A 144,179-nucleotide genomic window follows, 5' to 3' on the forward strand; every position below is an offset into this window, starting at 1 on the left:
GCAGCGCACAGATTTAGCAGTGGCCTGTTACCCAGTTAGCTGTAAGATACAGATGAGAGCCAGTCAGAGTGGAGAGTTTTGTTTACAGCTGTCTGACCAACATAGTGGAAAAGGAACATGTTCAGATGCGAGTAAAATGTGAGTAAATGTTGCTTGTAATCTGAACTGAGCCTCTATAGAGAAACAACTTAAAAACACCACTATGACCGACAAGTTTCTTTAGCTGTATTTTGGGACTAGGCTAATGTTGTCAAGCTCACTGTCGCCTCCTAGAGTAAGCTCCACTTTCAGGAGGCTTTGGATTGGATTTGAAATTTCACTCTCAGTTGGTTTCCACCTTAAATACCACATTTAAGCCCACATTTAGCCCAAAATTACTCGTGGTTGTCCCCAGAAGTTCTTGTTATGAGACCACGTCTCGCTCCACGAGATTGAATATGGTCAAGCTGCATATAGAATAGTATACAGTGGTTGTGCATGTGCAGTCTGTATGGCCTGTTTACACTGAGGACAGAGGTAGCGGTCAGTTGGGTCCGTGTCCAGCAGAAATGACCATTAAATCCTATTAAAGTGCTGTGAATGCCTGCAGACATCCTGCTTGCTTGAATGAGTTTCGTCTGAAACGCTAACAGAACTTCAGAGAGTTTCAGCCCTGATTAAAGGGACAGTTTGATCTCTGCTGAATCTGCATCGTATGAAAAATAACGTCAACACGTTTCCGTCAGCTTAGAAAACCTGTTTACTTCGTACATGCGTGTACCAGCAGTCAGTGGGCAGATGCTGACTGATAAACGCTGGAGTTTTCCTTTGAGTGTAATTTAGTTTGACGCTGAGGACGAAAAAGTACGGAAACACATTCTGCCACTGGAAAAAAGAAAAAGCAGTATGTTGTAAAAATGAGAGTTTTCCATAATTATAACTTGGTGTCTCATAATTATGAGGTTTTATCTTGTAATTAAGACTTAGTATATCTTATTTAGGACTTGGTGTCTCAGATATCCTGTCTCCTAATTATGACTTAAAACATGACTTATTATGACTTAAAATCTCATTATTATGACTTAATATCTCATTTATGACTAGAGATCCTAGTATCTCTTAATCTTGAGAATTCTGAGATAATGAGATAGTAGGCCATAATTGAGATACTAAGCCACAGCTATAATATAGTAAGTCAGTTATGACATAATATCTCATTGTTATGGGTTAGTAAGTCATAAGTATGGGAAACATTCTCATTATTATTAGATCTACGTATGTCTTTTTATTTTTAAGTGGTGGAAAAGGGCCTCCATAATAAAGTGTTTGTGTGGAAGCTGATTTCGGCTGATCTCCGTAATTTTTCTTTTATGTTGCTGTTTAGATCAGTTTAGTTGAGAATGGAGAAACAACAGTAGCTTGTTAAAGTTTTTTTCTTGTTGAAAGATGAAAAAGTTGTTTTGCTTTAAGCTGAAGGTTTTTTTTTCCTGTATCTTTATTTTATGTCTGTCATTTTTTATATTTTGTTAGAATTTGGTATTAAATGGAGAAAATAAACACGGCTGGGTCGTTTCTTTTATGTGTGTTTTGTGCTAAAGTATTACAAGGTCAGAGGTCAGCACAGTGGGTGACTCATTTCCTCCTCTTTCTCTTTTTTATTTGTTCTCTACTTTCCCTGTTTCCTTTCTCTCTTTTCTGTCTCTGTTCTCATTCACTCATTTCCTTCTCTCTCTTTCTCCCAGAGAAGGCTGTATAACATCATGAATGTTCTATAATGAAATGAATTTTAAAAAAGGTTAAGATAAATATCTAAAATGTATCATTTTTTAAAAGTGGTGGTCAAATCTCCAGGTCTAACTTCATAAAAAATGACTAAATAGATAACCACAGCATATTATTTTTAATAACTTCATTTGGTTGCCAAAATACAACCCCAACGTTGGGACGCTGTGCAAAATGTAAATGTAAACAAAATGCATGATCTGCAAATTATTTAAACTCTATATTTAATTGAAACTGAGAAATTTTATTGTTTTTTGGAAAATATATTCCCATTTTGAATTTAGTGGCAGCAACACATTCCAAAAAAGTTGGGACGGGGGCATGTTCACCACTGTGTTTCATCACCTCTTCTTTTAACAACACTGTAAGCATTTGGGAACTGAGGAGTCCAGCTACTGTAGTTTTGAAAGTGAAATGTTCTTACTTCATGTAGGATTTCAGCTACTCATCAGTTCGGCATCTCGTCATATTTCTTGTTTCATAAAGTGACATATGTTCTCAGTGGGTGATGGGTCTGGACTGCAGGCAGGCCAGTTTAGCACCCTAACTTTTTTACTATAGAGCCATACTGTTGTGCAGAATGTGGTTAGGCATCCTCTTGCTGAAATAATCAAGGCCTTTCCTGAAAAAACATCATCTAAATGGCAACATATGTGGCCAAAACCTCTATATATCATTCAGCATTAACAGCCTTCACAGATGTGCATGTCACCCATGTCATGTGCACTAATGCACCCCTATACCATCATGAATACTGGCTTTTGAACTGTACACTGATAACAAGCTGAATGGTCTTTAGCCCGGAGGACACAGTGTCTGTGATTTCCAAAAAGAATTTCAAATGCTGATTTGTCGGACCACAGGACACTTTTCCACTTCGCCTCAGTCCATCTTAAATGAGCTCGGGCCCAGAGAAGGTGGCAGCATTTCTGTTCATATATGGTTTCTTCTTTGCATTTTAGAGTTTTAACTTGCATTTGTGGATGCAGCGATGAACTGTTTTCACAGACAGTGGTTTACAGAAGTGTTTCTGAGCCCATGCAGTGATTTCCACTACAGAATCATGTCTGTTTTAATGCAGTGCTGCCCGAGGGCCCAAAGATCTTGTCTAGCCAATACTGTTTTTTTGCTTTGTTCTTTGCATACAGAGAATCTTTTAATGTTATTATGTATCATAGATGATGAAAAGCAAAAATTCTTTGCTATTTTATGTTAAAAAACGTTATTATTGAATTGTTGCACTATTTTTCACAGAGTGGTGAACCCCTCCTCATCGTTACTTCTGAAAGACTCAGCCTCTCTGGGAAGGTCTTTAGCTACCCAGTGATGTTACTGACCTGTTGCTAATTAACTTCAGGTGTTGACGCTGGCCTGTACAGCAGTGCAGCTAATTCTTTGTAGCTAAGAGATGATGTTACCTTGTGGACAAAGTTTAGCTGACATGGAGCCAAAAAAGACTTGATTAACTTCATTATTTGCTCTTTACATTCTGAATATCGACTACTATGAATCAATTTTTAGTTTCAGAATTACTTTTTGTCTAAATCACAGCGCAGCAGAACTGCACACATACTCCACTAAGCAAGTCAGTTGGCGAGCTGACACTAGAGCTAACAGTTTAACGCTAGCTGAGGGTCAGTAGTCATCTTTTTAATTATCTTCTGCTCAGTGGATGATGTGGAAACACTGGGATGCTTTAGCACTCAGCACTTGTGTTTCGTAGTAACGTTAACAAATATACATTAGTAAGACGAGGTTCGGTCTGCAGTTGTCGCTTTATTAGGTACACTTTTTTGTCTTGAATACTCTTCTTCTACATTCGATCCTACTTCTCTAGAATCTCACTTCTGCTGTCCATGCTGGAAAAACCAGCGTTTGTTTTGTAGGCTGGTGTGCTGGTCAGCAGCAGTGGAAGCTGATATGATGATCACCACCAAAACCAGTATGCGTTGTGTTTTGTATGCTCATATAGTGGTCAACCAGCATGAGCATATGTCTGCAGTACAGATAAAAGAGTAAATGTACAGATAAAAAAGTAACCTTATTGGGAGATGGACGAGGGATGGTAGCTAGCTGACTAGCATGTGGTTGCTATCCATTACATATAAAGAGTTTTTGCAAGCACTTGTCAACCCCGCCAGATTAAATGTCACAGCGGAATGTTTTCCATCTTAACTGTCTTGTATTCTGGAGCCATTTTGTTTTTCCTCAGTTGTTAGCTGCCTCTGTAACCTGAACTAAAACACCAATGTTTATTGCACAGTTCTTAACTAAGACTACTGTAACAGGAAGACAGCGTTGACACATTAAAGATGTGACTGCAGTGATAGCAACATTGTTTATAATATCTTAAAATTAAAAACCAAACAGACCAAAGACACATTCAATCTCAGTGTTGTGCACCGTTTTGCTACAGTTTCCAGGTTGAATAACGGTTCATTGAAACCGTGAAACCATGTGAAAAGGGGTGCAGCTTTGAGGTACATCTCTCATTTGATGGGTGTCAGAGGTGTCAGCCAATCAATCAGCTGCAGCGTGTATATAAATCCCGCTGTATTGAAAAAGCAGCTATTTAAAACACTTGTTAGAGTTTGCCATTGTGACATATTGCTGAGGAAGTACAGAGCCTGTATTTTAACAAATTTTGATGAAATTATATTTATTAGTGTTCTAAATATTTTTATTATCTAACTCAGTCTGACTGACCTGCGGACGATTATCAATAAAGCTGATTCATTCAGAATAACATGAGTACCGAGTACTGAGCAGAAATGCTGAGAAGCTACAGCAGCTCAGCTGACTACAACACGGTCTCTCTATAGCCTGTTTAACAAGGACAGTTAAAAAAAAATAATGAATGTTTATACCTCACAGTTCCACTCCAGTTTTTTATTCCAGTCAAATAGAATAAATTCGGCATATACAAACTTGGGTAGGAAAAGTCAACATTCCGGCCCCTTTGCTAGCCTGTGTGTCTCCACCTGTGTTGGGGAAGCAGATTTAATGGACGGGCTAAAATCACACAGTGAATTCTTAGCGGGAATTTGTGACCTCCAACGAGTCAGTAACACTTCTCTGTGTGAACAGACCGTCTGTCACGGCCAGATTGGGATGTTTGTTCAGGAACGCAGCAGTGCATACTCTGCTTACATCACGGTATCGGCTGGTATCGGACGTCAGTATCAGTTAATTTTTATGTATGAATAAATGAGTCCTATATCAGCCCAATACCAGTATCAGTATCAGTGCATCTTTCCTGAATGTTACTTTTTATGCATTGCAATGGAATACAGTACTGAACACATTTACAGTGTACTCAGTATTCAGTCTTCACTACTTTAGTTTCTGCCAAAATCTGGTGATGTATGCAGGGCTAGAGTACGTCAGTGTCCAGAGTCTCCCTCAACTCTTCATCTTCTCCTGTTGGAAAGGCTTTAGCCCTTCATCTTTCTAACCCACATTAGACACGCTATGCTTTCCCTCACAAGCAGGTCAGACTGGACTGATTAAGCTGAATGTGGTGAGCTTTATTTACATGGTTGAATAAACCGAGCTGAAATCAGGTTAAGCGGTGGTGCCCGGTGGATCCAGCAGCTAACAGGTACGAGAGAGCTACTTATACACCAGCCCACACCTACCTGTCCCCCTACAGCCAGTTAGATAGAGCAAGTGGTGACAGGAACCAGGGATCGCCGTGACTACAACACAAATATAAACATTTTATTTACTATCCAAACCCACCAGTGAACCTACATGTGTCTTCTGAGTTTTATATGGAATGTTGATGGGAAAATAGTGGAATAAATCTGAAATAATGTGTTTTCTTTGGGGACTATTTTGCCTCACAACACCCTGCATATTATCCCTCCACCAGGAATGAAGTTTAAGTGTTCAAACTATCATAAAACAGTGTCTCAGACATCAGGCAGCAGATGCATAACCACTTCATGCAATAACTTTCTGTGAGGGAGCTTTTAGAGGTGGACGTCTGGTTCCTATCACAACCACTGTGAACAATTCTAACTCGAAAAGTTTCCCTAGAACAGAGCATTTCACACTGAACCACTCTGTTTAACATCTTAACCAGTTAATTATGTGAAAAAGTTTAAAAATCACCTTTTACAGTGGAATTTTAACTGAATAGTTTGCTGCAAAGAAATTTCCCCAACTTAACTTACCTCAGATGTAGTCAAAAAGCCGAGACGTGTTTTGATGTTGCTTTTTCAGTTTTAGCACTGGAGCTAAAAGGCTAATGTAGCTAACAAGTAATGGAAGCTTATATCCCACCAATTAGCATGGTGCGAACAGCATGCTTAAAGTATCATACACTTGATTCAACCTTCAAAATGTCTAAAGTATGGACAAAAATTGCTGCTGTTTTTAGCTATGCTAACATACTTTAAAAATAATAGTCTTTATTTTTCATACTGGATGAAGTGCTTTACAGAAGTGCAATAAAAGATTTCAAAATCATATAAGACAATAACACATCAGATTACAGAGATAAAGACCAAAGAGCCATAGTCTTAATGAAGCGCTGAGTTAAAGAGCTGTGTTTTCAGATATTTATTAAAAGTGAGCTCTGAGCTTGACTGTCTAATAAAAGGAGAACTGAGCTCCACAGTTTAGAAGCAGAACAACAGAAAGAGTCTCTCCACGTTTTCTGTATTTTACGGAAGGTGTTTGCAGAAGGTCAGTATCTGCAGATCTAAGATCATAAACAGGTTTATGGTGTTGTGAGGATCCATGCTGCTGCGTTTGTTCTGCACGAGTTCTAGAGGATGGATTGTTTTCTCCAGTAAGAAGATCATTACAGTGATCAACTCTGCTGAACAATCTCTGTCACTCTGAGAGAGAAAAGGCTGAACTTTAGTGATTTTCTCACATGATAAAAAGCTGCTTTAGTGACTGCGTTTACATGCAGATAAAACAGCTCAGAGTCTAAGATCACGCCCAGGTTTCTACTGCAGGTTTGGTGTGTGAAGATAAAGAGCCGAGCTTATAAACCAGCTTTAGTCCATATTTATAGATCACAGTGAGTCATACAGTGTCAGACACTACATAATCAAGTCTATGAGAGATACCGAACACACTTTGATGATTGCACAAACTTCCATTACTGGTTAGCTACATTAGCCTCACAGCTCCAGTGCTAAAACTACAGATGCAAACTTCAGACACCAAACATGTCTTGGCTGATTGAAAACTTGTGTGAATTTGATTTTATTTTTAAAAGCTGGCTAACAGAGATGCTATACTCAAAAACTCCAATAATGAGTCGTTAGCTCATGTTATAAACAGATGTTTTTTAATTATTTATATGGAATACACAGTTCTGCTGTCCAATTAGCAGCCCTAGGACAGATCGCTATAGCAACATGCAGAATGAGTTAGTCAAACATGCACAGAAAGGTTTACACTAAAATGGCGCGACAGTGGACACTGCGAGTGTGGAGTGATACACACCGACATACAGATAAAGATGCAGTTTCATGACTTTAGCAAAAATACAAAAAATAAATCCTCCCTTGTTTGATCGCACAGACTCATTCACCGTGAGAGTGTCTTTCAGAGTATTTATAAATTTATACTTAAAATTGTTTTACACTGACATACATGTGTGTGTGTGTATATATGTATGTATATATACATACATACATACATACATACACACATGTTCAATTCTGTTCAAAAGTCAGGAATCACTATTTTCATTGATATTAACCCAGTTTTGTGGCAGGTATGTATATAAAATGATGTTAATATGATGCTAATATTCTATAGGTTTCAAACTATTTGTGTGAAGCTGTAAAAATTAAGAAATTATCAATGAATAACAGAGTTGCAGATGATTTTTTAATAACTGAGACATCTGAACTTTAGATGAAAATGAATATCCAGAATGCCTCATATTTGAAAGCTGCTAACTTTTACCGACGTTAGTTATTTTTACCATATAATAACCTCTTATTGTTCCCAAAATAATTTAAATTCAGAATATCGGTTTACAATTTGGTGTCTAGTTTATCACAGTTCGATCTACACTGTATAAGCCATTACTGGACTATTGAATAAAAATTATTAATCTGACAAGTGATTCCATATTTTTGAACAGTAGTGTGTGTGTGTGTGTGTGTGTGTGTGTATATATATATATATATATATATATATATATATATATATATATATATATATATAAAAAACATCTCTATGTATTTGCATTGTATATACAGCTCTGTACAAAAGTCAGAGACCCTTCGTTTATTTTATTTTCCATTAAGTACAAGTTATTGATGTGTTAGGAGAAACTTGCGAGCAGTCAAAGTGAAAAAAGCAGGAGTTTCCTAAAGTTCAAAAGCTACAGAGAATATGTGACTCCTAACAACCACCTGGAAGACCTGGTAGACACCAAAACTGCCCCCATCAGTTAAACAGCACTTAAAGTTTCATCTTTGAGAGAGAGGAGAAAATCAAGCTGCTTCAGATCTGAAAACATCCACAGGTGTTTCTGTCCATCCTTCCACTGTGAGAAGACGACTCAGCGCTGTGGGTCTGAAAGGATGTGTAGCTGTCAAGAAGCCTCACTGAAAAAAGGAGACAGACACATCAAACAGAGAAGCTGAACAATGGACTGACCACCCCAGAGTCCAGACCTCAACATCACTGAATGTGTTTGATTACTTCAGAAAATGATCAACCAACTTCTAAGACTGAACTTTGGAGGTGTGTCTGCAGATTTCTTTGAGAAAGTGAGTCTCCTGTAAAGAATAGAAGCTGGAATAAAGGTAAAGAGTGACTCACTCAACACTTAAAGGCTGAGATTAGATTTAGCTGTTGTGTCATTTTCCGGTAAATATGTTTTCTGCTTTTGTCCTGAAGCTGAAAAATGAATAACTTGTACTTAATGATTTGTTTTTAGTAAATGAAAGGTGGTGTCTGCCTTCTGCATAGTGCTGTGTGTGTGTGTGTGTGTGTGTGTGTGTGTGTGTGTGTGTGTGTGTGTGTGTGTGTGTGTGTGTGTGTGCGGCTCTCAGCCGGTCTTTGGCAGCATTCTTGTGTTCAGCATCAACAGTAATAGATGAGAAGATGTTTAAAGGTGAGAAACAGCAGTTCTGAACCTGAAGCACGCCTAAATGAGGTCAGGCAGGTCATTTAAAACGCTAAACCACCAATTTTTACACCTTTTTACCCAAAAACTAGCTGGTGGATTAGCGCTGTTTTGCTAATGCATGACTGGCATACATAAACAACATCGCCATGTGAAGCCATTCGTCGTGTTCAAAATGAAAGAGTAAAGAAATTAATTATCATAAAGTAACTCTCCAGGAGCTTACGACAGAGATACATACTATAGAAAAAGAAAAAAAGGAAGGAAAAAAAAATATTTTAAAAGGGAATAAAACAAGATCTTAACAAGGCCCACTTTACAAAATTACAAGATATTTTTTAAATAAAATTTATCCAATACAAGCAATGAAAATAAGACATCTTACTTTTTTCCTTTCTTAAAAAAAAAAGAAAATACACTGGCAGAAAAGGAAGGACAGCGTGGAAGAGAATTTTTTTTCAGTATTTACCCTTTAACGTCCTGCCCTGCTGACCACAGCTCTTTTTGTTCGCTGTAAACTGAAAAAACAAAATAAAACAGAACCCACCATGGAATGATTTTGGCACGATTATAAAAGGCTGAGGCACCAAAAGCAGATACGAGAAGTAAAAAAACAAAAAAAAAAGATAAATGTTACGTTACGCGCTCTTACGTCTTTTCATTCATTTCATTTTGGCCGATACAAAGAAAAATCCCCACATGTACATATATACATACATACATTTATCTCAGAGGGCCGTACATTCACTCAATCTTGAAAAAGAACAACAGTACAATGTGACGGGATTAAATCTGTCAGCGTAAACGGGGCTGGATTGTGTACTGAGTGCTAAAGAAAACAGTTCAGTCAAAAATGCCAACATCACTAGCAACAAATGAACGTAAACAGACACCAGTTAGCATAATGCTAATGACATGCTAACGCTAACTGGTGGCTAGCCATGTTAGCATATTTGTTTGAGCTATTCCTTTGCTGATTCTGGCCTCTGGTCATTAGCGCCCCCTATATTTATCCTTTTAAAGGCCTATTTGAGGAGATTTAGCAGAGGTGCCAACATTTTTAGCCTTCCACTCACCCCACGCTGTCCAAACTGGCCTGATCTTAAACAGTTCTTTATAAAATTCCAATAAACACACTTGTTCCAGCTGTGGAGGCTGTTTTTGATGTTTCTCAGGAAGTTCTGCCTCCTGAAACAAATTTCAGATTGGAGATGATTATCTGAGCAAAACATAAAGACAACAGAATCCATATTGCAGCTAGATCCTTGGTTGAGGTCCAAAGGTCACACTGTGGACCTCAAAAAGCATGCAGCCATCCCACGGAGCCAGAGCGCTGTGCAGTTCAGTGATCGCCGTGGACGGCTAGTCTGGAGATGCACCATATGTTGCGAAACACAAAGTAGATGGTGGTAACTTCTCAGTGAGGGGGTTTCAATCTGGGGTCAGGGGTCAGTTTAACAGTTTACTATGGTCAGAGTTGAAAGGAGAGCCCAACCAAACATGCTAACGTGGCTAAACATAAGCTACTAGCCATCAATTAGCATATTTCCACAAAGGCCCTTTTCTTTCATTCACTGTTAGCTTTATATTAGCATTTCTGTCTAAACTCTCCCTTTAGGGTTGACTGTGTTGTAAATAAGTGTGGCTGTAACTAAACAACAACAAAAAAAAACTACATTTTAGGACTGTTTAAGTTTGTTTTTCCAGTAACTGTTATGTGATCTTGTTTTCCTCTACATAAACCTGCCTATACTGATGCAGGTTAAATGATCATTTAGATTAAAAACGGCTAAATCTCTGACAGACACGAGATTAGCACCCACAGCATTAGCATACAGTTTCACATTTTCACTCCAGCTGTTCAACAAAAAGCTCTTTTCTGAAGTCAGTCGCAAGAACGCTAAAGCTGAGGGTGCTGAGTCAGCCTGTAATGATAGAAGAGTTCTAGAGATTAAGGCTTTAAAAGGGAATTTGGGTGGTATAGTGCAGGATTAGCTCTATAATGCTAATGCACACTTCTAGTGGCTATTTTCTGCGGCTTGCTTTACAGAACCTCCCTTTCTTTTGACCAAAAGTGGGCAGCAGATGAAACATTCCTGTAGAGACTTAGCCAGCGCACTTCAGCCTACTTGGCTGCAGCTGTTAGCGTTAGCATACAACATCCTGACAAGCTCACACATGCAGCGTGGAGACTCGCTCATATTTATCTCCCTCTCTCGCTCTCTCTCTCTCTCTCTCTCTCTCTTTCTGAAAAGAGCCCGCTCCCCCCTAAAACGGGGTTTTAAGTATTTATAACCTCTCAAGTCAAAAACAAGTACGCAGCTGGCTTCAGCGCTGACCTCTGACCTTTCAGCAACCTAGAGACTGTAAATCAAATACAGTGCGGCTAATAAAATGGCTCTGGTGCATTGTGGGATATGGGGGCCTTTGCAGACCAGGACGCAGAGTTTAGCAAACATGTTAACATGGCTGAAAGGTAGTAATTTAGCATGATTAGCATGATGCATTATGCTAACTGCTGGCCATTCACGTTCATTTCTTGCTAGCAACATTAGCTTTCATCAGTAGAGGACTTACTTTAGGAAAGGTTTAAGTGCGATTAAAGATCAGAAGAATGTGACTGATATTAAGGTTACACAGCAGAAGCTGGAAGACAGTAAACAGTGACAGAGTGGAAGACGCTGACCACAGGGAAGCGCAAATGACCAGAAATGACCACAAAAACTGCCCGCTGCATTGGGCACTATAAAAAAAAATCCAGTAATATTCAGAGAGACCGGTGCTCACAGCATCTGAGCATCAACATAACCGTAGATCAGACATCGCTGTCGTAATGAAAACTTCCTTAAAGTTTAAGCGTGATAAATATGTTATTAGCTGTAATGTAACCAGTTTTTATTTTAAGCAAATTTGGACCATTTCTATCAGCCCATTCGTCATGAAGTCGTCATGTTCTGCATGTTCATTTTATTGTAAAAGTTTTCTTATGACAGTGATGTACACCAACTTCCAGTGAATTCTGGACAGAGATTTCCAGGATTGGACAGTTCCCCTCTACAGGCTCCGCCCACAAATGTGTTCTATCGTGGCTACTGTTGTGAGGTTGGGCAAGCTTTACAGAATGCTGGCAAAATACCATTCAGCATAAGGAGAAATTGTAGAACCTAATGAGAAGAATGAATAACTGACTCTAAATGTAGGTATTGTGATATAAACTGAGTCTGTTCTACAGTTTCTCATTAGGCTGAATGAATAACTGACTCTAAATGTAGGTATTGTGATATAAACTGAGTCTGTTCTACAGTTTCTCATTAGGCTGAATGAATAACTGACTCTAAATGTAGGTATTGTGATATAAACTGAGTCTGTTCTACAGTTTCTCATTAGGCTGAATGAATAACTGACTCTAAATGTAGGTATTGTGATATAAACTGAGTCTGTTCTACAGTTTCTCATTAGGTTGAATGAATAACTGACTCTAAATGTAGGTATTGTGATATAAACTGAGTCTGTTCTACAGTTTCTCATTAGGCTGAATGAATAATTGACTAAATGTAGGTAACCGAGTTTCTCATTAGCTTCAATGGGATTTTTCTGTAAGGCTTGTCACAACAGTAGCCATGACAGGATGCCCTTGTGGGCGGAGCTTAGATAGGTCAGTTATACTGTATGCTTCCCCCACTGCAACCATTGCATATGTACATAACAGCATTTATTGTATGGAAATATTCTCTATTTAAAAAGAAAGAAGCCCTAAGCTGCTGGAGGTTCGGTGCTCATTCCCATTCGATCGAGCAACATGCTAATGTAGCGTGTCTGATCACAGCCATCGCTGCAATACTAAAGCACTTTTATCCAATCACAGTGTCCGGAGGCGGAGCCTTCACTGTCAGTCTGTCAGCAGGAAGTGTACGAACGCAGGCTGGTCACTAATGCTAGCATTTCTAAAGCACATCATTGCAGGTAATGCGTTTCCTGCAGCGGAGCGTGCAGGTCAGTCTCGGAGTCGATTCGCGCTGCAAATCCAGTCAATTTCGCTGGGAATAAAACCTTTTCTACGCTCTCTCACTGGCCAGTTCTGTCGGTTTGTCCGTCTGTGCAAAGCTTGCAAAAGTTGAGTTACAAGTCGCACTCAGAGTGTCCAAACCTTGCAAATGCTTTTATTGTCCAGTTTGTTACGGATGATCTGACCGTGATCATAACAGAGTCTCTCTAACGGCACTGCTAAAGCTTTTCCCTCTCCCATAATGAAGAGCTCATTGCATGCGATTACTGTGCTGGTGGCCGTTTGCTGGTGTGCATACCCAGTTTCAACAAGACTCGAGGAGCAAAATGACTGAAATCAAAGAAAGAAACGGAGAGAAACGTATGACTTGGCACTCGGAAGGCTAATACAGACAGAATTAATACGGAAAGATGGTCATATGGTCATAAAAATGGACATGGACAGAGAAAACGTCCTTTCCCAGCATGCAAAGGGAGTGTTTTGTTCTTTTTCTGTCAGATACTGAGCGTGTGCAAAGCGGCTGTGTGCTGATATGATGAACAGACCTGGGCTGTTTTAACTCCTAAACTGAGTATTAAAAAGCAAAAAGAATAAAAAAAAAATGTTTGATTTTTCATCTCAAAAACAAAATCATAATTCGCTCCTTGCTGTCCGTTGCCGTGACACGTGAACCCGAAGCTTAGATATCCAGGACGTGCTAGAAAATAAAATCCATCTAGCGCCCTTCGCTTTGGAGGCCCTCACCATCCCTACATCCCTCTGTTCAGAGCCATTCCAGTCACACCCACCTGAACACAGGTGAGGAAGTAAACAGCCAGTGGCAACAGGGGAACTGTCAACAAAAAAGAAGTGGCATTTTTTGGGAGGAGCCAGAGCTAGGTGAGGGTGGAGCCAGAGCCAGGTGGGAGTCCAGTGAGGGCAGGAGTGAGAGGAGCCAAGGCTGAGAATAGAAGGAGCCAAGACCTCCTGAGGCCAGGTGTGGGAGGAGCCAAATCCAGGTAATGACAGGTGTGGGACGAGCCAGGGCAGGTCAGGTCAGGTCAGGTCAGGTGTGAGCCAGGTGAGCTGAGGTGTAGTCCAGGTGAGAGTTCATGGGTCCTCTGAAGCTGCAGAGCTGTAGATGTGCGTGACAGTTGAGATGAAGCTCAGCCTGAGCGGCATCTGCACAGAACAGCAGACACACAAGAGTAATTAAAACTTTCATTAACTGAAGCTGCGCTGCATCTTCAACGGCATCAACTTCAACATTCCTCTAACCCTTAAAGGCCAACATAGAAATGTGGCTATTTCTGCTGTTTAATCTGCTCTTCTCTGGTAATTACACAATGTTTCAGCGCTGCTGCTGCGTGTATTTTATGTAAAGAGTGTGATCCGACACGGGCAGAAATTCATAGACTTTTATCTAGTTTGTGTCTCAAATGTTTTGAAAAAGAACACATGAATAGGAATAACATCAGTCACACTTTATCGCTACTCTGATTAAACAAAAACATCCAGTAACAAAGGAGCCTTGAGCATCTTTTTTGCTGTGATACGAAACACAGCAGCTCACTGTGAGCTCTGATCCTACAGCTGAAACTGATTTTACTGTTCTGTTAACTGTTAATGTGCATGCAGCGCTACTCCTCTAGCGGCGGATCACTTTTTTGTTTTTAAAGCTCAGTCCTGGACTCGTCTGGTTTACGCAGTTAACCGTTAGGACTTAAAGGGACACTCTGGTCAAAACAAAACATTTGCCCATTGCTACATCTGTTGTAAACATGCCTAACTTCCTCCTACAGTGGCGCTCAGTCTCTCTTGAGTGAGATCTTCCAGTTTAAAGACTGAAACCACCTTCTGATGATGCATCCTGAAAGTGGGTTGGGGGATGGTACTACAATGTTTTTTTCCCCCCACTAGTTGGCTAATGCTGAAGGAAGCCAGACAGCTAACATTACTGATAGGAAGCCAAATCACATCTATATTTTTTAGCCTCTACATCAAAGGCTATGCAGTCAGGATTCCCAATAATCATATCTATAAATGTTTTTGTGCACTGCATGCTGGTTATTGTAGCGAGGGAACATTGATGGACAAGAGCCCAAAAAGGTTAGAAGATTGTACATTCTGTCTAACTGATGAGGCTATTAATAGCGATTAAAGGGCCGTTCAGATTCTGCCCTTTTTTAAACGTGAAGAGCGCCACACACAGGCGAAGCAGGACACATTTCATAACCTGCTGGAGTCGCTGATCAAATCACGTGGCTGGATCAAGATGTCACAGCACAAAAACAAAGTGTTTCTGTCAACTTCTGTTGAAAGTGCTGGATTGAAATGTTAGTTTTGGTTTGATGTTGACAGACCAAGTAAAAACGGAAAAAGGATAATATGAAATTGGTATAAGAATCATATTTATGCATCATATTTAACCGAATGTGATGGGGCTGCCGTTGCATTCATCTTAATATCTTCGTCATTTTTTGTCCTATAAAGAAACCGAAAAAAAGTCTGAATCTGCCGACTCTGATCTACAGGCTGAACATTCTGGGGAGGACTGAGGCGATGTCGAACTGAGCTGAGGAGTGGAAAAGAGAAAAGGAGGAGAGAGACGGACAGAGAGAGACCGCGCTTGAGTTTTGTGAAGTTTGGAGTTGCAGTTGCTATTTATGTAGGAGAAAACGAAGCGAAGTCTGAACATACAAGTTGTCAACTCGTTCTTTCACCTAGAAGAAGAAGATCTGCAGAATGTCTGTCGGAGTCAGAGAGCGACGGTGGTGTTGGTGAAAGTGAAGATGTGGCTTTTGTTACTAATGATGACAGGTGAGAAACTTCTTATGAACACCAAGTTGCCAGCTTTCAAGGCTGACTTGGCCTTAAATGTCCACTCTAGGGAACCAAAAGTGCACTCAGAAAATGATTCTTTAGCTGAAATTAATTGAATTATGAAAATTACAGGGTGATTCAAAAAGATTCATCCGATTTTAAAATGATTTATTTCACTTGTAAATCATTACAGAACAATGCAGTAAATTGTAAATGGTTTAAGTGAGCATAAAGCTTAGTATGTAATTTTACAAGTGCTCAATATGAACCTCCTCCAGCTGTACAGACAACATCAACACCATAGTCAAATTCATCCCATACTGGATTGAGCATGTCGTTTCACTGTACTCATGACTCTTTCAATGCGATTTCGGAGATCATCCAGTGTTGTTGGCAGTGGTGGCACATAAACAGAATCCTTAACGTACCCCCACAAAAAAAGTCACACGGCGTGAGATCTGGTGATGCTGGTGACCTTTTTCTTGGAACTATTGGTACCAGCGACGAATGCTCTGAGCTGTTGGAGGTTCACTGCCATACTGACAGTCAGAGGCTCTATGACCCCCTCTTTCAACTGGTATGTGATTGGTTCCTAGGTGCCTCACAGTTGTAAAAATATGGCGCTTTGAAAACGGATGAATCTTTTTGAATCACCCTGTATTTTAACACATTAAAATGCCTTTCTTTAGAAAAAGAAGGTAATTTTGTAAGAATCTGTGGAATTTACCAAAACTGACCAAAACTGGTGTATTTTTGGCGAGATGCATTGAAGGTAAATGGATTTTGTTTCATGCTAGTCGGAGAGAGGACATAAAAGTGTGAAAGTTTCTTAACCTGTGAGCTGATGTATTTAAATAAGCAGCAAATAATGCTAATTTCTAGCCGTAGGCCGGAAATCCCAAGAGCGGCTACTGAAACACATACGATGCACTTGGTTATAGCACCAGGCTAATACTCACCTGTTTTTCGGAGGTGTGTAGCAGAGGGTCAGTTATCATGGTTCCGGCTGTTCCAGTGGCGTCCCCTGCTGGCCCACGGTGATCGACCTCCAGATGAGTCCAGCTCACTTTGCTTCCTCCAGGAGCTCATAGAGGCTTCACCATCACACGCAGCCTGCGCACACACACACACACACACACACACACACACACACACACACACACATACATATCAGACTCCATCACACACAGCACCACTGTTCCCTAGAACACATTCCTACAAAATAAGAGCCCATAATAAACATTATTTTCACCTAAATCCCATGTGTCAAACACAAGGCCCGTGTGCCAGATCAGGCCAACCACACAATCCTATCCAACCACAGAAGTATTTAAATTTTCTATTAATATTAGCCCAATTCACAGTGTGCTGCACTACAGTCCCCAGTATGCACTGCAACACAATGTTTGCTCTGACTCTCCTACCCCAACGACAATCTATGGGACAGCGGTTACACCTCAATTCTACACAATTCTGCGCAATTCCACACCAGTCATATCACCAAACACACTAGCTGCGTTACAGCTACACTTCAACCCAAGCACTTAACGTCAGCTCAGCAGCTCAGAAATTGAGCCCAAGAATTAATGACTTCACAGCAAAGAAAAGATGCCAGGCATTTAGTTTAAGTAAGCAGGTAGGTTTAAATACCTACATCCTGGGGACACTTAAATTTAGAATATTTCATGAATTCATGTAATATTTCAGGGTTTCCTACAAATGCCTATATTTTGTTGTTGACAATTTGGTGTATTTTGAATAAACAATGGTCAGTTTAAGTTAACGCAAAATGTTAAGTAAAAATAACATCAACACAGCACAAAAACACAGCTGGCCCACTGATTTGTTGAGATTTTTTTAACATGGCCCTTTTAGTGGTTGAGTTTGACACCCCGACTTAAATGGTTCTGGAAAAGTTCAGGGACCCCATTCTATGGAACCAAAAGTGCACTCAAAATCATCCTTCACCTGAAATTAATTGAATTATGGAAAGTCTTCCTACACAATTAAATGCCTTCCTTTAGAAAAAGGAGGTAATTTCGTTGACCCAACATAATTGACTAAATCAGCTACCACACTGGAAACTCAACTCAGAGTCCACTTAACTTGATTTACTGGTGTTGACTGAACTTGGTCCAACTTGTCCTATTGGAGCTGGTTTAAAAGTGGTCAGTCAGTTTAGAACCACACTCCAGGCAAATGTCTCGCTCCTGAAGAGTTCACATCCAGCACACCTGGCTCTGATATTCAGTTGCCCCTGAAGGCCTTCATTACCTGGATCAGGTGTGTATGATTACAGTTGGAGCTGAACTCTGCAGGCTGGGAGATTTACAGAAACATCTCTGAGATCAGTTTAGTGTCCATGACGACTTCAGTACGGACTGAATTTCGGACAGTAGCTATTACAGAATAACAGTTTCTAACTTCATCATCTTATCATTAACTCCAGATAAGAAAACAGTATTACACAAACATCCTAACTAGACTAAATCTCCTAAATACTGTCCTGACTTTAGGATAAACACCAGCAGTGTCCTAACTTCTGTTTAAGTGTCCGTTTCCATCGTTTTTAGGCAGCTGTGTCAGGCAGCATAGTTCACTACTAGCATAATGACGCTACATTTATTTATACTGTAAAACGCTGCTTTCACTGTGAGATGATTTTCTTTTCTAACTCTGCGTTTTAAAAATCTCAGACATTGAGTAGGTTAAGATTTCCTAACTGGAGATAAGATGCTGTAATCAGAAACATCCCCTTAACTCAAATGTGGGGTATATATCCTATTTTAAACCCCATGAGGTTGAAAAACAATATTTATTCCCTTTTATTTGACTCAACTGCCTTTGGCTGATTTAACATTTGGGATAATTATGTTCTTTCAACACCATCACTTTAAGTACATTTTAAAAATGGATCGATTCAATAATTAACTAATACCAACTTGATTTGTTTTCTGAACATGTACAACAGCAAGTTCTATGCTGGTTCTTCTATTGCACTCCGAAGGATCTGCTTCAGCACCTTTATTTTTAAGAGTGTAGAGTCTTTAAAGTATAAACTGAGAGCTAAACAATCTAACTTTCTTTTATTAACGGATGACGATCTGCTGGTGTACTCCACAAAGCCAAGACTAAACTGTTTACAAGACAGACAGTAAGAGGAGGTTTTAAAGTGTGGGCTTAGTCAAGAAAAGCAACAGTGGATGACTGTATTATTAAAAAAGCAAAAGACATATATGCTCCTAGAATCAGTAGAGAAAAATACTCCTTAATTAATTACAAAGTGGTGCAAACTGTTCTCACAATACTGCCATCAATACTTTCTTAAAAAAGTCGACATCTTAAACAAAGAACCGCAACCAGCGCAGTGATTTATATTCACACCCGGCTCCAGTGCGCACACACACACACACACACACACTAATCAGCCGTAATGGGCCCTGAGGCCGCGGAGAGGGGCGGGGGTGCAGAGGGGCACAGGAAACCCGCTAACATCAGCAGCCAAATGGGCAGGAACGAGCGGGCAACTTCCCGTCTGACACAGGAGCGGCCGGGAACAGGAAATGACTGAAGCTGGAAGGGTCTGGAATTCTTGGCAAGGTTCTGAATGGCTCTGACAGGGTATAAAAAAGTCTAGAATGGTTCTTTAAGGGTCTGACAGTGTCTGAAAATGTCTGCTGGGTTTCCTACACATCTAGAGTCGCAGGCGATTCAGCATTTATGCCTAACTAAAATAATGGTAAATCTGAAAAAATCCAGATGCCTTACAACACTGAGTGTGTGAGCATGAATGCTTTAAAGAATATCATAAAATGATCTGAGGCATCATAACCATTTCTTGCAATAACACTGATGTAGCCTTCACAGGCATTAAATGTTTCTGGTTCCCATCTGCACCACTGAGAACAATTCTGAGTCACTAAGCTTTTAAGGATTAATGTTGGAAAGAAATGAGGTGACTGGTTGTTAACGACACGTTTAAGCATCAAGTGAGGATTTATTTTCAGCTTTTACAGTGTAGTCTTATTCTTAGCACTCTCTCAGGTTATTTAGAGCACGTATGAGCACACGACATACTTCTATAAATATTTCACACCGTTTAGAGTCCAGACCCGAGTCCAAACAGACGACGCTCATCACTCGGGACCGGAGGAAGCCTGAACTAAAAACTGTTCGCTAAATTTATGAGTGGTGTTTATAATAAGCCAGTCGTTAATAGATGTAACACGCACTGCGGTCGACATTTAAATCATCGGCCAACTGAGAATTCTGCTTTAGCAACCAGCCATTGCCAAGGTCCACAGTCCAAACATTCGTCCACTCTCATACTCCTCTCCTCAACCAATCCTCAAAATATAAACAAATATCAAAGAGGCAGCTCAAACAGCGGCAGGAATGAAATACCCCCAAATTATTTTAACAGGGAAATCTGAAAAACATCCTTTAAACATCATTAATTACTTTTACTTCCCAAAAACGATTAGGTTTTCTGTACAAACAAGCAAACCAATATCAGGTCAAATTCCTAAACAGCCTCAGCCAGTCCTCCTGTCATCTACTGGTAAAATATTTCCTATATTTATCTAACTCCAGCTGACCTGCTTTGTCACTCTGGTTTTCTAAAAGCAGACGTCTGGCAACTCAGCATTCTGCGAGTGTATTCTCAGCTCCAAAGGAACATCAATGACTTTAGCAGACGCACCGATATTTCACATAATCTCTGACATACAGGAAGAGAGAGTAAGTAACAATGAACCGATGATCCTGCACTGACCTCAGGCTTTATCTGCCTTATCATCACTCTGGTAGTACATTAAATATGACTGTGGCTCATATAAAGACATCCTCGGCCCGATACAGACAAACAGATCCAGCATCTGGACAGATTAGGCTAGAATTAAACATTCACCAGATTAATTAACCTATTAGCTCTCTTTGACTTGTTTACAGTTGCTATTTCAGACAAAGAATACAACTGCATAACAGTATTATACTACACTTCCACTAACTGGCCACTTTATTAGAAACACCCACCTTATGCTTCCACTCACTGGCCACTTAATCAGAAACACCTACCTTGCACTTCCACTAACTGGCCACTTTATTAGAAACACCTACCTTGTGCCTCCACTAACTGGCCACTTTATTAGAAACACTCACCTTATGCTTCCACTCACTGGCCACTTAATCAGAAACACCTACCTTGTACTTCCACTCACTGGCCACTTTATTAGAAACACCCACCTTGTGCCTCCACTAACTGGCCACTTTATTAGAAACACCCACTTTATGCTTCCACTAACTGGCCACTATATTAGAAACACCCACCTTGTACTTCCACTGACTGGCCACTTTATTAGAAACACCTACCCTGTGCTTCCACTAAATAAATATACATTGTGCACTAAAATTGGCAGAAAAATGTTCTGTGTTCTCTGTGTGTTCGGTTTTTATATTTAGAAAACCACTACTGTACTGACTCCTCTCTTTATATACATGCATTAATTCACTTAATATATATACAGCATTGCTGAATATGTTCTGTCACCTGTTGATCAGTGATCACCCCAGGTGATGACCTTCAGCACCAAAACACTGACCTGCTCCACATCGGAGAGGAGATAAGAGTCAGAGAAGGTTCAGCCTGACTTTTATGGATCTTTGAAAGTCTGAAACTCTCATCACTCCTGCCCAGTGTGTTAACCTCAGTGATAAGATATTTGAATGTAAGGTGAGTCCAAAATGGGAAAAACATCATGTGGGTCTGAGATAAGCTGTGAGGACAAGACAAACAGACAAGGCTTATTTACAAATCAGTCACATAACACCTTTACAGCAAGACTGTAACTGTGACTGTTAGAGCTGGGCCTTCAATTCAGGCCATAAAAGACAAAACTTGGTCAAAACATGAAAAAAAAAAAAACCTCTGTGATGCTAATTTCTGCTAGCACCACTATGGGATTTCTAATGGTATGTTAGCACTAAGCTAACGCTGGTGCTCATGAATATTTAGTATATTTTGGACGTTCTAGATTAAACACAGACATTTACAGCTTGTAAAGTCCCAGCAAACAGAGTAAAATAATAAAAATGTGTCGCTGATACTAAATTGAGTGTTCTGTTAAACATCCAGCAAAGCTTGAATGAAAAATATATTAAATGAATATGATGAATCTCAGCGAAAAAACAATGATCAGACCTATCTGAGAACTGTGTGGGCGAGGCTAATGAGCAGCTTGACTGACAGCTCTCTGTCCAGCACTTCTAGCCTGCTACACCCCTCATACAGAACTAACATCATTATCTAGCCTTTATGTGATGCTAACTGGACGGAACATATGGACATACAGATGTGCAGACAGATGAACAAACAGACAGACAAACAGATGGACGAAGCAGTCCTCGAATAAATGAACGGACAAGTGAACAGCGTTGGTGTTCATAAACGACTGAACGGGCAACGGGCAGCTACAGACAGGCGGTCTAAGCTTGCTAGCTTTTGCTTTTGCTGGGTTAGCTTTAGCTCGGTAAACTTCTCTGACTCAAACCGTTCTGTGTGGGCGGGGCCAAAGACGCAGCCTTGTGATTGGTCAGGGGAATGTTTACAGAGGCGTTACCCAAGATTAGGACTGCCCAGTTTACATAGAGATGAGAGAAATATGGTGAAATATATCGGCCATTTATTGGTCAGTGGAACATCATTCAAAGGGTGAACTTAGTACATGTTTACTGTTTACCTGAAGAACCAGATTAACCTGTTTAGGAAGAAAACAGATTTAGGTTTTCTGGGTCTTTTACATATATATGCTGTGGTTTTGCATTCCTAACAACTAACTGAAATGTAAGGCCTTCAGTCCAACTCCTGAAGTCCTAACCAATGGGAGAGCTTGTTCAGCTGTATCTACCTGAGCAGGAAAATGTAAAAGTTTGGGCACCCTTGTTTTATTTTTCCACAAAGTATTAAAATCAGTAATCACATAAACTAAGAAACAGTTCAGATGTTTGTTCCCAGTGGAGGGTGTGTTTACTTATATGAAATTAGAAAATCAACAAAATGTGTCTTTTGGCCACGGGTGTCCAAACTTTTACATACATCTGTAAATCAACACTCTGAGCTTTTCTCAGCTGTGCAGCAAACTTAAAACCGCCAGCCTTCTTGGTTTCTATCCAACACTGAGTATATTTATAAACAGGCCTAATAAGGAAGAATGGAAAAACACTGCTTTGTTGGGAAAGAATAAATAAAAGATGGTGCTGAACAATCTGTCCTCTTTTTCTAGACTGCACTATGAAGTAAAGGAGTGGAAAAAAAAAAAACAGGAAAAACCAGGAAAGGGCGCAAAAAAAACAGGAAGTCATGCAATATTAGCCCTCTAGTGCTGAGAAAAACTGATGTGCCAACAGTCAGACCTGCAGAACCTTCATCCACCAAGTATTCGTCTCATTTAGACACTAAGTGCAAACCTAACAATCACGTGGAAGAATGACACTGATAACAGGAGGAGTTAAAGCTGTAACACTGCACAGACTCCCAGCTCTGATATGATTTGTGATGCTGAGGTGAAGATCTGATTCCATTTTCAATTATATTTCATATGTAAATTCTACAGAGTTCTAACTCGATTCTACACAGATTAAATAAATGTTCTCCAACAGAATGTTCACACATCAGGACAGCCGGCAGAGAGAAGACGCTCGACTAGATGAATGAAGGAGTGTTTTGGCCAGAGGGGTGTTTGGGTGATTTAATGAAGGGCATTGTGGGTAATTTAGCGAGAGAGCTGATGAGCACCACTTAACGAGATATGAAGGCTGACGGTATTTATTTTTCTTTGTCGGCTCGTTAAACTAAAGGCTAAAGGGATAAATCAGTGGTATCCTTGAGGCCACTGTTACGAAAACTGACTGCTGACCCGATCGACAGTTCCTCTGAAAAGCAGGCCGTGACTTTTGACCCATGAGATAGAAGTCATTAACCCTCCTTAACCCTCCATCGTATGTTACAGACTGACGCTGCAGCCGTTACTGGGCTTTACTGGCAGACAAGGCGAGTTGGCTTGTTTACCTCATTTGTTCAGCTAACAGCTTCTCTCAAATGTCTACTTTTATTGGATCATTCATGAGTGACGTCACATGCTAATACTCAGTGTGAACCCCCGCCTAGTATTCGGGGGTCCCATGTTATCTGGCTGCTAACTCACTCACCACAGCGGCGCTGATGATTCAATGTCAGTAAATGTTTGTTTTATCAGTTCCTCTTCTGTAAAGTCTCTGTTCTAGTGTTGTTCTGCGTTCTTCCTCTCATTAACTGAGATCTTACTCATCTCCTCTTCTGTCTTCAGTGTGAGAAATGAGGAACAGTCACTCTTTACACCAAACTCTTGGGAAACTTGGCGAGTTTTCAGATTTACAGATCTGCTGCAGCACATTGTAAAGTGTTTCAGAGGAATCCGGGCAGAGTTACAGTTTCTACACACTTGAAAAGAGAAGGTTGTTTCATAAAGAAAATGGTTCTAGATAAAGCCATGAACACTTTGCATGATTAAAGCGTTCACTGCATGGTGAAATGCTTCTTTAGACTGATGGAGAACGTGTTGTAGATGGTTCTATATAGAACCCTTTTGAAAAAGGTTTCATGTAGCACCAAACAGCAGCAGAACGCTTTTTGGCGCTATATAGAACCATTTAAGCATGCAGATGGTTCCAAATAGATCCATTCCCTTTACAATAGAACCCTTGAACAGCCGTCTTCAAGTGTATAAAGTTATACAGCACTAATGAGCAGAGTTGACGCTCCGTGTAAAACGCAAGACACCAGCATCAAAGTGGAGACTTAAAAACTGAAAAACAGAAGAGTCACTGAGCCACGGACTTTCTAACAAATCACAACAATCCAGGTTCTAAACATACAAGTGGAACGGTCTGAGCTCGAGGAACAGAGCAGGAGGGTCTGGTTTCATCCAGATTAAAGTCCTGAGCACTGCTGGTCTACAATTACAGCGGGTCAGAACCGGCGCAGCGTCCTGCAGGCCGAGCTCCAGGCTGGAGCTGCAGTTCCTCTGGAGGTTTTTCTAACCTCTTCATCCTCATTCAGATGTTTGGAACAGTGCGGATGTGGTGGCTTGCAGCGCCGCAGTCAGAAAAACTCCAGACACAGCAGGAATATTTACAGACCTGCATGAAAAAAGCAGAATTCTACCGAAAGAGGAAAAAAAAAAAACAACAAAAACATGATCCTCTTTAGAGAGTATGAGTAAGTCCTGTAATTATGAGATTATAAACGCTTATAAAAAAATAGAAAGATAAACGCTGAAATCTCTCACAAGAAGTGTTCAATTCATATAAATATTTGCCTTTGTTTATCTGAGCTACATGCTTTGCTTTGTATTGTTTTATTCAAAGTATCTGAGTTGAATAAAAGTAGTTAGACTGCTTATTACTACGTGAATTAATTATTCATTTTAAACTGAAACCATTTTTACTGTATGATGTATGTATATATTTTTAGGGCCCACTCACTTTTGTCACTGGTCCACTCATAGTGACTGAGTTTGCTTTTAATATTAAATCTTATTAATAAAAAGCAAAAACAAACACCATTTTTGGTATGGCGTTGCTAGGCAGTTGCTGTGGTATCCCAGGTGGTTGCTAGGGTGTTGCTAGGCAGTTGCTGTGGTATCCCAGATGGTTGCTAGGGTGTTGCTAGCTGGTTGCTGTGGTATCCCAGATGGTTGCTAGGGTGTTGCTAGGTCATTGCTGTGGTCTCCCAGGTGGTTCCTAGGGCATTGCTAGGCAGTTGCTGTGGTATCCCAGATGGCTGCTAGGGTGCTGCAAGGTAGTTGCTATGTTATCTATTAATTTTGCTTTCCATTTATTCGAAGTATTTGTGATAGTTGCTAGGCTCTTGCTAGGTGGTTGCTATGGTATCCCAGGTGGTTGCTAGAGTATTGCTATGGTATGCCATGTGGTTAATAGGGTGCTGCTAGTATGCATGTATTATTGTAATGTAAGTGAAGTGCAGAAGAAAAGCGATGCACAATTACTAGTAACAAAAACAGTCACTACAAACAGTTATCAGACTTCAGCTGTTACGCTTATTAAATCCAAGGAATAATCCAGAGTAAATTGATGCATATTTTATACCAGATGTTTTTGCTTTTTCATGCAAGGCAAAAGATGAGATTACATTGTATTTGTTATGCATTTCAAAAGTGTTCTATTTTCAGTTTTTAGCAAACACCTCCCAATCCTGGTCACTATCTTGCTGTAGACACCCATCTGCAAGAGGCAAATTCACTCCAAAACATCACTACTGGTGATGCTACTGACAACAAAAAAGGCCACAAATATGTGCATCATATTAAATACTAATGAAAAAAAAAATATACTAAATATTTTCTAACAGTTTAAGTACAAAACCTGAAGATGTCATGGTTATAGACACACTGTCACTGCACAAGTGCACACTTATTATGTGGTTGTAGTCCTCCACTCTCACTACAGTGGTAATGTGAACTCCAGTCCTTCACATCTGTCTCTGTAAACATGCATATTTTATTTATATTACACAATATTCATACTGTAAGTGCACACAGTCATATTGATTAACCAGAAGTTTAGTAATATTTTAGTATAATTCCTCATACATAGTGCTCTGTATATTGTCTTTCTCCTCTGAAGCTGTTGTACAGCTGTAGAGAGTAATAACCTGAGCCTCATCATAAACATTTCAGTGTACAAATGACCTTAACATGCTGCATGTGTAATAAGTAAAAACCCCAACTGAAATTCCAAAGAAATGTATTATTCAGTCTTCCGTGCCCTAAAGGTTAGGTATTCTCCTGTGTTCATGTTCTTACAACTGCCTAAAATTTATTTAAATCAGATAGTCGTGTGCAGAAGTTTGTCAAATTCCATGTTTTTGTTGATTTTCTGAATGTAAATAATAATTATACATCCTCTACAGAGACACACTTCTGCACACTTTAATACACAATTACTGTTTATTTACTGAATTTAACACATTGGTGGGGGGGGGGCGGATAAACATGAAATGTGGCCTGTGCAAAAGTCACAGCACATTTTATCGTTTATTGTTTTTAATATTTTAAACTCAGGAGTGTTCAAACGTTTGCGTATGATAGCAGCACTTCCTTTTAGGCCTAAACTGACCCTTCGTAACCCTTTACAGCCATATTGCATTCACAGATTTACAAAGGACACCCTATTAAGTTTATATACTACAGCTTAACAATAACTAGAAAAAATTACGAAAAAATAAAGTGACCCTGCTAAACTTTGCTTTGTTGACAGTGAAGAAATGCACGTCTTGTTCTTCCGTTATCCGCTTTTCCCTTCAATTGTTAATCTTCACTTCATCACAGGAACACAACTGAACCTCTGGCCTAAGCTCTTCTTCAAGATCTGTCTTCAACGTGAACCTCATAAATCTCCCCCGAAAACTCACTCAGACGACTGAATTCACAGCGAACGGCATGAAACAGCACGCTCAGGTATAACAAAAACAGATAACTGGGATTCCCTCTAGGAACTACGGCATTTTTCCTCTTTCAGCATACGGAAAAGAAACTAAAAGACCTTTCGCCAAACGAACTATCACTCTTGGAGAGAGCAGAACTTCCAACACAAACACAGCTTCACAAAAAATGTGTCAAACATCATCTCTACGGGATTATTTATATCATCAATAGTGCCAAATGTGCTTGTGCTAATGTTCCAGAACTGCAAATGTAAGTATTATATGCAGGTGGTAAAGCAATACAGCTGTAAGTGCCTGTTCAGCAGACTCAGTCAAACACATGGAATATAAAATGATCTGTATTGATCAGTGTTTGATCAGCGTTTTAATTGACAGTAAGGTCAACTAAAGCCCATCAAGCAAATGAAACATATGTGATAGAAAACAGGACATTCCTTGCCTTGTTATAAACAGAATACTGTTTAACACAGTATGATATCGCGTAATTAGCATATATATACACACACATACATACACATATATATATACACACACACACACACATATATATATATATATATGCACTTAGTAGTTCTACAATTACAGACTGTAGTCCATCTGTTTCTCTGCATACTTTGTTAGCCCCCTTTTACCCTGTTCTTCAGTGGTCAGAGCTTTTGCTAGCATTTTCATATGTACACTTTGTGAGCTCCTGCAATTTTGTTCATGCTAATGATTTTTTTAGCCAGCTAGCACCGTGTACCAATTTACTGGCTAACATTTGTGCATTATGATATGCTAATATTAGGTGACGAGCTTGTTCTTTCATTCCTCACAGTTAACGGAAAACTCTTATAGTTTATTGAATATCAAAATTGGTGAAGAATGCACATCCGTTATTTAGATATACTCTATATATAACAAACCATCAAAACCTACACTCCACAAATAAATCAGTATAACCCTAAAGAAGCTAAGCAATTGTAAAAACTACTTTATTTGCTCATGATTATCACATCAGAATCACAAAGAAACAGCCTTAGCATTGTTGCTCTATACTGAGGAGAGCCTTTGTAAGCTTTTCAAACATGCATAAGGCCTCACACTCAAAATGCAGAGCATTCCTGACAATTACTGCCTGATGGTAAGTAATTATATATTCATAAAAAACATCAGAAAAGGCAGTCAGGCAGCTGAATTTATATTCATATCTGCTTTGAAAGCTAGCTGCCGCAAGGGGCTGAGCTGAACGCAGTCAAATTACTTCTGCACTTAATGCCAATGGTTATTAAAACTCTAAATCCCAATACACTTTTTACAAAAGAGTAATTGCTTACGTAAAAGCAGTCTTAACCCACAGATGTCCAAAGCTAGGCCATAGTATATGTAAACAACAGAGGCAATACTCACGTTAGGTTGTCTTCGGCTCCTTGGCTGCAGCTGCTGTGCTGTGACGGGCTCATGAGGAATACATCTCTGAAGGCCACTATCTAGTTGTGACACAACACTCTTGCTCTTATGCACAGGCTCTATAACATCTTTAGATGTATTTCCACTGCTAATCTTGCGCATGTAAACCTCTGCTGGACTTGGCTTTCCACCTCGTGTGGTGACATTAGGGGATACTGAGGATTCGTCTGCATCCAGGACCGTGGTAGCTCTGTATGCTCTCCATGTTGTGGCAGACTCCAATTCATCGTCAGAACCATCCCGTCTTGGTCCCCGTCCAAGATCGTCCACAGAAGCTGCACCTCGATTCCTCCAAGCACTCCTTACAGTCACATTCCTCATTTCTGGTACACTGTCGTCCTGGGACGAGTAGTGGTTGTTGCTGAGGCTTCTCCAGCTGGTGACTGTTGTGGTGGTGCTGCTACTGTTGCTTTCAAACCCAGACTCTGTGCTGTTGACATCAGACACCATTTCTGGCGACTGAAGACTGAAGCTGCTTCGGGACAGGATGGTCGTCTCCACGCGAGCCATCTCTGAGACACCAGGGAGGATCTGAGTTGTCGCAGTCTTCCTCACCAGGCTGCAGAGTGATCTCACTCTTGGGAATGGATATTTCATAAGGGATGGAGATGCTACCTCGGAGGTCCGGGCTTGGCCCAATAACAATATTGCTGGTAGAGGTGTGTCGCTCCTTGGATGAGGGGTCACTTGAGATACTGCTGCTTCGACTGCTGGTCCGAGAAGAGCTCGGGTCATTAGGGTAGAAAGTGATACTGCTGGTCATCTTGGTGGAGATCTTGGGTTTCCCATTGGTGGACAGCGGTTCTGCGCTCCCTCCCGATATCATCACCTCCTTGCGGTCATACTCTACGATTGCTGGCTTGATAACTGCCTTAGATCGCAGGGCCTCCCGTGGGCTGCAGGTCCGCTGGATCTCAATTCCGGAGGAAGCCTGAACAGTCTCCTGAGATCCACCTTCCGTCATTAGAGCCCTATGCTGTTCTTCGTCATAAGAGCTCCTTGTTGAAGATCCACCGGAATGCGATTCCTGCAGTCGTGAGTACCTGGGATACTTAGAGCTGGTTGTTCTGCTGCTTAAAGCAGACGTTACAGAAGCTGCGTCGCTCACTGAACGCTTTGAAACAGTAGATTCTGATTCTGAGGCTGAGGAGTGGCCCTCAGATCCATGATCACTAGGAGCTGATGGGGTTACATGGGATCTGTATGCAGTGTAAGATCCATTTGCCTGGGACAAACTCAACACAGCAGTTGCCTCCTGTGAAGGATCTAAAGGCTCGAGGGATCTGTCCTTTTCAGGTGGAGGAGCACTAACATTCTTATTTGAGCTACTCACAACAATATCAGAATTGTTTGACTCACTGTCACTCCCAGCATACAACCTGGTGAATTTCTCAACTCTACTCTTCTTGCTTTCGCTTTCGGCAGGCTTGGCAGACACTTTCCCTGGCTTTTGGTCATTGGCAGCAGGAGGATAACGGCTGAGGACGGAAACTTTCTTGTTATCACTCACAGAGCTGGCCTGAATGGTACTTCCAAACTTCTCTTCAATGCCCTTACTATCTTTTAATCCATTGTCAGCAGTATTTGAAGACCCAGTTTTCAACCCAGCTTTCTTTAACTTGTGGGCAGGACTTAAGGCCCGCCGTGGAGTCTTAGGGGAATTCTCCACGGAATGGCTGAGGTCTTTACTCTTCAATTTTCGCTGCTGCGGAGAAGTATCTCTGGCTTTGCTCTTTGAGGTGCTTGGCTCAGTGACAGCACTCCTGTACTTCGGCTTCTCCTGCCTGAAACCACCTCGTACATTGATCTCCTCGTTCTCAGCCTTGCCATTCTCAAGGACTTTCGCTGTGTTGGAAACTGCAAGGTTTCCATTACTACTGCTGCTGAAAAGTTGCATCTTCAGCTGCTCAAGCTGGTCATTCAGCGCTTGGCTACGGCTTCTCTCCTGCTGAAACTTTTCAGCCAGGTCAGCATTCTTGGATTCTGAGATTTTCAGGTCCTCCTCCACTATCTCCAGTTGTTTGAGGCGGCTTTTCAGCTTCTCTATTTCCTGTGTAAGGTCTTTGATCTTATTGTCCTCCTGCCCCTCTAGGCTGTTTTTCTCATTCTCTGATTTGTTCCTCAACCCAACATCATCCGACAGCTTAAGGTAGTCCAGACTCTTCTTCCTTGCCAGCTTGCTAGTCAGTCCCGCTGAGAGGTCATCTTCAATCCGGATATCTCGGGACTCATTGAAACTGTGGTCTGATGAACCCAATTTGCTCTTCTGCCGTTCAAGTTTCTCAGTCAGTTTGAGAATGATTTTCTCATCCTCTCTTTGCTTTTCCAGGAGTCTTTTGCGCTCGTTCACAAACGTCTGAGTGAGGGCTTTCAGTTTCTCCATCTCAGCAGTTAGAGCCTGCTCTGCCCTGCTCAAACGGGCCTCGGAGGAGTCCACCTCCTTCACTCGGGCCTTCAGTGCTTCCAGTTCAGATGAAAGCTTCTTGGTGAGGTTCTTTTCCTCATTAAGGCTGAGACAGAGCTGGGTGCAGTCGGACTTGCTCTTCCCAAACGCCTCTTCCAGCTTCTCAAGTTCAGTCATTCTGCGCTGAAGACGCTCTATCTCTGCTTTAAGCTCCTTAGTCAAGTTCTCCTCTGCTTCCAGCTTCTCCTTTACCAAACGACAAAGGTCTTCTGCTTTTCTCACCTCCTCATCCTTACCCTCAATTTTGAGCACTCTCTTCCGAAGTGCCTCAACATCCCCAAGCAAGGAGGAATTACTGCCCTCAGCTTGAATGATCTTGTCTTGGAGGTCCAAAAGCTCGTCCTCAGCCTTGTGAAGTTTACTTGTGGCCTCTTCAAGCTCATCCAGACGCCGCCCCAGACTCTGGAGCTTGTGCCTCAAGTGGCGGCTGGTTGTGTCCTTGATTTCCGTCATAATGATATTTGGAGCTAATCCAAGGTAAGATTTATTAGCTGCCTGTCTGGAAAAGTGCACATTTGTGTAGTGGAGTTGTACTGATGGCTTCTGAGAGCCTACAAAGGAGCCTCCAACTTCAGTGTTGTCTGCTGTCCTCTACTGCAAGTTAGCTGGGGGGTTCTCGATCACCTACAAGACAGAAAATAGAATTGAAAGAGGTTAGCACAGAACATTTTTAAGATAAAACGTGCTGAATTAAAATTAGCACACACAAAGGAAATACTGAAGGGTACCTATAAAAAAAGATCTCTTTAGTGAAGAACAAGAAAGCGAGAGCAGAAGCAAGAGAGAGACTGACTGAAGACTGAAGCCTGTGGTAGTTCTGGACAGTCAAATAAAATTAGCGTAATATAAACCAGGATCTCAGGTGGACCGCACACACTCACAACAAATGCACAGCACACCCTCCCTGAAACACTTCCAAAAGAAACTCATGTTTAGAGTTTTCATGGCAAAAACACAGACTCAATTCCACTGCAAACCACTATTATTTTAACATGCACACACTGAGCAAGTTATTAGGAACACCTCCTTGTTTCTACACTCACTGTCCATTTTATCAGCTCCACTGCCCATATAGGAGCACTTTGTAGTTCTACAGTTACAGACTGTAGTCCATCTGTTTCTCTGCATACTTTGTTACCCTGTTCTTCAATGGTCAGGTACCCCTACAGGGCCCCCCACAGAGCAGGTATTTTTTGGGTGGTTGGTCATTCTCAGCACTGCATTGACACTGACATGGTGGTGGTGTGTTAGTGTGTGTTGCGCTGGTCTGAGTGGATCAGACACAGCAGTGCTGCTGGAGTTTTTAAACATCTCAGTGTCACTGCTGGACTGAGAACCAAAACATCCAGCCAACAGCGTCTTGTGGGCAGCGTCCTGTGACCACCAATGAAGGACTAGAGGATGACCACCGCAAACTGTGCAGCAACAGATGAGCTATCGTCTCTGACTTTACATCTACAAGGTGAACTGACAAGGTAGGAGTGTCTAATAGAGTGGACAGTGAGTGGACACAGTGTTTAAAAACTCCAGCAGCTCCTCTGTGTCTGATCCATTCGCACCAGCGCAACACACACTAACACATGACCACCACGTCAGTATCACTGAAGTGCTGAGAATGACCCACCACCCAAATAATCCCTTCTCTGTGGGGGTCCTCTGGTGGTCCTGACCACAAAAGAACAGGGTAACAAAGTATGCAGAGGAACAGATGGACTACAGCCTGTAACTGTAGAACTACAAAGTGAAACTATATGGTCAGTGGAGCTGTTAAAATGGACAATGAGTGTAGAAACAAAGTTAAGTGCTCAGTGAGTGTATCTGCAAGTACTAAACGTAGGCTCGTGCTCAGACATTTTTTTGGGGGGAGCTCAAACAAAAAAAGGGAAACATAAACATGAATTAAATAAATCCATAGCATACTGTAGACACTGTTATCAAGAGAGATTGTGTAATCCTGTTTCAGAGAAAACCAAACATAGTATTAAGAGTTTTTCCCAAGGCAGACAAACATAACGTTATTAACAGACCACAGATTTAACCCTTAGTCTGCAGCGTACAAGGCTCCGGCATCACTCACTATACTAGGCCTGTCACAATTATAACGCTAGCCTGATCACGCAATTATCTGATTTGAGCTGACAGTTGTTAGTTTTCACAATCATATGTTTACATCTCGAAAAACAACAAATGAATTGGGTGTGTTTTCATCCATTACACTAAAGAAATAAAGGTTCTAACTTCTGACCAGTGCTATAACACCTTTAGAGGGCGTTGGCGAGTAACGTTTGTTTATTTGATGTTTGTAAATAATGCCTGTAGAGGGCGGCAATGAGTAACATTTATTTGAGCTTGAGCTGTTTTTGTTGTCGGTTTGTAAGTATCAACTCTATAAGTATCAACATTTTGGAAGCAAGATAGCTAATCGGGTCATTTGGCCAGTGTAACAGTTGCATACAGTGAACAAAAAACGTTAACCACAGTTATTTATAAGGCAACAAATATATATTTGTTTATAAGGCAATTTATAAGGCAAGTTTTGTACAAGAACAAAACACTAGTTTAGCACCTCACCAGTCCCCACTACAGTCAACATTATGTTAGGGTGTTGTTCAAAATAACCACAATGTGAAATTTTCTTGAAAAGAAAGCTGTGGTGATGCGTACATCTGCAACAGGTCAGAGTTACTGAGGTCAAATCCCAACAAGAGGTCGGTACTGTGCGAGAGGGAGCACCCAAGAGTGACATAGCTCATAGAACCAGAGCCAACCCACAGGCTTTATTCTGTGAAATGGATCTTGAAGACTGGCAGAGGGAATTTAAAGGTATTAATATTATTATTATTACTACTACAATTATAAAACACCCCCTCAGGGGTCCAGTTGTGCATGTACCTGCTCAAAGGCAGAAAATCAGGTTTGGAGATGGCTGTAATTTGAATAATCAGAGTATTTCAAACGATTCTATCTTCTATGAATGTTTAACGACCACCCACCCCAACACTGACCCACCACACACACATGGACTAGGCCTCATTTCAGGTCTGAGTCGCTGAAAGCTGCTTTTGGAAGCAGAAGGGAAGTTAAAGGAAAAGGGAGAAAGGAGCGCAGGGGTGTCCCAGAGTCACTAAACCACCCCCCACCCCCACCCCCCAACGCCTTCAATAAAACACCATCGATTTCCTGCCAGCATTTTTACCTGCATCAGCACATCTCAATGACACAGGCCTCCCGCTGCACGGCTGCCTCTATAGCAACGGCCACAACAAGGGCTTCCGTTTAGCACCATTAGAACTCAGAACCTGATTTAGAACGCTATTAGAACCATTCTGGGCCTCAGCAACGCTTCGCTATACATAGAGAGCTGGAAATAAAAGCACTGTGCGCTTCATGGATATGCTTTTGGTGCTAAATTTGCAACTCTGTAATGTCGTTTTTAACCACCGCAAATGTTATTTTGGTTTTTGAGGCAAAGGTTAATTACGACACATTTATTACACAAAGGCCTCTGCTGAAAATCTGATAAAATAAAAGGAGGAAAGTTGTTGGGGATATTTAGAGTGTGCAGGCCAAAACAGAGGGCTGTACAGTCGTAAACGGAGAGCTGAACGAACATGGCGGAGCAGACAGTTTGTGTCTTATGGATTACTGCCGTTTCACGCTCATGAAAGATTTAGAGCCTGATTTCCTCTCTCCCTCCCCCTCTCTTGCCCTGTATCCCTCTCTCTCTCTTTCCCCGACTGCCTCAGTGTCATGAATGATAATGGCAACACGGGCAGAGCGCTGCACAATAATCTCTTATTGATCCAGACTGTCCATTCTCTCTTTTTCGACTCTGTCCATTTCAGCAACCACAAAAATATTAATCATAAATCATTTTCATGTCATCAGTCAACATCCACATCCTTTTATACTACCTTGGCTCCAATTAATCAAAGTTGCATACGGACAAATCTGATCATAAATCTAGCAAAACATCACCCATAATTTTGTTTATTCATCACTTTCATCCTCAGCACATCTGCATGATCAAACTCATGTCTGGTAGGAGTGCAAAAAATTTTAGTGAAATAGTTTAACAACTTGAAATTGATGCTTGATTTGAGGTTAACTAACCAAAACTACAATATCAGCTGACACCAATAATGAGAATAAACATAAAAAAATAATAATACTAACAATATTACACAACACAGCAAGTGTCACACACAATAGTGTTTCGGTATTTAGAAAAATAATAATAACAAAAATGTGATAATCACAATCACATTATTCTACTGTCTTAAAAACACAAGTACATTTTGTTTATTTCACATTTTATTCTTTCCAGCGGCTGTAATTTCAACATTATAACGTTTGGTCAGTAGGGGGAGCAGCGCACTCGCCGCTCCACCGCAAACTCCGCCTACCAGCACAGCCATTCACACTGAAATATACATATCATACAATACAAACTGGCAACTCATCACTGCTAAATTATCAAGAAAGTAAAGTTAACATTAGTTCAACAACACAAAACAACGAAATATGCAGTTTGAACAGAGCCCGTATATGTGCCCACACTTTACCTCCACACTCTCAACTACCCAACTTACATTTTTAAGGTCACTTATTGAATAAATAATGACTAATAAATCTTTATTATTCATTCTGTATTCATACTGAATCTTACATTATCATATTTTACGATAAAAATAATAAACGTAGGGTTCAAGGGGTTAAAAATTAGTCCCATGTGACAGAAAGACTGAATGTAACAATAAACAAACTCATAAATACTAACTTTTAGTTGTACAGTTTAATAAATTTGATAAATATCTTTAGAGGACACACAGAACACATATGCGACATGGACATTAAGGGGTTAATGGTTAATGCTGACAGGACTAAACTCCATCTGTTCATCCCTGAAAGGAATCTGGGAAGTAAGTAGTCACAATTACAGCCAGCATGTGCTCCGAACTGGCAGCCCAGAAAACAACATTAGCAGAAGGAGCGCTAGCGGCTGCCTGCGGCTCTGAATGTGGAATGAAGGAATTTAGCGCTAATGCTTTCATAATGCTAACAGTTTAGCAGTCAGAGGAGGGCCTGCAGGCCACAGAGACATCCAGGAAAAACACTGCAAACTTATAATCACAGCAGAGGAGGTCCTTCAAAAATAGCCCAGAACTCAGACCACACCGCCTGGCAAAAGTTTGGGGACACTGTGCTTCTTCCTTTAAAAGGAGTGTTTGACTTTTCACTGTATGTTACCATAAAACAGCTCTGTGCCATCCACCATTGTTCACCACTGTTCATCACTATTCATCACTGTTCATCACTTCACCAATTACCACAATTCATCACTGATCACCACTGTTCACCATTGTTCACCACTGTTCATCACTTCACCAATTACCACAATTCATCACTGATCACCACTGTTCACCGCTATTCACTATTGTTCACCACTGTTAATCACTATGCATCACTATATGTGATGAATCACCACTGTTCACCACTATGTCACTAATTACCACTATTCGTCACTATTAATCACTATTCACCAGTGTTCATTGCTATTCACTATTGTTCACCACTGTTCATCGCTATTCACCAATTACCACAATCCATCACTGATCACCACTGTTCACTAGGTGTTCATTGCTATTCACTATTGTTCACCACTGTTCATCACTATATCACTAATCACCAGTATACATCACAATTCACCAATTACCACTATTCCTCAATATTAATAACTATTCACCAGTGTGTATCACTATTCACGACTGTTCAGAACTGTTTTTCACTTTTCATCACTATTCACCAATTGCCACTATTCATCATTGTTCACTAATTTCCACTATTCATCACTGTTCATCAATTACCACTATTAGCGTTTCATCACTCACCATTCATCACTAATCATTACTCAGCTTCATCGTCATCAGAGTATCTTCTTGGCATGAACAGCAGGTTTTAATTTACGATTTGACCGTTTTTTTTCCCAAACTCCTGCAAAAAGCTCTTACTGAAACTCTTTTGGTCAAAAGGTGCATTTAATACCTGAAAGATTAGAGTGCTGATGAGTGACATCACAACAAGGAGTTCTTTTTTGGCAAAGAAAATCAGCTTTTATTACTCTTCACTTTCCAGTTCATATATTTAAACTAAAATAAAAACAGCCCACTTTGAATTTATCATGGTTGTGATGTCACAACTACAAACACATTTGTCCGCCCATTTAGCCTACAGCAGTTTAGCCCCGCCCATTCAGCCTACAGCTGTTCAGCCCCGCCCATTTGTCCTACAGCTGTTTAGTCCCACCCATTTAGCCTACACCAGTTCATCCCCACTCATTTAGCCAACAGCAGTTTAGCCACGCCCATTGAGCCTACGGCAGTTTAGCCACGCCCTCTTGCAGAACAGTCCTCTGCTGTGCTCTCTCTCTGTCTCTCTCTCTCTGTCTCTCTCTCTCTGTCTCTCTCTCTCTGGTAATCCAGGCTGAATGTGATGTAGCGGTGTGTGATGTGTGCAGTGCAGCAGTGATGGATGGAGGTTTAGTGTTATTATGTCATCAGGCTGAAGGCTGGAGAGCAGATTAGTGAACTGCAGCTTTACACAAACTCCACACAGCAGCAGGCAGAGCCTCTCACAGCTAGCCAAGCATGCTAAAGCTGAGCTGGCAGGGAAACAGAGCCCGATAAACTGATTCACAACTGCATCAAACTTTCCTGTAGCATCTATGATTCCTTTATATACATGTCATAGGCGTAAAACCTTTAATAAAATTCACTAATAATCTTTCAAAGACTAATCACACGCGCTGGCAAAACTCAATTTTTTTAAAACTCAATTTTTTAAATAAATCAGCTGACTCACAATTGAAACCGAATCAAACTGAACCATTAATATTTTGCAATATTTTTCCTGGGTTTCAAACTAAAGATCTTTAAATAATTTCAATTCATGCTGAGGTACGAGTCTGAGTTGAGTCTGAGCTGAGTTACAAGTTTAAGTCGGATCTCGAGTCTCTGAGGTTCGAGTCCTAACCGAGTCTCTGGGTGTGCGAGTCCTAATCGAGTCTCTGGGTGTGCGAGTCCTAACCGAGTCTCTGGGTGTGCGAGTCCTAACCGAGTCTCTGGGTGTTGCGAGTCCTAATCGAGTCTCTGGGTGTGCAAGTCCTAATCGAGTCTCAGAGGTGTGAGTCCTAACCGAGTCTCTGGGTGTGCGAGTCCTAACCGAGTCTCTGGGTGTGTGAGTCCTAACTGAGTCTCTGGGAGTGCGAGTCCTAATCGAGTCTCTGGGAGTGCGAGTCCTAATCGAGTCTCTGGGAGTGCGAGTCTGAGTTGATTCTTGAGTCTCTGCAGTATGAGTTGATTTGTGAGTCATTTATGGATGAATCTGAGTCGTGATTCATTCTGCTAACACGCAATTCAAGTCCCAATCTCTGACATACACACAGACGCACACACACACACACACACACACACACACACACACACACACACACACTGGAGGTAATGAGTGCACTGCTGGATCTTCATTAGTGAGGAATGGAGACGCACGCACCACAGACACACACTCACACACACACACATGACTGATCACTCACAATGAGGAAGGGCACACCCCACTGTACACACACGCACACACACACACACCCTTTCTCACACTCATTTTCACAGGCTCTCTGAAAGTCTGCTCACGCACAGACTGCGACACTGCGTACACTTTTTTTTTCGGAGTCAGCGTGATTTGTGCTGTACGGATGTGTTAAAAGTCAGGCTGTGTCGTCATGGCTGCAGTCCAAACAAATGTGCTGAGGTGGTGAAGAACAACTCAGACTGCTTGTGGCCCAAAAGCTCATAAAACAAGCAACACTATCTATACAAAGACAGAGATTACAGAAACATATAGTGTGAGTAACTGACACTATGTGCATTTTTTGTGTCCAAGTCCCTTATTTTCCAAAATAGGAACTGAATACACACATGGGATATATATCAAATTATTCAACAATACCTCTTTTATATGAAACAATTCTCAGTTCATCCATATGAAATTCATTTTAGTTTCTTTTTGCCTCCAAAAGTCTATAAATGTCAGGTGGTGCAACCATCCTACCATATAAAAAAATGTACTTTTTTTGGTAAAATTCTAAATAAAATAGTTTGGCCCGATTTTATTGTTTGAAAACTTTAAAATAAAAAAGTTCTGGGCGAGTGATTAGAAACTATTTTAACTTTTCGTTTTTAGCCATTTAGCTCCATTCAACCCCATTCACTGAGGACTCGCTCGTCGGCGCCCTCTGCTGTTTTGCAGTCCTGTTTTTGATATAACGGAGGAAACAGGAAGTGGCCAGGCTCCTCATAAACTTGCTCTGGTGCAATGTCAAGGTCACGTATTACGAAAGAGGGGCCAGGGTACTGCATCAAAAAGAAGACGCCAAGTGACCTTCATGGTGCAACCAGAGAACTTGTAGAGGGGAGAATTAACACTCTAATGTCTTCAGGTTTTCTAAAACATTAGAGGGCGCTCCTGAGCGAGTGCAAAATGAACAGGTTAATATGGAGCATTTGAGTAACATCATAGTTCATAAATGCTCAAACATTTAATGTAAAAGAATACATTAATTTCCTGAACACAGAACAGCACAAAACCTTTTAACACCGCTGTAATATTTTTAAGAGCTTTTGAACTCGAAACTCGACTTTAAAAAGGCGCCTCATGTACGTTCATGACGTTCATTGAGCACGAACAGCCAATGAGCTGCTCCGCTCACCAATCAATCAGCACTCAGTAGCAGTAATGCTAACCAATCAGCACTCAGTAACAGTAATGCTAACCAATCAGCACTCAGTAGCAGTAATGTTAGCGTCCTGCTGCCCAAAACCTGTTTGCTGTAGAAAAAGGAAAACTCATCTGTATGTTTCTTTTCTTTTGAAAAGTGAAATACATTCTTCTGCTTTCCAAAATTAAAGCAAACTTCTGTGTAAGTGATTAGAAACTATTTTAACTTTTTGTTTTTAGTCATTTAGCTCCAGTCACCCCCATTCACTGAGGACTTGCTCATCGGCGCCCTCTGTTATTTTGCAGTCCTGTTTTTTGATATAACGGGGGAAACAGGAAGTGGCCAGGCTCCTCATAAACTTGCTCTGGTGCAATGTCAAGGTCACAAATTGAGAAAATGTGTGATGTTTGAGTTTACCATGTCAGGTGGTCTGACCTCAGGAGAAACATGAAAATATGGAATAATTATAATAATGTTTATTTATTGAAAGAAATTAAGTATTCAAAGCCAAAGGTTTCTACGGGTGTCTAAGTAGATGCCTGTTTAAGCTGAAATTAGTCTGAAAAGTCAGTCAGATGGAGCAACCCGACCAGCACAGTTTAAAAACTGAAACAGGCAAATAAAAGCTTTGATAACTCTCACTATGTTTAAGATACGAAATGCTCTAAATGATTTAAACGCAAACATGTATGCAGATACTAAAATGCATATCAGTAACTCATTTTAATGACTTTTTAAAAACCTGTCACAGTCCTGAGTACAGTGTGATGATTGAGACATGCAGTTAGCATCGTGCTAATTGGTGGGTATAAGCTTTTACTACTTGTTAGCTACATTACAAGCTAAAGAAGACAACTTTAGAAACCAAACATGCCTGATCGACTGGGCTGTGAGTAAAAGGGGGGAGGGGTGAACTATCGCTTTAAAACGATATTCCTGAATTTTCTCTCTTTCCATCCTCCTCTCTCTCCAATCATACACCATATCATTACTGCCTCACCACACACACACACACACACTGATGTCAAGTGCAGTGTGTGTGTGTGTTCTGAAGGTCTTTATTCTGTACAAACGTTACTGTAATAAAACCCTCAACAGCCAACCACAATCTACTACACCTCCGAGAGAGAGAGAGGGGGGGGGTGAAGAAAAAGAGAAGAAAGAGAAAGGGAAAAGAGAAAGGGAGAGAGAGAAAGAAAGACATGAAGAGAAAGACAGAAAAGAAAAAGAGATACTAAAAAAGAAAGACTGAAGAAGAGAGAGGTGAAGAAAGAGAAAGGGAGAGAGAGGGAGGGGAGGAAAGAGAAAGAAATGCAAAATAGAGAAACAGAGAAAAAGAGACAAAAGAGAGAGAGAGAAGCAGAGAGGTAAAGAGAAAGAGGAAAGAGAAAGGAGACAGAGACACAAGTGAAGAGAGAGAGAGAAAGAGAAAGAGAGAGAGAGAGAGAGAGAGAAAGAGAGAAAGAAAGAGAGAGAGAACGAGAGTAAATTGATTCTGTAGTTGCAGATTTTTTTCCCTTTTTTCCAAGAAACACAAACCCAGACCGTAATGTTCAGCTTGTCGTTTCCTGTGTAGAGTCCTTCCTCTCTTTCTTCTCCTCTCTCCATGGTTTTGTGTGTGTGTGTGTGTGTTAGATACACTCTGTTCTCACTACAGCATTAAACATACCTACAGTTTCTCATTAGGTTGAATGAATAACTGGTTCTAAATGTAGGTATTGTGATATAAACTGAGTCTGTTCTACGGTTTCTCATTAGGTTGAATGAATAACTGACTCTAAATGTAGGTATTGTGATATAAACCGAGTCTGTTCTACGGTTTCTCATTAGGTTGAATGAATAACTGACTCTAAATGTAGGTATTGTGATATAAACCGAGTCTGTTCTACGGTTTCTCATTAGGTTGAATGAATAACTGACTCTAAATGTAGGTATTGTGATATAAACCGAGTCTGTTCTACGGTTTCTCATTAGGTTGAATGAATAACTGACTCTAAATGTAGGTATTGTGATATAAACCGAGTCTGTTCTACGGTTTCTCATTAGGTTGAATGAATAACTGACTCTAAATGTAGGTATTGTGATATAAACCGAGTCTGTTCTACGGTTTCTCATTAGGTTGAATGAATAACTGACTCTAAATGTAGGTATTGTGATATAAACCGAGTCTGTTCTACGGTTTCTCATTAGGTTGAATGAATAACTGACTCTAAATGTAGGTATTGTGATATAAACCGAGTCTGTTCTACGGTTTCTCATTAGGTTGAATGAATAACTGACTCTAAATGTAGGTATTGTGATATAAACCGAGTCTGTTCTACAGTTTCTCATTAGGCTGAATGAATAACTGACTCTAAATGTAGGTATTGCGATATAAACTGAGTCTGTTCTACAGTTTCTCATTAGGTTGAGTGAATAACTGACTCTAAATGTAGGTATTGTGATATAAACTGAGTCTGTTCTACAGTTTCTCATTAGGTTGAATGAATAACTGACTCTAAATGTAGGTATTGTGATATAAACTGAGTCTGTTCTACAGTTTCTCATTAGGTTGAATGAATAACTGACTCTAAATGTAGGTATTGTGATATAAACTGAGTCTGTTCTGCAGTTTCTCATTAAGCTGAATGGTATTGTTAGCAGTGTTCTGTAAAGCTTGGCCAACTTCACAACAGCAGCTATAAAGGAACACACTTGTGGGCGGAGTCTGTAGCAGTAGTTACTGTATAGTAGTTACAGAATAATAAGCACTGAGGTGAATGTGTGAATAAGGGCTTTGGGTTTTACCTGCAGTTCAGCAAAGTCTGCTCACCTGTGTGTGTGTGTGTGTGTGTGTGTGTGTGTGTGTGTCTCCTGTGGTTACAGACTGCGGTGTGTAAACAGGTGTGCAGTAATAATGACGTAACGCTGAGAGGTCAGTGATAAGATTCATCATCACTCAGACAAAGAGTGACAGATTACTGTTGGTAGTAAAGTAAAACTTCACTGCTGATCATCACCACGGCAACACTCGACCCACATAGACAGGAATTTAACCCGAGAGAGAGAGACAGAGACAGAGACAGAGACCGAGAGAGAGAGAGAGAGAGAGAGAGAGAGAGAGAGAGAGAGAGAGAGAGAGAGAGAGAGAGAGAGAGAGACAGACAGGGAGAGAGAGATTGAGCAGAAAGAATGAAGAAGAGAGAGAGAGAGAGATAGACAGAAAGAAGAGGAAGAGGGAGAGTGAGAGAGAGAAAGAAAGAGATAGACCTTCCTTGCTTTTCTTTCATTAATGAAATCATTTATGAATGAAGCTTTCATCTATTAAAACATCCATCCATCAGGCTGTCACTCTGTCTGTTTGTCCATCAGTCTAACCCATCAATCCTTTCATCAACCAATTTATCCTTCAAACAATTCATCACTCCATCTAGCAGTCACTCTATCCATTCATCAAATCATCAACACATCCATGCATCCCCCATCCTCCCATCCATTCATCCATCCATCCATCCTCCCTCCATCCATCCATCCATCCATGCATCCTCCCATCCATTCATCCATGCATCCTCCCATCCATCCATCCATGCGTCCTCCCATCCATTCATCCATGCGTCCTCCCATCCATTCATCCATGCATCCTCCCATCCATCCATTCATGCATCCTCCCATTCATTCATCCATGCGTCCATCCATCCTCGCATCCTCCCATCCATTCATCCATCCATCCTCGCATCCTCCCATCCATTCATCCATGCGTCCTCCCATCCATTCATCCATGCGTCCTCCCATCCATTCATCCATCCGTCCTCCCATCCATCCATCCATGCATCCTCCCATCCATCCATCCATGCGTCCTCCCATCCATTCATCCATGCATACGGCCATTCATTCATCCATGCATCCTCCCATCCATCCATCCATCCTCGCATCCTCCCATCCTGCATCCATCCATCCTCTCATCCATCCCTCAATCAATCCATCCTCGCATCCTCCCATCCTGCCATCCATCCATCCTCTCATCCATCCCTCAATCCATCCATCCAACCATCAAGTCAAATCCATCAGTCTTTCCTCTAATTAAATCAACCACCAAAGCATTTATACAACTGTATGTACTGTTTCTGTAGCCCCACAGTAGGTGAACCGTAGGTGTGAGGAGCAGTGGGCGTGTGTGAGGAGCTATAGGCGCGTGTTAGGGTCTACAGAAACATAACATACAGCAGTAAAAAGATGGATTGATAGTAGATTTGATTAATGAAGCGTCCTCAGACCCACTCAACACACCTATGGCTCCTCACACTTACAAACACACTCTGTGTTGGGGGAGTGAGCGCTTACATATGAAACGAAGCTGAAACACTTACTGTGAAAGGATGCATTCTCTCAGAGAAGATCATTTATCTTTAATTTATCCCTCCGTCAGCGCTGATCCCTCCATCCTGAGCAGAAACAGAGAGAGAGAAATGTTTAATTCATCTGATGATTCTTTCCAGAGCCCTACAGAATAAACATCCTTAAGAGTCACATTTAGTCACGCACACACTTCTGACCACAGAATTCCCTGCTCCGTCTGGGAATCCCTTGTTCCGTCAGAGAGCGTCTGAGGTGAAGCTCTGAATCTCCTCAGTGTCTCAGATCAGTGCCTCAGTTTCCGGCACTTAGCTCTAATATAACAACAGTTCCCTTAAAAATCACATTTACACAGCTCGATCAGAACGGCCAGACTAAACACACAAACGGCCAGATTAAAGTCACAGACCCTCAGACAGCCAGGTTAAAGTCACAGACCCACAGACACGCGTGTGAGAAGATGACTTTAATCAGGCAAGATTAAAGTCACAGGATGGCTGGATTAAAGTCACAGACCCACAGACAGCCATGTTAAAGACCACAGATGACCAGATGAAAGTCACAGACAGCTGGATTAAAGTCACAGACCCATCAGACGGCCAGGTTAAAATAAAAAACCTACAGACAGCCAGATTAACGTCACAGACCCATCAGACTACCAGAATAAAGTCACAGTCCCCCAGACAGACAGATTAAAGTCACAGACGGCCAGATTAAAGTCACAGATCCGTAGACAGCCAGATTTCGGTCACAGATGGCCAGGTTTAAATCACTGACCAACAGATAGCCAGGTTAAAGTTACAGACACACAGATGACCAGATTAAAATCACAGACATGTCAGACGACCAGATAAAAATCAAAGACCCGTCAGACGACCAGAATAAAGTCACAGACCCACAGACAGCCAGGTTAAAGTCAGAGATGGCCAGATTAAAGTAACAGACCAACAGACAGCCAGGTTAAAGTCACAGACCCATTGACGGCCACATTAAAGTCACAGACAACCAAATTAAAGTCAAAGACAGATGGATTAAAGTCACAGAGAGCCAGATTAAAGTCAGAGATGGCCAGATTAAAGTAAAAGACCAACAGACAGCCAGGTTAAAGTCACAGACCCACAGAGGGGCAGATTAAAGTCACAGACCCACAGAGGGGCAGATTAAAGTCATAGATGGCCAGATTAATCCCACAGATTGTGGATGAAAATTAAAGACCAAAAGATGATGAGATCAAAATCACAGACAGACAGATTAAAGGCACAAATGGCCAGATTAACCCTACAGATGGCCAGAATAAACACACAGGTGTACAGACGGCTACACTAAACACACCAACAGACCGATAAAACCCACACACAGTCATATTAATCCTATTAATCCTACAGATTTATTCTAATTAAAACCTGACCAAAATAAACAATTAATGAAATAGGTAAAAAAATAAATAAATAAACAATAATACTGAAAGTAAAGACAGTGGTTGTTGGAGTGTACTGAGTTGTTGTTATTGTTGTTGTTGAATTTCTGCCTTGTGCTCAGATTTGGGAGAGACAGGACTTGCAGGATTGCTGAATAATACCGACTCGTTCACAAACTCCAGAAAAACCTGTTCTACAGTGTTATTTTACAGAGACAATCGAACTACAGCAGCTCAACATCTCTCTCTCTCTCACTCACACTCACACACGCACACACACACACACACACACACAGAGTACATGAGGACACTGAGCTCTTCATAACTTTGTTAACTTCTCTGTTTTCTTATTAGTTTACACTAAATGACCATAATCAATAGAAGACTATTTAGATCTTTCCATTTTTCTTTACAAGAAAAAAGCAAAACTACAAATGCATTATGAAAATCTGCTTTGTGACACCAACACTGCAACACATGAACATGACTGAACTGTCAGACATGTTGGTGATTTGAATTCTTACACTAATGAGATTGCTGTGTAAACGCGGCTGTTTAGCTGAGCTGGTTGAACACCTACAAAAAGACGCCTGTATGATACAGTAAACATTTTAGAGCATCCTCAGACCACAGAGTCAGGATTCACATGTCTGACCTGACAGAAAGATTCGGGTCTCGAGAGAAACATGGCCAGCTCTCATACAAACAGACTAAGCTAAGCAGCTAAGCATTGAACGATAACGTTTCTAGACCACAAGAGTTTCAATATGAGCCTTTAACAACGAGTGAAAAACATTACTTAGGCACAACGTACATAGGCGCAATGTCCCCAAACTTCTGACAGACGGTGTACTCTCTCTCTCTCTCACACACTTGATACACACATTTGATAGTGATTAGAACAGACAGCAGGAATTCAGTGAAGAGCGTCATCAAATAGCTGGTAAAGTCCCAGAACAGGCTGAGGCGTGATTAAAGAGGTGATTAAAGCCCTGGAACACGCAGAGGAACACGCAGAGGAACACGCAGAGGAACACGCAGAGGAACATGTTGATCCTGACTGATGGGAAACACGCTGGACTGTCCAGCTAAAGAACATCAATTCTGCTCAAATCACCATCAGTCAGTCCGAGAAGCTTCATTTAAAACACACATGCACACAGCAGAGCACACAAGCACTCATTCAGCACACACATTTACATGGTTGTGTGTTTACAGACTTTATTACAGAAGGAGCAGTAAAATCAGCAGCTTTCAGCTCTGGACAAGAAAACGGACACAAACATTCCTCATAGATTATTAATAGCAGCTATTAATAACTCATACTTAACATCTGTTTAACTGGAAATTAATTCAAAGTTTGTGTGTGTGTGTGTGTGTGTGTGTGTGCGCGCATGTGCATATACACAGAGAAAAAGAAAGAGAGAGTGTGTGAGAGAGAATGAGAAAGATAGGAAAAATAAAAATAGAAAAAGAAAAAGACACAAAAATGGGAAAGAGAAAAAGAGAAAAAAAAAAAACAAAGAAAGAGAGAGAAGCAGAAAGAAAGATGAAAACCAGAAAAATGAAAGAGAGAAAGAGAGAGAGACAGAGAGAGAGACAGAGAGAGAGCGTGTGTGTGAGAAAGAGAAACAAAGAATGAGAGAGAGAGAGAGAGAGAGAGAGAGAGAGAGAGAGAGAGAGAGAGAGAGAGAGAGAGAGAGATCTGTATTTAGTCCTTATAAGGCGAGAGAGTGAGGCTGGTCTGGTTGGTGTGAGGAGCTGGCAGGTTCACTCTGTGTTTCTATGAAGGCTGTAAAACGTGAGGTGCACAGCGCGGCCCATTTTTTTTGGGGAGTTCAAACTGCACCTGGCTGCGCTGCTCCTAAGCAACAATAGCATTGTGATGGTCAATCTGCTGTGCTGGCTGGCTGGCATTACGATGTAACAGAAAGTTGTCGCTCGCCATTTTACAAAGAAAAACAAACTAAAAAGTTGCTTTTTGTTTTGATCCATGAAATTTTACAGCTCAGGATAACTCAGCGAGTAACCGTCACTGAAGGTCTGCCTTCCTTTAGATTCTGACTGGTATGAGAAACTGTAGAACAGACTCAGTTTATATCACGATGCCTATATTTAGAGCCAGTAATTCATATCAAATTATACTTATGTTGGATGTCTGTGAAAGCCTAGGGGTACAAAAGGTATGGATGTATTATACGAACATTACAGAGTGCCTTTTAAATGAAACAACAGAAGCCATATCGCCCCCTACACTTCCTGTAGTGTATTACAGTCTGTCAAAATTTGAACCATATGGACATTATGGTGCACTACAGGACCTTAGTCATCCAACACTCTGTTCCCTTTGCCATGTGGAGAGTTTATCTGTCAATCAGTAATGTCCTGTCTCAACAGGACAGTGATTGGCTGAATGTTATTCAGGGCGGCGGTGAGCAGAATAATGTGGGAAACTGAGCTGAGGAAGCCCCTTTTGTTTGGGTGGCACTGCTGGTGTTGGTTTGTGTTGCTGTGCCCTCAGGCTGTACTGAGGAAGTGGATTAATAAAAGCCAGTTTGCTGATGTTGATTCAGGTGCAGAGCCACATTCACTTACTCACACACAGTCTCTCTCTCTCTCTCTCTCTCTCTCTCTCTCTCTGCTGATGAAAGCCAGATCTCTGTAATACAGACCTACTGACACAGACACTCTTCTCCAACAGACAACTTACAACCCAAAAACAGAGACCATTTCTGTGGCTCTGAAATGTTCATATGATCCACACAGTAATACACAACAGGAAGTTTAGGGGGCGATATGACTTCCATTGTTTCATTTAAAAGCGCTCTATAATGGTCATATGTACATATGTGTGTTTACTGCTGAAAATTTCAGTCAATCAGCTCAATTTTAAATGTCCACTATAATTTAGCATGTTAATATGAGCTAGCGTAATGACTGATGACCAGCTAGGCAGCCTGCTAATGTCAGTCTTTCACTGCGAGCTAGCTAAATATAAAGGTATCTATTACAAAAGTAACGACACTGAACATTTTTAACAGTCTAGATCACATCATGAAAGATCCCGTTTACACCTGGTCACTTCATGCGCCCTGAGTATCTCGATTATATCTGGATGGTAGTGTAAGTGTAGTGTTAGTGTAAAACAGATACAAATCCCTCACTCAAATCCCTTCAGGAGGTGAGCTGAGACACATTTAAGCCACACTATAGCAGCGTAAACACATCTGTCTCTCCAAGACACATTTGGCAACCAAAACCCTCCTAGTACAACCGACACCCCTCCCAGTACAACCAAAACACCTCCCAATAGAACCAAAACTCCTTCCAGTACATCCTAAACTTCTCCCAGTACAACCAAACCCCTTCCCAATACAACTGAAACCCCTCCCAGTACAACTAAAATACATCCCAATACAACTGAAGCTCCTTCCAGTACAACCGAAACTCTTTTAGACAAATTCAGTGATGTTTTTTCTCTCTCACTTCTGGATCTCTTGGTGTTTCTCTGTTGTCGATGATTCTCACATGATTCACAGATGACCTCACCAACATTCTCTACCTTCAACTGGCCATAAGATCCAACTCTGGAGGACAGCAGATCTCCAGGAGGAGGTGTTTAACTGTTTGCTCCAGTCACTGTCTGCAGGGCTCAAACACGGTGGTCACCACTTTTCTGGGCCTCCATGGGGTTTCTGAGGAACAGCTCTCCGTGATCAGTTTCAGACTGATGGACTTCCTCGATTCCCACTTCATTCATAGGTCAGTCCTGCCTGCACGTACACCACAGTTCAGACGTTCACATGTTCTCAATAATATCAAATTCTCAATAAACCAATTTGTTGAGGAACCGTGTATGAAATGATGTAAATAAAATGCTGGACCTCTAAAACTTCTCAATCACAATGAAGTTTTAACAAAATTAGCAAACAGAATGAAGTTCTACTACAATTAATGTCCAAAACAAAGTTCTAATTAACGCCCAAAACGAAGTTGTAATAAAATTAATGTCCAGAACAAAGCTCTACTAAAATTAACATCCAGAATGAAGTTCTAATTGTCACGCCTTCTGCCGAGGACGCCTCCTCCACCTGTTCCTTTTTGCTCAGATCCCTCGAGTCCTTGAATGGCCCAGAGGACTACAACTCCCATGAATCAGTGGGAGACCACGTGACTCCTACTCCACCGCCATCAACCAATGAACATTCATTTCAGCGTTCAGCCTCACCAGAATTCTAAACTGTCACACCTGTTTTTCATCACAGCTTATTAGCCAGTTTGTATATAAAGCCCAGGCTTTAGCTTAGAACTTTGCAAAGTATTGCCAACGCTTTTTCGTTGCGTACTGAGCGTTCTTTGTTTGCAAGTTCTTTCGTTTATGACCTGTTTTTTGTATTTCTGACCTGCCCTTTTTGTCTTTGCCCTTTTTTGGTGTGTTCGCTGGATTTGTATGAGATTTTGGTTTTTGAACTCGGACTGGTTTTGACTACTCTCTGGACGTCCCGTTTGTTTTGGTTTTCTAGCTCTCTGGTTCTGACCCTCGCCTGTTTTGACTACGCCCTCTGTACATCCATCAAAACCTCAAGTAAACTTCAACCTTGTCCTTTTATCTGTGAGCGTCTGATCTGTGTTGACATCGTAACACTAATAAAATTAATATCCAGAGTGAAGTTCTAATAAATTAATATTAAGAACAAAGTTCTAATTAACGTCCGGAAGGAAGTTGTAATAAAATGAATGTCTAGAATTAAGTTGTTATGAAATTAATATCCAGAATGAAGTTCTAATAAAGTTTATACTTATTACATAAAGTTTATATATCCTCATGTTTCAAAAGAAGAGAACAAATCTTGATATTTTGTCAAGAAATTATTAAATAGAAAACTAGTGTATGTATTTTTATTATATATGTCTGAAAAACTGGAATTATCTTGAGTTTAGTTTACAGTACTTCAATCTACATTGTATAAGACACACACATACACACACAAACTTTCTAAGCCGCTTATCCTGCTGGGTCGCAGTCATTGGGCGGAAGGCAGGAAACGCCCTGGACAGGTACCGTATAAGTTATTATTGAATAACTGAGTAAATGTGAGCAGTGATTCTAAGTAAGAAGTGATTCCAAATCTTTGAACAGTAGCGTGTTATTGTTTTGAATGGATTTCATTGACTCCCAGGAGACTTCTAGAACATTAGAACTCCAGTGAAGTTCTGAAGACATCTAGAACATTAGAACTCCAGTGAAGGTCTGAAGACATCTAGAACATTAGAACACCAATGAAGGTGTTTTTAGACCTAAATTGTCTAATAATGGAACAGAGTCAGTTCTCACACACAGATATGACAGTCCTGCAGGAAACAAAACAGAAAGCAACAACACTGCTGACCTGTAGTGACCACGCTGGAAGCCCCAGATTAATGAATCACGATGTTGCAAACATGAGTAGAAATTGTGAAACTTTCTCTGCGAGCTCAGAAATGACTCGTGTGAATCTGCCGCAGTCTGAGGAACAGAAATGTGGAATATTTCAGACGTGTAGAAGCGCTAATTCTGAGAGAAACTATGAGACTGTAACAGATCTAATCCACTCTTTTCTGTCTGTGCTGTACGTCAGGCAACTCCTGCGTGTCTGTAATCAGAGCTGTAACACATTCAGTGCACAGAACAGTGAAAATCTGACCCCAGATCAGCTGAGAGCTGGAGAGAGAGCTGTGTGGGCTGCTGGACGGCAGTGCAGGAAACAGTTGTTTTTGAGATGATGCACTTCAAGGCTGATGACTCCTCACAGGATATGACTGTCTATGTGTTGCAGAGCAACTAATAACTAAGCTGATAGCAAATTACTTCTATAACTGACCAACTTATCGACTAATATTTGATTAATCAACTTATCTATCTACCTTCTTCAGTTCCTCTCGCAAGAGATTTCACACTCTGACGGTGTACTGAGACAGGGGTGCACCGATCTACCGTTCCCTCTCCTGATGCAGATTCCGATATTTCCAATTCGGAACTGAAGTTATGGGCTGATATCATGTACCAACCTGCTAACAGAGCTCTGACTTTCATTCTGTAGCAAAGCACATAAACATAAAGTAGAGGCTAATGTACATTCTTAAAAAAAGATGGTTCTCTCAGGGTTCTTTAGTAAAGAAACACTTAAAGAGCCTTTTGCATGATTAAAGGGTTCTTTGCATCATGAAAGGGTCCCTCAGATTGAAGATGCACGCTGTATATGATTCTATTTAGAAGCTTTTTAGAAAGGGTTCTATATAGCACCTAATAGGTTCTTCTATTGTTACAAGCGTGATGTGATATTACAATAAAAGAACCCTTTTTTGGTATATAGAACCATCTACAGCACATTCATTATAATTAAATGGTTCTTTGCATGAAATGGGTTTTTCGGATTCATGGAAAATGTGCTGTAGATGGTTCTACACACTACGAAAAAGGCTTCTTCTATCCAGGGTTCTTTGAAAATGGTATATATAGAACCCTTTCCAAAATGCTTCTATATAGAACCATGAACAGCATGTTCTCCATCTCCAATCTGAAGAAACTTTCATGATGCAAAGACCCTTTAATCATGCAAAGGGTTCCTGAATTTTCATGGATCTATATAGAAGCTTCTATATAGCACCAAATAGGGTTCTTCTACTGTTACAAGCTTGATATCACTACAACGGAAGAACCCTTTTTCGTGGTATACAGAACCATCTACAGTACATTCTTTATCAATCTGAACAACCCTTTCCTTGATTAAAGGGTTCTTTGCATCATGAAAGGGGTTTTCAGATTGATGGAGAGTAAGCTGTAGATGGTTCTATATACCATGAAAAAGGGTTCTCCTATCAAGGGTTCTGTAGCAAAGAAAATGGTGCTATATAGAACCATACACAGTACCCAGATGTGTGCTTCTATTGTTACAAGCTTGACACTAACAATAGACTAACTCTTCTGGTGCTATATAGAACCATTTGCAAAAAGGTTCTACATAGAACCATCTACATCACATTCTTCATTGATCTAAAGAACCCTTCCACGATGCAAAAGAACCCTTTAATCATGCAAAGGGTTCTTTGAGTTTTCATGGTTCTATATAGAAGCATCTATGTAGCACCAAAAAGGGTTGTTCTAATGTTTGTGGTACATAGAACCATCTATTCTCCATGTGAAGAACGCTTTCATGATGCAAAGAAACTTTTAACCATGCAAAGGGTTCTATGAGTGTTCATGGCTCTATACAAAATCATTTTCTTTACTAAAGAACCCTTAAAGAACCCTCTTTTTTTTTTAAAGATAGCACCACAGTGGATATTAGGGGCTTTATAATGTAGATTTTGATGGGTTGCATCTTTGATTTTAGTCTCACTGGTTAACAGTTCATCGCTGACCAATGATGGTCTAATATTGGTCACAAGAAATTGCTAAACTTTCCACCTCTGATCCCAAAAGAGGGAGTTTCTCCCGCATGACCAGGAATCTAACAAGAGTCGGAGAGGAGATTCTGACGGATCTGTGACCTTCAGGAGTTGGGTTCATGTTTATTTGCCGCAGGGCAGGAATCCCTGACGGACTCGCACTGACCTGCAGCACATTTACAGTTTCTCCGGCGTCATTTCCCACACAAGAGGAGGAACCCGAAAAAAAGAAAAATCATCTTGAAAGTCGACTAGAACAGCTCCTGCAAAAATGCCAAATATGCCCCCTGAAGATGGAGCCCAACCCTCACAGCCCTCCAACCCATAACATTCCTGTGTTCTGAGCCCCACTTAAGAAAACACACAGTACAGGGAGAGGGAGGGGGGGAGGAGGAGAGAGAGAGAGTGAGCGAGCGAGAGAGCGAGAGAGAGAGCGAGAGAGCGAGAGAGAGAGAGAGAGAGAGAGAGAGAGAGAGAGAGAGAGAGAGAGAGACGCTAAAGACATTAATAACAGGCAAGTTTCCACCCAGCTGACCCAGACATCCCTTTTAAGGGCAAACAGTTCAGATTCCTCTTTTCATTAGCTTCCAAAAATACCTCAGAACAGAGAGAGAGAGAGAGAGAGAGAGAGAGAGAGAGAGAGAGAGAGAGAGAGAGAGATGATAAGAATCAGAAATACTGGCATGTCCAAAGGATCCAGGACACGAAAGTAATGCCACGAAGGAATTTACAAGAAATATCTTTAAATACACCCCACACCACCACCACCACCACGCTGCTCTTTTTCCTCCAGGTTCCTGTGGGTCCGTCATGTTCAAGAGTTGAATGTTCTCCGTGAACAAAGCCTGGCTACAGCTTGCAACAGAGCCGCTACAAAACATGCTGCTGGATTACACAACCAGAAGAATAACCAAAACAAACAGATCCAAACAGAAAGTCTGACCTATTTTAGTCTAAGACCAGTTAAACGAATGGTTCAGCGAAAGACCAGTTGACACATGTTTGGTGCTCTAATTTTGCTCCTTTAGTTTTGAACCAAAAGTCTGGTGCTACTAGGCTAATGCTGCTAGCAATAGAAGCCAATAGTCACCCAAATCTTCTCAATCCGCTCAAACCGCACCCAGGTCTTCAATAAGGTGGTGCAGACGTGTAGATGTGGTTTAGGACACAGTATGATTACTGAGAGCTATAAACATGACAGCTTCACCACTACAGGCAGACATTCTGGACAACAGGTGCTGAATTCTGACTCCTACTGCATCTTGAGTGCAGGCAGCTCTGTGGACTCTAGATTACATTTACAATTTGTGCTGTTTCTGCTGTTTTTAAACATGTCTTCAGATTAAGAACAGTTATTTACAAACAGAAACAATGGAGTCCGTTGGAATACCTAGGCTGTCTTGGAATTCAAACCAGTGACCATTTGGTTGCCAGTCTGCTATTCTTACGACTAGGCCACCTGCTGCCCTTGAACACCAAAGGACTGTCTGAACACCAGTGGACTGTTTGATCACCAGTCAACTATCAGGACACCAAGGAACCGTCTGAAGACCAAGGGACCATCTGATCACCAAAATACTGTCTTCTATTGTTACAAGCTTGACACAGTAACAACAGAGGGACTATTTTGGTGCTATATAGAAGCATTTGCAAAAAGGTTCTACAAAGAACCTACATGACATTCTTCACTGATCTGAAGAACCCTTCCATGATGCAAAAGAACCCTTTAATCATGCAAACGGTTCTATGAGTGTTCATGACTCTATACAAAATCATTTTCTTTACTAAAGAACCCTTAAAGAACCACCTTTTTAAGACAGTACCACAGTGGATATTAGAGGCTTTATAATGTACATTTTGATGGGTTGCATCTTTGATTTTAGTCTCACTGGTTAACAGTTCATCGCTGACCAATGATGGTCTAATATTGGTCACAAGAAATTGCTAAACTTTCCACCTCTGATCCCAAAAGAGGGAGTTTCTCCCACATGACCAGGAATCTAACAAGAGTCGGAGAGGAGATTCTGACGGATCTGTGACCTTCAGGAGCTGGGTTCATGTTTATTTGCCGCAGGGCAGGAATCCCTGACGGACTCGCACTGACCTGCAGCACATTTACAGTTTCTCTGGCGTCATTTCCCACACGAGAGGAGGAACCAAACACCATTGGACTGTCTGAACTTTAAGAGTTCATCTGATCACCAATGGACTGTCTGATCACTAAGGAACCGCATGAACACCAATGGACTGTCTGATCACCAAGGAACCTTATGAACATCAATGGACTGTTTGACCACCAGTCACCCTCCCATCACCAAAGGACTTTTTAAACACCAAGGGACTGTCCAAACAAGGGGATCATCTAGACACCAAGGGACCATCTAACTGTCTGATCACCAAAGGACTGTCCTAACAACAAGGGTCCATCTGATAACCAATGGACTGTCTGATCACCAAGGAACCGCATGAATACCAGTGGACTGTTTGTTTACCAGTCAACTAATTGAACACCAAGGAACCATCTGGACACCAAAAGACTGTCTGATCACCAAAGGTCAGTCTGATAAGAGCAAAGTAAATGTTAATGCCTGAGCACTAGGAAACTGTCTAATCACGAAAGGACCAGCCAACCAACAAAGGACCTTTCGACCACCAGTGGACCATTGGATCACCAAAGGACTGTCTGATAAGAGTGAAGTAAATGTTAATATCTGAGACTGTCTAATCACCAAAATATACTGGATAAAATAAAAATCTCCAAAACTGTTCTTTTATAAAAGTTTGTGCTGTCTAGGAAAGACTTGGCTTGAGTACAGCACCAAAAAGTACTTGTCCAGGAGTTTCCTCTTTCTTTGTTTTCTCAGAAGAAAACTCTCCAAAGAACTCCAAACATCAAGAAATCTGAACTGTCCAGAGAGTAAATCTACCAAGACCTACTGTCTGTAGCTAAAGCTTACTGCAAAAATGTCCTGACTCTAGCAACAGTCTGTCTACTCACTGCAGCTAAAAACATTCCTCCCGGAGAGCTGCATTCCCCCAGAGTTTTGTTCCAACCTAAATCTTCCAGAGAGCACCTTGATTATCTGGATTAGGTGAGTCAGACTTGGTTTGGAACAGATCTACGCTTGAAGGGAAATCTTCAGAAGGACGGCTTCTAGCCACCAGTAGAGCCTACAGTGTGGCCTGCTCTAAAAACCTACTGACTGCAGTTAGAAACCATCAGATACAGCTGCCTCATGAAAGCCATTCCAGAGCAGGCTGAGGAAATGATTAGGCTCCAGTGTCCTAGAACCATCACGCTGTGTGTGCGTAAGATAAGGGAGATGCAACACGCAGCCTGCAAAGGCAAACTCAAACCTGATGGACTCTTCAAGCAGCTCCAACTCTCACAGTTCACAGTAGTGACAGGAAATTCAATTCAATTTACAGAGAACTGTCCGTTTCACTGAATCTAAGGCAAGACCACACAGGAGGCACGTACACATGGAGCAGTTTAGGACAAAAGCAACGTACAAAACACTATACAAAGTTCAGTTTATGCTGTTAAAAACAAAAGGAACCTGTTTCTGTTCAAAATGTTCTGCATATTTCAGTGTGTGAGATGTAAACAGAGTGATTCAGAGTGGTTTGGTGTGAAATGGTTCAGATGTCTTTACAGTGGTGGTGATAGGAACCAAGTATGACTACAACACAAATATAGACATTTTATTTACTATCCAAAACCACAAGTGAACCTACACGTGTCTTCTGAGTTTTATATGGAATGTTGATGACGGGACAATAGTGGAAAATCTGAATAAGTTTTCTTTGCCTCACAACATCCTGCATGTGTCCCTCCACCATGAATGGATTTTAAGGCCAAGATCTTCTAAAACAACATCTCAGACATCAGCCAGCGTGTTCACAACCATGTCATGTGAGGAAGCTTTAAGAGGTGGCCATCTGGTTCCCAACATCACCACTGTGAACAATTCTGAGCATTTCACATCAAACAACATTGAATGATGTTTTTTAACCATCTTAACCATTTAATTATGCAGAAATTGAGAGAGTAAGAACAATTGGTTTGACCAGTTTATTAAAAACAACTAAACTGTTGAGTTGGACATGCAATGTCATCCCGAAGCTTGGCCTTCAGGATTACGGCTGGCATTTCTTGCAAGTCTGGCAAGTTAGTGAGAAGTTTATTAGATCTGATCACAGCAAAAATAAAGCATAAACCGGGCAGTGCAACAGCGAGCCATTTTTGGAAGAAACGAGTATAAAGTCAAATAAATACACTTCCAACAAGCGATAATGTTACGCTGATAATGTTCTTCCTGGACGGTGCCAAAGTGCCTGTCAGTAGACTGTTATGTGAGCACCATTAGCCGTAGGAACAGCGAGAGACCAGAAGAGAGTGAACCGAAACGCTCACACATTCCTACACATCTTTCACAGCCTTTTTCACACCTGCAGGGCCAAGAGCTGGCAGAGCCTCCAGCTGCCAATCAAACACCAACATGCTAACTCTGACTCAGTGTGTGGGGTCCCTCAGGGCACCATATTGGGGCATTTTAACTTCTAAAGAACTGGAAAGTCATTTGTAGAAAAGCATGGAAAGGAAAACGCTCAAAATCTCTGTAAATAGAAGCAATGCTCTTGGCATTTACACTCACTGGGCACTTTATTAGGAACACCTTCTACACTCACAGTCCATTTTATCAGCTCCACTGCCCATATAGGAGCACTTTGTAGTTCTACAGTTACAGACTGTAGTCCATCTGTTTCTCTGATACTTTGTTACCCTGTTCTTCAATAGTCAGGTCAGCCACAGAGCAGGTATTATTTGGGTGGTGGGTCATTCTCAGCACTGCAGTAACACTGACGTTGTGGTGGTGTTGTGTTAGTGTGTGTTGCGCTGGTCTGAGTGGATCAGACACAGCAGTGCTGCTGGAGTTTTTAAACACCTCAGTGTCGCTGCTGGACTGAGAACCAAAAACCTGCCAACAGCATCCTGTGGGCAGCGTCCTGTGACCACTGATGAAAGACTAGAGGATGACCAACACAAACTGTGCAGCAGCAGATGAGCTATCGTCTCTGACTTTACATCTACAAGGTGGACCAACAAGGTAGGAGAGGCTAATAGAGTGGACAGTGAGCGGACACAGTGTTTAAAAACTCCAGCAGCACTGCTGTGTCTGATCCACTCGCACCAGCGCAACACACAGTAACACACCACCACCACATCAGTGTCACTGCAGTGCTGAGAATGACCCACCACCCAAATAATACCAGCTCTGTGGGGGTTCTGACCATTGAAGAACAGGGTAACAAAGTATGCAGTGAAACAGATGGACCACAGTCTGTAACTGCAGAACTACAAAGTGAAACTATATGGTCAGTTGAGCTGATAAAATGGACTAAGGTGGCAAATGTTAAACGCATTTTCTGAATGTGTGATTCTCGAAGGTAGAACATTCGGTGCATCGTCTCTCTCAGAATCCAGGATTATCCTGAACAAAGCTACTCCAAGAATGCAGTCCTTTGCGGATGTTATACATCTGTTATCTAGATTAGTGGTTCCCAGTTCTAGTCCTTGGGGGACTTTTACGCTACACAGCATAGTTTTCTGAGCCGTTGTTCTTGAACACTGACTGAACTGCTCAGCCAAGGCTTTCATGAGTGTAACCAGGTAAGTTTGAATGGGGAAAATACTTGTTACTTACACATTTATATGATGAGCTGACATGCTAACCCTTATACCGAAACAAAACTACACCTTAATCATACAACACATTCTCCAATCTGAAGAACCATTTCACCACGCAAAGAACCATTTAAGCCTGCAAAGGGTTCACTGAGTGTTCCTGGTTGTATATAGAACCACTGTCTTTACAAAAGAACCCATCTAAACAACAGTGTAGGGGGTTTAACTTATTTGGCAAAAAATGTATTTTATAGTTGTGGATCTCTTCAGATGTTCCATTTCTGAAAATGTCGTTGACACAGATTTTTAAATCTCCTCCCAAAGAGACAAACTCACTTTTGAGGTTCATCATAGACACACAGACACCACAGACTCTGAGAAATCTGGCTGTCAGATCGGGAAATACTGGAAGGAACGTGTGAACTGTTCCACTGCCTCTCGGTTCTGAGATTTAAAAAAAAAAGATGGTGCTTCAAGGGTTTTTTAGCAAAGAAAAGGGTTCTATACAGAACCGTGAACACTCAAAGAACACTTTGCATGATTAAAGCGTTCTCGCATCAAGAGAGGGTTCTTTGGGTTGATGGAAAATGTGCATAAATGAGCTACAGACAGTTGTATATAGAACCTTTTTGAAAAGGGTTTTGAAAAACATAGCACCCAAAAGGGTAATATTTGTTACAAGCTTGACATCGTAACAATAGCAGAACCCTTTGTGGTGCCATTTTCATAAAGGTTCTACACAGAACCACATACAGCACATTGCCCATGAATCTAAAGAATCATTTCACCATACAAAGAACCTTTTAAGCATGAATTGGTTATCTGAGTGTTTATGGTTCTATATAGAACCACTGGACCTTGTTTACCAACCGTTCTTAGGAAGAATTTTCTTCTTAAACCCACTTACGCAGTTTTGACGAAGATTCTGAGATTCACCAAGGTTCTCTTATTTGGGATTTGTTCTCAGGTAAGAACAGAATCTACACACACTCAAAAGCACAAAGGTGAGAACAGTTCTGCAGTTTATGAACACATCATGAATCGGACGTAGACTTTTTCAAGAACACATTTAATAACAAATTTAGGGAGACATTGGAGAATGAGGCCATCGTCTTTATTCAAGAACCCTTAAAGAACCATCTTTAAGAGTGTAGGTTTGCTTGATATGACAGCACAAGAGTGACGCTTTTACTAAATTTTACGTGTCGTATCATTTGGAGATGTTTGTAGGTGTGAGAAACGTGGACTCCACCCAACCCTACGGACTACACAACAAACCAGAGCACGACGCTGTACGTGGAAAATCCCGCCCCAAACCTGTGTGTGCTTAAATATGCAGCTCAGATCCACTGAAAGTGACCTGCTGAGCCAGCAGCAGTAACGATTAATGAGTCGGATTAAATGTTGCGTCTGCATTCAATGAGGAAGCAGCGATCATCTACCACTTTACACACACCACACGTCCAGCAGAAGGTCAGCGTTTGTGTTTATTACACTGGTAAATACTAGGAAGGTGGGAGGAAACTGTGTGGAATCTCTGTGGAAAGTGCAGCTCCTACTGTTAGGCCAAAACTCAACAGTTTGAGGCCAATTTACAGTCCAGACGACAAGTGTCGCTTGACAAAAAATGAAGTAAAAGAAGAAAAGAAACTTTTTTTTCTTAAGAATGATGTTCAGAAAAAGCACTTTTAGGAAGATTTTCTTTCTTAAGACACTTTTGTGAATCCGGCCCCTGAAAGGGTGCAGACATGGTCTTGCATTCTGATTGGACAGACACTCAAAGTTCTATGTTCTGCAGTGCTGCCACGGTTTGCAGCTGTGTTTACTGTCTACTGTCTAGCGACACTTGCAGACTGGACTATAAATTGGCCTTAACTCTAATTTACAACACACTAACTTCTATCTTAGAAGACAAACAGAGCCCATCCTTCATTTATATACCTTACAGTCAAAAACTGATTTTTTTTTCCGCATCAGGAAAATTCATATGTTTCAGTATTTATTGCCTCTACTCTTTACCTTTATTCCAGCTTCTATTCTTTTCAGGAGACTCACTTTCAGTTCCTCAAAGAATCTGCAGACACACCTCCAAAGTTCAGTCTTAGAAGCTGGTTGATCATTTTCTGAGGTAATCAAACACATTCAGTGATGTTGAGGTCTGGACTCTGGGGTGGTCAGTCTATGTTCAGCTTCTTTTTTTGATGTTCCTTTTCTCAGTGAGGCTTCTTGACAGCTACACATCCTTTCAGACCCATAGCACTGAGTTGTCTTCTCACAGTGGAGCTTTAAGTGCTGTTTATCTGATGGAGGCAGTTTTAGTGTCTACCAGGTCTTTCAGCTGGTTATTAAGGCCATCGTTTTCTTTGCAGCTCTGTAACTCCTGTTTTGGAAACTACTGTTTTTTCCACTTTCTTCTTTCTTGTGCAAGTGGATTATCTGCTCTCTGATTGGCTCACATACATCTCCTGAAACATTAATAATTTTTACTTAACGGCCGTTTGGATGGGAAATGAAATGAAATGAATGAGGGGGGGTCTGAATTTTGAACAGTACTGCATGTATGATAACTGTTGATATCTACAGAGTTAAAGCTGTTTGGTGGAGAAAAGCCTGTTAATCAGCTCAGTGATGCGGCACAAAGACAAATTATCTCTGTTTGTGAATAAGTAAAAAAAAAAATGAGTGTGTGAGAAAGAGAAGAGGCATCAGCAGCCATGGAATTCCCCATCTCCACCCAACACACACACACACACACACACACACACACTAATGAATCTAAATGCAATAAATTCCTTGTGGGCTGAGCTAGTTCTGCAGCTGAGAGAGAGAGAGAGAGAGAGAGAGAGAGAGAGAGAGAGAAGAAGAGAGAGATTAGTTTAGTGTTTTAAAGTGGTACGTGTGGTCCACTCGGCTCCTTACAGCACTGTCTGAGTCAGTGCAGCTATTTAAAGCTGGAATGTTATTTAAAACAACCCAAACACATTCATACTCTCTCAGTTCAGTTCAGTTCAATCTCTCTCTCCGGGCTCCGCCCACAAACATGTTCCTTCACAGCTACTGTAGCAAGAATGCGACTCTTAGATCCAGTTATTCATTCAACCTGATGAGAAACTGTAGAACACTCAGACTCATATATATCACAGCAAGCTGATTGGCTCTTTTTATTGAAGGGCAGGACTTTCTCCATAAACTGATTTTATGTTGAGTGTTACGAACTTTCCCAATCATATTGCAACCAGCGACCGTCTACTCCTCCTTCATAACATCTCTGTTACACTCAGAAGTAAAAGAACACTTACTGCACTTCGTCTCTCTAACACACAAACGCTGGTGTGGAACAGGTGAGAGTGAGTGGGCGGTGCCAGAGTGGAGACATAGGTGGGGCTGGAGCAGAGCTGGGGATGAGATCGCCTGGATTCTCTTTTCTTTCTGGAACTAAAAGGAAGCTGATACAGTCCAACACTTCTCATATTCTCTCTCTCTCTCTTCTGTATTTTCACTCCTTCTTTCTCTATCTTCCCTCTCCCCCCCTTTCCTTTCTCTTTGTTCCTTTTTCTCTGTCTCTTTGTTCTCTTTTCTTTTCTCTCTCTCTCCCTCATTATTGTTCTCGTTCTCTTTCTTTCCCTTTTCTATCTCTCTTCCCTTTCCAGTCTCTTCCCTACACATTTCAGCAAGGCTTCAAACAGTGCCCCGCCACACTGGGCCCTCACTAGGGCCGCGTTGTGGCCCTTCGTACCTCAAGTTAGACCTGCTCCGTGAAGCACTGGGTAACCCATGCTTGCACTGTACTGTTACCCACCCCCCCAGGCTGCCGCCAAGAGAGGCTAATGGGCTAGGAGACGAAGCGAAGCCACACTGTAAGCACCACAGTGCTTTGTAAGGAAAGCAGCTAGCCTGAAGATTCAGATTTCACAGCGGATGAAGCCGCAGATGTACTTTTAAACACGGGTGTCGCACATCGATTTTCTGAACGATTTTCTCAGCCATGGAGTGACCTATAGAGTGAGCCATGAAGCGACCTATGGAGTGACCTATAAAGTAAGCCAAAGAGTGACCTATAGAGTAACACATGGAGTGACCTATAAAGTAAGCCATGGAGTGACCTATAGAGTAAGCCAGAGAGTGACCTACAGAGTAAGCCATGGCGCGACCTACAGAGTAAGCCATGGCGCGACCTACAGAGTAAGCCATGGAGCAACCTATAGAGACCTGTACAGTAACCCATGGAGCAATCTGTGTAAAATCAAATGAGCGCTCTGAGAACACAGAAGATCTCCAAAATCAAAACGCATATTCAACCTTTACTTAATGGGTACAGCTCCAACAGAGCAACAGATGTAGTTTGAGGGTTTGTCTTCTGCTGTTCTAATAAAGGTGTGAAGGTGTCTGTGTTTCTGTGCTACAGCTGCAGTGACGCACCTGAACACGTTCCAACACGCTCACCTGAGACACATCAGACACAGCCGAGTGATTCATCATTCTGCTCAGAAATACGCTCTCAAGAGTACAGCTGAACAATCCTGACAAAAAACAGCATCACTATTACACTGTCACTATATTACATTCCTGTACACTTCGTAATATATTATAAACACATCTGTGAATCAATAATGTGACTTGGTTAAAGACCGGTTTGCATTCTTTTTGCAATACTGAGAAATGCTGTGTAGTACACTGTCTTACGCTGTGCGTTACTCAGTGGGTAATGCTGTGTAGTACACTGTGTCTTATGCCGTGTGTTACTCTGTGCGTAATGCTGTGTAGTACACTGTCTTATGCCGTGTGTTACTCTGTGCGTAACGCTGTGTAGTACACTGGGTCTTATGCTGTGCATTACTCGGTGGGTAATGCTGTGTAGTACACTGACTTATGGTATGTAGTACACTGCCTTATGATGTGTTACTCTAACACTAACACTGTAGTACACTGTGTTACTCTGTGAGTAATGCTGTGTAGTATACTGTCTTATGCTGTGTTACTGAGTGAGTAACACTGTAGTACACTGTGTCTTATGCTGTGTTACTCTACCAGTAATGCAGTGTAGTACACTATGAGTAATGGTGTGTAGTAGACTGTGTCTTATGCTGTGTTATGCGTGAGTAACGCTGTGTAGTATACTGTGTCTTATGCTGTGTGTTACTCTGAGTAATGCTTTGTAGTACACTGTCTTATGCTGTGTAGTACACGGTGTCTTGTGTGTTACTCTGAGTAATGCTGTGTAGTACACTGTGCCTTATGCTGTGTGCTACTCTGCGCTGCCTCATAACGGTCAGATCAGCTGGACACAGTGGAATGCTGATTACAGGCCTGCGCTGAAAGCGACAGTAATTATGCTGAAAAAGCAGTGTGTGTGTGTGTATGTGTGTGTGTGTGTGTGTGTGTGTGGGGAGTGGAAAACAGCTCTACTCTTCCAAAATCTGTTTTCAAGGAAACATTTTTTTATACCCAGAGTAAGAGAGTAAGAGAGGCTTTCTAACAGCACATCTCTTTCTCACAGTCAGTAGTGCTGGAACACTCCACACGTCTCTGTGTTTATGACCTGACTGACTGATCATCTCTCAGCATGATCAATATGATCAATAATCATGCAAAGTAATCACACATACAGAACACAGGCAGCTTATTATCAGTGTACCTGCGCTAACCAAGCATGTGGTCAAGATTGAAGGAAAAATGATCAATAAATATGAAATCACACATTTAATTAAACATATTACACTAGAAATACATTTAAATATTAGTTTAGAAAAGTTAGTTTATGCTTTAAACAACATTAAATACTTATTTCTGTATAATACTCATCTCTGTTTTTCTTTGTGAGCTGCGATGTTTAAGTGTGCATTCCTATGCGTGAAAGGAACAAAAACAAAAGGAAACAAAACTCAGTTTTAATTGTTACTCTAAACAGTAGCCTAAATGATTTAATGTTTTTCTGAGGTGTTTGCAGGCTGCTTTGCTGTGTTAAAGCAGAGGTCGATACAGGGTTAACTTTCACGGATGGTCAACAAAATAAAACACACCGCTAATTTCATAATGCATTTATGCATATCCGTAAAATCTCCCAGCTCAGTGGAATCCCACTGAACGCTACAAGATGTGTAGAAGTATGCACGTCACTTCGTTTAGAATGATCGCGCTGTGAAAGAGCCGTTAGATGTTTCCAAAGTTGATGTGTGGCTTATTTGTAGCCAAGAATGCAGTGTTTTTCATGTGTTTGATATCACTAACTAGCAAGGCTGTGCGATTAAGAAAAAATTGTTATGAGTTACAATTTTGGCTTCCAACGATTATGAAAAGAATATAATCAAGATAAAACGCTGCATTCTGTTTCACAGTGATGCTCTCATTGTGTCGTGTGATAAATCCAGTGGACCCTTCCTTTACAGCGCCCCTCCCTAAAAGCCCAAACTCAGCTAATTTATTTTTGTTTATTATTTTTATGTGTTTCGTAGTTTTCCACTGGTTATGCACTGCGACATAGTTAATCTTTATTTTGATCTTATTTATTTTATATTACATATATATTATATTAACACTTCTGAAAACCACTGTGTGTGAAAACAGTTCGGTGCTGCATCCACAAATGCTAATTAAAACTCTTAAACACTAAGAAGAAACCATATATAAATAGGATCCAGAAACTCTGCCACCTTCTCTGGGCCCAAACTCATTTAAAATGGACTGAGGGGAAATGGAAAAGTGTCCTGTGGTCCCGCAAATCAACATTTGAAATTTTATTTGGAAATCATGGACACTATGTCCTCCGAACTAAAGACCACTCAGCTTGTGACCAGCGCACAGTTCAAAAGCCAGCATTTATGATGTTATGGGGTCTATTACTGCACATGGCATGGGTGACGTGCACATCTGTGAAGGTACCATTAACGCTGAATGATATATACAGGTTTTGGCAACATATGCTGCCATCCAGACGACGTCTTTTTCAGGGAAGGCCTTGCTTATTTCAGCATGACAATGTCAAACCACATTCTACAAGTATTACAACAGCATTACAGCATTACTCTATATTAAAAGAGTTAAAAGACTTTTAAAAGACAATTAAAAGACTTTTTTTTTTTCAAGTTCAATTAACGCTTCCACAGTTAACGAGTGATTGTGTTTAATAATCCTGATCTCAACAATCACCAAAATAATTATAATTTTTCAACTAGGGCTGGGCAATATGACAAAATCTATATTATTATCATGATAAATTTTGTCACATAATCAAAACAATTAATCTGCTGAGAAGCTTCAGACACCAAACACGTCCTGGCTCTGAGGTAAAGAGGGGAAGCTGGGGGTTTATCACAGAACTAGCGCTTTAACAGAGAGAGAGAGAGAGAGAGAGAGAGAGAGAGAGAGAGAGAGAGAGAGAGAGAGAGAGAGAGAGAGAGAGAGAGAGAGAGAGAGAGAGAAGGAGAGAGGATGAAACTGCAGTTTTCACATTAATCCCTCAGACTGGTCGTTTAGCCTCTGTGTGTGTGTGTGTGTGTGTGTGTGTGTGTGTGTGTGCGCGTATAATCTCCTGATGCTCACACTGATGGAACTGGACCCCCATTAGCATTAGCAGTTTAGTAGCCTTGAACAACAACAGCAGTGAGCAGCACTATCACAGCCACACAGCACCATTAAAGAGCCCGTATCCAACAATTCTCCTGGATTTTGTGTTGTATATGATGTTTGTTTGGCTTCATGTATTTAAAAAGGTCAAAATTCATTTATACACATCATTCTATCCTCCAGTGAACACGACCTCTAGCGAGAACTTCAATACGGCAGTTTTTCTGCAATAAACAGTAACTGTGTAATCAAAACAACATATTTGACGGGGGAGGGGCGCTCAAACTTCTCCACACAGCTCTATGTAAATGAGCTCTGCTCTGATTGGCTGCCTGGTACTGAACCTCACTGTTTGTAGCAGCACAGTGTGTGAAATGTTGAATATCGCGTACGGTGAGGGGTTGTGATGTCACATCTCTGTGCTCTGATTTCCAGCCGAGTCAGTGAGGCTGCGGCGAGGCCTCGGCGCACACCTGCCCTAATGCCTTTAATTATAATTACATTACTGCAAACCTGTCGGATGAGTTTCTGCTGTAATCAGGGTTCAGTTGGTGTAAAGTTTGTTTAGACTCTCCGTGTCTGAGTTCCCTCACACGCCCGACCTGCTCACGCATACAAAGGTCAGCAGCGCAGCTCACTAATCAACAGTAAGGACTCTCAGGCGGTGAACTTTGACCTCCAGACGCAGATAAGATGACTGTGCGCTTGGTGACAGTGTTGACTCGGGCAAACGATAAGAGTTACCAAGACAAAAACAAACAATGACTCTATACAAACTATAAAGAACCATAAAGAACCTCAACCCGGATCCCACAGTAAACCCAGCAGGACTATGGATCCGGGCTAACTCGCACAGCTCCAGCAGCTGAGGCCAACAACCTTCCTTTCAATTAAAGCGATAGTTTTAAAGCAACCTCCAAATATACGCTCTAAAAAAATATGGTTCTGCAAGGGCTCTTTAGTAAAAGGAATGGCTATTTTTAGAACCATGAGTCCCATATAGAACAATTTTATTGCTTAAAACTTCTTTGCATGGTGAAATTATCTTATATAGCACCAAAACAACAGCACAACCCTTTTTAGTGCCATATAGAACCATATACAACACATCTGAACCATTCCACCATGCAAAGAACCTTTAAGCATGAAATGGTTCTATACAGAACTCACAGTTCCAAACAGAATCACTGTCTTTACTAAAGAACCCTTGGAAACCATCTTTTTCAGTGTGTACTCAGTCAGCCAAGACGTGTTTGGTGTCTGAAGTTTGCTTCTTTAATCTTAGTGTGTTTACATGCACTTAATAATCTGATCGTTTTCAGATTTTCTGCTGTTTATTACAGATGAAGAGCATGAAAACTCACTGAACCAGTTACTGACACAGTCTGATTTTCTGCAGTAATCAGATTATTAAGAGCATGTAAACACACTAAACCAGTTACTGACACAAAGCATGCAAATGGCTCTTTGACTGCTCATGGTTCTATATAGAACCATTGTTTCTACTGAAGAACCCTTGGAGAACCATTTTTTAAAGAGTCTACTTAAGATACATGTCAGGTCTGTCTGTGTGGTGTTGAAGGAAGCTAACTTGTGAAGGCTGTTGGTAAGAAACTGGATCTTTTTGGGAGTTACTGGTGTACAACTGTGTCAGTATCGATATGAGGGGCTCAGCAAAGATTGGTTCTTGTGCGATCAGGGAACCTTCGTTCCCATTGGCCTAAGCAAAAAGTGAAATCTGTCCAATAGGAGTAGAGCTGTTCTACTGTTTGGTGTACCATACTGACGCTGGGCTTAAAATATCCAGCTGAACTGAGAATCCCTGCTTTGCCAAACTCCCCCCGCGTGTTTCAGGGGTTCAGGATGATCCTGGTTTTGGTGGATAAAGCAGGTGAAACGCTGAGCAGAAGCAAAGAGCCCTCCAGCTGCGGCAGTAGCTTCAACCGCAGCTACGCTAGGCTAATCAGCCAGCTGGGAACCATAAAAGAGAGCGAGAGAGGGAGAGAGAGAGAGCGAGAGAGAGAGAGAGAGAGAGACAGACAGAGGGAGAGGAGAAGAAGAAGAATAAAGAGACCTGCCTTGACCTGTTCCAGACTTGAAGGCTGAACCACTGATGGTTTTGCAGTTACGCTCCAGAGTTAGCAGCTACAGCACGTGTGAGTGCATGTTGGAGCTCCACGCTGAGCCGGCCTGGCTGAACCAGAACAAAGGCATTTATACGCACATACACGCAGTACATACACGCAACAGGGCGCTTCTGTGTGAAATGTGTGTTCTGATTATTCTTAAAAGGGGAATTCCACCCATTTTTCAAAAATGTACTGCATAATTCAGGGTTTGTCAGAGTGGTTTGGTGTGAAATGGTTCAGATTTCTTTACAGTGGTGGTGATAGGAACCAGGGGTCGCCATGACTACAACACAAATATAGACATTTTATTTACTATCCAAAACCACCAGTGAACCTACACGTGTCTTCTAAGTTTTATATGGAATGTTGATGATGGAAAATAGCGGAGAATCTGAAATAATACGTTTTCTTGGGGGACTATTTTGCCTCACAGCGCCCTGCATGTATCCCTCCACCATGAATGGAGTTTCCCAAAAAGTTCTCTATCGTAAAACTGTCTCAGACATCAGGCAGTGAATTCATAACCGGTTCATGTAACAACAATCTGTGAGGGAGCTTTTAGAGGTGGACGTCTGGTTCTTATCACCACCACTGTGAACAATTCTGACTTGGTAAGTTTCTCTAGAACGGAGAAAATGGAAATTCAGATTTTATGGCTATGCTGGCATACTTTAGCCCATGTTTATAGATAACAGCATGTCATCCACTGTCAGAAATCACATAATCACATCTATTGTTCATAGTGGTGGTGATAGGAACCAGACATCCACCTATAAAAGCTCCCTCACAGAAAGTTGTTACATGAAATGGTTATGAATTCACTGCCTGATGTCTGAGACACTGTTTTATGATAGTTTTGAGGAGATTTTTGCCTTAAACTCCATTCATGGTGGAAGGATTCATGTAGGGAGCTGTGAGGCAAAATAGAAACGTTATTATTTTCAGATTCTCCATTATTTTCCATCATCAACATTCCATATAAAACTCAGAAGACACATGTAGGTTTATTGGTGTTTTTGGATAGTAAATAAAATGTCTATATTTCTTTTGTGAGTCTCTACAATCAACCATTTCACACCAAAACACTCAAAATGACTATTTACATCTCTCACCCTCAATTATGCAATTATGCAAAATTTCGAAAATTCAGTGGAATTCCCCTTTAAAGAGAAAAATCACCCCAAGGCCTAGTACACTCTGTTATAACAATTTTCATTAAGGCAATATGCTGAAGGCCTGAAGCTCTCTCTCCACTGAGACACAGTACAGGACGTCCTCTAAAACACACTCTGAGTGTGTGTACACAGCCTACAGCACCACACACTCCGCCTCAGACAGCCAGCTCACCGTGACTGAGTCCTCTACAGCACTGCTGCATCATCAGCCCACACAGTTCATCAGTTCGCTGATGACTTTGATTATGACAATAGTTTAAGATGTCCATGTTCATATGATCCACACAGTCATTCTGACAGACTGTAATACACTACAGGAAGTGTAGGGGGCGATATGACTTCTATTGTTTCATTTAAAAAGCGCTCTGTAATGTTCATATGATCCACACAGTCATTCTGACAGACTGTAATACACTACAGGAAGTGTAGGTGGCGATATGACTACATTTCAACGCACCATAACAAAAGAAATCACTTACGCATATGGAACTCTGAATGATGGCTGTATGAGCCAATTAGGCAAATAAGTAATTGAGTAATGACTTTAAAGATTCCAAAATTATTTGATATCCTGATAATAATTGTGTTTTAGCAGCAGTAAAATATGATTGTCAATAACACTTCTGTCATCATTGTCGCTATAAAATTTTAATAACGCAATTTTATAAAGGTTCTAGAACAAGATCATCTCAAAAAATTGCAGTCCTAAAAATTATCATATAACCTTCTCCACTATGATACATCAGCCTCTACTGTCACAAAAACAAAAGCATTCAAAGGTTCTTCAAAGTTTCCTTAGTAAAGGCAACAGTTTATATACAGAATCACAACTCAAAGAACCATCTGAATATCTAAATGGTTCTTTGCGCTGTTAAATGGTTCCTCTCTAGGATGGAGAAACTGTTGCATATAGTTCTTCAAAAAAACCCTTTAAAAACCTTTTTTCATATTATCTAGAACCCTATTTGCTTACTGTGTGTACATGTACGCACTTCGCTAGTCCAAAATGAGTTCAGACATCAAAATCGGGAGAGAAAAAGTTGGAGCCCTACAATTTCAGAAACAGCTGACCTACAAGTGTTTCTATCCAACACGCTGACCCTTATCTTCCCAGAATAAGGGCGCTGACCTCTGATCAGTTCACTCAAACTTTAAAGAACACGATTCAGCTACAGCAGCATTTTGCCCAAATTTTTCAAAGTTATCTAGAGGTTCTGAGTAAATACAGTGTAAATACTGCAGATCTGCTCTCACTGTCCTGCTGTCATGATGTTTTGAACTGTACTTTAGTATTAAAAGTCAAAGTACTGTGATTTATAACCGTTACAACATATTTTTAATAATTTTTAAAAACTATTTTAAGGAACCGTTTCTATTTTGGAGACTTGTGCGGCTGCAAACCTGAATAGCTAAATCAGTTATATTCTCATATAGACCAGTTAGCAGTCGGCAATGTGGCAAAAATGTGGTATTCGTGATCCTTGAAGGCATTTTTACAATATGCATCACAATATTTTTTTCTGAGGTTTAAAAAGTTAAAAAACAACCACATGCAAAAAATACCAAAACAGTAAATACAGTGATTTTTGTTTAACGTTTCACACACAGTGCTATATTAAGCTCCTCAGCGTTCTTTAAGTACTGACCATATCCACAATATATGTTCTGATAAAATATTGTCAAACTACCCAGCCCTAAAAAGATTACATCTACTTTTAGGTCACATTGTCCCCTCAAAATCTCTATTTTCACTCAAATACAGAAGTTTGTTTATCGCTCACTACTTAGTTTAAGAAGTGCAGAACCATTACGTTAAGTGAAGGCTCTTCAAACCATCCACTGAGGTTCCAAAAGCGGTTCTACTGCACCCTCACTACCATGAAAAACATCATCCATCCGCTGATATACTGATCCAAAGTAACAGCACCCCCCCAAACCCAGGCACTAGACTGACCTACATGATTTGAGATCAGCACTTTTCCTCTGAGATCCGTGATGAAATGTGGGCCAGCATGTTCACATCCTGAACTGTTTCAAACCCAAAAGAGCCTTAAAGGGGAATATATTTCCAAAATTAACTCATAATTCAGTGTAAGAGATGTAAACAGAGCTCAGTCACGCTGTGTCCTCAACCTCATCTACAAGTTGGCCTTAATGAAGACCTTGAAAAAGGTTCTGCGGAAACATTTTGGGTGCCTACTGCGTTTTAGTGTTAGCAGTGTTAGCCTCGCCGCTCCAGTTCTAGACCAAAGAAGCCAAAGTTGTCTTGGCTGATCGTCTACATCTGGAGTAACGGAAGAACTTAGATTCTTTTAAGTTTTAGCCCTAAACTTTCTTAAAGCCTTTAAAGGTGGACATCTGGTTCCTATCAACGCCACTGTGAACAATATTGACTCGCGTACACTTTCACCAATGAAATGTATTTTTAAAAATCAAATTTTAGGCCCAAAATCTTCTCCAAACTATCATAAAACAGTGTCTCAGACATCAGGCAGTGAATTCATAACCATTTCGTGGAGTAACTTTCTGTGAGGAAGCTTTTAGAGGTGGACGTCTGGTTCCTATCACCACCACTGTGAACAATTCTGACTCAGTAAGTTTTTCTAGAACTGAGCGTTTCACACCAAACCACTCCAAACGACTGTTTACATCTTAACCACTTAATCACGCAGACAGTTAGAAAAATGGGTGAAATTCCCTCTTTAATCACTTCATGACAGAGCCTGTCATCACGTTAAGTCCAGCAGTGGACACCTCAACCCTCTCCAGCCCTGACTGTCAACACGGATAGGGGTCAAGTTGAGATATAGCTGATCCTGAAGGCCCGGCCTGGACTCTGGATCAGTTTTCTTCTGCCTCGGGCCTCAAAAAAACAGGTTTAGCTGAAGAATCCGAGGTGCTGAAGGTGTTAAAGGTGTTGACCAAGCTTCCGAGCTCCAGAAAGTCCTGAAAGTCCTTCCACTCCTCCCAGACTCAGGATCAGCCTCATTGTTCTCGAAGGAGGAGGGTGACTTTTCCTGTTCCAGAAAAACCTCAAATATTCCCAAGACAAACACCAAAACCCCCCTGTCGGTGTGCGTGCTTCACCCAGCCGCCAGAAAAGTGGGTCAAAGCAGTGTTTTAATGCTTGCACGAGCTCAGAAAAAGCAGGGAAAAGGCTCGTGCTGGGCAAACTGGGCAAACTTCAGCCTGCTGACGTTGGACATCTACTACTGGATGTGGAAAGAAACACTCTGCTGACTTTAAACAGGCTGGAATTGATCAATACAACGATATTAATGAGCTATAGCACCAACAGCCGCAATACAGGCTGAAACAGACCGAGCTGGAAGTGCCCCAGCCCCCCGGCGGAGGCAGCGGGCGCTCCGGCCGGCTGTGACGGAGGAAAGGACGCTCTGACTCGGCCAGCCGGCTTCTGCTCTCCGCGCTGAAAAACAAGCCCAACTTCGATCTCACACTATCTACTTTTTCCACTCACCTTCGGCTGCGGAGGAGCGGTGGAAAGTCCCGTGCGAGTCCGATGAGCGGCCCGGTGCGGAGAAGTTCTCGGCAGTCCGGTAACGTTCTCTAATGTTCTCCGGGTCTCTTTTCTTTTTCCTTTTTCTTTTCTCGCAGTAGACAAGCAGCAGCAGCAGCAGCGCGCCGCATTCCGCACGCTGGAGCTTTTTTCCCCACTTCCCCACACCCGTATTCCTACAAGCCCCGCCCCCTGCACTGCGATTGGCCAGCTCTACTTCAAACGTCACAAAGCAGCTCGTCCCGGAGATGAAAGCGTTCGACTTTTTAACGCAGCAATAAAAAAGACTCGGATTCGGTACATAATGGAGGTACGTTTGCTGGAAGTATGAAAGTGTTGACACTGTAGTTTTACATTTTATTTTATCCTTTTCCTTGTGTTTAGTCGATGTTGTTGAATATTGTCGCTGCCCAAAGAAATGTCCATCATTTATTTTTCCACATTTTAACACACCAGCTGTCCTTTACGTTGTGTGATGTCATGATGAATGGACCAATAGAAATGCTCCAAAATGAATAAAATCTCTTCACATTAACTTAGATTGAAAGGTAGGAGTGTTTTTTCCTTCTCTCGTAAAGTTAATATTTTGGACATACTTGTTTTTCTTTAAAAGTGCTTTTCTTTAAAAAAATGTGTCTGCAGGTATGTTTAATATGGATGTCCTTGTTTCTAATAGTATGGGCATGTTTCTGTTAGTTCCTAATGGTTTTGTAAAGTGTTTTGTCTTTTTTTAATGGGTTGATATCACAATGTAAAGGATCCTAGTGGTTTAACAGGTGACTAGTGGCTGATTCTAAACGCATCTGATGGTTTCCTAATGGGATCTAAAGGTGTTCTACAGGAAACAGGTGGTCTCTTTTTGAAACCATGAAGCCAATTCCCATTAGAAAGCAAAACCATCAGGTTTTAATCCTAATGGTCCTTTTTCAGCAGTGATGTTTTTCTTTTTCTTCACACCCTCACCATGAAAAATATCTTTTGTTATTACATAAATTCTGATGCTGCTCTTGAATATGATGTCAGTTATTTTATTTTATCTGCAAATCATTTTATTCATAAATACAAAATTTCTAGTTCAATTCTGGCGGTTCTCAAAAAGGAAATGGAACCTTGGATTACTTCCCTTAAAATGGTAAGTGATAAGATAAGCAATACTTTCCTCAGAAATCTGGAGCTTCGAAATATTTTAACTCCCCCAACGTCTGATTATTAACATTTTTTGAGTTTTTGATGTATTTTGTTTATTTGTTTGTTTGAATTTCACTCTGTTATTTAGATTATTTTGCTGTTGTTGATTCACCCATTTAGTGTAGCAGTGATGTGTGTGATGTGATGTGTGTTATAACTGTTATGAACGATTGCATCATTAAAAAAAATGAAAGCATTTGACTCAAAGTACTAAACACTCTCTTAAAATCATTCTTCGAAGGTTCTTTGCTAAAGACAGTGGTTCTATATAGAACCACGAACACTCTAAGAACCTTTTGCATGGTGCATGTTGAAGCGGTTCTTGTTCCCACCCTGACCCACTTACGATGTCTATCCTTTTTTGCTTAAAAAGGTGGTTCTCCAAGGGCTCCTTAGTAAAGACAATGGTTCTTCAGATTGATGCAGAATGTGTTGTATGTGGTTCTGATTAGAACCCTTTTGTTTCTGTGTTAGAGTTCTTTCCACTGTGTTATCAACCCATCAGGGAAACAACTGATGGAGAATGTGTTGTATATGGTTCTATATAGAATGGTTCTGCTACTGTTGGAATGTCAAGCTTGTACCAACAGCAGAACCCTTTTTGATGCTATATAGAACCATATACAGCACATTTTCCATTGATTTGAAGAACAATTTCACCATGCAGAATAGTTATTTGAGTGTTTATGGTTCTATACCACTGTCTTTACTAAAGAACCCTTGAAGAACCATGTTTTTAAGAGTGTGCAGGTGTAAGGTGCACTTTATCAAAGATGCAGAGTGTTATATCGCTGCTGTCGGAACAAAACCTCGTATCTCCATTTTTGTGATTTTTCAGTTTTTGATATTACGTGAAAATACCTGTTGCCTTTTACATTGTGTGTAAATTTCATGATAAATGGACCAAAATGACGTGAAAAGATGTCAGGTTCCATTGACTTACATTAAAAGTAAAGTATGTTTTTTCTTTCTCCTATAAAGTTACTGTTTTGGAGATATATCAGCGATATGAAAGTATATTATTGTACAGTCTTATTGTCTTTTTCATCTCCTTTATTTTGTTGATGTTTCTCTGGGTCATTATTTATTTCATTGTTGTATTTAGTTTTTCAGTTTATTTCTTTTTCTTCTCTCTCCCCAACTGGATGTTCTTTATTTTTGTGCAGCTTTAATAAAATTACAAATAAAAAAAAGGAAGAAAAGAGAAAACAAAAGAAAAGAAAAAGGGCTAATGAGGCTTCATAATCATCATAAACTCTACTAATTTTTTACTTTTTTGTATTTGTTTACCATTTTTACTGTGAAATGTGCATTTGTGTGTATTTACACATTAAAATAATAATATTTACACTGAACTCCACATCTGGACCTGCACATGAGCTTGAGACAGTGGTTCTATATAGAACTGTGAACACTCAAAGAACCATTTGCATGATTTATTCTTTGCATCATGCAAGTGTTCTTCAGACCAATGCAGAATGAGCTGTAGATGCTTCTATATAGCACCTTTTGGAAAAGGGTTCTATATAGAACCAAAAAGCGTTTGTCTATTGTTAAGATGTCAGACTTGTAACAATAGAAGAACCCCTTTTTGGTGCGGCATAGAACCATTTTCAAAAGGGCTGTATATATAATCACATAAGTACAACACGTTCTCCATCAACCAGAAGAACTATTTAATCATGCAAATAGTTCTTTGAGTGTTCATGGCTCTATATAGAACCATTGTCTTTATTAAAGAACCCTTGAAAAAACATCTTTTTCAAGTGTGTAGTACATACATAAATAACCTTATACAACATATCATATACGGCACATTCTCCATCAATCTGAAGAACCATTTCACCACGCAGAGAACCATTTGAGCTTGCAAATGGTTCTTTGAGTGTTCACGGTTCTATATAGAACCAGTGTCTCAAGCTCATATGCAGGTCCAGATGTGGAGTTCAGTGTAAATTTGATTATTTTTATGGTTAAATACACACAAATGCACATTTTCTCAGTAAGAATGCTAAACAAATATAAAAAAGTTTACAAATGATTAGAGTTTATGATGATTATGAAGCCTCCTGAGCCTTTTTTCTTTTCCTTTGTTTTGTTTTCTTTTCTCTTCCTGTTTTTATAACCCGTGTTATTGTTTTAAAGAATGTTTTCCCGTCATCCATATTTATTCTGTCGTTGTGATGCAACATATTTTATGAACCGAAAGTCACTGCAATAAGAAACGAAAAGTGTTCGAGTCGCTTTCTAAAGCCCCGCCCCTCCGGTGCTACGATTGGCTAGTTTGGTGTGCGTGTGAGTAGGAGCTACTAGCCAATCGTAACGCTGGAGGGGCGGGATTGTCGCAAAACGGGTGGGAAAGAAACACATACTGCGCATTCCTCCGAGGAGCAAACAATGAAGAAGGTGGAGTTTTAATATTTTAATTTAACTTTTTTCCACAGTGTTAGCTCATCGTTATTTAGTTACACATTGTTTTATTTTTTCTATTTTATTTTATATGTTTTATTTTGTCTTATTTTGAACGTGCCCTCCTGTGATTTGTCAGGGTTGGAATCTGCCAGGCTGCTATTGGTCAGATTCAGAACTTGCCTTACTGTGATTGGTCAGGGTCAGAACATGCCTTTCTGTGATTGGGCAGTGTCTGAGGCTGCTTTGTTGTGATTGGTCAGGGCCTGAGCATGCCTTACTGTGACGATCATGGTCAAACCATACCTTGCTGTGATTGGTCAGGGTCTGAACCTGCCTTTCTGTGATTGGCCATGGTCTGACCCAACCTTACGGTGATTGGTCAGGATCAGAACATACCTTGCTGTGACTGGCCAGGGTCTGAGTCTGCCTTACTGTGATTGGTCAGGGTCAGAACATACCTTGCTGTGACTAGTCAGGGTCTGAGCCTGCCATGCTGTGATTGGTCAGGGTCTGAACCCACCTTACTGTGATTGGTCAGGGTCAGAACATACCTTGCTGTGACTGGCCAGGGTCTAAGCCTGCCATGCTGTGATTGGTCAAGGTCATAACCTGCTTTGCTGTAATTGGTCAGGGATCTGAGCCTACCTTACTGTGATTGGTCAGGGTCAGAACATACCTTGCTGTGACTAGTCAGGGTCTGAGCCTGCCATGCTGTGATTGGTGAATGTCATAACCCAGTTTTGCTATGATTGATCAGGGTATTAACCTGCTTTGCTGTGATTTATCAGGGTCTGACTTTACCCCAGTGTTATTGATTAGAATTTAAATTTTCCCTGCTGCAATTGGTCAGATTCAGAATATATGCTGTGACTGAGCCCGCCTTTCTGTGATTGGTCATCTCCCTGCTTTGATTGATTTGATAGAGCCGACAGGTAAAACTCAGCTAATGTACTGGGTATACCCTACAAACAAACGTGAAACATTTTCTTCAATACTGGCAGGAAAAAGGTACAGAACCCAGTATAAATGTGCACATTTTAGCCACAGTTGTCTTCATTGTAACATTAATTGTAAAACAGGTGTTTGATGTATGTACTTACTCTTTCTAGACAAGCTAGCTAACCAGCTAACCAGCTAGTAAAGGCTTAGTTTAGTGAGATTTCTGACATAATATTTTATATTGTATATGATAATATGGTCTTCATTTTCTTCTTCACACAGATCCCAGAGGAATAACAATAAAACACACGATTTCACATAAAACAGAAACACAAGGAAAGATTGTTTTGCAGTGTAACGATATGTAGCGATATACTGAATGCAAATTAGCCTTTAAACTATTGAAATAAGCTAAACCATTAGATTCCTTGCATATATTTGCATGCATAAACAGGAGGTAAGGGATAAAATTAGCACCTTTAGCATTTGAAATGTGCTGTGGTTTGAGACGTGTTCAGATGGTCTACAGCTCCTCTCTGTAAGAATGGTTTCTGAGCTGTAGCTCCTCATTGAGAGTCGGTTGTGTTCTCTGGCAGATGGAGGCGATTGTGACTCCTGCTCTGCGTGTACTTATAAATATACAAAAGACGTTTATATCCTTCGTAAAAGCGCACTCCTCAATTTTCTGTCCTAAGCGTTTAATCACGAGTAAAACAGCATGTAGTTGTGGTGGAGGAGCGGAGGCCAAGTTCAGGCTCTTCCACCAGCAGGCTCTGTGTTTTTAGCCGCGCACCGCAGCCGGGCAGCTTCTCCGTCTCCACTGCAGCTCTGGAGCTGACCTTTAAAGCAATAGCTGGGTGAGAAATTGAGGGAAACAATCTCTCCTTTACCCCCAAAATGTAGCCACTCAGCCAAGACATATTACGTGTCTGAAATTAGCATTGCGAGACAATTAGTGTGATGCTAACTGCATGCCTAAAACATCACTATGTGAAGTTATTTCTAATACAGTGGTTCTTAAACCACAACACTTTTTGTCTGGGGATCCCAGAGGAACAGGCAGAGAACCACTTCTCTAATAGACTCAGTTATGTGGTTTCTGACACTGCATGACACCCCATTATCTATTAAAGACCCAGAGAACCCAAAGCTGTTTTCTTTCTAATGAGGTTAATCTTGTTCTTCAGGTAAACAGTAAACATGTACCAAGTTCACCCTATGAATAATGTCCCACTGACCAGTAAATAATGATATATTTCGCCATATTTCTCTAATCTCGATGTAAACTGGGCGGTCCTAATATTGGGTAACGCCTCTGTAAACATTCCCCTGACCAATCACAAGGCTGCGTCTCTGGCCCCGCCCACACAGAACAGTTTTAGAGTCAGAGAAGCTTAGCGAGCTAAAGCTAACCTAGCATAACCAAAAGCTAGCAAGCTAGATCACCTGTCTGTAGCTGCCTGTCGCCTGTTCACTCGTTTATCAACACAAACATTGCTTGTTCATTCATTTCTTCATGTACTGCTTCGTACGTCTGTCCATCTGCACGTCTGTCCGTCCGTGACCTTTTTCATCCAGTTAGCATCACATAAAAGCTGGATAATGGTGTCAGTTCTGTATGAGGGGCGGAGCAGACTAGGAGTGTTGGACAGAGAGCTGTCAATCAAACTGCTCATTAGCCACGCCCACACAGTTCTCAGATAGGTCTTAGCAGTGGCTTTTAAGCCGTATTTTACCGTATTTACATTTTATATTTTTCATTGAAGTATTGCTGGATGTTTAATATAACAGTCAAGTTTAGAACCATATATACATTTTTAATATTCTACTCTGTTTTTACTGTGATGTGAAAAACAAGCACGTGCCACACAAATACAGTTTTATGCAAACTAGCAGGCAAATTAGCCGGTCACCCTGCATGGTCATACTGATTGACCAGCACACCAGCATCCAAAACACAACATATGCTGGTTTTGCTGGCGACCAGCCATGCTAGTCTATGCTGTTTTTCTAGCAGGGAGACAAAAGAGAGAACAAAATTCAGACTGCTGCTGTTTTTCGCTATGCTAATGTATTTTAGTCCATGTTTATAGATCACAGTGAGTCATACAGTGTCAGAAACCACATAATCAAGTCTGTTACCCCACTCAAAAAAACAGTACTTGTGTGGATTCCATGCTAGTCTACATTGTTCTAAACTGGTTCATGCTAGTTTCTTTGGCAGAGTGGAGATTACTGAACAACTCCACATGGTTTGATGTGTGCTGTTAGCACCATGCTAGCTGACAGAGTAGCTTCTGTTGTCTCAGTGTAAAACTCAAGACGCCAAACATGACCCTTCAAGAAAAACCAGCATAGACCAGCATATGTTGTGTTTGCTTGACCATGCTTGGTGACCAACTATACCAGCATCAGACCAGTATAAACCAGCATAAACCAACATTCATACTGGTCTGTATTGTTTTTTTTCAGCAGGGCTTTTGACTGATTAACTGCATTTGGGGTAAAGAGAAGGAAAACTGAGTACATTTGATTTTTTTTTTTTACCAAACTATGGCTTGAAGGTTCTGATTTATCCAGTAAACACATAGCAATGATGAACATCAATAGGATAAAAACAATTATACGTGTTGTCTTGTTGCTTTTTTTGTTTGGCATTTTAATGTAGGGGTTGAAGGCGTAGGTGTGAAGAGGGCGGGAGCAGCTCTGAGTGGTTTTATCTTTTCCCCACACAGGACACAGGCCTGTTAAAAACACTAAACCCTTCAGTGGATGAAAGCGCCACATTAAACAGGCAGAGCATCAGCGCAGGCCTGAACACGACCAGCAGCAGCAGATGGAGATTACATAAAATACCCACTCACACTACAGAGGAGGAGAGGAGAGCACGGTGCGCCTCAGATAAACCCGCACAATGCAGAGAAAAATCTCAATCACCATCACAATCTTTCATTCTCCGAGTACAATCAACGTTAATGGGGGTTCTCTTGATTTGGGTGCCAACATAAATTCCAATAAGATAAAAAAAAAACTAAAATAAATGCTATACAAGGCTCTTCACATTGTGTTGTATATGGTTCAACATAGCACCAAAAAGAGTTCTTCTATTGTTACGATGTCAAGCTTGTATACAACAGAAGAACCCTTTTGGGTGCTACATAGAACCCTTTTCAAAAAGGTTCTATATAGAAAACATTTACATTTTCCATCAGTCTGAAGAACCATTTCACCAACCAAAAAACCCTTTAAAGGGTTCCTTGAGTGTTCATGGTTCTATATAGAACCATTTTCTTTACTAAAGAACCCCTTTTTAAATGTGGCCTGCACAGGTAGGGGAATTAAGGGTACGTTACACCTACACTTTGTTAGATCACATTATTAACATGTCAGATTAAATACAACCTCAGCACATCCGCTTATTTGTGTTTTGTTTTATTTTGTTTATTTTGTTTGAATAGAAATATACTGCACTCTTCAGTGGCCTTTTGTCATTATTAAAGCGTAAAAGTATATTAAATGGTGGAAAGAGACACTTTTTCATTCATATCATGCAAACCATTTCCAAAAAAGTTGGGATGCTGTGTAGAATGTAAATAAAAATAGATTTACATGATTTGCAATTATATGCAAATCATATAAACCATATTTTTAAAGGAAAATACTACAAAGATAACATATCAAATGTTGAAATTGAGACATTTTATTGTTTAAATATATGCCCATTTTGAATTTGATGCCAGCAAGACGTTCCAAAAAAGTTGGGATGGTGGCATATTTACCACTGTTTCATCACCTCTTCTTTGAACAACACTGAGGAGACCAATTGCTGCAGTTTTGACAGTGATATATTTTCACATTCTTGTTTGATATATAATTTCAGCTGCTCAACAGTTCAGGGTCTCCATTGTCGTATTTTTCATTTCATAATGTGCCAAATATTTTCAGTGGTGACAGGTCTGGACTGCAGGCAAGCCAACTTAGCACCCAGACTCTTAATTAATACGGAGCAATGCTGTTGTAATACATGTAAAATGTGGTTTGGCATCGTCTTGCTGAAATAAACAAGGCCTTCCTTGAAAACGACGTCATCTGGATGGCAGCATATGTTGACAAAACCTCTATATATCATTCAGCATTAATGGTGCCTTCACAGATGTGCACGTCACCCATGCCATGTGCACTAATGCACCCCAATACCATCATGAATACTGGCTTTTGAACTGTGCACAGATAACAAGCTGAGTGGTCTTTAGCCCACAGTGTCCATGATTTCCAAAAAGAATTTCAAATGTTGATTCGTCGGACCACAGGACACTGCCAAGTCTCGCTGCGCTGTTTCATTTGCTGTCTTCCCCAGCCAGCTGCTTCACTGTCTGTACTGAGTGTTATTCACCAACCCCTTCCTCCAGACTATGTCTTCTTTGCCGCCTGCCTTCAAGCTTACTGTTGCGTTGCTCGACTTCCTCAAGCTTAGCAGCTTCATCCCACTTCTGACAACAGTGTAGCATCGGCGAAGGAGAAGACCCGGAGTCTGCCATTTTCTCTTCACAATACTATCTTCTTTTACTTTTCTACATGCTTAAAAATAAAGATTCCTAAATGGTTATTGACTTGGAAGTAACTTCATATTACAGGGAGGTTATTTAAAGCCCTTGTCAACATGGTTTCAAAATTTTTTGCTTTAATGGTGAACATATGCTGTGGAATAAACATTTACCAGTGATATATTCAATAAACATGTATAAACAAATACAATTGAATAGTAGATAAATGCTTTAAAAATTTCAAGCTGCTGTTTATAACTGTGTGGGCATGTCAGATTGCAAAATGTTTGACAGTGGTGTTTCCCAGGCAACGTAAACAACCCAGCTCCAGTGACACCTAAGATGTTTATAAAGGCAGAGACCAGTCACTGGTTGGAAGATGAATGGGAAATCTAATGCTCAATCATGTGTTACTGAGCCAAACACTACAAACAATTTATGAGGTTTTTGTCAGATTTTATCAGCGATTTCAAATATGTTTTTAAAATGTGAATTTGACCATCAGTTTCAAGTATTTTGGTCTCTCCCCATTCAAAGAGAGAGGAGTCTGGTCTGGTTTGACCGAAAATAATTCCCTGGTAGCTTTGCAAAGATGCCAAGTGGAGAGACTTTCCTATAAGGGTATTGGTGACACCGCTAGTTGGTGTGGTTCAACCCTGCATGGAGAGAAAGCTGTCTGATAGTCATTTTATAGCTCTAATTACATTTCGCAGCTAATGTTGGAGAACACAGCACTGTTGTCTGCCTCTGAAACTGAGGTCACACTGAGTTCCTGTTATAAGTCAGAATGGTCAGATTTGAGGACATGATGGAAAAATGTCTTGCGTGCCTCATTGTGCACCACTGCATCTTTGCAGCAACTGTGGGGCTTTGATGTTTGTAACACTAGACCAATGTATCATTTTATTCCTACAGTTAAGGTGGGCCGCCAGCTATTGAACTCCCGTAAATTAAGTTTAACACTTCTAGCAGGACCCTGCAACAGGTGGCTAAAGCAAGTAGGAAGCAGCATCTATCTACACTACAAACTATTTAGAAAAACTTAAATAAGCTGCTTGCTGGGAGTTTTTTCTGGGACTCTGAGCAGCGGGAGATCAGTATCTTTATGTGAGAGAGAGGAGAGGAATGGATGATGTATACACATTGCTAACTCTGATTGGTACTTTGGCAGATCTGACGTCACCTACACCTAATTTAGTCCCAGATCAACTCAGAATGATCAGAAGAAAAAGGCAGAAAAAGAGTCATTTCTAAAATCTCTCAATAGAAATGAACAACAGCATTCTTTCTTTGCCAGTTCATATTGACAACATATACACCGATCAACTTACTATATAGGTGCACTTTGTAGCTCTACAGTTACAGACTGTAGTCCATCTGTTTCTCTGCATACTTTGTTAGCACCCTTTTACCCTGTTCTTCAGTGGTCAGGATCCCTATGGACCCTCACAGAGCAGGTACTATTTGGGTGGTGGATCATTCTCAGCACTGCAGTAACACTGACGTGGTGGTGGTGTGTTAGTGTGTGTTGTGCTGGTATGAGTGGATCAGACACAGCAGTGCTGCTGGAGTTTTTAAACACTGTGTTCACTCACTGTCCACTCTATTAGACGCACCTGTGTTGTTCGTCCACCCTGTAGATGTAAAGACAGAGACAATAGCTCATCTCTTGCTGTACAGTATGAGCTAATCATCCTCTAGTCCTTCATTGGTGGTCACAGCACGCTGTTGACTGGATATTTTTGGTTGATGGGCTATTCTGCATCCCACTTCTGACATCAGCGTAGCATCAGCAAAAGAGAAGACCAAAAGTTTGCCATTTTCTCCCCACAATACTATAGAAGAACACATTGTTCACACTTCATCAAGAGTGACATGCGTCTGTCCCAGAAAAGCAGATTATACACCTCATTTTTTATTGAGATCTCAGCACATAAACACAAAGGCTCATTTATATAAATGGTTCTTTTTAGAAATCGTCCACTGAAAATTTTCGAGGGAACCAAAGGTGGTTCTCCTCAGGCATCGGTCTGAAGAACCCCCTTATTTTCACACTGCAACAGGATTTTGCTGTGCTGTGTCTGTAGTGAATGTACTTTCACTTCTTGTAAAACCTAATCTGACCGAACATCCCTCTGATCCGCTTATTACAGACATGCTAACATCTCCCTCTGAGTGGAGCTGCTGCTAGAGGAGCTCTCTGATCCTCTGCAGTGCTCACTCTAGACTCTAGCCGGTGATAAATCACTGCGCAGGAGCGCTAATGCTGCCTCAACACATCTGCACTAATGCTGAGGCTCTGCTAGCAGCAGCGTGTTAACGGCAGCATTTGCAGCTAAGCGACTTATTCACAAGTACAGAACCCTGCTGAAAAAGACCACTAGAACCATTATGGTTAAAACCTGATGGTTTGTGCTTTCTAATGTGACTTGATTTAATGGTTACCGTTAGAGACCACCAGTTTCCTGTAGGACACCTTTGGATACCAGTAGGAAACCATCAAATGCACCTGCACTGCTGGAAAAAAAAAACATAAAACCCATGAAGTGTGTTTGGTATTTTTAATGCGTTGATATCACAGTGTAAAGGATGCTAATGGTTAAATAGGTGACCGGTAACTGGTTCTAAATGCATTTGATGGTTTTCTAATGGAATCTAAAGATGTTCTACAGGAAATTAATGGTTGCTAATGGAAACCATTCAATTTCTATAAGAAAGCAAAACCATCAGGTTTTAATCCAAATGGTTTCTAATGGTCCTTTTTCAGCAGGCTGGAATAAGAACACCTGTTAAACAATTAGAGTCCTTTACACTGTGATATCAACCCATCACAATACCATTAGAGACTATCAGACACCAGCAGGAACTAGCAGGAAGTTAATGGGTTCTTTGCTTTTCATGCGGGTGTGCCATATTGTTTGGGGCAGCGCCAACGGCTCCAACCAACCCCCAATCAATGAACCCATTCTGTGCCAAACATCTGACTAGCAAGCTAGCTTACCTTAAAGAACAACACAGGCAACTCTGAGTTTAACAACTCCTCGATATACATAGCTAGACGCTGTGTTGTCTGTTGTTCTCTATCTAAAATGATACGTCTACGCGTCCGCCATGTCGGACCTGTCAAGATCCGCTTGTGAACAGATTCACTTGTATTGAGAGATGATGAGCCTCAGAATTAAATTGGTCACAACTTCATTATTACTCAACCGATTGTTTTGTTATAATCCTCAGACACAGATTAATTGGACTGCTCTAGGTAGCTTTTATTTCTTTAATAACCAATAGTGCTAATTAGCCGTCTGGACCAGCAGAAAAGTATACAGTCTGCATCTGACGTTAAAAACCGAGTTAAACTCAAGTAAAGTAGGACAAAGCTAAAGCTGGCTTCCTGTTCACCAGCTTCTTGTTCGAGTTTTCCTGTTCCACCTTAAATGGTGCAGAAGTCACTTTCTGGTGCCTGAAGCTGCAGCATTTAAGGTGGAGTGGGAAAATTCGAACAAGAAGGTGGCAAATAAGAAGCTAACTAGCAGGTTTGTGTAAGAAGGTGCTAACGTTAATCTATTATGAATATCTACATGGATTAAGGAACGCTATAACTTACCTTGCTACAAAGTATAAACCATCATTGTAAATAAATAACTACTACATAAAATTAAGATCCCTTGAAAAGACTTTTAAATTAAATAAGCTTTAGGAGCGCATTAGTAGCTTTACTTTTGTTTTTAATTTCCAAAGAGGAATAGTTAGCGCTATGCTAATCAGGGCTACAGTTACTTTGCTGCTGAAAAAGCTATGCTCATCAGTTGCTGGTCTGGTTCTGGTTTAGCTGGTCACTGACCAGCATACCAGCATCAAAACACAACACATGCTGGTTTATGCTGTTTTTTCTGTCAGGGTTGTTAGCTACATTAGCCTCGAAGCTCCAGCGCTAAAACTAAAAAAACAATCTACAGACAGCAAACACGTCTTGACTGGTCAACTTCAATTTTTTATTATGTGTTTCTTTGTTTTTTTGTGGTTAATCTTTGGTGTTTCACTTCTTTGTTCAAACTGTTCACTTGATGGAAACAGCAAATATCAAATAAACGGGGCAAAATTCACATAAAAGTTTGCATGCTCGCTTGACGTGAACTTACAATGGAGCCACAAAGAAAAATACGTTTGCTGAATACATCAGGTAAATGTGATGTTTTGGTTTTTGTGTCTGCTATTAAACTAGACAGAAAGGAACTGGGTTCCAGTGAACAGATGAAGAAATGAAAGTAAAAACTGTAACAGTGATATTAGAGAGTACAGAGACAGAAGCGCTCTGTTGATGTAAAATATAGCCATAAAATTAGCTTGAATGGGCGGTGCTGAACTGCTGTAGGATGAATGGGTGGAGCTAAACTGCTGTGGGCTGAATGGGTGGGGCTAAACTGCTGTTGGCTGAATAGGTGGTGCTAAACTGCTGTAGGATGAATGGTAGTAGCTAAACTGCTGTAGGATGAATGGTAGTAGCTAAACTGGGCGGGGCTAAACTGCTGCAGGATGAATGGGTGAAGCTAAACTGCTGTGGGCTGAATGGGTGGGGCTAAGCAGCTGTAGGCTGGATGGTAGTAGCTAAACTGCTGTAGGATGAATGGTAGTAGCTAAACTGCTGTAGGATGAATGGGTGGGGCTAAACTGCTGTGGTCTGTGTATGTTTACATACTACCTAAAACACTTCAAACTAATGGGAATAATTTGTTTTCCATGGAATGGGCCTTTTAAGCCCTTTAAGACTATCACTTTCATCTTTGCTCTCACTGGAATTTGGAGAAGCTGTTCTGTAACAAATGAAATGACTTTAATGACATCACCATGTTCTGATGTTCTACACCACATTCACACAAACACATTCTGCTCACAGACTGTCCTTAATGTAATACAGGATTTACCACAGGCTTCACGTGTTTATGACGTGTTCATTTATACATATTTGTTTATGTGCATGTGTGCGTTACCTGTTTTTAAGGGGAATTCCACCAATGTTTCAAAATTCCTGCATAAGTAAATTGCTAAGATGTAAACAGAGTGGTTCAGAGTGGTTTGGTGTGAAAGGCTCCGTTCTAGAGAAACTTACTTAGTCAGAATTGTTCACAGTGGTGGTGATAGGTCCACCCCTAAAAGCTGTTTTATGATAGTTTTGAGTCAGTAAAAGCTAATGTTGCTGACAATAAATGGTAATGAATAAAATCATGCTAATTGACAGCTACCGGCTTCCATTCACTATTAGCGACATTACCATATTATGTTTAGCTAAGCTTTTGCCCCCGAAGAGTGAACTAGCACAGTTACAGCCATCAAACCTGGACTATTGGCGCCACTGTGTGGCCAGAGAAATGCATTGCACTTTTCTTTGTGAATGGAATGACATCACAGTAAAACATTGAATTTCACTATTGGGAAACAAAAATAAAACATAGAATGTGGCCTGTGCAAGTTATGGCACATTATTATTGTATTTTTTTCCCCCCAATATGTTAGATTCAGCGAGTAAACAGTGATTCTGCATTGAAATGTTCAGAACTTCTAGAGTTTATTGGCAATGTTAGCCATTTACCATTAAGGCTAAACTAAAGAAACAAGATTTGCAATAATTGTTTGTTTGTATTAACTGTAATGTTATATAGTGTTTTAGCAGCCAAAATGTATATGTGTTTGTATGTATGTATATTTATATATATGTATATATATATATATATATATATATATATATATAATATATATATATATATTTACACAACGCGTGTCGAAGTGTGTTAATATAATATAAATCTTGAGAAACAGTTTTCTTTAATTAGTTTAGTCAGGACGACACTTTAAATAGCTTTAGGTGCAGCAAAACTACACCAATATTGAAATATGGTAGTATATTATAGTTTTAATGATTATTTTGAAATAATTAATTGTCATTATCATCAATATGTATGTTTATAATCACAACCAACTGTCTGATGGTACTAACAATTACCACATTTTGAGGAAAGAGTTGGTTAACGTAACTTGATCATTATGAAATGTTCACACGGTCACACAGTGTTCTTCAAATGACTCAAAATTCAACATTAGACATGTACAAACAAACAGTTTATCAAGATGTTCCAGAGGAAATCACCCCCGCTCATCTTCCCTGAAGTGATGATGATCCAAATAATACAACCTAGCACATCATGAAATAAAAATGGAATTATGGCTAAGCTTCATGATTCCCAGAAAAGCATTACAAAAATAGCCCTGTAAATGTGCATCCACAATGGCATGCATTTATGCAGTGACGTAAACTAAACTTCTGAACTTACGGAACTTCTCTTACAGGCAGAACTTGTTTTCCTACTCAGTGGTGGCCATTTTATTAGAAACGCCTACCTTGTGCTTCCACTAACTGGCCACTTTATTAGAAACACCTACCTTGTACTTCCACTCCCAGATAGTGTGTGGATGTGGGCCACTTTTGGCACAGATATGGCACTGCTGGCCCACTGTCGGCACTGGCAACCTGTATGTCAGCCAAAGGTGGCCCACATATTGAAAATATGGATTTGGCCCACATGTTTTAAAACAGATCTGGTCCGCTTCTGGCACAGATATGGCAGCGCTGCCTACTGGTAAACAGCATGTGAGCCAAAAGTGGCCCACATATAAAAAAATTCATATGGCCCACAAGTATTAAAACAGATCTGGTCCAATTCTGGCACAGATATTTTTCTGCTGCCTACTGTTAAACAGCATGTGAGCCAAACCTGGCCCACATATATAAAAAAAAATCATATGGCCCACATGTCCCAGAACAGATCTGGTCCAATTCTGGCTCAGATATAGCACTGCTGCCTACTGGCAAACAGCATGTAAGCCACAACTGGCCCACATATGAAAAAAACATCATATGGCCCACATGTCTTAAAACAGATCTGATCCACTTCTGGCACAGATATAGCACTGTTGCCTACTGGCAAACAGCATGTAAGCCAAAACTGGCCCACATATAAAATGCTAATATGCCCTGTGCATTACAAAACAGTTCTGGGCCACATAATATAAGTGATTACATCTAGTCTGCACCTGCAATGTCTTTAGTTTTTACGTGTTTCTATAATTGTAACCTGAGTTTGTTTAGCTGGCATGTACATCCAGGGTATATGGGAAAAATTTACAGACACTGCATGAATGGGCCAGACAAAACCTGGGCAGGGGGTATTTCTCAAAGCAGGATTTCTCAGTTAGCCAGATGAGCTCAAAGATGATGACTGTCCAATAGAAATGTTCCTCAGTTCTTTTCCTATTGGACAGGCTTAAGTTAAATTTTTTCCGTTCCACCTGAAATGGTGCCTGAAGTGCCAGAATGTAACTCCTGCACTGTTTAAGGTGGAACAAGAAAAATCAATCTTCAGCTTCATGACTTTGCAACTTTAGTGTTTGACAGTTTCCCTCTGCAGATTAAACGTATCAGAGAAACCAGCTGGAGTGATTATTAATGCTAATAAGTCCATTCATCTCCAAATTATCCATGTTCATCTTAAATCTTTCTCTTTGCCTGTTTGTTAGCTGTTCGAGACTGTTGTCTCTGTTGTTATAGTGACCAGCAGTCTGCTTGCCAATCTCAGGGTTAAAGGGTGCAAGTTTGTATTTACACACTTTTTTCTATTTTATCAGGTCCACCAAACATATCGGTACTGCTGGGACACAGCCTTGTATCTCCATTTTTATTCTATTTTTTTCCATTTTTTAAAATTATTATGTAGACTTTGTTGCCTTTACATTGAGTCAGACTTTTACGGTTAATGGAGCACTAGAAATGTCCTAAAATTATTGGGGGAAAAAATATCTTCTTCCATTAATTTCCACTCAAATGTAAGAATGTTTTTATCCTTTCCTGTAAAGTTTCCATTTTGGGGATGCAAGGTTTTGTCCCGACCAGAACAATATAAATGCATGGTGGTCTTTTCCGCTGATGGATGGGGCTGGGGGTGACTGCTATATTGTACAACTATATCTTGTAGCAGAGTATGTCTATGGAGGGTTTACATGATGAAATGGACAGTGAGTGTACATACAAAGAAGGTGTACGTAACTACCTAGAAACTCAACTATTTACTTTTATTTTTTAAAAGATGCAGCATTGCCACTGGAATTAGTTCTGAGGTCAGTACAAGGGCTGTTTAAACAAGAAACATATTGTGTGTATTGTCTTTTAGATTATACATAAACTAGAAAAATCCAATTTGTGAATTTAGAAAAAATGAGTGCTATTCTTTGGTTTGCAGTCTCATGTGAGTCAGTATGGAACAAGTATTCATGATGGTATAGAGGTGCATTAGTGCACATGGCATGGGTGACGTGCACATCTGTGAAGGCACCATTAATGCTGAATGATATATACAGGTTTTGTCAACATATGCTGCCTTCCAGACGGCATCTTTTTCAGGGAAGGCCTTTTTATTTTAGCAGGACAATGCCAAACCACATTTTACATGTATTACAACAGCATTGCTCTGTATTAAGAGAGTCCTGGTGCTAAACTGGCTTGCCTGCAGTCCAGACCTGTCACCACTGATAACATTTGGCACATTATGAAATGAAAAACACCACAAAGGAGACCCTGAACTGTTGAGCAGCTGAAATCCTGAATCAAACAAGAACAGGAAAACATTTCACTTTCAAAACTACAGCAGCCAGTCTCCTCAGTTCCCAAACACTTACAGAGTGTTGCTAAAAGAAGAAACACAGTGGTAAACATGCTCCTGTCCCAATATGTCCCCGTCAAATTCAAAATGGGCATATATTTTTCAAAAAACAATACATTTTCTCAGTTTCAGCATCTGATATGTTGTCTTTGTAGTATTGTCCTTTAAAAATATAGTTTACATGATTTGCATATCATTGCATTCTATTTTTGTTCACAAAAACAGCGTCCCAATTTTTGGAAATGGGGTTGTAAAAGTGACACTTCGTTCTCATCGCCGGACTGAGAACAAGTCCACCAACCAAAAACATTCAGCCAACAGAGTCCTGTGACCACTGACTAGAGGATGACCAACACAAACCGTGCGGCAGCAGATGAGCCACTGTCTCTGATTTTACGTCTACAAGGTGGACCAACAAGGTAAGAGAGTCTAATAGAGTGGACAGTGAGTGGACACAGTGTTTAAAAACTCCAGCAGCACTGCTGTGTCTGATCCACTCATACCGGCACAACACACACTAAGACACCACCACCGACGTGTGTCACTACAGTGCTGAGAATGACCAACCATCCAAATAATACCTGCTCTGTGGGGGTCCTGTGGGGGCCCTGACCACTAAAGAACAGGGTAACAAAATATGCAGAGAAACAGATGGACTAGAGTCTGTAATTGTAGAACTACAAAGTGCTCCTATATGGTCAGTGGAGCTGATAAAGTCAACAATGAGTGTAGATATATGCATGTATGTGCATGTGTTTCCAGTGAAGTTGTCTTCTCTGTAGTGTATCTGGAAGCTGTTAAGCTCAACAACATCAAGCACAAACTTGCCCACATTTTTTTTAAAATGAAAAACAGCAGTGAGGGCTTTCCCCTCCAGATTGACAGAGAGAGAGAGTGAGAGAGAGAGAGAGAGAGAGCACTTCCTCTGTGTGTTGTGTCATGCGGGTGTAGACTATGGAAATAACAGGGCGGGACTGAATGTGAAACGGTGCAAACGAAAGAGTTTGAACTAAACACACACAGACAGACGAACAGACGAGCTCACAAAGACTGGATTAAGGTGAGTCCAATATTGTTATTATTTTTTCTAGTGGAATTCAAATACGCTACACTTTTATTTACTTCTGTAATTCTAAACTATATGTTTGGGTTCAAATGATATTTTAAATATTGTACATATTAACAAAATAAATATCTATATGTATTATACATATTGTTGCTGTTCAAAAACATAAAAACAAGTATCTCCATTTTTTTTTCTACATAATTCGAGTACAGCAGCTGTCCTTTACATTATGTTAACATTTCATGATGATTAGACTGATAGAAATACTCCAAAATCACTTTGAATAAAACATCTTTACATTCATTTACCTAAAAAGAAAAAAAAAATTGCCCTCTCTTGTAAAGTTACCATTTTGGAGATTTCTTTGGATAGTGACAATATTTTAATATTTTATGTATGACATTCATATTATTTATACTAGGTTTTAACAGTATATGCATGCATGTACAAGTTATTTATACATTTAAACACAATGTTTTATTTTACTTGTACATATTCGCATGTATTCTACTCTCATTTCATTTTCCATATGATTTATAAGTGACCCGTCCTAGCTCAGTTCATATCACAGTACCTACATTTAGAGACAGTTATTCACTCAACCTAATGAGAAACTGTAGAACAGACTCAGTTTATATCACAATACCTACATTTAGAGTCAGTTATTCACTCAACCTAATGAGAAACTGTAGAACAGACTCGGTTTATATCACAATACCTACATTTAGAGTCAGTTATTCATTCAGCCTAATGAGAAACTGTAGAACAGACTCAGTTTATATCGCAATACCTACATTTAGAGCCAGTTATTCATTCAACCTAATGAGAAAATGTAGAACAGACTCGGTTTATATCACAATACCTACATTTAGAGTCAGTTATTCATTCAGCCTAATGAGAAACTGTAGAACAGACTCAGTTTATATCGCAATACCTACATTTAGAGCCAGTTATTCATTCAACCTAATGAGAAACTGTAGAACAGACTCAGTTTATAGCGCAATACCTACATTTAGAGTCAGTCATTCATTCAGCCTAATGAGAAACTGTAGAACAGACTCGGTTTATATCACAATACCTACATTTAGAGTCAGTTATTCATTCAGCCTAATGAGAAACTGTAGAACAGACTCAGTTTATATCGCAATACCTACATTTAGAGTCAGTTATTCATTCAGCCTAATGAGAAACCATAGAGGTATTTCCAAGAATAGCTGTGCTTTATGATATGACTACATTTTCCAATGTAAAACATTAGAAAGATAAAAAATGATGCTCTAAATGACAACAACAGCACAGTTACAGGAAAAAACGAGCCACAGTATTTCTAGGTATATGATAGCCTTCCACCAACTGAGCTGTAAGAGCATAGTAGTTTTTCAAGGCTGCCCCAGCTGAGTAAGGTGGTCGGGATGGTCAAACACTTAAAGAGATCAGTAAGATATGCTGGAATTCAGCAATTAACCCCTTAAAATCTCAGGCTTATTACACACTAAGGCTTGCTATTCAGTAACTACAGTGACTTCCATGCGAACTGGCTGAGCTATTCTTATAGAAGTATGTAATAAAACTTTGGGCCCTGGCCGTTTAAGGGATTAAGAGCTTTAAATGTTATCAGTAAGATCTTGTAGTCGATGCGGATCTTAAAGCAGCACTATATGTAACTGCATGCAACGGACCCCTACAAGCAGATGAATATGACTCTTGCCAGTTTATTAAAAGAGAATTCAGAGAGAACTCTACTATTGTCATCACATCTTCATCAATATAATGTGGATTTTTAGATCATTTGAGGCCTAAACAGCCGGACCTTCTTTTTGAATCTGTGTGTGTGACTGTGTAATATGTAAAGACGTACAACATGGTGTGAAAAAATTGATGCCTCTGGCTTTAAATGATTATTTCAGACTTTACAGGGTGACTCACAGCAGTGCACATTCACCATATTTTAGTGTGTTCTTTTGTCTCCTCACTCAGTAATGACACTTCTTTCGATTTTAACAAAAAATCTTACATAGTGCAGCTTTAACCCCTTAAAATCTCAGGCTTATTACATACTAAGGCTCATTATTCAGTAACCACGGGACTTCAGTGCAAACTGGCTGAGCTATTCTTAGGTTATAGGAGTGTGATAAAACTTTGGGCCTGCCAGTGGGCTCTGGCCCTTTGAGGGCTTAAAAGGAAGCCAGTTTAAATTGGATTAGACAGTGTAATAAGCTCAAACTTTGTGTTCCAGGTGAGCACATGGGCTGCTGCATTCTGAACTCATAAAAGTTAATTTAGAGAAACAGCAAAGCAACCAGCCAGTAACACGGTACAGTCTAATCTAGTGTTTATGAATCTGATTTCTCATGTCTTGTTTTGGATATGTTTCTCAATCTTGGAGATTTTACTGATATGTGTCTCAAATGAACATCTAGCACCCATGGTTGTAACAGGTTCTTAACTGTAACAGTAGCTTTTGTTTGCACTGGAAAACCATTAGATGTCAATGATAAAATCAGCAATTTAATTTCCAGCAAACTTAGCAGGAGGAAGTTCCTCATCAGCCAGGCTTTATGTCTTTACACAATCCTTCATTTTGTGTCATTGTGTCATTGTACTGGGCAGAGGTGACACGTGACTAGTGTAACTTTCATCATCATCATAAATGTGAACACTGTGTTCACCTAGGAGCTGTTAAGGGAGAACAGCAAGGACCCTAAAACAGAGCCTTGTGGGACACCATACAGCACTCTTCTATGTTCATAAAAAAACACCTCTTTTACACTGACAAAGTGGAAGTGATTGATTATGTAAGGCCTAAATTGTGGAGGAACTGTGTTTTCAAGTCTTGAATATCATGCTTAGTTGTATCTAAAGCTACACTCAAATCCAGCAGCACCAGAAGAGAGTTTTCTGCAATTTGAGGCAATTAGTGAATCGCTAACTGATGTTTCCCGAAAGCCAGACAAAATACTCAAGGTTGTTATACTTTCTTGATAAAGAACAGAGCACTTGGGCAAACAACTTTTCTTCAAAATCATAGAAAGAAAAGGAGTGTGGCAAAAGAATGTTAACTGGGGAGATCAATGGGATCAAGGTGCAGTTTCTTAACCCTCTGAGGGGTCTGAGGGGGCTGTATTTTTATTTTATTTTTACTTAATATTTTGCCATGAATATGGCACAAACTGGCCGTATTCAAAATATGCCAAAACTGAAACAGCAAAATATGTAATACATACTTAAACAATTTTAAATAATTTTAAATAAAACATTTTAAATAATCTTAAATAAAACTAAATTGTTTTATGTAAAACAATAGGCTACATTAACTTCAGATAACCGTTAAAGCCCTTTAACTGTCCCCAGGAGGTCGGTTTTTAAAACTGCCTATTTGCCTGAACTCGACACCAGACATCTTTTGTTTTTCTGTAAGTGCTGGCCCACAGATTGTTGTTGGAGGAAGGGGGTCAGAGCACACATTGTGTTGCAATGCACGCTGGGGACTATAGTGCAGTTCAGGGTGAAACGGGCTAATAATAATAGAAAATTAAAATAACTTTGCGGGCCGAGTAGAATTGTGCCAGGGGCCTGACTTGGCCCACGGGCCTTGTGTTTGACGCATGGCACATAAAGGACCATAACCTTTAAGGCTCATGAAGAACCAATGGAGCTGAACGTGTGAATGTGTGAGAATTAGAGCAGGCACGCCCAGCAAGGAAGCTCCTGGGTGAGTCAAGCATGTTTGACAGTATGATGGGAAACTCCACTCAGCCATGGAAATTTCATACCTTACGCAATCCAAATGATTATCCAGAAGTTTTACATTCTTCTCTTGACACAACTGGAATTGAACCCTTACCTGATCTTACCTGGGTCAGGTGCGCTAGAGCTGAAACAGGGTGAAAATCTGGACCGGACTATGGTGCCAAGAAACTGGACTGAGAACCTTACAAACAAAATCATGCTATGATTCCATGATTTGTAGGCCAAGTAGGTCAAGTATGTTGACACACACAATGAATTTGGTTCCAGCCATTGGCATTGTTCTAGTATTATATACAATATACAAAAAAATGTATGTATAATTTACAGACAATGCAGAATATACATTATACACAGTACACAAGCAATAAGCAGAGTATATAAGGGCAATAATATACAGACACTGTGCATACTATCTACAAACAAAAATACACAGTATACAAGCAACATGAGATTATATAGAGACAAGCAATATATAGAAGTGTGTGCTGTAGAGTAAACAGTGGTGTAAGTGTGGTGTACAATGGTGGGATTGTGATTTCTGATTATTTTAGTGTATTTTTAGGTCATTTTCTGACATTTTCTGAAAACATGCAGACTCAAACCTGTCCAAACAGAATAGAAATCAAATCTAAGTGTAGTTTATTACATAACTAACAATGTAATCATGCTAATAATTATGTAAATCAAAACAACAATACGACATTTCGTGTTAAAAAAATAAAATCCAAGCCAAATCAGACATCAGTAGAGCTTGAAATCTGAACTGAAATTACCGTCGCGCCACCTGTACAGTAACTAAAGAAAATAATTAGCCTTTATTAACAGAATTAAACTAGAACTTACCAAAATTCCTGCATAATTCAGAGTTTGAGATGTAAACAGAGAGATTCAGAGTGGTTTGGTGTGAAATGGTTCAGATGTCTTTACAGTGGTGGTGATAGGAACCAGGAGACGCCATGACTACAACACAATTATAGACATTTTATTTACTCTCCAAAACCACCAGTGAACCTACACATGTCTTCTGAGTTTTATATGGAATGTTGATGATGGGAAAATAGTGGAAAATCTGAAATAATAAGCTTTCTTTGGAGAGCAATTCTGATATTTCACACCAAACCACTCTGAACGACTCTGTTTACGTCTTAACGGCTTAATTAGGCAGAAATTCAGTGGAAGTCCGCTTTAACATTAAGGGCAAAATTCCAAAAAAGGGAAGAGTTTAAAATAGAAAGGAGAACGTTTGCTCTGAATGTTGGCTCCAAGTGGAGCATTCAAAGCTGGCTGCATCATTTACTCTGTGCGGGATTCCTCAGAAGTGATGCAGCTGTTTCAGAGATTCTCCGGAAGGACAACAGAGGGAAATCTGAACCAAAATAAACCTCAGTACAGTGAGTGGTGGTCTGCGTACACTATTGTTCTAAAAACATTCTGAGAATATTACACGCATGTTCTATTAATTTTTTTTTTGTAGGAAGTTCTGTTTTTGTTCCCAGAATGATGTCCGGGGAATGTTCTCTAAAAACATCATTATTTAACATAATCTGTGGCCCTGACAGCATCCTCAAAACATGCCTTGAACGTTGCAGGTAAAACACTATGTCACAGTGAACATTCAACCTCATAGGAACATAAACGTAAACGATAAACATCCTTAAAACATTAGATTAAAAGGTTTTCTTTAAAACATTATTAGAACTTGTAATGTTCTGTACTAGCTGAGTAACCAGAGTTTATTCTTTCCAGCTCAGCGACAATTGCAGATTAAAATTGAAATTTTAGCAAATGGCAGAACAGCAGAAATGTATGAGCATTATGGCCATAAGAGGAAATTATAGGGGGCCAAGCACTTGGGCTTAGAGAGGGCCAGTTTTTCATTACTGTTACAGAAGTACTTATTATAATAATGAGGTTATTTCTGGTGTCATCCAGGGCAAAAATAAACATAAGGTCAGCCTTTTTTAGCCAACAATGTTAAATTGCTCCTGTATCTGTCACCCTGATTTACTGAAATGAGTTAAAGACTCTGAACAGCTGTCTGGGTGTGATGAAAATGCAGTGTCTGTCCTTTTTTATTATCTCTGGTTTCCTCTCTGATCTTTACTGTATTTAGAACCAGCATCATTCACTACACTCACTGTTACCATTCTCAGAAATGTAGTGGGTGGGGAGAGAGAGAGAGAGAGATGGTGAGAGATTAAACAGATCAGCACAGCAGTGCTGCTCGACACAGCAGTGCTGCTGGAGCTTTTAAACACTGTGTCCACTCACTGTCCACTCTATTAGACACTCCTACCTTGTCAGTCCACCTTGTAGATGTAAAGTCAGAGACGATAGCTCATCTGCTGCTGCACAGTTTGTGTTGGTCATTCTCTAGTCCTTCATCAGTGGTCACAGGAGTTGACTGGATATTTTTGATTGGCGGACTATTCTCAGTCCAGCAGCGACACTGAGGTGTTCAAAAACTCCAGCAGCACTGCTGTGACTGATCCACTCAGACCAGCGCAACACACACTAACACACCACCACCACGTCAGTGTTACTGCAGTGCTGAGAATGATCCACCACCCAAATAGTACCTGCTCTGTGAGGGTCCATGGGGGTCCTGACCACTGAAGAACAGGGTAAAAGGGGCTAACAAAGTATGCAGAGAAACAGATGGACTACAGTCTGTAATTGTAGAACTACAAAGTGCACCTATATAGTAAGTGGAGCTGATAAAATGGACAATGAGTGTAGAAACAAGGAGGTGGTCAGAATGTTATGCCTGATCGGTGTATACATATACATTGACAATACAAAATAATACAAAATACAAATATACTACAAATGTTGCGTTATGTGTCATGCCAATAAAGCACCTTGAATTGAAAAGTCGAAGTTTATTCCACGCTGATTAATACATTTCTCTGTTCTCAGATGTCCTTCATGGCCACTTTGGTCACTTCTGGGGAAACCGTCACCTCGCCCACAGATAAGAACAACATGTCTTGGAACGGGACATTCCTGGACTCACAGTTCCGCTACTCTCTCTTCCCCGCCTTCTACGGCCTGGTGTTCATTCTCGGCTTGTTGGCTAACATCTACGCGCTCTTCATCCTGCGGCATATGCGTGACGCCAAGGCCATGAACGAGATTAGGATCTACATGACCAACCTGACCGTGGCCGACCTGCTGTTCATCCTCGTTCTCCCCTTCTGGATCGACTACTACCGTAACAATGGCAACTGGAACTCCTCGGAGGCACTGTGCCGCATCGCTGGCGCGCTGTTCTTCATCAACACTTACTGCTCTGTCCTCTTCCTCACTGTGATTAGCGTCAACCGCTACTGGGCCGTGACCCGGCCGCTAGTCGCTGCTTCTTCTGACTGCTGGAGGCGAGGCATCATCGTGTCCTTCATCATTTGGGTCATCACACTAGCGGCCGCAGCTAAGCAGCTCAGAGATACCGGCATCCAGAAAGACGGCAGCATTTCACGATGTTTTGAAGGATATCACAACCAGTCAGCAGGAGAAAAGATAGCTGTAGCGGCCATCCACTTTATCATCATCGGCATCTTCTTTGTCGTTTTCATGCTCGTCATTGTGTGTAATGTGCTAATTGCTAGCACCTTGCTAAAGCAGCCTATCAGCCAGCCGAGGCCCAGCACGGGCAGGAGGCCGCAGGGTACAAAACGGCGCGCCCTGCGCATGCTGTGTGCCGTCATAGGGGTTTTTGTTGTGTGCTTCGTCCCACACCACGTGGTTCAGGGGCCCTGGACGCTAGCCGTTCTGGAGCTGACCGACTGGAGCCAGCAAACCCGCCAGCGCCTGAACGATGCCCACCAGATCACCCTGATGCTCATGGGACTGAACTGTCTGCTGGACCCCGTTGTCTACTGCTTTGCCACCAGGAAGTTCCGCAAGTACATCCAGGGGCACCTGCGGAAGGTCAAAGATGGGAAAGCCTGCTCCACCAACACCACCATCACCGGAGTGTCCATGAAGGTCAAGCACCAAAATGAATTGGTTAGCGTCTTTGAAGACCCCAAAGAGTAGCTGTGTGTTCAAGGTGGAGCACTGTGCTCCAGAAACCAGAGCTCTTCAGGGATAGACATGCTGCACACAGTGATTAAATTAAATACATACCAGACAGAAAGTGGAGAAAATGGAGAGTGTATAAACACTGGATAGAAAGTGGAGAAAAGAGTACTGTGTATGTACTGGACATTAAAGAGAAACATGGAGTTTTTGCATACTGGACATAAAAGGGAAAGTGAAGTGTGCTGGACCTAAAAGGGACAATTGGGGTGTGTATACATACTGGATATAAAAGAGGAAATTGGGGTGTGTGTACATCCTGGATAGAAAGTGGATAAATTCTGGGTGTGCATAAATAACAGATCGAAAAGTAGAGTGTGTACATGTACCAGACATAAACAAGAAATGTGAATTGTCCATACCTACTGGATAAAAAATGAAGAAATGGACAGTATGTATAAATACTGGACAGAATATGAAAAAATGTGAAGTATGTATACATACTGGATAGGAAGTGGAAAAATGATGAGTTTGTATACATACTGGGTAGAAGTGGAATGTGTGCACTTATTTGACAATTTGAGCTTTTCAACAGAAGGAACGTCACAGATGTTTATCTAAACGACTGCAGAGCATTTAACATAAAACATCATTCAGATCATGAATAATGCTTTAGTGTATGCAGCTCACTGTACAGGTGATTTCACATCATTTTTCATAACTTAGCCAATCTCTGCTCTTTAGAAATAATCTGCCTGAAATTCCAGAATTTCACAGATGCGGAAATGATATTTTTAAATCATAACCATCTCGATTTCAAACCGTACAGAAAGCTGCGGTGGTTTTGTGAGCGTGATGTTCTTCCTGTTCTCAGCTGCATTTCTTCACACCCCTCTTCATCGTCTTATGCAACTTTTCTAGTTCTCCAAAATGCAGGAAATTCAGAAATAACCCCCCCCCCCAAAGGAAGCATGCATGGTACACTTTAAAAACTACACACTCAAAAACGACGGTTCTTCAAGTGTTCTTCAGTAAAAACAATGGCTTCAATTACAACCATGAGTTCAGTGTAGATCTATCTAGTGCATAAATGGTTCTTCAAATTGATGGAGAACGTGCTGTATGGTTATAAATAGCACAAAAAAGGTTCTGCTATTGTTACGGTGTCAAGTTTATCACAATAGAAGAACCCTTTTTGGTGCTGTGGTGCTTTTTAAGTGTGTAGGCTCCTAAATGGTTCTTGACTTGGTTAAAAACACTCTATATTGGTGAAAATACTGTAGATTCTGTATGTTTTAGAGTTTTTCTGCTCTAATTGATCGATTGAACTGATCCTCAAACTCTTCATGTGCTGAATCAGGTGCTAGAGTAGGACTGGCTCAACAAATTATATATATATATATATATATATAGATAGACTCTGATATGTATATATATATATATATACTCTTAAAAAAGGTGGTTTGTCAAGGGTTCTTTAGTAAATATAATGGTTCTATATTGAACCATTTCACCATGCAGAGAACCTTGTAAGCATACAAATGGTTCTATGAGTGTTCTTGGTCTTTCCTAAAGAACTTTCCAAGAACCAGTCTTTTACATATATACATGTGTGTTTTTTTTGACATAATTTTAAAAAAACATTTGCCCTTGACGTTGTGCTAAAATTTCATGATGAACGTAGTAATAGAAACAGTCCAAAATTACTCAGAAAAATATCTCTCCGTTTAGTTCCATTTAAATTTAAGAATGTTTCTCTTTCTCTTGTAAAGGTGTATATTCTGAGATACGATGTTCTGTTCTGACAGCAGCAATTTATTTATTAATTTTTTATTATACAGGAGGTTACAGAAAAAATAAGTATATGTATACGTGTGTGTGTGTGTATGTGTGTACATTTGTGTATGTGTGTGTGTGTGTATGATCAGGACAAAGTGGGGCTACTGAAGGTGTTTTTGATTATATATTTTTTATATTTTTTTGTACAGTGTCAAAATTTCAAAATGAATGGACCAATAAAAAATGCTGCAAAGTGGCTTTGAAAAGTCTTTTTACAGTAGCTTACTTTGACAGTATAGAACATTTTTACTTCTCCTGTTAAGTTATTTTTTGGAGATATGAGGTTATATGGAGACAACCTCACTAGTTATAAACAAATGACAAGCATCTTAATGTGTACAGCAATGATCGTTACAAATATTTATGTAAAAATGCAGTGAAGAAATAATTCTTAAAACATAATAAAACTTTAGCAGACTGTAGCTGACCCTCTTGCACTTTGTGTTGGCTTAGCAAATAAAAGTATTTTTTTTTAAATATTCATATTTTTACAAATTAATTTAAAGTATTTAAGCAAAACAATGTCTTCAGGATTGTAGAAGAACATTTAGGTGGGTCCAGTCACCCATCCTGCTCCTGGAGATCCTCTCCTGCAGACTGCAGCTCCAACCCTAATGCACCTCCCTGATCCATTCGCTGGAGGAGCTGAGTCAGGTTGGGGCTGGAGGAACCTGCAGGAGGGAGGATCTCCAGGAGGAGGGGGAGAGCACTGAGAGGGTCTCCGCTGTGTGTGGTGAAATCTGCTGTCGTTACATGTCCTGTTTTAGATGTAACACTGCGTTTGCGTTTCATGCTGCGGACGTTTAGGCACGTTCTCCTGAGCCTGAAGCTCATCCGCAGCTGACCTAAGTCATTTCCTGTGTGCTGCAGAGCAAACTGTGAAATCATGAACCAAACTTATGAAATATCACACCTCGCTCCTCACATAGCTCCTCTGCTGTGTTCTCACATTCTGTAAACTGTGTTATCATCACTGTTTGAGTCTGAGCAGTACTGCACTGTCTACTGTTGATATGAAAATGGAAATATTTATGATTTTGTTTTAGTTTTAAATGTATTTTTTATTTGAAGTGTGTAGGGATGAATGTTTTTTGTTTGAAGCACAGATGAACTTGAATTACATTCCTGGTTAATGTTTGTTGTGGTGATTAAGTCTGTGTTTACATACCATATGTGAAGTGGCTGGTTGAAGTTTGTACAGGATGTTAACCTGTCAGTAATTTTCATGTAATTACTGCAAAACTGTCCACTATGAACATATAATATCAAGATGATAGTGAGTCCTTTATTAAATGGTTTTCGATATTAAGACATAAAATCGAGTGCTGCCCATATTCATGAAAATATAAAAAAAAACATATCAAATATATTTACACCTGTGACTTTCAGTAAACTTTTTACTTTGTAATGTGATTTGAAAAGAAATTTCAATATAAAATGTATTTTTCTATTCATGAATCAATTTTTGAGATGCATCAGGAAGACCACTTTAATAAATCATAAACATTGTCTATATGTATCTGTTACAGTCATTTTGGCAAGTTATCCAATAGTAAAACTTTATTATATATATAGATAGATTATAGATTATATAGATTATATATATAGATAGGTTTACCCTGCAGTGTGTGGAGTAAAGGCAGCAGTGTATGTTGTGTGTGGTGATGAACTTAGCGCTGTACTCGTTCTCCTCTCTCCACTCAGCTTGTAAGAGTGAACAGCACAAGTGGAAATCTACTTCCTTCCTTTTTTCTTCTGCACTCATCCCTCCTGTGGCTCTAGAGCTCCACCGGTGGAGACACCACAACATCACACAATACAGGAAAATGCTTAACTCATGACACAAGTACAGATTGCCAAATAATGGAAACAGTCTAAAAGCGTGACTAAATCTCAGCCAAACAATAGAGCACATATGAATCTGATTCATTTTAACCGCTTAAACTTTATCCTCTTAAACTCTACGTGTCTGTACGTACAGAGGCCGACACCTCAACTCTCCACTCTCCACACTACACAGACTCCCTCATCAGTCTACACTGAATCATTTACAGTGGACACTGAATCATTTATGGTAGATACAGAATTGTTTATAGTACATACTGAGTCATTTAGAGCAGTCGCTGAATAAATTGTAATAAATACTGAATAATTAGTAGTATGCATTGAATAATTCATTGTTGTTTTTAAATCGATTGTGGCAAAAATTAAATAATTATTATTAATATTGAAAAATGAATAGTACTTACTGAATAATTCACAGTAGTTACTGTATAATTTAAAGCAGACACAAATTACTTCATAGTAGATTCTGAATAATTAATAGAAGACACTGAATAATTCATAGTAGTTACTCAGTAATCCTTAGTAGACACTGAATAACACAGAGTACATACTGAAAAATTCATAGTAGATACTGAATTATTCATAGTAGTTACTGAATAATGTGTAGCAGATACTGAATTAATAGACAGTAAATATTTCATAATAGATATTGAATAATTCAAAGTAGATACTTAATAATTCATAGAAGTTACTAAATAATTCATAGTAGTTACTGAAACCTTCATAATAGGCACTGAATTATTTATAGTAAATTCTGAATAATTCAAAAGACACTGAATAATTTATAGTAGATACTGAATAATTCAAAGTAGGTACTGAATAATTTATAGGAGATTCTGAATAATTCATAGTAGTTACTGAATAATTTGTGGTAGACACTGAATAACTCATAGTAGTTACTGAATAATTCAAAGTAGATACTAAATAATTCATAGTAGTTACTGAAAAATTCATAGTAGACACTGGATAATTTATAGTAGATACTGAAAAATTCACAGTAAATACTGAATAATTCAAAGTAGATACTGAAAAATTCATAGTAGACACTGAATAGTTCAAAATAGATACTGAATAATTCATGGTAGTTACTGCGTAATGAATAATAGTTACTGATTAAACATTATTATTCTTTAATTAATAGGACATTTTGAATATTAAACCTGTACACTGTTATAAATAAAGGTTCTATGTAGGTACATTTTTCAGTCATTAAGGCACAGACAATGCAAATGTTCCCTCAAAGGAACAACCGTGGCTTTAAGGTCTAATTGTGAACCTAATGTTTTAAAACAGAACAATAAACTAAAAAGCCTGGAGATGAGACGGGGTGTGTGGAGTCAATATAGCTTAGACAAAATCATTTCACTGGATTATGGTACAGTTCTGTTCCCTGACTAAAGGTACTGAGATGTGCCCTTGTGGGTCCCACCCCAGTGACAGGTTTACTACATTTATGTCTGAGGGTGTAGGTTCTGTGAGATTTTGTGGGCCATGTCTCTTCAATCTTCAAGGCCACGTCAGTCTCTGCAGTTTTCCCACCATGTCAGTATAAACAGGCTCAGGCTCAGGGATTAAGAATTTACGCTCTACTGAGGTTTTGGACCCTGGGGGATAAACAGACATGGACGCCCTCCTGAGGGAAAGGAGCTCTCGGGACAGACTTCTTCTGAAGAATTCCAATGTCCAGGAAAGATTTGCTCAACCACAAGCTATAAAACAATGTCACAGACCACTAAAGAGGCTGTCTGTTCCTGGAGTGTCTGTCCTTATTCTCTGGCCTGCTGAAGGTCACGACCTAGCAGGGAAACACAAAGATGCAGGATTTAATAAGAAGAGACGTAAACGTCACAGGACACTCATAAAATCCTATGTTCATTTTGCAACCATACCATGCTGTATGAAAGTAATTATTTTCTTGAATTGTACCTGAATTATACAAAAATGCAACTTGTATGTCAGGCTAGTTGCATGATTTGGACATAATCTGACCATCATGTCCAGTTATCACAGGACAAAACTACTGGGAGTGGTGAGATTGGAATATATCACCCCAAACTCCTCCTGTGCAGGAGAACCAATCAGCATTGAAGAACAGACATGACAAGTACTGGGGCGCTTCTCACGGCTAAACCTCTTAAAAGTCCTGATTCTGATCACAAACTGCTGAGATCTATCTTTGGCACCAATCTTTCATCCGATCTCATTTTGAGCTCAGATTCTAACCCTGCGTTCACATCGGCAGCGACTTTTCACCTCTTGTCGCCCAAATTGCTGATCGCTCATTGCCTGTGGGTGTCTCTGAACTCCAACTGACCGTTGGTTGGTTCCACTGACGCCAAGCACAAATGAGACGCATTCCCCAAAAAGTCCTGGCGAGATATGTGTGTGTATATTTTTATTTAATCTATGTCTGTGCAGTCAGTTTGTGAGGAAAACAGTATTTGGTTTTTGTGATTACTGTATATTTGCAGTGAAAGCACCAGCATTATTCCATCTCTAGTACTAACAATTATCTAAGAACCAAAAAAGGAGCGTACTCCACAGAGATAAAGTGTGTACTACACTGCTCAATGCTCAATTCCTATTGGTAGTTGCCATGTTGTTTCACCCCTTATTTGCATAAAGTTTAACTCTGCTCAACTTTGTTGCATCAACGACTCCGCTCACTTTGCGTCGCCAACCTTCTCACTGCCTCCTGTCACTGGAAATCGCCAGTACTCATTAAAAATAAATGACCTTCGGGCTCCGTGTTGTGTTGCGTCAGTATTCATCAGAAGACAGGATGACGCACACAAACTTCTGGATTTCAGCAGATGCACTGACCTACTCCCACATATAGCAGGAAACGGACCACTGAGTGATGCTGTAGACATGGCATCCCACACTCTCAGTCACTGGAGCAGTAGCCCACTTGTTAGTGAGCTGGTACTCTCCAGGGTGCATTTGCTATACATTAAGTTAGGGAACATAAATATATCATAATCTATTGCAATTATATTGTTTAAGTTGTATTGACGTCATGTAGCCTGTCTCCAGGCTTTTTAATGAATTGTTCTGATTATATATATGAGGTTATGCAAAGGTACAAATATGTAACTTTGCCCTGGGATAAACTTGTTTAAGGTTCACAATTGGACCTTAAAAACATTGCTGTACCTTTAAGGGAACATTTACATTGTTTGCATTTTGATTGAAGAAAATTGTACCTTTTTTTCTAACAGTGTGGTGCATCACTTCCCCAGGTAAATGTGCAAACATACTCGGCTGTGAACGTGATGTAAAAGAAAACAGGACTCTTTGGACCAAATCTTCTTCCATCGCTCCATGGTCCTGTTCCGGTGGTCATATACCCAGTGTAGGCACTCTTTGACAGTGGAGTGTCAGCATGGGCAGTCTGACCAGGCTATGCAGCATCATGTGAAGCAGGGTGTGATGCACTGTGTGTTGGGACACGTTCCTTCAAGATGGGATCAACTTCGTCGCTCTTGTGCATTGATGAGCCTTGAGTGCCCAACACCCTGTCGCCAGTTGGTGGTTTGTTCCTCATTGGTCCTAGGTACTCTCTCCACTGTTGACTGGTCATTATGGAGATGCTCCAACCTAATTGTCTGGATATTTGGCCCAGGTCTTTATTTCTCTCTCATCCAACATGTCGACTCCAAGAACCAACTGTTCACTTACCATCTAATATGGTGGTTCACAAACTGTGGTACAAGTACCCCCCAGGGGTCTGTCTGAATGACACTGGGGATACATCAATAATTTCCGACACTAATCTTCATTTAATTACACACAATTACACACTTTCACAACATGGGTGATACAATCAGTTTTCAGTGCAGGACAAACTTTGCATTCTGCTCTCTTATTATAACAAGTTTAGTTTAACAGTAGAGTTGATCCAGTTTGTTCTGTGCGGCTGTGTGAGTGAATGAAGTGAGTCTCCTTTACTAACTGCTGTTAAGGCCAGCATGAACACTGTTAGTCGTTTGAGTTAGTTTCAGTTTTGCATGCGCGGTTAAGATCACAGTTTGTGTGTTATTAGTTTGTAGCTGCTGTGGTTAGCACTTAGCCATCAGCATTTTGCTTATGTATTTCCATGTTAAATGCTGACCAGATGATGCTATTGTGATATACGTGGCTTGTGGTTCGGGTCATTAAACGTTGTTACTCGCTGTTCATTTTACATTTTCCTTACAGAACTGCTTCAGCTGTGCTATGTTGGTGAACTTTCTCGCATGAGTGCCACGTCCTTGGTCTTGAAACAACATTTCTACTGGACTAAGGTTTGAACTTTGACTCAGCCATTTAAAAAATGAAACATTTCTTCTGCTTACACCATTCTTTGTAGACTAACTCTTGTTTTTAGGGTTGTTGTCTTTCTGCAGGGCCCACCTTCTGTTGAGGTTCAGTTCCTGGATGGGTGCACTAACATTCTCCTGTAGGATTTCTTGATACAATCCAGAATTCTTAACTCCATCAAAGCAGCCAAGAGTTTTTGTCTCACTGTAGCGAAAATAGGTTGTTCACTTAAACAGAGCAGCTACAGCAGATTTTTAAAATATAAAAATACAAACTCCACTCTAAAACAAGCACACATGGCTCTATAATATTATTATTATTATTATTAATATTATTATTTTTAACAGTTCCAGTCCTGGAATCAGCAACCCCACTTCCCACGTCCCTGCTCACACCTGATTGTCATCCAATTTATTGAACCTCCTGACTTTAATTATCATGTACACATGTATAGAACACATTCTCCCTCAATCTGAAGAATCATTTCACCATGAAAAGGTGAAATGGTTCTTTGATCGTGCAAATGGTTCTTTGAGTGTTCATGGTTCTATATAGAGACATTGTCTTTACTGAAGATCCCCTGAAGAACCATGTTTTTTCAAGATAATAGACAGAGTAACAGAAGGACTTTAATAGTGCTTTGTGTTCTCTCAGGTTCCGCACTGCTCTGCCCTCTTCATTACCATCAGTCTGAGGGAGTTTCAGTGGCTAACAACCACAGCAGAGAGAGACTACCCATTTCCCCCCGTTTCACAGTAAGGAACACCCAGCTCAGACTCACAGAAGATTGAATTACTACTGCTGACCTCAGATGGCCTCGTTAGATTCTTCTGTTGCAAAACAACACGCAGATCCACTGCTGATGAAATTACACAGACAGATACGCCTGTTAGTCTCACTCACTCTCAAATTATTGGACAAAACATTAAGCATACAGATAGATGTGTGCAAAAGTTTGAATACTCCTATCAAATTACATATTCTCTAAGTGAAAATATGTTAATACATCCTCTACAGAGAACTTAAAAGGGGAATCCCACAGATTTTTCATAATTTCCCCATAACTGAGTGTGTGAGATGTAGACAGAGTGACTCAGAGTGATTCTTTACAGTGGTGTTGATAGGAACCAGGGGTCGCCATGACTACTACACAAATATAGATATTTTATTAACTATTCAAAACCACCAGTGAACCTACACGAGTCTTCTGAGTTTTATATGGAATGTTGATGGGAAAATAGTAGAAAATCTGAAATAATAAGTTTTCTTTGGGGACTATTTTGCCTTACAACACCCTGCATGTATCCCTCCACCATGAATGCAGTTTAAGATCTCAAAACTACCATAAAACAGTGTCTCAGATATCAGGCAATGAATTCATAACCATTTGATGTAGTAACTTCCTGTGAGGGAGCTTTTAGAGGTGGACATCTGGTTCTTATCACCACCACTGTGAACAATTCTGAGTTTCTGTAGAGCATTTCACACCAGACTACTCTGAATGACTCTGTTTACATCTCAAACACTCAATTATGGAGGAATCAGTGAAGTTCCCCTTTAACAATGGCATTTTTTATTTTCATATATATCGCTGCTGTCAGAAGAAAACCTCGATTTTTGTCGTTTTCCAGTTTTTGGCATAATTTGAAAATGCATGTTGGCCTTTACATTGTGTGTAAATTTCATGAATAATGGACCAAAAACAATGTCCCAAAATTACTTGGAAAAACGTTTGGTTCCATTGACTTACATTAAAAGTAAGTAGGTTTTTTCCTTCTCCTGTAAAGTTATAATTGTGGAGATACAAGTTTTCTTCCACAACAGCGATATGTGTGTGTGTGTGTGTGTGTGTGTGTGTGTGTGTGTGTGTGTGTGTGTGTGTGTGTGAAAAAAATGTATTAATATGTGATATGCGATAATAAGTAATATGTGATGACATGAAAACTTGTAATAAAACATGTGACTACTATGTGACTTTTCTTTAAGGCATAACTTCTGCACAGACCATACGTTCTTTATTTGTTTCCCCAACATGTTAGATTCAGTAAATAATCTGTAATTGTGCATTAACTGTGCAGTGTGTGCTGTCTGTGAGGATGTGTTCACTTACCTCAAACACAAATGTGTCATTTGAGGAGCGGCACCTAAGACTGTGTGACTGTATCTCTAAATTGTTTCCATCCGCGGAACCCGCTACTAAACTACAGATAGCCATCACTGTAAACATTGCTCATCTAAAGAGGAAATAACATTCTAACACAGCAGTCCGGCACTGCTCAGACTGAGAACTTCCTTCACACGCACTTATCTGATTTCTGATCTTTACTGTAATCAACGCATCTTTTATAACACACCACAAGCAGCGCATCACACAGGACTACACAGAGTGCAGATACAAGACAGAGTCAATATATAGTGAACACAATGGACAATAAATATACACCACAATAAATACACCAGACAAGAAATACGACACAGGACAACAAAACAATATATACAAATGCATATCATATATATATATATATATATATATATATATATATATATATATATATACACACACACAAATATATGCATAAATAATGTGAGTGATGATGTGAGAGATGAAGAAACCACTGTCACTGTAAACCGGACAGAAACACTGAGTGTCATAGCAGCATTCAAATAGTTCAAGAGTTTAAAGTGCAGGTGTTCAGTGACGGTAAAGGGCTGTGTGATCAGACTGTGATGGTGGATGTTGGAGAGGCTCTAGATCAGTCTAGGTGAATGTCATAGAGGCTCTAGATCAGTCCAGGTGGATGTTGGAGAGGCTCTAGATTAGTTCACGTGGATGTTGGAGAGGGTCTAGATCAGTCCAAGTGGATGTTGGGGAGGTTCTAGATCAGTCCGGATGGATGTTGGAGAGAGTCGAGATCAGTCCAGGTGGATGTTGGCGATGGTCTAGATCAGTCCGGGTGGATGTTGGGGAGGCTCTAGGTTAGTCCAGGTGGTTGCTGGATAGGGTCTAAATTAGTTTAGGTGGATATTTTAAAGGGTCTATATTAGATGAAGTGAATGTTGGAGAGTGTCTAGATTAGTCCAAGTGGATATTTTAAAGGGCCTAATAAGTTCAGGTGGATGTTGGATAGGTTCTAGATTAGTCCTAGTGGATGTTGGAAAGCGTTCAAATTAGTCCAAGTGAATATTTTACCAGTGAGACAGCTGGTCAGGAAGCTCTCTACTGCCCCCTGTAGAATGTAGTGAGGATTTAAGGGCCGGCTGCTCTTCATTTTTCACAGGAAGTAAAGTCACCACTGGGCTTTCTTGTCTAGGCAGGTGGTGTTGAGGGTCCAGGTGAGGTCGTTGGTGATGAAAATTGGAGCTTTTGACTCTTTCCACAGTTAGTGCTCCACAGTAGACTGAGTTTATGAAATATCCCTTAAGAAAACGTAAAACCTTACGAACATTTAAACACCACTTGCAGTTGGTCACTCTGTCCACCAGGGGGCATCCTTTTTCTATGAATGCTCTCAGCCTCTCTCAGTGCTGCTGTGTGGAGACGCTGTGACAGCTGGACACTTTAACATGCCTCCACTTTCTTTTCATTTCATTTCTGCTAATTGCATGTCTGGAATATGAAGTTTTATTAATAATCTGCTGCACAGCGAGAGCAGATGTTCTCTGATGGTCTTTATGCTGCTCATTTTAAAGTGTGTATTCCCTTTGAGATGTTCAGAGAGATTATTAATATTTACACCCTGCTAGTTACGTGGAATGTGCTTTTATTACCTGTGTATAATCACTCACGTCCATCTGGTCACACACACACACACACACACACACACACACACACACACAGACACACACACATATACATTTGCCCCCTTCCCAATAAAGGATGATTTCATTTATTGAAGGAAAAATGCTGTTCAGCCCTACTTGGCTTTATGTGAAGAAATAATTGCCCCTTTAGCTACTAATCCACCAGTTAATCAAATTCAATTGACTATTGGGTTCAGTTTCACTATCCACACTCAGGCATGATCACTGCCAGAACTGCTGAATCTAAACATCACTTAAATCGAACCTGTCTGGCAATGTGAAGCAGCTAGAAGATCTCAAAAAGCACCATTGCTGAGGCTCTGGGATTCCAGAGAACTACAGTGAGAGCCGTTATCCACAAATGGTGAACATTTGAAACACCTTCCCAGGAGTGGCCGGCCTAAAATTTCATTTTTAAAAGTGCATCGATGACTCATCCAGGAGGTCACAAAAGAACCGAGACAAACATCTAAAGAGCTGCAGGCCTCACTTGTCTCAGTTAAGGTCAATGTAGATGATTCCATGCAGATGAAGATAGGCACTGGGCACAAACAGCATCCATGGGAGAGCTGCAAGGCACAAACCACTGCTAACCAAAAAGAACACAAAGGCTTGTCTCACATTTGCCAAAAAACATCTAGATGTTTTTAATCCCAAGACTTCTGGGATAATATTCTGTGGACTGGTGAGTCAAAGGTGGAACCTTTCGGAAGCCACAGCTCCCGTTACATCTGACATAAAGCTAACACTGCCCTTCCACCTTAAAAACATCAAACCAACAATGAAACATGGTGGCGGTAGTGTGATGGTCTGGGGCTGCTTTGCTTCTGCAGGACCTGGCCGGCTTGTCATAACTGATGCAACCATGAATTTTGCTCTCTAACAGAAAATCCAGAAGGGGAACGTCCACCTGTCAGTTCGTGACCTAAAGCATAAGCGCAGTTGGGTTATGTAGCTGGACAATGATCCTGAAGCTCACAAGCAAGTCCACATGTGAATGGCTCAAAGAAACAAAATAAAGGATTTGGAGTGGCCGATTCCAAGTCCTGACTCATGTTAATTAGAATTTTTACAAATGGTTTATTTCACTCTGTATTATTATTTACACCGATCAGGCATAACATGATGACCATCTGTTTCTCTGCATACTTTGTTAGTCCCCTTTTACCCTGTTCTTCAGTGGTCAGGACCCCCATGGACCCTCACAGAGCAGGTACTATTTGGGTGGTGGATCATTCTCAGCACTGCAGTAACACTGAGGTGGTGGTGTGTTAGTGTGTGTTGTGCTGGTACGAGTGAATCAGACACAGCAGTGCTGCTGGAGTTTTTAAACACTGTGTCCACTCACTGTTCACTCTATTAGACGCTCCTACCTTGTCAGTCCACCTTGTAGATGTAAAGTCAGAGATGATAGCTCATCTGCTGCTGCACAGTTTGTGTTGGTCTTCCTCTAGTTCTTCATCAGTGGTCACAGGATGCTGCCCACAGGACGCTGTTGGCTGGATATTTTTGGTTGGTGGACTATTCTCAGTCCAGCAGCGACACTGAGGTGTTTAAAAACTGATCCACTTGTACTGGCGCAAACACACACCACCACGTCAGTGTTACTGCAGTGCTGAGAATGATCCACCACCCAAATAGTACCTGCTCTGTGAGGGTCCATGGGGGTCCTGAACACTGAAGAACAGGGTAAAAGGGGGCTAACAAAGTATGCAGAGAAACAGATGGACTACAGTCTGTAATTGTAGAACTACAAAGTGCACCTATGTAGTAAGTGGAGCTGATAAAATGGACAATGAGCGTAGAAACAAGGAGGTGGTCATAATGTTATGCCTGATTGGTGTACATAATAATTATTATATTATACGTCTACTCACACCTGCATCTCTATAGCTCCTGTCACATTGGCTTTAATAATTATCATTTATTCTTGATTCTATTTATTGTATTTTTATGTTATTTGTCTCTTAGTTAAATACTTGTTAACAGTCTGTGTGTTTGCTGGTCTGTTCAGTGTGTTAATGTCATGTGTGACTCATTCCTGATTCCTTGTATGTGTAGCATACTTGGCGAAATAAAGTAATTCTGATTGACTTTTATAAAATGCAGCTAATATAGATACTACACCAATAAGTATTGAAAAAATGCTAATAAATAAAGAGAAATCCCTTTGTCTTGTTAGAAATTATTTCATTTCCCATTTATCATGCATCTTACTCCATTATTGCACCACACAAAGCTAATAATACTGCGCAAATTATAAGGCAGCCTTAATGTTTTCACAGTTAAAAGGCAGATGAACTCTCTGTATGGAGTTCATTTTTATAACTGTGTTTTTTATACTCTAAGCCTACGTTCTTTTATAAATTTGTGACAAGCTATAAAGGCGCTGTGCTGCTGTGTTGGTGGAGCCGCTACAGGAAGTAGTGCTGACTCTTCCGCTCCCCTCAGAGACAACACACACAATCATCAATCTGAACCCCTCAGGATTTTAGGGATTAAGATAAGCAAGCGAGGGATTTTTTTGTTCTTTTTTAATTTGTTCCCTCCATCCATGCGTGGCGAATCTTTATTTGTTAATCCCGCTCTCCTGCTCCAGCACACACAGCCTGCTGGTCTCACCAGACCGACTGTCATCACTGGAGGAGCTTCACTGACATCACTGAACAGCTCAGAAGGAGACCATGCTATCACAAACACCTCCACCTGCCTGGTGTTCAGCTAGAGACTGTAGAACATCTGTTGATGTATAGTTTATGTAAGACATTCACCAATCCTTCATCGCTGATCAGACACCAGCAAGGTGGGTATTTTCTGATAAAGTGGCCAGTTAGCAGAAGTACAAAGTGGGTGTTTCTAACAAAGTGGCCAGTGAGTAAAAATCCAAGGTAGGCGTTTCTAATAAAGTGGCCAGTTAGTTGAAGCACAAGGTGGGTGTTTCTGACAAAGTGGCCAGTGAGTGGAAGTACAGGGTGTGTGTTTTTAATAAAGTGGCCAGTGAGTAAAAATCCAAGGTAGGTGTTTCTAACAAAGCGGCCAGTTAGTAGAAGTACAAGGTGGGCGTTTCTAATAAAGTGTCTCCCACACACACACACACACACACACACACACACACGCATCCACTTATTACACTCACACCTGCTGACAGGTAACACAGTGGTAGCCAAATCGGTACAGACAGAGAGCACCAGGAAACAGAATAAGAGAGCTACAGGAGAGAACAACATCAGAGAGAGCAAGAGAGAGTAAAAGCAGATTGACAGAAAATTGCAGTGTGGAGGAGAGTGAGGGAAATAAGAGAGACAGATGGAGATGTTCTGCTCTATTGATCTGTGTGCTTTAGTGTGTTTCAGCTAGCAGAAGCTCATGATACCAGAACATGATTCTGTAACCCACTGTGTAAAACTCACTGAAGACCCCAGACTGCAGTGTGAGAGAGACTGTGTTACAGAGAAGCGTGCAGGGGTGAATGGGGAATATAACAGCTACAATTCAGGATCTCCATTTTTTAAAGTGGTTATTCTCTAAAAAAAACTTACCTCTGTACACTTTTCTCATCACTGCACTTGAGTGAAAGTGGCCAGATGTACTAAAACAGCCAGGCTACTACTGGATTTAGTTAGAAATAGTGATAGACTTATAGTGAGTGTGAACCTGTGTTACCATACTTACAGCTAAGCTATCCTGACTAGCCACCTTATTTTCCACATGACCCACTGGGTTTTGAGATCATGGCTGAAATGTCCCGTTAGGGAACAGAGGCATGGATCATTAGCGAAGTCAAAGTAGGTCTGCTTGTTTTGTAAGTGATCTCATGTCCCCAGAACATCAATGATATGAGCATAAACAACACAGAGCTTCAGCACATCACTCTGCTAACTTTGTGCTAACATAGCTAGCCACCATGGTGAACATATTAGAAGCGTTACTGAAATGCTGGTTAAAAATAAAGACTTGCACGTTAAACATTAGCTGTGTAATGACACTGCTTTGTGGTTTTATGACTCTCAGTGTAAACACAATTAAACAGTTTAAGACCATAACTAACGTTAGTAATTGGTGTAGACCAGGGGTCAGCATATGCGGCTCCAAGCAGCTTGTGGCTCTTTTACTGCTCTGTTGTGGCTCCACAGAATCCTTCTTTGCAGTAAAATAAAGCTCTGCTGACCGTTCAACACAGTTTTAACAATAAATGGTCTTAAACTCTGGAGTTAATGTAGAACTGCTAATTCACCCTTTAATGCTGAAGATCAGTGCAGACTGCTGGTCACCATAGCAAAACCGACAACAGTGTCACCTAACTAGTAGGTGATTCCGTTACCTACTAGCTAGGTGAGACTGTTGTCTCTCTCTGTTGACAAAGAGAGAGATTTAAAATGAACATCGATCATTTAGAGACGAATGGACTTATTTGCGTTTATAATCACTCCAGCTGGTTTCCTGATACATTTAATCTGAAACGAGAAACTGACAAACACTAAAAGCATGTGAGGCTGAAGTCAGTTTCTCATTCGCCAGCTTCTTGTTCTAATTTTCCACCTTAAATGGTGTAGCAGTTACATTCAGGTGCTTCAGGCACCATTTAAGGTGGAACGCGAAAATTTGAAAAAGAAGCTGGTGAAGCGACTTCAGCCTCCTAAAAAAATGAACATTGAGAGACATTTTATAAGAAACTGCTCTACTTATGAGGAAAAGTTTCCTGCTGGAGATGTGAGAAAAGCTGAGCTAAAGCTTAAAGCAGAGCAAAGTAAGTGTGCAATTATTTACATTTTTAACCTCTACTAGTACATAAGCACATACTGAGACACATTTACAGCCAAAATGTTCTCCCAAGGTGGTTTGAATTTAAGGAAAAAATGACTCTTCTTAACATTTGGGTCACCGACCTCTAGTGTAGGCGATAAACAGGATTCTCTGACCTTTAGGACCGTTACACAGCGAACGCGAACGGATGTGGCACTTTTTTTTTTCATGCCATGAAAAATAGATGAGCAGAATATTTATCAAAAATAGAACATGTATTAACTATAAACATTCTTTTGCCCCTCCCAAAGCAAGGCAGACTTTGAATGACGCTCCACTGAGGAGAAGCAAGAGGAGAACAGACAGTTTCTCATTTAACTCGATGTCTGTAGCTCAGTTTGAGCTGCTTTTGGAGATTCTGATCCTTTTAGTGTTTGGGAAAGAATTCTGTTTGCTGCTCCATCAGCTTGGTTGTCGTCATGCCAACAGCAGTGGCGTCCATGATCGGTCAGGGAGTTTTTGTTACTGGCGAAAGTTCGCAAAAATTGAACTGAGGGCGAATAAAATAATGCGATAACAGTTTACTGCAAGTGTGTCTACGTAACACATTCATAACATTTTACATAAATTCTTCATAATATGTATGTGCGCTTCATAAAGCACACAGGTTTTACATGATATTAATATGGACTACTGTGTCATTTTACATCTTTACTGTCCAGTGTCGGGGACTTCTAATGCTATCTGTCCACTGCTTCTCCATGTTTAGTCTTCAACTTTCGGCGGGACTAACTGACTAGTTCGTAATGATCTCTGAGTTCTGCTCGGCTCATATCGCTGCAACATATGAAATAAACATGCTGGTCCTGCACCATTTAGACATTTATAGAGCAGTAACAGCACCTTAAAGTCTATTCTGGAACAGACTGGTGGCCAGTGTAAGGATTTAAGAAAGGTGGGGGGTGTTTTCCTTTTTTTACTCCTAGTGAGACTCTGGCAGCTGCATTCTGAATCAGCTGAAGCTGTTTGACTATCTTTATTGGGAGTCCAGTTAGGAGACCATTACAGTGATCAATTCTGCTAGAAATAAAGGCGTGGATGAGTTTCTCCAGGTCTGCTTTAGTCAGAACATCTCTGATCTTGTTGATGTTTTTAAGGTGATAAAAAGCTGAAGTAACTGCTTTGACATGACTGCTAAAACTGAGATCAGAGTCCATTAATACACCAAGGTTACGTGCTAGTTCTTTAGATTTTAGAGTTAATTCCAGATCAGCAGCTAGTCCGTGACTCTCATTGATATTCCCAAATAAAATAATCTCTGTTTTATCTTCATTCAACTGCAGAAAGTTTCATCCCTTCCAGTTAGTGTTGAGGAACTCAGGGAACTTACAAAGTGAGTCAAGGGGACCATCATGCTTACTGTTTTTGAACTCTATGTTTTCTGTCCTTTTACATCATTGTTACAATCAAAAGTGTTAAATTCCTGAAACGCTTAGAAAACTATCCAATCAGGATTGTTCTCTCTGTGGTATCTAAGCAGATACACCCAAGCTTTAGAAGGCCTTGCATGCCTGATTAACTACCAACTTAATTAGGAAGTGACAGAAGAATCAACAAATCACACTCTGATTTACAATTTTATGAGTAAAAGTGTCACTCGAGCTCTTCTGGAAGTTCTAGATATGTCAGGTTAGTTGTTAGGAATGTTAATTGTTAGGATTGAACAGTGGCCACAGCTCTACTCTTTACTGAAAGAGTCACTGTAAAACTAATACAGACAAGCTCAGATATATGATAATGTCTGTTGCACACTTCAAATGTTCGGCTAGTATCTAGAACAGTGTTGTGAACTGGCACTAACATACTACTATAATACCATAGGGGCGCTAGCAGAAATTAGAATTGTTGTAGAGGCCTAGAAACAATAACGTAATTACAGTCACTTCTCGCCACTGAAGTGTCGTCTGTTTACGCTTCGCCAGATGTTCTAACCATCAGTCACACAAGAACACGGCAAATATGTCTGATCCATCTGAGCATTCCATACAGCAGGAGCAGGGCGGCGTCTGCAAACCTAAAGGAGACGGCACAACTGTGGTTCTCCTACACACACACACACACACACACACACACACACACACACACACACACACACATACAGCTTGTCACCCATTTCTGACCATTTTAATCCAATTAGCCTGCAGCGTCTGATTTAGCCTCTGTAGAGTTCTGCTGTTATGAAAGAAAACAGGCTGTCAGGAGAAATAAAGTGTGAAATCAACCAAACAGACGACAAACCGAAGAGAGAGAGAGAGAGAGCGAGAAAGAGAGAGAGAGGGAGAGGGAGAGACAGAGAGAGAGAGAAAACACTGTCACTCCTGTTACTTCCATTGAGCAACTGTCATACAGCATTCTGTCCCCATCTCTCTCCTTCTCTTTCTCTCTCTCTCTCTTTCTGTCTCTCTCTCTTTCCTTTCTCCTTTGCTCCTTTTCTTTCTCTTACTTTTCTCTCTCTTCTCTTACTCTTTTCTTTCTTTCTTCCCGGTCCTTTCTATTTTGTATTTCTTCATTTCTCTCTCCTTTACTTTTTCTTTTCTCTTTCCTTTCTCTCACACTTTTTTCTCTCCTTTCTCTTTCGTTCTCTCTCCTTTCTCTTTTGCACTCTCTCCTTTCTCTTTTACACACTCTTTATCTCTCTTCTTTTTCTTTTTTTTCTCTCTATCCTTTCTCTCAATCGTTTTTTATTCTCTGTCACTCTCTTCTTTCTCTTTTGCACTTTCTCTCTCTCCTTTCTCTCACTCATTTTTTTATTATCTTTTCTTTTTCTCCGTTCTCATTTACATACTCTTTCTCTCTCTCCTTTTCTTTCTCTTTCTTTTCTCTCTCTTCTCTCACTCTTTTCTTTCTTTCTGCTCTGTCCTTTCTTTTTTGTATTTCTTCATTTCTCTCTCTCCTTTACTTTTTCTTTTCTCTTTCCTTTCTCTCACACTTTTTTCTCTCCTTTCTCTTTCGCTCTCTCTCCTTTCTCTTTTGCACTCTCTCTCCTTTCTCTTTTACACTCTTTATCTCTCTCTTCTTTTTTCTTTTTCTCTCTATCCTTTCTCTCAATCGTTTTTTATTCTCTGTCACTCTCTTCTTTCTCTTTTGCACTTTCTCTCTCTCCTTTCTCTCACTCATTTTTTTATTCTCTTTTCTTTTTCTCCGTTCTCATTTACATACTCTCTCTTTCTCTCTCTCCTTTTCTTTCTCTTTCTTTTCTCTCTCTATCCTTTCTCTAACTCTTTTCTTTCATTCTTTCTCTCTCTCTCTCCCTCTCTCCCTCTCTCTGGTTCAGAGAGCAGGATTGGATCAGTAATCTCAGTTTAAATACACAAATCCTCAAACCGCAATCCAATCAGAACTAACACACACCCACACACACAGTGCTCTGTAATAAACATAAAGTCAGTGTTGTTTAATGCTGTTTAATGCTGCCTGTGATAGATTTAATCCAGATTACAGAGCTCTGAGACTCAATCTTAATCTGAGTACTCCCACAGTGCACTCACACAGTGTCCTCTTGGGGGCGCTCTTAATCCAGAAAAACAGGACTCTCCAGTAACAGACCATTAACACCAAAACTGAATCACACAGAACACACTCTTATGTGCAAAGGTCAGAGACCACCCTATTTTAGTTTATTTATTTCATTTCTGATCAAAACAGCCATTCAGTGATGTTTCAGGAGATGTTTGTGGGGAGAGTAGATATCAGATAATCCAATTGTAACATGAAGGAGAAAGTAAATGTAAAAAAGCAGGAGTTTCCAAAACTGGAGTTAAAAAACTGATTAAAAGCTACAGATGGGGCCCCTAACAACCACCTGGAAGACCTAGTAGACACCAGAACTGCCCCCATCAGAGAAACAGCACTCACTCAAATAACTATATAATTTACCTGTTTTATTGTAGTTATTAATAATTTTATAGAAATACGTCTTTACTGATCCTCTTTTATTCATATTCAATGTTCATTATCATATTCGAAGATTAAAACAGTAGTAGCTGGGGTTCCGCTAGCTGTAGTAGGTGTGAAGTTACCCAGGAGTTTGCTAACGTTTCTACCTAAGTCAGTATTGTAGCCTACACTGCTAGCTACTGTAGCATGAGTAACATTACTTGTAAAGATTTGCAAACACTGCTGGCTAGCTACATTAGCATCATAGCACCATTAGCATGGCTGAGATAACTCTGAGATGGGCTGCACCAACAAGGATTCAATTAAACAGAGTTTAGAGGCAAACAAAGATTTGTTAATCTAGGTTTTATTTCAAATCGAGTTGTGTTGCACCACTTCATTTTAAACATGGATTAACAAATATGCTATTAAGCCCTAATCTTTGATTAAAACCTTAATCCATTGTTAATTTTGATTGTCTGCCATGATTGATTCGGTACAAACAAGCAGCAATGTAACTCTCCACGCTAATCACTGTCTGTAAGTTACTGTTGTCCATTTTTAGCTCGGCCGCCCGGGAGAGCTCGGTACTCGCTATTGGCCCTCGGGCCTCTTGTTGCCGGCACCGTCGTCATCGTCCTCCTCCTCCCGCCGTCACTGGAGTCACTCGGAGCTCGGGCTTTGCGCTCCGTCCCCCGCCCACTTGCGTCTCTCTCCCCGTCCTCGCCGGGGTTCGTCGCTGCTCGATGTTAGGGCCCCGCGTTCCTACCGGCTCTCGCGGCCGTCATCGTCGGGACCCGGGGGGCGGGCGCATGCCACAATCGTATTTTATTTAGAAGTATTTGTTTAATGTAGTTTATCGTACTACATGAGAACATGGAGAAATGAAAAAGCAACAAACACGATGCAACAGGCTCCATTTTCTCTCACCAGTTCCCTCACGAGTGTGGCACTGCTCTGGTGATGTCACCATACAGCCTCGTTAGGACTGTTCCGTTTGTGTGACCAATACGCTACTAAGGAGGGGTGTTCATAGGACAGTCCTACCGAGGACCCATACTATCTCGGTTGCATCCTAGGCTTCGGAAGGCAGTTACAGAGTATTATCAGGGTAGCCTGCTAGCCTGTTAGCTAGCTAAGCTATCTGCCAGGCTGTTCATCCTCAATCAACTAGTTAAAATAAAGTTGCGTTCTTACCTGGAGAATCTTCAGTCTTCAGCTGTTTACTTCATTTACATGCAGTTTAAAACTGTAAAACGTGCATTAGTGAGATCTCGCTGCTCTGTTTATTATCCTTCTATTTCACTGATTCACACAAAATCTACATGAGTGCTAATAGCGCCCCCTGTGGGGAGAATCATTACCCATCAGTGGGTGAGTTGCAACAAAGTCCTTATAAGTTTTCTATGTTTATACAGGGGTTATAGTTTTACTCAGAGAGAGATTTTCTGTTCTGTAGAGAACAATCATTTTTAAACACATTGAAGGGCCAAAAATCGGAAGTTTAAATTTAATCCCTGAGCAAAGTTTGAATATAAGTTTAAAAAGTTTAAAGTAATGGTGCAACAGGATTAAATCTAATCCAGATTTACTGTAAAAGCAAGCCAGGATTAAAAGAATGGTTTAAATGTAACCCTAAATATTTTTAAACTATGTTACAATTTTGCAACATGACTGATAGACAAACCTTCATTTATTCCAAGTTTAAGCTTAATCCTTGTTGGTGCACCCCCCCCTTAGGGATTTCCTAACATTGCTAGTTCGCTAAGATAGTGTCATGGCCTACACCACTAGCTGCTGTGTGGTCGAAGATAATCTAAGGGATTAGCATTAGGTTGAATGAATAACTGACTCTAAATGTAGGTATTGTGATATAAACCGAGTCTGTTCTACAGTTTCTCATTAGGTTGAATGAATACCTGACTCTAAATGTAGGTATTGCGATATAAACTGAGTCTGTTCTACAGTTTCTCATTAGGTTGAATGAATAACTGGCTCTAAATGTAGGTATTGCGATATAAACAGTCTATTGTACAGTTTCTCATTAGGTTTAATGAATAACTGACTCTAAATGTAGGTATTGTGATATAAACCGAGTCTGTTCTACAGTTTCTCATTAGGTTGAATGAATAACTGACTCTAAATGTAGGTATTGCGATATAAACAGTCTATTCTACAGTTTCTCATTAGGTTGAGTGAATAACTGACTCTAAATGTAGGTATTGCGATATAATCTATAATGTCCCCAATAGAGTGTTAGTGTATTTACTCTGAATGCATCTTACAAAAACATAAATAGCCTCCAGGCTGCAGTTCATCTGAGCCAAATTAGCCAAACAACCGTAAGAAAAGATCACTGATTCGTAGTTGACAGTGTTTCCATTGCCCTTCACCACACGCACACACACGGATGCTTGATTTTAACGTTCGTGCTATCATTTTCCAGACAAATAGACAACAAATGAAATTTCTTCTGCGGCGCGGGGCGAGCTGACGGCCGGTCAGAGTCTCCGTCGCCTTCCTGATGAGACGTAAATGAGGCCGAAAATGAAATATTAACCTCCCGAGACGCGGCCAGATTCTTTAACGCGCTTTTGATCCTATTTTGTGCGCGTCTCCTCACACCCGCCGCAGTCAAAACAGCCTTTAATTGCACCATTTATGGGAAATTAGCTGCTGAGAGCTTAAAAATAGGCTGTCATGAAAGCCTATTACTGAGCTCCAGAGCCAAAATGCTCATAACATGGAGAACAAACTTTCAGCTTTAAGAACTCTGCAATGGTTGGGTGGAAAAGTGTACTGTGGCTAGTTTAGGATGAGATTCAGTTCCTTATGGGCTCAGGTGAACAAATCTGTGATAATCCAGATATACAGCTGTGTCTACGTGTGTTATATAATAATAAATGTCTATAGGCAGCAGTCTAATGCGCCTGGTTCTATTGTATTTTCGCATTGAAATACACTTTAATACAAACCCCTGCTTGTATAAATAACAATAATGCGTGGCCACGCCATATTAACACGTGAGAATGAGATCCTAATGCTATCCAGGACATAGTCGGGTATGGGAATGACATAATTAAGTCATGGCTACGACTTAGTAAGGTGTGGGAACAAGACCATGCCTTAGGAAGACATGACCAAGGCTTAATTATCTCATTCCCACACCTCACTAAGTCATGGCCACGCATTAGGATCTCATTCCCATGCCTTACTACATCATAGCCATGCATTATTTATTTATTTTATTACTAAACTGTCTCTCGCAGTGCCCCTCTTGTCACTGGGGTGGAACCCTCAAGGGTTCATCTCAGTACCTTTAGCGAGGGAACATAACTGTACTATAATCCATTGAAATTATATTGTCTAAGTTATACTGACTCCACAGACCCCGTCTCGTCTCCAGGCTTATTATCTTATTGTTCTGTTTTAAAACATTAGGTTATGAAGAGGTACAAATATGTACTTTTCACCTGGAAAAACTTATTTAAGGTTCACAATCGGACCTTAAAACCACTGTTGTACCTTTTACGTTCTTTGTACCTTGATGAATGAAAAATGTACCTGCACAGAACCTTTATTTCTAACAGTGTGTTGAAACGTTCTTGTTTTTTTCCAACTGTCAGAATAACTGTATGAACAACTGACACAGAGCAGTTGAACTGACACTCTAAAGCCCTATTCAAGCTGGATTAGTTTTATCAGAGGATGTCCAATGAAGTACTTAGTGTGTAATTTGGCCAATTCATACTAGATAAACAATCTCTGGATAGCCTGTATCCAAACATCATTGTGCCTATGTTTACCTCAGCATTATGTGAGAGATGCCACACATTCCAACAATGACAATACGCTGTGCAGCTAATTAGCAAATAAACTAGCATAAGGCTAGTAAAGTGGGTTAATTTAACTCACCAAACACAGACCAACAAGACAGAAAACACACTGCCTTGAATGGATTTTCCTTCTCTGTAATTCCGCTATCACCAAAAATATTTTGGATTTCAATAGTCTGGTCATGAACTTACTTTAAGAGTCAAATCGAGCTCCATTTTAGGTGTTAGCCTCAACTTAAGGTCAAAAAAAAAGAAAATAAAGGGAGGCCCCATTTTCATCTTCTTATTTGCCAGCTGCTTGTTTGATTTTTCTTTTTTCCAACTTAAATGGTGCAGCATATAAAAAATATGTGAAAAACCCCTACAGAGAAAATGGGCCTCCTAACAGCCACGTGGAACACCTGGTAGACACTGCTCCCATCAGATAAACAGCACTTAAAGCGTTCATCTTTGAGAGTGAGGAGAAAATCAAGCTGCTCCAGGTCTGAAAACATCCACAGGTGTTTCTGTCCATCCTTCCACTGTGAGAAGACGACTCAGTGCTGTGGGTCTGAAAGGATGTGTAGCTGTCAAGAAGCCTCACTGAGAAAAGGAGACAGACACATCAAACAGAGAAGCTGAACAATGGACTGACCACCCCAGAGTCCAGACCTCAACACCACTGAATGTGTTTGATTACTTCAGAAAATGATCAACCAACCTCTAAGACTGAACTTTGGAGGTGCAGATTTCTTTGAGAAACTGAAAGTGAGTCTCCTGAAAAGAACGGCAGCTGTAATAATGGTAAAGAGTCACGCACTGAACACTCACACAGCTGAGATTAGATTTAGCTGTTGTGTCATTTACTGTTAAACATGTTTTCTGCTTTTGTCCTGAATAATGAATAACTTTTACTTAATGAGCGTTTTCACAGGAAATTAAATATATTTATCTCTGACTTTAGCAAAAACACTGTAAGTAAACATAGCACTCTTACAACTGGTCCACATGTAGACTCTCTCTCTCTCTCTCTCTCTCTCTCTCTCTCTCTGTCTCTCCCCCATGCTGATCCAGCATCTCCAATTACGCTGCAGTGTGACAGTAACTGGCCGCCGTGATGAATGGCTGAATGTTAAGTGACCGGTGTGAGTGTGTGTGTGTGCGTGTATGTGTGTGCGGCAGAGAGGGAGTCCAGCAGAGTTTGGGGTCGCAGCAGGGGGCGCCGTCGAGCAGTAGAAACAGACACATCCATACATCTAAATTAGCAATAATGACCAACGGAGACAAAACCCTGAGGAGAGATTAGAGATTACATTAGTGAATACAGATCCACAGAGGAAGAGAAGAGAAGACAAGAGAATTACAGACATTTCATTCTCAGTAGGCACTCAGTGTGGTATTAGACTTGGTATCAGCAAGTACCAAAAAGTATGTACTCATACCCAGTCTGAAAACACTGGTATTGTTGCATCCCTAGATCAGAGAGTACAGTTAAAGAGTACAGTTTCTCTGAAGTAGTTGTTAGTTTGTGCTATGAAAGCAGACAGAATGTGTAATAGCTGTTTTTGTAACGATGAGCTTAGAGAGTCTTTCTCTACAGCTCCCTACGGGCTGATTACCCCCCCACACAGACTCGTCTGGCTGAGGAGAGAATGAGATGACGCTATCCATTTGTATCACTTAAACCTTAAGACACACTATTAGAGGAGGAGATCTAGAAGGAAACACACACACACAGACACAAACCGGGTAAATGAGTGCTGACGTGTAACAGCATCGTTTTTCTCACTGACCTCAGGGAGTAATTAAAGCTGAATTGTTCCTATATGTGTTTACAGTGTGCAGGTACACAGGTCATTATTCTGAGGGCGTGTTTACTTTTGGCAGGTTGGGTTGGAGTGAATGGTAACTCGGTATGATCGCTCTGTTAGTGCAGCTCATTACGAGAAGTGAGAATGCTGCCATTCAAACCCCAGAGCACCAAACCACAGCTTCCCAGCGAGCTCTGGAGCGGATCACTTGAAGTAATGACATCATCAAATAATTTCCTATCTTTGCATTCGTCAAATACACCTTGATTAATTTAATAAGCTATAACAAAAAATCACAGCAACACAGAAACATTTGAAATGTTATATTGGGTATTACCTAATATTGTATATTAAATTGTGATATTAATTATATAATGATTACATGACGTGTGTGATACTGTGTTTGTAGACAAATGTGTGTATTAGCGTATATGTACATGTATTAGTGTGTGTGTATAAAGTGTGTGTGAGTGTGTTAGACTGTGTGTGTGTGTGTGTGTGTGTGTGTGTGTTAGTTTTTTGTCTCTTCACTCTTCATTCTCTCACTCAATCAGAATGGATCATACATAATTAACAATCTCTCCATAATTCATTTAGTGTTTAAACGACTGAGACTCTTATCTTCATTAACACTCTGCCGCCGTCATATTAAAACATTAAAACATCTCCACATTCTTTCACACTGGAGCCAGAAGCTTCATCTGAACTCCAGTCTGCTCTTTTCATTCCTCTCTCTCTCTCTTTCGCTCTCTCTCTCTCTCGCACCCATCGTCAGTCTGCTCCTCATAGTCCTCCCTCTTTCCCTCTTTTCCTCTTTCTTTACTCTCCTGCTCTGCTTGTCTCAGCCAAACTGTATAAGGCCATACATAACACTGGAAAAGCACTGAATTTACTACAGCATTTTAAATAAACAGGGAAACATTACTGTATTTGCTACAGAGATGACTGTATTTGCTACAGCATTTTATATAATCATTGAAAAACTACTGTATGTACTACATAAATTACTGTGTTTACTAGAGATTACTGTATTTGCAACAGCATTTTATAGAATCATTGAAAACCTACTGTATTTACTACAGAAATGACTATTTTCTACAGCATTTTATGTAATCATTGAAAAACTACTGTATGTACTACAGAAATGACTGTACTTGCTACAGAAATTACTGTATTTGCTACAGCATTTTATATAATCAATGAAAAACTACTGTATTTACTACAGAAATGACTGTATTTGCCACAGCATTTTATATAATCATTGAAAAACTACTGTATTTACTACAGAATTTACTGTATTTGCTACAGCATTTTATAGAATCATTTAAAAATTACTGCATTTACTACATAAACTAAAGTATTTTCTACAACATTTTATATAAGCACATATATTACTACAGTTTTTTCTGTAAGGAATTAAAACCCACTGCATTTGCTATAGTATTTGATCTTTACAAAACAACTCTTTTGTTGCCATATTGTATATTTTATTTAAGCAATGGAAAAACCTCTATGTGCTACAGAATTTTATATAACCATTGACAAATTACTCTATTTGATACAGTGTTTTCTATAAACAGTGAAAAAAAAACTGTATTAGCTACAGTATATTAAATAAGCTGTGAGAAATGTCTGTATTTTCTACAGTATATTGGGTTATGCTTTAAGCATCCTGAATGTACAGAGCTCAGTGCTGAGAGTTTCCTCTCGCTGAGACACAGTCTTCTGTTTCAGTCGTTAATTAAAGAAAACAAATAAACAAACAAATAAGCAAACTGAACTCCTCATCTGGTGTGGTCAGTGTAGAGCTGAGACCCAATGATAAGCGCAATACACTCACAAACACAGTGGGTCTGAGGCTCACTGGCCGTATATGTGACATTTACAGTAATCTGTCTGCAGGTTTGTGGCGGAGCAGGTGATGGATGGCTGCTGACAGCTGTGTCATGCTTGGGTCATTCGTGTTCTAAATCTTTCCCTTGTCAGTTGTTCTACAGTCTCTCTCTCTCTCTCTCTCTCTCTCTCTCTCTCTCTCTCCTATGACAGTTTTGTCGTGCCGTTGTCACTCAGTGTGATGCTCAATTCCAGCATCATCAGGCTGCTTCAGTGGAGCTAGAACACCATCAGCATATTAACCATAGGATGTTATTTCCGTGCTCCTCTGTTCTGCTCTGTATCTAGGAGAACCCAGGTCGGGTTCTTTGAACGGGTTATAGTGCACGGTCAGTAAAGTAAAAGTGATCAGTAATAAAAACGATTCCTAAATAAAACGATTGTAATCAAGAGCAGCATACATGACTACACTCTTAAAATGATGGTTCTTCAAGGGTTCTTTATTAAAGACAATGGTTCTATATAGAACCATTAACACTCAAAGAACCCTTTGCATGCTTAAATGGTTCTCAGCATGGTGATAGTCCGTTTGATGGAGAATGTGCTGTATATGGTTCTATATCGCATCAAAAAGGGTTCTGCTATTGTCCCAATTGTCAAGCTTGAACCCTTTTTGGTGCTATATAGAACGAAACAATAACGGATGCTAAAAGGAGGCTGTGCACACTTCCACTGTGTAGCTGTTAGCACTGAAATCTGTGTGACCAGGTGAAAAATTTGAGTGCTGGTTGCTGTTATCAGGCTGTTTTTAACTGGTCCAGGTTCTAAGTTCCCTGTAATTTGACTCTACCAGAATGGTTGACCAGGTCAACAGATAACAACAAATGACCAGAGCTGTTTAATCTTTGCTTCTCTGAAGGCTTTAAAATTGTCATTTCCTCTTAATCATGTTACTTAATGGTACAGAACATTGTTTTATACACTCTCTGAAATAAAGGTACTAAACTGTCACTGGGGTGGTTCCCTTAAGGGTACATCTCAATACCTTTAGTCAGGGATCATAATTGTACCATAATCTATTGAAATGATATTTTCTAAGCTGTATTGACCCCACACACCCCGTCTGGCCTCCTGGCTTTTTATTTTATTGTTCTGTTTTAAAACATTCAGTTATGAAAAGGTACAAATATGTACTTTTCACTTGGGAAAAACTTATTTAAGGTTCACAATTAGGCCTTAAAACCACTGTTGTACCTTCAAGGAAACATTTACATTGTTTGTACCTTGATGAACGACAAATGTACCTGCACAGAACCTTTATTTTTAACTGTATAGGTAAATATGTTAAGCACAACTCAAATTAGATTTTTATACATTGTTTTACTTAAAATAAATGTTTGTACATTTAATGTTTTAAGGTTTAGTAATTAATGAGATGGCGTTTCAGTAACCTCACTAATAGTGAGTATAATAAGAAGGACCACTGTGCCACTAGGACCTGTGATAGTGAGCAAATCAAACAAGAACACTGGCCCGATTTGACCCTCTTTAAAGACATACAGACTACTCTGCATTGTGGAAATGAGCGCAATTAGCTTCGGTGCGTGAAATCAAGCGCCAGCCTGCCAGCACCTCATTTACATATCAGTTACATGAAGCACACCCCAATTCGTGTTGTATGTAGCCATTAAAACAACAGCATTGAGCAGCTCACGAGCCAATGTCTGTGCTGGTAGGCGGACTTTGAGGTGGAGCAGTGACTGCACTGCTCCCCCTACTGACCAAACTTTATAGTGTTAACATTATGACCACTGGAAAGAATAAAATGTGAAATAATCACATACAATGTGCAAAGTTTCCAAGCTTCTCAGATATAAAATGGATATTAAAAAGACTTATTTAGAAGCTTCCCTTCAGACGTACATCAGATTCATCTGATTTATTTATTTCAATCGTTTAGCAAACAGCACGAATACTTTTTGAACATGAAATTTGTTTCTCTAATTTGCTTGAAAAGAGACAAATATCCCTGAAGAAGGAGCTCTGCTTCCACAGAGGAGGCTGTAATTTTGAGGCCAGACAGAAAATGGGTGCTCCTGTGAAACACGGCTTTGTTGCACTGGCTTTAAAAGCAGCTTAAGAGGAGCCATGAAACAGCATCACTTAACACTCTTTCATAATTCATGTGGAAACCTTGCCACAGTCTGCATATCATCTCTTTAACGTCTGCATTACTTTCCTCCCTCTCTTTCTCAGCTGCCTGAGACATTTCAGCGATTTTACCTGTTTTTGTTTGTCTTATTTTTGTGCTGTTGTTTTGTCCAGGTCTTCTATCCAGTGGTGTAGTGGTGTCTCCAAATACTCCATAATTAAAGGATATAAAGCTGGTCTTGATGTAATCTCAGTTAAATACACAAAAAGCCAGTCCAACTATGAAAAAGCTATTTTTTTGTGCTTTTGCTCAGGGGCGATTCAATGCACGATTCAAGGCTCATCTGGGCCTCTGATTGTAAGGTTAAATTTTGTCCTTGAACTTGAGTTTATACTTTTTTTTTTTTCAAATAAATAAACATTTATAATAATTCCACATTTTCATGGTTCTCCTGAGGACATGGTAAAACTGTTCTAACCGCGACTCAAACATCACATTTTTACTAAATCTGTGACCTTGGCATTGCACCATGAAGGTCACTTTGGGTCTTTATGATACAATACCCTGGCCCCTCTTTTGTAAAACCATGTCAAAATAAAAGTCCTTTGTTTATGATTGTGCCGCCTGACATTTGAGGAAGTAAGAACATGAGAACCAAAGTTTTTCAGTGAATTTAGCTCTTTTAAAATTGCTTTATTTTGCAATATGATTTTTATTTTAATGTTTTCAGACGTAAAAACATGCCAAACTATTTTATTTAGAATTGTATTACTAATTTACCTTTTTTATTAGTTTACTTAACCAACATAGATGGTTAGACGGTTGCACCACCTGACATTTTTAGACTTTTGGAGGCAAAAAGAACCTAAAAGGAATTTTAAATGGATGCACTGAAAATTGTTTTACATAAAACAGGTATTGTTAAACAATTTGATATATGTCATGTATTTATTAAATTATTTTTTGGCAAAATAACGGACGTAGACTCAAAAAATGCACATCATGTCAATGATCCTAATATGATTAAGCATTTACATGCTATGATTTTGCATAAAATCTCCATAGCAATTCAACACTTCATTTTGGAATGCACATTTTATAAAAGTTCTACATAAATTTAGGGGGTTCTTTAACCCGAGGTTCTTTAAACTTAAGAAAGGTTCTTCACACTCACATTTCATTTACAAAAATGCTTCTCTAAAGAACCATCCACTCAAAGTGGTTCTTCTACAACATTGTGCAAAGAACCCTTTTCAGAACCACTGAGTTTTTTGTGATCAACTTTTTATTGCATTTACAGCAGTGGTATGGAAGACAGGACAGTGAATATGTTGCAGAACCTTTGTTTTAAAGAATGTAGCTGGCATTATAGTATCATTATTGTTTATTCTTCTTATTATTATTTTTAAGCCAGAGTTTTGTCTGCTAACTCATCTCAGAGTTTTCGACAATCATACAATCGCACGATCATCATTAAATGAAGAATTTTCCCACAGGAACGAACAGGGTGCAAAGGTTTGTGTACACAGCTTGTATTATGAAGATAGAAGTCTATTAGTGACACCCTATTAACCATGTAGGATACCATAACAACCACCAGCAACCACCTAGCAACCACCTAGGATACCATGGACACCACCTAGCAACACCCTATCAACCACCTGGATACTATGGCAACCACTTTGCAATGCCCTAGTAACCACCTGGGATACTATAGCAAGCCACATAAAAACACCCTAGCAACCACCTGGGATACCATAGCAACCACCTAGCAACACCTTAGCAGGCTTAAGCTGTGCAATCACTCTGCATTTTCTTCTGGAAATGCCTTGCAACACCTCAGTAACCACCTGGGATACTATAGCAAGCTGCATAAAAAAAACACCCTAGCAACCACCTGGGATACCATAGCAACCAGCTAGCAACATCTTAGCAGGCTTAAGCCGTGCAATCACTCTGCATTTTCTTCTGGAAAGGCCTAGCAACACCCTAGTAACCACCTGGGATACTATAGCAACCAAATAAAAACACCCTAGCAACCACCTGGGATACTATAGCGACCACCTAGCAACATCTTAGCAGGCTTAAGCTGTGCAATCACTCTGCATTTTCTTCTGGAAATGCCCAGCCACACCCTAGTAACCACCTGGGATACAATAGCAACCACATAAAAACACCCTAGCAACCACCTAGCAACATCTTTGCAGGCTTAAGCTGTGCAATCACTCTGCATTTTCTTCTGGAAATGCCTTGCAACACTCTAGTAACCACCTGGGATACTATAGCAAGCCACATGAAAACACCCTAGCAACCTCCTGGGATACCATAGCAACCACCTAGCAACATCTTAGCAGGCTTAAGCTGTGCAATCACTCTGCATTTTCTTCAGGAACTGCACTTTTCTAGTGAGCATTATAGTACAGTTTTATTGACGACTGTAGACAGTGGCCCGGAAAAAACTCCAGGAGAAAAAACAAGAAACATGGACAAGGGTGGATGGAGTTCATGGTCAAAATAATGGATACAAACGTACAGTACATATCTAACAGTCTGTATTCAGCTGCTCCTCCAGCGTTTCTTCTGAAATTAAGGGTTTTAATAGTGAGTTTGTCCCTGTTTACTGCAGTAACAGCATCTACTCTTCTAAGAAGCCTTTACACTACACTCTCAAAAAGATCAAGTGTTCTTCAATAAAGAAAACGGTTTTAAATAGATCCATGAACGCTCAATGAACCATTTGCATGATAAAAGCGTTCTTTGCATGGTAAAATGGTTCTTCAGATTGATGGGGAATGTGCTGTAGATGATCCTACATAGCACCAAAAAGAGTTCTTCTATTGTTACAATGTCAAGCTTGTCTACAATAGAAAAACAATCTGAAGAACCATTTCACCATGCAAAGAACCCTGTAATCATGCAAATGGTTCAGTGAGTGTTCATGGATCTATATAGAACCATTGTCTTTACCAAAGAACCCTTGAAGAACCATCTTTTTAGGAGTGTAGATGTTGGAACATTGCTGTGAGGGTTTGATTGAGCATTAGTGAGGTCGGGTACTAATGTTGGACGGTCAGTTCTGGATCACTACAACTCATCATAAAGATATTGGATGGAACTCCATCACTCCAGAGAACATAGTTCTACTGCTCCACAGCCCAATGCTGGGAGGCTTTACATCCCTCTAGCCCATGCTTGGCATTGGACATGGAGACCTTAGGCTCATGTGCAGCTTCTCCACAGTGTCCCATTCAACTGGTCTGTGCTTTTCTATGGAGATTATACAAGCTGTATCAGCAATAGTGACCTTAAAGTAGCTGAACTCACTTTGAAGTTCAAGGATCATCTGGATATGTTTGCTCAGATGATGTGGGTAAACAGTTAATCAGTCTCCTTGGAAATATACATACAGACATAAAATATACATTATAATACATTACAAATAGTGAACTCCAACTGGCCAAGAGAAGGCCTAAAAGCACAGACTGAATCATAACTATGTCTGTGATTTTATACAACAGCTGTTTTTCTACTGGAACACATTTTACTGTATTTTTCTGCAATTTTCTTTTTCAGAATCATCTGTAATCCTCAAACCTGTCTCCATTCTTCCCTTCATTTCTCCTCCTTCTTCTCCTCCCTTGCCCTCTCCTCTCCCGCTCTCCCTCTCCTCGTCTTTTTCTCTCTAATGCTCCTTCTCTCACCCCGTCAGCTCTGACAGAGTAACATTAGTCCTGTTCTAGTCTCCTCCCGTTTCAATTAGGAAGGAAAAACGTTTTCTCTGCCTTTAATTAGTTTCAGGGGGACGACAGAGCACTGCTGATTTATAGAGCGTTTATACAGGAGAGAGAGAGAGAGAGAGAGAGAGAGAGAGAGAGAGAGAGAGAAGAGGTTGAGAGAGAAAGGAGAAAGAGAGAGAGAGAAAGACTGAGAAATGAGACAGAAAGAGAGAAAGGAGAGAAAGAGGACAGAGAGAGGTTCAGAGAGAGAGAGAGAAAGAAAACAGACAGAAAGGAGTAAGGGCGAGAGAGAGACAGAGAGAGGGAGATGCAGAGAGGGAGAGGCAGAGAAAAAAATGAGAGAGAGAGCAAGACAGAAACAAGAGAGAAAAGGAAATAGAAAAAGAGGGAGAGAGAAAGGGGAGAGAGAAAAAAGGGTGTGAGAAAGAAAGAGAAAAGAGGGTGATAGAGAAGTAGAGACACAGAGAGAGAGAAAAGAGTGTGAGAAAAGAGACAGAGAGAGACAGATACAGAAACGGGTGAGAGACCAAGGGAGAAAAGAGAGAGCAGGAAAGAGAGAGAGAGAGAGAGGAAAGAGAGAGAGAAAGGAGAGAAAAAAGAGAGTGTGAGGAAGAGAAAGAGACAGAAAAGATGGTGAGAGAGAAAGATGGTAAGAGGGAAATAGAGAGAGAGAGAGAGAGAACAGAGAAAGATAGAGAGAGAAATTAAGAGAGATAGAGAGCGAGAGAGAGAGTGATAGAAAGAGAGATGGGGGGTGAGACAGCCCCCCTCGCTCTCAGGCTGTGTGTGATTAACTCTCACTGTGACAGGCTTTATTATTGGGCCCCAAATGAAAATGCCGACATGTGGATAAATCTCCCCCCCAAACACCCCAGAATAACTCACGGCCTTATCGCTGTGATTCCTCAGAGCAGGAGAAGCACCTGAGTGTGTGGCGTAATCAGCAGCATGTGCGTGTGAGGAAATAAGGCTGTCAGGCCAGCGGTGTGGGGAATGTGCGGCGTGTGTGATGAGTGCATGTGAGGGGTGAGCGGCCGGTGTGAGGGGAATCGATGGGATCGACGGCGAGAAGCAACGAAGCCTAAATCAAACTTTCCTTTCCAAGACCTGTGAGCGTCCGCAGCAGTGAGTGAGCAGACGCTGAGAGACTGTACCTGTAACTCTGCTGGGTGTGGCCGGACTTGCTTTCTTACATTTTCAGCAAAGATAACTCTTTCTTCTAGACTGACCCTTTGACCCCTCCGCAGTAGTGCAGGCTGAAGCCCCTGACTGTAGCAGGGGGATCTGGTAGGAGGGGGAACCCTAAGATCCCGTGTTGTGGTGCAGCGGGAAAAATGACCCACCTCAGAATATCTTGGACTCTTTGTGGACAGGCCCTGTGATCAGCTGACCGTCTTTTAAGCACTTTTTACATATTGGGTTATTCTTATATACATATATAGTCATTACACATTCTTACACAGCCTTTAACACAAAAATCATAACTCCTGCCAATAGAAAATGATGAGTCTTGTATATAATTAACTTAGATCATAACATAATCCTAATTCTGTAGAATGATTGTAGCTCTCTTGCTAAAATACGATTTAAATGTCTTTTTACAGTTTTGACTGTATGTATATGATATGTATAAAATATGAACTCATTGACTGTGTATGATATATATATATATGCTCATTACCTGTATATATGATATATATGGTACATACACTTATTGAATGTATAGGATATATATGATGTATACACTCATTGAATGTATAGGATATATATACATTGACTGTATATGATAAGATACTGTATATGATAAGATACATGATAAGATAATCCTTTATTAAATTATATATATTCTCTTTGGCTGTATATATGATATATATGATATATACCCTCACTGACTGCATATCTGATATATGATATATGCACTCATTAACTGTGTATATGATATGCATATGATATATACCCTCATGGGCTGTGTATATGATATGGATTTGATTTATACACTCAATGAATGTATATATGATATGATATATACCCTCATTGGCTGTATATATGATAACTATGATATATACACTCATTTATGTGTATGTGATATTTATCATAGAAAAATAGTGTTTAAATTTAGGGGTCAGGTTTTGGGACAAACACCTCCCAATACAAAATGATGATTTTGTATACATTTATCTTAGATCATAACACAATCCTAATTCAGTAGAATGATCCATATACAGTATAATATATAGGGGATATGTTGTTATTCCACATAGATGTGCGTACTGTACATGTGAGCCCATCCTGCCCCCTGTGTTAGTATTTTATCCTGTGTTAGTCAGGGCGCTGTCGGTTTTATTGGACAGGTCTATAAGTAATGTTTAATGTGTCCAATCAGTTTAATTAAAGCTCCTCCAGTTGTGCAGCATTAGCATGAGGCTGAGGGATGTTAATGTGAGGGAATACTCGGTGTGCGGATTTATGGCTGGATAAAGCCTCTGTAGGGAATTCTGCACCGCTTTACTCATTACAGTAAATGCATGTCAGACTTTTATAGGAGCAGAGCCAACAGGCTGAGCTGGACGGATACGAGCAGATACAAACCCACAGATTGTCCAATTCACTGAGGATGTACTGTCTCTTCACTTTCTTATACCCCACCAGTTAGCATGGTGCTAATAGGCTACGTTCAAACTGCCAGCCCAAATCTGATTTTTGGCACATCCAGATTAATTTTTGATAGTCTGGACAGCAAAAAACCCATGAAATCTGTTTTTTGCTAATTGGATCTAAACCAGATTTGGAGGTGGTTTAAAATGCGACTCCAATCAGATTTTTGCAGATGCGTCTCAGTCTGGACGCTCTAGACGCTCAAATTGGATTTTCTTTAGCGTCACTCGCGACACGGCGATGTCGAATCCAGAGCGATGAAGTGCTGGGATTCAAGAAGAGCTCCAAAGATTCATGATTATGAAGAGAATTCTGAAGAGTTTGGAGGGGGAGATGATGCTCCTCCATCTCTCCTGCATCCACGTTTGAAATCCGCATCACCAGCATAGCTACATAGTAACTGTCGCCTACGTCGTTACCATGGCAACCCGTGCAGATCGACTGGTGATGTCTGGACACACAAATCAGATCTGATCACTTGAATATAACAGAGCGGACAGTCGACTCAAAAGATCCGATTTGTGAAGCAAATGTTTTGTATTTCTTGTCTGCATGTCTGTCTATTGTTTTATATTTTGAAAAACTGAAAGCATCTTTGAGTTCTTGAAAAGTGCTATGAAAGTATAATGTATTATTATTATTATTATTAAATCTAATTCACCTGCAGTCTGAAAACAGCCTTAGACTTTATGGCTACGTTCACACAGCAGGAAAAAGTAGCCCAAATCTGATTTTCTCACCAAGTCTGATTTTTTGTTTGGCTGTTCACATTATCTTTTAAATGTAACTGATATGCAACATCAGTCTGAACAGATCAGCTCCTAAACTGACCCGCATGTACAAAAGAACAAAGCACCATGTTGCTTCACGCGGCTCATCCAGAGGTAAACAATCATGACTGCCAGCGAACGCCAGTCGCTCCCAGAGCTTTCAGCTTCATCTTCACCAGCATCACAGGAGCCATCATAAAGCTTCAGCTGAGTTCATCACCCAGAATGTGTTCAAGCTCGCTGTAAAAAGGGCGCGGTCACTTCTTTGGTTCCTGTTCTTGGATTCTTTAAACTTTGCTTTCAGACTTTTAACTGTTCTTTGAAGCTGCAGCCTCGTTCTCCTATGACCGGGTTTGGACATTTCTTCTGAAATCTCTATGAACACGGAGTGGTTGCGATAAGTCTCTTCTAATTTTTTGTACAGAAACATCAGCCTAAGTATTTATGAGGCCTCAGCAGTGTGAAATTATGACGAATGTTGAGTTGGATTGATGTAAAAGTTCCTTGAATTCCGATCTGGCTGTTTAGACTGAGTCGCATCGCCTCCATTGGATACGCATCAGATTTCAGCACCACATATGAAAGCGTCTTAAATCAGAATTGAAAATGTCAGATTCAGTGTGTTTATCTGTTCACACTGACACACAGACACACATCTGTACTTGTCAGACCCACATGTGTAATTAAATATGAAATAAAACAGACATTCTCTGACCCTTTTAGTGGTTGAGTTTGACACCTCTGCTCTACAGTGAACACACTTCTGCACACTTTAATGCAAGATTGGATGATGCATAATAACAGCAATTAAAGTTACATTGTAATTTTGTAAACTAACATGCATGCTACAAGCTAAAATGTTAGCTTAGCTGTGACTAATTAGCTAGCTGTAAGCTAATAAACACTCATTGTGCTTTAGCCTGCTGTACTGGAGCTCTGAGGAAAAGATGGAGTGACGTTTCCAGAGTAACGATGGTCTGCTTGTTTATGTGTTCACTCCACCTCACTCTGTACACTCAGTGTGAACTTTATTTCTGCTCTGGTGAACGTAATGTTTGATGTGTTCTGACTCTGTAGACGCACCTTGAGCAATACAACAACACTATAGGCTATAACTCTGTATGTGTGTGTGTGTGTGTGTGTGTGTGTGTGTGTTCATTAAGACACACTAGTCCACTCTAAACTAACAAGCTGCTGTGTTTCCCTTAATGAGGCCTTTTAAATAGCTCTGAGTGGTAATTAACATCAGCATTATCCAGCACATCTCACTGACCACTGCTCTCTCTCTCTCTCTCTCCTCTCACTGATCATTGCCCTCTCTCCCCCATTTTCTTCTTCTGTTAAGAGAAACAGATTGTACTCTATCTCTCTCTCTCTCTTTTCTCTCTAGTTCTCTCTCACTTTTCTGCACCTCTCTCCTCAAGTTCAAGCTCAAATTAATCAGCGCTTTTATTGGCATAAACGTTACATGAGGACAGGTGAGGTAAGGGATTTGAGGCAGGACAGGTGAGGCAGGGCAAGTGAGGTAGAGAGAGTGAGGTGGGACAGGGAAGGTAGGGCAGGTGAGCTATAAAAAGTGAGGTAGGTGATGCAGTGAAGCTGAACAGGTGCAGTAAGGCAGTGAGGTAAGGTAGGGCATATAAAGTAGGTCAGGTGAGAAACAGGTAAGGTAAGAGATTTAAGTTGGGTAAGGAGAGGTTAAACAGGTAAGGTAGAGCATGTAAGGTAGGTCAGGTGAGGTTAAACAGGTAAGGTAGATCAGATTAGAATAAACAGGTAAGGTTAAACATGCCACACCAACAGTTCAACCTCACCTGCCCTGCCTCACCTGCCCTTCATCACCCATCCCACACCAACTGTTTAACCTAACCTGCCCTACCTCACCTGTCCTTTTTCATCCATCCTACATCAACTGTTCAAACTCACCTGCCTATCTCACCTGTCCTACTTCCCTTGCCCTAATTTAACTGTCCTGTCTCACCTGTCCTTCATCCCCTGTCGTATCTCACCTGTCCAACCTCAACTGTTCCGATTCACCTGCCCTACCTCACCTGCCCTTCATCACCCATTCTACATAAACTGTTCAACCTCACCTGTCCTGCTTCACTTGCCCTAACACACCTGTTTTGTCTCACTTGTCCTTCATTCCATGTTCTACCCTACCTGTCCAACCTTAACTGCCCTACCTCACCTGTTCTGCCTCACCTGCCCTACTTGACCTGTGATGCTTCACTTTCTCTCTCACCCATCCTACATCACCTGTCCTACCTCACCTGTCCTGTCTCACGTGTCCTGTCTCACCTGTGCTGCAAGCAGATACGGTCTGAGTATCTGCTAGTATTTGCTCTTGTTTTGCAGCTGTTTTGTACCTGATTGATCTGAGCTCTAGAAAAGCTGATCACATCCCACACCAACTGACTCTCATCCTGCAGACCCAAACTAGGAGAGAGAGAGAGAGAGAGAGAAGGGTTGAATGGAGACAGTGTTGTGTACTCTATCCCTGCATTTCCACTGCATCCCTAATTAGACTGTAAGCGTGGGATGTCACACTACATTAGCAGAAAGCTCTTCAGTGCTCACACACACACGCACGTCAGTCAAACTCATCCTCCGGCCTTCACCACGGGGGGAAAGTATGTGTCTCTGGCCCTCTGTACCACCCGCCCACCCCCCCCCACCACACAAACCATCCTTAATTAGAGCTATTCACCAGGCAGCTGTTTATAATTAAATTTATATAGAGCACTGCATAGCCCAATAAAACGAACAGCTACTGTAATAGTGAGTTTCTGTAACAAGAGGGAAAAAAACACTCAACGGCATGAAAAAGCTCATTAAAGAGAAGAATAGAGAGAGAGAGAGAGAGAGAGAGAGAGAGAGAGAGAGGCGGGGAGGAAAGGCCCTTGGCGATGTGCCAGACTGTGGAAGGCCTGATGGCTTTTTCTTTCTTCCTTTTCTCTCTTCCTTTCATTAGGAAAATAAGATTGTACTCTTTCTCTGCCCATATCCTTACCCCTCTCTCTTTATCTCTCTCTCTCTCTCTCTTTATTTGGGATAAACAGTATATGAGAACAGGTGAGATAAGGGAGGTGAGGCAGGGCAAGTGAGTTTAAACAATAAGGTAGGGCAGGTGAGCTTGGAAAAGTGAGGTAGGTCAAGTGAGGTTAAACAGGTAAAGTAGGGCAGGTAACATAGAAGAGATAGGGTAGGGCAGGTGAAGTATGAAAAATGAGTGTAGAATGGCTAAAGTATGGCAGTTGAGATAGGGCACATGAGGTCCGGCAGGGCAGAACAGATCAAACAAGGTAAGGCAAGTAGGGTGCGGAAAGTGAGGTAGGACAGGTCAGGTTAAACAGGTAATGTGTGAGACATGAGGAAAGGGTAGGGCAGTTGAGCTCCAATAGGCAATGTAAGTCAGGTGATGTAAGGTAGGGCAGGTGAAATAAGGCAGGTAAGGTAGGGCAGATGAGGTAGATGCAGGTAGGGCAAGTAAGGTAGGGCAGGTGAGGTAGGACAGGTGAGGCAGGGCAAGTGAGTTTGAACAAATAAGGTAGGGCAGGTGAGCTTGGAAAAGTGAGGTAGGGCATGTAAGGTAGGTCAAGTGAGGTTAAACAAGTAGAGTAGGACAGGTGAGGTAGAAGAGGTAGGGTAGGGCCTGTAGGAAAAATGAGTGTAGAATAGGCAAAGTAGGGCAGTTTAGATAGGGCACATGAGGTAGGGCAAGTAGGATGGGGAAACTGAGGTACGATAGGTCAGGTCAAACAAGTAATGTATGAGAAATGAGGAAAGGGTAGGGCTCAAATAGGCAAGGTGATGTAAGGTAGGGCGGGTGAAGTAAGGAAAGAGAGGTAAGACAGGTGACGCAGGGCAAGTAGGGCAAGTATGGTAGGGCAGGTGAGGTAAGGCAGGCGGGGAAAGTAAGGTAGGGCAGGTGGGGTAAGACAGGTGTAGCATGGCATACGCTACCCTGGGCTCAAGAAGGAAGTTCACAGCAGTCATTTCACTTTCTTTACACACCAAATAAGCAAAAACAAAACCAAACAACCCAAAACCTGCGCTACTCTAAACTAGACTCAGTCATTTTCAAACTAAGCTTTTCAGCTCTTTAGTCCTCTGCTGCTGCTCGTCCCTCTCCCTCTGTTCCCTCTCTGCTCTTTTCAAAAAGCTCCCGAACCAAGAGGGAACGTGAGCTCGCTGTTCCGCCTCCTCGTTTCCGCCACAGCTCCACAGCTCGTCCACCTGGATCGAACGTGAGGCAAATTAAAGTCGCCTCACTGTGGGACAGGAGGCAGGGCTCGGGACTTGCACGCCATCCCCCACTCACTCGTTGTTCTCTCCCCGCTGTCCTCGCAGGGCTTTGTCCCCACTCTGAGTTCAGGCCCCGCCTTTCCGCCTGCTCTCGTGGCCGTCGTTGGGGCCCAGGGGATGGGCACATGCCACAACAGGTAAGGTAGGGCAGGTAAAGTAGGGCAGGTAGGGCAAGTAAGGTAAGGCAGGTGAGGTAAGACCAGTAAAATAGGGCAGGTGAGGTAAGGCATGCAAGGAGAGGTAGAGCAGGTGAGGTAGGGCAGGTGAGGTAGAGCTGGTGAGGTGGGGCAGGTGAGGAAAGGCAGGAAGGGCAGGCGAGGTAGGGCAAGTAGGGCAGGTGACGTAGAGTTAGCGAGGTAGTGCAGGTAGGGCAGGTGAGGTAGAGCTGGTGAGGTAGGGCAGGTGAGGAAAGGCAGGAAGGGCAGGCGAGGTAGGGCAAGTAGGGCAGGTGACGTAGAGTTAGCGAGGTAGTGCAGGTAGGGCAGGTGAGGTAGAGCTGGTGAGGTAGGGCAGGTGAGGAAAGGCAGGAAGGGCAGGCGAGGTAGGGCAAGTAAGGCAGGTGAAGTAAAGTTAGTGAGGTAGTGCAGGTAGGGCGGGTGAGGTAGAGCAGGTGAAATAGGGCAGGTGAAGAAAAGCAGGTAGGACGGGTAAGCTGATTGGCAGTAAGTAAAGTATGCTGTAATTGTATATGAATTATTTCTTACCATTATCTCTTTTTGACATCAGAATAAACAAAATCGTGCAAATCGTTCAAATGTGTCAATACACATTGTAAATATAACTCATCATGTCATTAATAATGTAATACAGTAACCATCTAAAGATTAAATCTACAAGCAGCAGCATTTCCAGAACATTGAAATGCCACAATCAGTAACCTGCGGCATTTCCAGTGTATATAATGGGGCTAAACATGCCTGAAATACGGTGATAAATGGATAAATAATAAATGAGACTTAATATCACACCAATCTTTTATGATTTAATTTTGAGCGTCTGGGAAAATGTATGTGGCTGGATGGTAAATAAAAGGAAGCTTTAAGCGGATGTGGGAACAGACGGATGGAGAGGAAAGACCAATAAAAAAGGAACGGGTGTGGATGAGTGAGCAAGCTAATTAACTCGAAAAACTATAAAAATGTAAATTTGCAGTTTGCCACCATGGAAAACTAATTAAACGCACTGAAATGGTGAAGAGTAAATTGAATTTGCCAAAAGGAGAGAAAGAGCGGGTGGGGGGATGGGGGTGAGAGTGAGAGAGAGAGAGAGAGAGAGAGAGAGAGAGAGAGAGAGAGAGAGAGATGATTTCCTTCATCGTCATCATCAGCATGATCTAGAACGCTAGCATAGGGGAGAGAGGGAGAGAGAGAGATGGTGTTAAATGCATTAAATGAACGATAGATAGGACAGATGAAGTTGGGCTGTGAAGGTAAGAGAGGTGAGGTTGGACCGATGAGTCATGACAGATGACGTAAGACAGATGATGTTGAACAGATGAGGTGGGACAGATCAAGTTGGACAGTTTAGGTAGAACAGATAATGCAGGACAGGTGAGGTGAAACAGGTGAGTCATAACAGATGAGGGAGAACAGGTGAGGTTGGACCGATGAGTCATGACAGACAAAGTAGGACAAATTAGGTAGAAGGGTGATGTTGGACAGATGAGGTAGAACATTGATTAGGTAGGTGGAGATGGACTGAGGAACTGAGTGGAGATGGACTGAGAGATGGACTGAGGAACAGGGTGGAGATGGACTGAGAGATGGACTGAGGAACAGGGTGGAGATGGACTGAGAGATGGACTGAGGAACTGAGTGGAGGTGGACTGAGAGAGGGACTGAGGAACAGGGTGGAGATGGACTGAGGAACAGGGATGGAGATGGACTGAGGCACAGGGTGGAGATGGATTGAGAGATGGACTGAGAGATGGACTGAGGAACAGGGTGGAAATGGACTGAGAGATGGACTGAGGAACAGGGTGGAGATGGACTGAGGAACAGGGTGGAGATGGACTGAGAGATGGACTGAGGAACAGGGTGGAGATGGACTGAGGAACAGGGTGGAGATGGACTGAGAGATGGACTGAGAGATGGACTAAGCAGCAGAGATGGACTGGACTCTATTTGAAACTCTTTTCTATATTTGCATACTGTTTTGTCTTTTGCCCTCAACCCACCACAAACCCTGCACTTTGACCTTAATTGCAAAAAGTTTGGGCACCCCTGATGTATCACATTATAATTCTTTACACAAACATTTTTATTCTCACGCTTGGAATGCCTGAAAAGTAAAGTACTTCAGGATCACGTTATTTTCCTTCAACACATTATATCCGTCTCCACTCGGAGCAGCCGTGGAAGCAGACGCATTTATCCCAACAAACAAGCCGTTAATAAGAAACTAGTCATTAATATGAAATTAGCGTGAATGTCCCCGCAGTGGCTTTCTGTGCAAACACTGCTGAATATTTTAGGAGCTGTGTTTGGGTGGAAGTAACAGCGTTGGGTTTGAAAGCAGGGAAACAGAGTGTTCCGAGCGTTCCCGTGTAATTGTGCTGACTGGAAGTTGCTGGGAAACGGATGACGTTTTCGACACTGCGTTCGGGGGCTTTATTCACAGCGGATTTTAGAAAGACATCAGTTTTGCTCTGCAGAGCGACTACAAGGCTGGGAGGGCAAAGCTGGGAAAATGATCCTAACTCAGCGTTTCTGCTTTAAAGGAATACTTTGCTACAAACGAGAAGATAGCATTAGCATTAGCATGGTCATTGTTTGCCACATTGTTATTTTTAGGAAAAAGTGGTCTGTTTACGCTGCTTGGTACCCTAACAGCACTAATCACTGGGAGGGTGGGTTCTCTTTTTGAGTCTTGGTTCCTTTCAGCGTTTTTCCT

At 40.6% G+C, this 144,179-nt stretch overlaps 3 protein-coding genes across 4 annotated transcripts in view; 2 read left to right on the plus strand and 1 right to left on the minus strand.

Moving 5' to 3' along the window:
- Positions 1 to 1,477, plus strand: part of kdm1a (lysine (K)-specific demethylase 1a) — a 24,667-nt gene extending 23,190 nt beyond the window's left edge. For both annotated transcript variants that reach the window (XM_036592845.1, XM_036592844.1), the window contains exon 21: positions 1 to 1,477. This exon is cut by the window's left edge and continues 1,906 nt beyond it. The gene's annotated coding sequence lies outside the window, so the exon portion shown is untranslated.
- Positions 1,478 to 12,310: 10,833 nt separating this feature from the next.
- On the minus strand, positions 12,311 to 73,328 carry luzp1 (leucine zipper protein 1). The gene is given in 6 exon segments (XM_036593160.1): positions 12,311 to 14,036; positions 16,637 to 16,790; positions 28,567 to 29,148; positions 29,150 to 31,714; positions 44,210 to 44,284; positions 73,075 to 73,328. Coding segments are annotated over 3 exon segments (3,102 nt in total). The 5' UTR covers positions 31,544 to 31,714; positions 44,210 to 44,284; positions 73,075 to 73,328; the 3' UTR covers positions 12,311 to 14,036; positions 16,637 to 16,664.
- Positions 73,329 to 91,818: 18,490 nt separating this feature from the next.
- On the plus strand, positions 91,819 to 101,203 carry ptafr (platelet-activating factor receptor). Its single transcript, XM_036594018.1, has 2 exons — positions 91,819 to 91,964; positions 98,640 to 101,203. The coding sequence occupies exon 2, from the start codon at positions 98,640 to 98,642 to the stop codon at positions 99,756 to 99,758; it is 1,119 nt and encodes a 372-aa protein (XP_036449911.1). The 5' UTR covers positions 91,819 to 91,964; the 3' UTR covers positions 99,759 to 101,203.
- Positions 101,204 to 144,179: the final 42,976 nt, after the last annotated feature.

Source organism: Colossoma macropomum, unplaced genomic scaffold, assembly GCF_904425465.1.
Source record: "Colossoma macropomum unplaced genomic scaffold, Colossoma_macropomum, whole genome shotgun sequence".
NCBI lineage: Eukaryota > Metazoa > Chordata > Actinopteri > Characiformes > Serrasalmidae > Colossoma > Colossoma macropomum.

Coding starts and splice junctions, on each gene's coding strand:
- ptafr (XM_036594018.1), top strand. CDS start 98,640: ATGTCCTTCATGGCCACTTTGGTCACTTCTGGGGAAACCGTCACCTCG.